The sequence below is a fragment of the Buteo buteo genome, chromosome 11 (assembly GCF_964188355.1).
Source record: "Buteo buteo chromosome 11, bButBut1.hap1.1, whole genome shotgun sequence".
In the NCBI taxonomy this organism is placed as follows: Eukaryota; Metazoa; Chordata; class Aves; order Accipitriformes; family Accipitridae; genus Buteo; species Buteo buteo.
In genome coordinates this window covers 22374449-22514352 of record NC_134181.1, presented here as the reverse complement: position 1 = coordinate 22514352, position 139904 = coordinate 22374449, and the positions used below count along the sequence as shown (strand labels likewise).

Sequence of the window (139904 nt, the reverse complement as noted above, 5' to 3'; positions counted from 1 at the left end):
CACACTCTGCTCTGCAACTGCCTTCCCGGGTGGGATGGAGGTGTGGGATGGGAACCAGGTCACACGGTTGCCATGACCTACTGCCCTCTCCCCTGAGGGCAGAGGTGGCAGGATGTCACCTGGAGTGTGGCCCAGCCGGATTCCCCTGGGATCTGCCTCATGGCCAAGGGGGAGCCACATTCGCCCTGTCCCCATCTCCCTAATATTGAGGCAGATGCCTTGTGATGAGGACGGGAGAGATGGGACATGGGAGGGTGATGCTGGGCTAGCAAAGCAAGCCTGGCAAGGGTACCACACGTGCCCGAAGAGATGGGGGATGCAGAGTACTAGGCATTAGTGGAGCTGAGAGCACTTCAGAGTGTCACCGACGCTTCCCAGCCACACCAAAGGAGCAAGGTCCCTGCAGCCCAAAAGCAGCTCTTGTTTGGAGAACCGCAGTGCAGAAAGCCTGGCTGGCAAAGGGGCTGCCAAGGCTGCGTGGGTGAGCAGGCATGGTGACATGGGGTCCTCACTGGGGCGGAAAAGCTCGAGGTCAGGCTGGGGAGTGGTTTCCCAGAGGTGAAACATCTCCCAAAGCCATAAATGCAGCTGGAAGCGGAGCCCTGTTTTGTAAATACCTGGGGATCACGCGCAACCTGAAAAAAACAAGTCGGAGGCAGGAATGTTCCAAAGATGAGGGGATTTGCAAAGAGTCAGATCCAGGGTCAGTGCTTGGCTGGATGCTCCATGCTGCCAGCTATGCTGTTCCAGGGAGCAGCCCTGGTACTCCTTGAAGGAGCTGCTCCAGCTGCAGTACCCCAGGAACAGAGAGGTCCTGCCAGGAGCTAGGGAGAGGTTTGGGCTGTGCCCACCATCCAGCCAAGGCACATGGAACCCCCTGCAGATGGGGGATCAAAGCCTGGGACTCAGGCTGACCCCAGCAACGTGGCATCAGATGCATGGGATGATGGGCACGAACAGTTGCCTGTGTTTTACAGCAGCAAAACATAAGAAAAGCCCCCCCAAAAGTCCTCAGTCATGGCCCGAAGTAAGTTGGAAACAAGGGATGGAAAGTCCTGGGGGAAGAAGGAGGAGAAGATCCCAGCATGAAGAGTTAAGGTGGCTCCTTGGGCAGCTGTGGCCCACGTTGGCCATGCCATGGGAAGTGCCTCCAGGCTGGGCTTTGCTAGACCTGGTTTCCATGCCCTGGGCTTGGAGAAGGATCATGGGGACATTAAAGTGTCGGGTGCAGGTAAGGCTTCCTGGAGCTGAGCCTGGCTTAGCTGAATCACAGCAACCCGAGGATCTGCCCTCCCCAGAGAAGAAAGCCACGATAACAGAGAGCTCCCACTCCAGCAGCGAAGTGCAACCAGAACCCATAGAACAGCGCAAGTTCAGTGGTAGGACACAAATATTTGATGCTGGGAGTAATTAATCACTGTCCTCTGCAAGACACTTTGGGTCAAAAAGAGAATTAATTCCAGGCAGTGCAATGGCCTTTGTCACTCCTGAACTGTTTCTGGCCCCAGATGCCAATGGGCTCCAGTGTCTCACACCTTCACAGCAAAGAAGGATGGACCTGCATCCATCCTAAGGGCTCTTTGAGGACATGGTGTGGGAGAGGAGCCCCATCTGCTTTAGTTAGCAAGGGACACTTCCAGTACCCCCTTTCCCGTGGGCTTGATGGTCCATGGTAGGTACCCAGCCCACAAGTGACATCCAAGGGGGTCCCAGCCCCAGTCCCCTCTCCTGAGACAACTGCTCCCGGGGAAGGACTATACCCCATGGCCTGTGCAAGGCAGCAAGTGCTGGCACAAGTCTTCATCAGCGCTGAACAGACAAAAGTGTCCTGTTAGGCGCTCGCCTGTGTGGTATTCCCTAAGGAGATAATAGCTGTGGAAGAAGGACTTGCTGTTTTGGAGACGATTAAGTACCGATTAAGTACCTGTGGGAGCAGCGTGGATGAATCACATCCCTCATGGGCTTAGAGCCCCTGGAAATGGCTCATGGCACTTCAAAAACAATGTCATGAATCTTTTGCAGATGAGATTAGGGAGTGGAACAATTATCTCAAAACCTGTTAGTCATGGGAGGCTCCACCAAGCTGGAGGAACAGCCTAGGGCAAGGGGAGCACTAGGAAAATATGGTGTGTGTCCCCGGGGACCTGCATGAGCAGCCCCAGGAAGGGTGTGGGAGATGCCTGCAGTTGAACCAGCCCCGCTTCCCCTGAAAAATGTGAACTGTAATTAGCAGAACAGTTATGGAAGAGCTCAAGTAGGCCAAAAGGTAATGGGGCTATCACCAGCATTTCCTAACAGCACAGCACGTCTGGGAGGCACCCTTGGGTGTTGAGCAATGGGAAGATGAAGAAGGCCAGGCACTGCCTTCAAGGGAATAGGCACCAAGGCCAGCCTAACTGCACGCCGACCATTTGGAGGAGAGCTGGGGGACGGCCAGGGCTGGCAAAGGGTGCTGGTGGTCCAACCCCATGCCACCGGACCTCTTGGTGACAACATCCATGGAAAGCCCTGACTGCAGCTGACAGAGCACACCACGGCTATCTACAACCCATCTTGAGGTGTCCCACCAGAAGGGCATCCTGAGACTATGTGTGAGGAGCTCTGGAAGAGATTGATGAATAGACACCCAACCCAGCTCTCAAGGAGACACATGAATCCACGTTGCATCTACCCTTTGTGAAACACCATCATTGGTATGGAATCTACATTCTGGCTGTCTCTGTAAAGCACCATATCCCTGATTCCACTTCCTTGCATGCCCCAGCAGCTCTGGCTCGGCCGGTGCAGTGGGAGATGCTCTCTCAGGAGACCACATCTTTGGAAAACAACCTTTCTCCAACGGGATTTTTCAAGCCCTGGTGAAGCGATGAGTGCAGATGTTTAACAGGCTCCTCTTCAGAGCACAAGTCCCCCAAGGCTCTGCCTTGTGGCCACCTCCATCGTTTTCACCAAGTTCAGCAGACCAGTGCTGCAAGCAACTGGATTCCTGCAGGAGAGCCTGCAGCCATGCTGTTGGGAACATCCCTCCTCCTCCTCTACCTCATCGGCATTCCTGGCATTCCCCTGCCTGGAAAAGCAGGGCTGCAAACCCAGCTGGGTCCCACCACCACACCCCAGTAAAACCACCCCAGCCTGTTCGACACTGCACTTCGGCAGCGCTGCCGTCGCCACTGATGAAATGTGTTTTTTCCGCCGGTACCACAGGGGTTGTTTCCAAGAAGGATAACACAAGCATCTGCTCCCATTTCCACCACCATGCCAGGGTTCGTGGGGTTTGGCAGGGGTGGCCGGCACTGACAGCAGCCCGGCTGGCAGAGTCCGGCTTCTCCAGGATCGGAGACCGGTGTCAATGCTGGCACGCGAAAGCCTCTCGCCCTCCACGCAGAAGGCACCGAGGGTCAGGCCCACGGCAGGGACGCACGAAGGATCACCGAGTACGGAGACTTGGTGAAATATTAAAGCAGGTGCTTAATAAAGCGAGCCCAGCGGCAGCAATTACCCTGTGTAATAAACCTGGAAAGGAGAGGACTTTGCCCCCCCGGCCGGGGCGGTGCAGGGAGCTCCTGCCAGAACTCACCGGAGGTGGCATGGACCTGGCGCCCGGCACTGCACGGCAGGGCTTCCCTCGAGCCTCGTGGCACCCGCCGGGGCAAGCCAGGCGCTGACATTCCAGCACGGCTCGCGTGCTGCAGTCCCACAATAACGCTGGGTAGCCGGGTGGCAGGGTGCTGCCTGCTCCGGGTGCCAAACAAAGAGCTGGGTGCTGAGAAATGGTTTGGGATCACCCAGGGGTTGTCAGCCCCGCATTGTAGGGAGCAGCTAGGAAGGGATTCACACCTTACCTGCCTGCTCCAGGCACCAGGAGAAACCCAAGCGTGGTTGGCCAAGGCACCGGGACCTGGGTGGCATGTGGCCCAGCGCCCGTGTGGTGCTCCCCCAGCAGATGAGCAGGTCCTGGGGGCACCACCCGGTGGGGGGAGACCCCAATGGAGGAGTGGCCCTGGGGGGAGGCTCTGTCCTGTGCTCCCCTTGTTCCACGGGACGTGGGCGCTGGTGGCACTGGTTCTGGCTCCGGTAGTGGGCAGGGGACCTGCCCTCCTGCTGAGCGGGGCTGAATGCACTGCTGCTTCCTGCCGGGAAGCTCTGCCCGGCATAGGCACTGAGCCAAGCTGTGCCAGGCCGCACGAAGCCAAGCTGAGCTGTGCCAAGACATACCGTGTCAAGCTGAGCTGAACTGAGCTGAGCTGAGTTGAACCAAGCTGAGCTGAGCTGTGCCTACCTGGGTGGCACGATGTCCCGAGCTGTGCTGAACCAAGCCGAGTTGAGCTGTGCCATAGGTGGCATGACATCTCAAGCTATGCTGAACCAAGTCAAGCCATGCTGAACTGAGCCGAGCCAAGCTGTCCCATGTTGAGCCTTGCTGAACTGAGCTGAGTTGGGCTGAGCTGTGCCTACTTAGGTGTCATGATGTCCTGAGCCATGCTGAGCTGAGCTGAGCCGTGCTGTGTCAAGCTGAGCTGTGCCAAGCTGAGATGTGCTGAGCTGTGCTGTGTCAAGCCGAGCTGAGCCAAGTTGAGCCATGCTTACCTAGGTGGCAGGATGTTCTGAGCTGTGCTGAACCGAGCCGAGCTGAACCGAGCTGTGCCGAGCCGAGCTGTGCCCAACTAGGTGGCATGGTGTCCTAAGCCGTGCTGCGCTGGGTCGAGCTGAGCCACGCTGCTGTGCTAAGGCATGCCGTGCCGAGTTTAGCCATGCCTTCCTAGGTGGCACGATGTCCCGAGCCGTGTTGAGCCGAGCCGAGCCAAGCTGAGCCATGCCTTCCTAGGTGGCATGGTGTCCTGACCCATGCTGAAGCAAGCCGAGCTGAAGCGAGCCGTGCCAAGCCGAGCCGTGCCTGCCTCGGTGGCATCATGCCCAGAACCGTCCCGAGCTGAGCCGAGCCGTGCCGTGCCGTGCCGTAGGCGGCATGCCGTCCCGAGCCGTGCTGCACGGAGCCGAGCCGAGCCGAGCCGAGCCGTGCCCACCTGGGTGGCACTGTCTCCCGCGCCCTCCCGAGCCGCGCTGAACCGCGCCTAGCCGGGCGGCACGATGTCCCGAGCCGAGCCGAGCCACGGCTCGCGGGGTCCCGCCGGGCTCCGCGCCGCCGGGCTCCGCGCCGCCGCCCCCCGCCCCGCTCCGCTCCGCTCCCCGCGGCGGCGTACCGGCGGGGCTGCGGGCCGGTACCGGCGGTGCCCGGTACCCCCGCCGCGGGCCCGATCGTCTCCCATTGGCGGGACCGGGAGCGGCCCCGCCCCTTTCCCACCGCCTGGGCGGTTATAAACGGGCGCGGCGGGGCCGGGCGCGGCGGCAGCGGCGGGGCCGGGGCCCGGGATGGAAGCGGGGCTGGAGCGGTGGGCGTACGGCGCGCTGTGGGCGGCGCTGGCCGGTAGCCTGGCGTTGCGGGCGGCCCGGCGGGCCCTGGGGCCGGGCCGGGGGCTGGTGCTGCCCTTGGCGCTGCTGGCCGGGCTGCAGAGCCTGTGCCGCGCCTGCCTGCCGCTGCCCCTGGGGCTCGCCCTGGCCGCCGCCGCCGCCTGCCTGCTGCTGTGGCGGGCGTCGCCCCGCAGGTTGCTGCCGGTGGCGGGCAGAGCCGTTCTCGTCACAGGTGAGTGCGGGGACAGCGGCCTCGAAGCCCCGACGGCCCCGGCGTGGGGGCGGCGGGGAGCGGGTGCCGGCCAGGTCCTGCGAGAGGGGGCCCGTCTGGGTGCCGTCCCGCGGCCAGAGAGGTGGCCCGCTCGTCCCTCCTCCGTGTCCAAGCAGAACCGGCCGGGCCGTACCTGCCGTCGCCCTCGCCCTGAAGCGAGGAGCCGCGAGGGAGTTGCGTCGGCCCCCGCAAAAGCGGCTCCTCGCGCATCGAGCGCCGGTGGCGGCGCGACGCCGGGAGCTGCTTCCTCTGGAAGCCGGAAGACTGGATGGGACATGTGGTGGGGCTGGCGCAGGGCCGGAGCGCTGGTTTGGGAGCGCCTCAGCTGGCCCAAGGGTTGTCTTCTCCTCGCCTCTGGAGCCATGCTTGTTCTTAGAAAGCTTCCCGTGGCACCCCTAGAGGCTACGACGGGGCCGGCTACCGGCGGTTGAGCACCGCTGCTCCATCCAGAGCTCTGTCCTGGGGGCAAACCAGGCTGTTCCCCCTCTTTGCAGGGGAATCCCCTGCTCAGCTGCTGCCCGCCTCCTCTTGGGGCTGCCTGGCACAGAGCTCCTCCGTGGGGAAGGTGGCTCGGCAGGGAACGTGCTGTGCTCCCAGCCCAGGCTTCACACAGCTCTGGCTTTTGGTGGCTGAATCTCTTTGGGGTATCTTGGTATACAAGTGCTTTCCTCTCTCCTCCCTCCTGGCAGTGGGACGGGAGGATGATGAAGGTAGCTGGGGTCAGCAGGTGCTTTGCTGTCAGATGGCAGCAGCAGACACAGGGTGAGGAGGAGGTGCTGGAGCCAGCGTGGCTGTTGCCGCAGGTGTGCTGGGAGGGTGCTGCTGGCTCCGCGTGGATGTGGAGGGGAGGGAAACCCGTGGGCACGACCTCGGTGGTGCTGCCAAGGACAGGAGCCCGCATCCTGGTGGGAATGGCTGGGCTGGGCTTGGAGACCCCCAAGCTGGAGAAAGGGATTTGCGCATTTCCTAGAAAATTGGGTCTTGCGATGGGGGGTCTTTGAGAAGGAAAGGTGAGAGCCGGGTCTCCTGTCCGGCTCGAAGGGCTCTGCGGTGCCGGTGGGAAGTGGAGAGAGGCCTCTCGGAAGGAAGAAGCTTGGAGGAGCGAGGCAGCGGATGAATGAATGATTCAACCGAGTGAAGGTCAAAGCCATGGCAGGGCAGGGCTGCCTGGGGAGGACATGTCTGACAGCCATGCGCTCACAGGTGCCCTGTGGCACGCCAGGTCAAGCCAGCCCTGGCTCTGTGGCATTGCCTGTATAATTAGTGCGTCAGTGGCTGGAACAAGGTGTTCTTACCCTGGTGCATTGAGGTGACACCTCTGCAGCTCTGGTGTGTTTGCTCTTGGCTGTAAATACTTTGTGGTTTTACAGGTTCAAGGCGCAGCCTGTGGTGCGGGATTGGCGTTTCCTTACTGCTGCTACAGCAGGTGCCTGCCAAGGGGCAGATGCGAGGGCTGCTCTGCCTGGGATGGCATCCCTCGCTTGAGCATTTGCATAGTAATTGGCCTGATTCTTTTGCGGATTAATTCTGGACACCTCCTGGCAACTGGGTATTGAGTCACTGCTGGTGTCTCCTGTGGGAGCAGCCAGGGAGGATCAGTGCAGGAGCAAGCTCTTGGAGAAAGGCAGCCTGACCTTCCTTCTCTTGCCCATGGGAAGCAAAACACAGCAGAGGGAGAAATGTGGAGCTGGGTGCCTGGGGATACTGGGCATCAGTGAAGGTGTGTGAGCCATGCTGGCTGTCATGCTAGACCTTGCAGGTCAACTGAGAAATGCAACAAAGTCCCTTCCTGATGCCTGCCATGGAGCACCGCAGCTCCCAGCCCAAAAAGCTTTGGGTATTGTTTCCTCTTATATACATTTCTTGCTGCTGGCTTAATCCTGTGGCAGGGAGTTGCACAGGTGATGCTTAACTGGAGCAAGGGAATGTGGCTGCAGTGCTGTTGTACCTCCCGGTTGAGGGGTCCCAGCTTTTCCAGCTGCCCACTCTCCCAGACCCCCTGGGAACAACGCCAAGTCCAGCTCTGCCTGTGATGCTCCAGCCCCATGTGCTGGTCCGGACATGGCTGGCTGATCAAAACTTAGCTTGCGGGAGGGGTTGAAGGAAAACTCACTGTGCAGCTCAGTGGGAAAGTAGCAGAGCAGATGCGGAGCTGCAGAGCAAAGCTGCTGACCCTGTGCAGGGGCTGCAAAGCTGTGGTGTTCCCCATCTCTTGCAGGTTTGCATTTCAGGGGCTGGGATTTGGCCGGAGCAGGGATGGGCAGCTGCCTGCTGCTGGAGGGGAGTGAGAAATGCTGCAGTCTTCCATGGTGCATGCCCTGGGCTAGCAAAGTAGGTGACCACTTAGTCCCTGCAGTGCTGTTTATCTGTGGCTGTGACTTTGGAGCTCTTGCTCTGCATCCCGATGGTCCGGCTTCTCCAGGCGTGCTGCTCTCATGTATGCAGCCTGGCTTCGGGGCAGGGGGTGAGGAAAGTGTTAATCCTGCCTTCCTAGGGGAGGTCACAGCTGTTTGCAGTGAGGAGGAGAATGCCCTCCTGTGCAGCTGGGCTGGGAGAGGTCAGCCCTGAGAGTTCGGACAGGATGAGGAGGGGAGTGGAGATCAGCTGCTCTGGCCCAGGGCTGGGAGGGAGACAGCAGCAGTTTCCATGCTGCCCTTGATGTGCTGTCCTGAGCCTGCCTGTGAGCCCAAACCTGCCTCCAAGATGAGCCCAAGGTCCGGCCCAGGCTTTGGCCAAGCATGGGAGGCTGCAGGGACCCCAGTGTGCCTGCAGTATGGGCAGGCTGGGTATGAGCAGCTGCTGATCAAGCACCAGAAAGCTGCAAGGCAGCTGATACCTGGTATCCCTCACCACCCGTGTGTGGTCAGGGCACCCCGGGGTGCTGATGCTGGTGGCTGGCACTGCTGGCCAGTGGTGCAAGTGTATGCTGGAGGCTCACCACGAGCAGTGTTGCCCTGAGCTGTGTGAGCAAAGAGGAAGGGTGTTGCTTGTATCCCCTATCTCTTTCCTATTGAGAATCAATATAAAAAGCAGTCCAGCCTCTGTAGCCTGTGCAAGGGGGATGGTCTGCGAGAGCAGCCTTGGAGGGAGGTGATGAACTGTCACTGCTTGTCCTCACCAGATCCAGGGTGACAGCACTTCATGCAAGGCTTGGCTTTGACCTGGGTCAGTTTAGATGTGAGCCTAGATCATCCTTTGGTCCTTGTGGTCTTAGTTGGATGCCTCTGAAATTTGGTGAGTCCACAGAAACCACCCAACACAACTGGGTTTAGTGTCTGGAGGTGGTAGAGGGATGGCCGTGAGCACCCTGGGGCTCTGCTGTGCAGCTGGAGCAGTTGTGAGCCCCTTGCTGTTGTGTAGCTCTGCTGTGTGTGACTGCTTGGGCTGGTTCTTCAGACTGTAGCTAATTGCCTGATCCTCAGAAAGGACTGAACGCAAACCAGCCCATAGACCTTGCATACCTGCAGGGTTTTGCCACAGCAGAGGGAAGACATGAGTTGCGTAGCAAGGTATTGATTCTTACACTTCAGCTTGGATGAGAAGTTGAAAACAGTGAATTGTTGCTCTGTGTGTAAAGGTTGCACCTGAATTACACAGCTCTGAAATAACCTAAAGCCATAGGAGTGCTGCCTGGGGGAGGCAATTTAGGTCTCTTGCATCCTTGCTCCTTCTTGGTGTAGCCTACAGAGCCAGCACCTGCAGACCAGTCTGTCCCCCAACAAATCATTTTTGTGAACAAAACCAATTGGCAGGTCAGGCTGCTCCAGACCCAAACCTGCCATGCTCTCCTCTCTTCTCCTTCCTCGCTGCAGGGGAAACTCGGTTTTCCTGGTGAGGCTCTCTTGTTACAATTGCATGCCCCATTAACAATCTGAAATGGGTCAGAGCTTCAGATCATGCTCAAGGTTAACAGAGGTTTTGCAACTTGATCGTAGTCAAGTGGAGCTTTGCCGTTTCCCATGGGCTCAGCAGATGTTGAAGCATCTGGTGACTGGCAGGACAGAGTGATTCAATCCAGATGGGATTCTCACAGTTCTGTCATGAAGGTAAATAACTTTCCTTTGTAAAAGAGCAGCATCGCTCCCATCTGGACTTTGATGTTGTCTCTTAGACCTGTTTTCCAGCTAAACTGGGTGATTGAGAAATGTCAGGGGTCCAGACGTTGGGGCTGTCAAGTAATGCATGCTGGCTTTGGGATGAGCACCTCTGCTCCAGGTGGAGCACCAGCATGGCATGCTTACAGCCTGTATTTGGTGCTGAGCCTGCCAGCAGCCCTGTGATAAGTAACGCTTCAAGCAGAGACACTATAGCTCTCCAGAGGCAACTTCTACTCTGCTTCTGGAGCTGGTAAGCCAGCTTAGAGATACGTGGGGTCTCACCCAGGTTAAATGCAGGCTGAAAATCAGCTCATTCCCTGGAACTGCTTTGGTTTTTCCAGGATCTATTAAAAATTAACAGCAGAGACAACTGTTCCTCCAAGCTGAGACGGGGGGGGACAGGATGAAAACCAAACACCCAAACTCCAGCCCTGGTGTACAAGCAATCCCCTGCATATTGAAAGAAAAAAAAAGGCAACATTTAACTCTAGTTATGGGTTTTGCTGCTGGTTTCTGGCAGTAGAGCAGAAAACCTGCTTTCTCTGTCTCTTTGCAGGGCTGAAGCTCTCCCCCCACTTTGTCAGCAGCCCTCCATGGTTTTAGGATTCTTCTTGCCCTTGCTAGGTTTCTTCAGAAACAGATACCTACCCCTGCTCACTGCAGGCATGTAGATATATACACTCAGCTTTTTCTCAGTTATCTATTAAATAAGCATTTTTGAAGCCCACTAATGACACAGACCTGTTGGGGTGGTTTTTTTAGCACCGTTAACCAAAAATTATGAGCACAGCTAATTAGGAGGAAAAGCACATAGAAGTTGCACACTGTGGGAGAACAGAGTTGGTAGAGAAACCCAAGCTGGCTTGATTAGTGCTCAGGGTTATGTGGGGACATGAGAGCAACAAAGCAGAGACTTCTCTGCAGAAATGAGATTGTCAGATGGGAATGGATACTTTGGAAGAAGTGTAGGCAGTTGCTGCCCTCTAGCCCAATGAGCAGCACATCTTTAATAAGGTCTGGGATTGTGTTACCCACTGTTGAGTCTAGCTCCCCTCAAGCCAGGATCTGGTTACAGAAGAGCCATTCTGCTTTTACTACTGGTAGCATGGGGGTGGTGGGCTTGCCCAGCCGGGGTTTGGCTTCAGCAGGGATTGGGGGAGTGTCTTCAAGGTGCCTCCACCAAGCCTGGGCAAGCATTTGCCTTCTCCCCATGGTCTTCTTTCAGTGCTGGCCCAAAATTCCTGCTGGGGGACTTCTGCTTGCCCAGCTGACCCATGCAGGAGGAAAGGCTGCAGGGCTTTCATGCCTTTTCACCTCCTGATGTTCCTCCTGTAATCTCAGATCTGAGATACCGCTGCAGAGCCTGCAAGGTGGAAAACACCCAAGACCATTGCCCTCATGCTGTCAGTGTGTTGCTATAGGTATAGTTTGGGACTTTTTTTTTTAAACTTTGCCCAGCATTATGCCTGTTACCTCCTTCTCAGGGTGCTATGGTATGCCCATTATCTCCAGTCCCTGTTCCTCTGTCCCAGCCTGTGCGTGCTTCCACATGCAATGTATCCCTTCAGGTTCCTTCTGCCCTGGAGAGCTGCCAGCCCCTGAGCTTTATCAACTTCCCTGTTGGAAGCTGGCTTCCCTGTCGCACATGGTGCTGTCCTGGGATTTGCTGGCTCTAAGGCTGTAATCTTGAAAAGCAGTTTTCAGCTTTACAGGCTTTGTGGCAGTGCATCCTTTTGCTGGGTGGTTGACCCTGGGGAGCCAGATGGTGGGTGCTCCCCAGGCAGGCTGGGGATGGAGAGGATGGATGGGCTGGTGAGCCAAGGTGCTGGAGGAGGTACCTGCTGTGATGTCTTCTGTGGATGCTTTGAATGTCTGGCCTCTTCTTTCAAGCCTTTCTCTGTTTCTTCTGGTGGTGGTGATCTTCTTGTGCTGGGTCTCTCAGCTTCCACCAGACATACCTGTGAGCAGATTTGTGATCCCTCCCTACCCTGTTTCTCTGCTCTGGTGGCCATGCTCCAGTTTGGCATAAACACCATGCTGTGCGCATCTGCTTCTCATGACCCTGTCCAATGACCGATGTGACGGATGCTTGCTCCTCCCCAGGGTCCCAGTTACCAGGTGGGGACAAGCTTTATAACCTGGGGTGCGCAGCCATCCCTTGGTGACTTCTGTCCCCCCTTCAGCTGGTGTGCTGGCCTCTGCCTGTGCTGTCCCAAGCTGAAGGGCACGCGTGGGTGCTGCCCTGTGCGTTGCTGTTCAGCCTTGGTCAGCACAACTGTGTCCAAGCACATCAGCCTGGAGGGCCACCTTCATGTATTTTGGGAAGATGCACCAAAATAGTCTTGTGATACTCAAACTCTGACTCTGAAGAGCTGGTGGGAACTGCAGGTGGAGGGTGAGGAGAGGACAACTTAAATCGGGTACAGAAGGGGCTGGTGGGGCTTGAGGTGGCCGTAGGGTATGGCTCTTAGCCTGGAGGTCTAAACAGCTCGATGTATTGAAAAAGCTGTCTTGGCTGAAGCTCAGCTGGTGGTCACTCAAGTGTTTTGCTCAGTTTCAAAAAAAAAAAAATACAACCCAACAACAAAAACCAACCAAACAACAAAAAACAAACCCCAAAACCTGAGCTCCATATGGATCTGGAAGCTGCAAGGGAGCAAATGCAGAGCCCATCGTGATGTGGGGATGGGCAGTGTTTGCACTCATTTTTCTGCTTGCCTGGGCTTGTGGCATGTGGTGGGAGTTTATTCTTGTGACAAAGGGACTGATGAGATTGCACCTTACAAGCAAAGTAGAATTTCATCACCAAAATACACCTGAACTGATATAACTCCACTGAAACTGCTGTAGCTTTATTTTTATTTTTTTCATTTTTTTTCCCTGACTGTGGCTGGTGGAGCTTTCTGGCTTCCCAGCTTGGCTCCCACCTGGCCTCTCCCTCTCCAAGATCCCAGGCAGATGTGTTATTGGCACTGGCTTGGCATCGCCACTGATCCGGTCAAGCTGTCCCTGGGCCATGGGTGTCCTTCCTAGCGACAGCTCTTGCTGATGGATGACTTTCGTGGCTCGACGGCTCCATGTTCCCAGTTCACCGTGTTCCCTCTGAAGGTGATTATTAACCCAGTTATCACCACAGCTCTTCACAACTTCCTCTTCTTGGGGGGATATCCATCTAGGACATCCCAGGCAGTGCCCTTTCCCAGGTAATGTCCATGCTGCTGCTTCTCCTGCTCATCCCTGCCTGCAGAAGGCTCAAATCCTTGACTGTGGGAGTCTGGCTGCTTCTTTTGGGGAGAGGATCTGCCCTCGGTGGAGGCAGCAGCTGCTGGAAGATGCTGTCCAGCCCCGGGAAGCGGCAAGTGGCTGCTTCTAGGAAATTCCTGTGCCCTTTTTCTGTGAAACCCCAAAGTGCCGCAGCGTTTACTGGGAAGAGAGGTACTTCCTCCGCCCTGCCTGTTTGTGAGCCCTGGGTTTGTCCTCACCAGCAGCAGCATCACTGCTGTGCCGGGGCTGGGTTATCGCCCGGGCTGTGCTGTGCCTGCTGCTCCTGTCTCTGAAGAAGACTCTGGTGCTTTTGCACCTGCTGACTTTGCAGGTTCAAGCCCTTAGACTGAGCTTAGCGGGTCTGGGTGCGAAGCTGCCCTCCTGAGAGAGCTTAAAGCCTGGGCTGAGGCTGACCGCAAGCTTGTGGATGGATCCTGACCTTCTCGAGCATCATGCCAGGCACTGGCCTTGTGCAGTGGAAGGTGGCTGGGCTCATTTCTGTCTTGGCTGCACCAGGGCTGTTTGCAATGTAACAAGCTCCTGGCTTCGTTAGCCCTGCTGGCTGCAAGCAGCATCTGCTGCCTACAGCTTTGGGGGGGGGGCAGGGGATAAGGCATCTGGGTGGCTTTTAGTGATGGGGAGGGCTGTGGCTCCTGACACTGATTTATCTTACGGCTGTTCCTGTGCTGTTGGGTCCCCAATACTGATGCACTGGAGCTGGCACCTGCTCCTGAGAAATGGGCTTTAATTCAGGAGCTGTGGGCCCATCTGCGCCAGCCTCGGGGCTCCTTGTCATCTCTGTCTGGCTGCTTCGGGTTGTCTAGGCAGAAAATCAGATTTTTTTTTTTCCCCCCTTCTGTTTTGTTTAAGTGAAAGATATCTTCCCGGATGGAGGTGATGGCGTGTGAAGCTTCAGAAACACTCGGCTAATCCTTTGTAATTCACACCATCTGGCCCTTGTCCCCAGCGTGGAGAGGGGGTTGGGTCACCTGTGTACCCCCTGTGGTGATGGGCATCCCCAGCTCTGCCTTCTGCTGTGGTTCATGGGCCTCCCAGGGGGGCTCAGGGGCTGCCTGACCCCCCACCTGGACCCGTAGAACTTGCTGGAGGGATGCAGATGTGGCACTTTGTCCCAGGCTGCAGGAGCTGTCAGCATCCTGGCCAGTAATCTCCCTCTGGCATGGCTGTGCTGTGCGGGGGGTCCCTGGGAAGCGGTGTGTGCCCCCCTTTGGCTGAGGCCCTGCCCGGGGAAGGAGGCTGAGGCTTTGCTTGGGAGGGGGGCTTGTGCGTTGTCCCCTCACCAGGGCTTTGGGGCTGAGATTTGGGTCATCCCTGGAGGCATGCATCTCCCTGGGTTTAATTTAATTTAATTAGGCTCATGGCTTCGCAAAACCAGGCACTGAGGACCAGCAGCAGCATCACTGGGGCTGCTACCACCCTGGCCCCATCCGCCAGCACCCAGGCACGGAGGCTGCTTCTGGGGGGCTCCGTGGGGAGCGGGGATACCCTGCTGCCAGCACAGCACGCTGTCGTGCGAGCCGCCGGCTGGGGTGCGGTTTCCTGTTGACGGCGATGCCACCAGCTGCAGTGGGGTTGGGGGGGCTGCCAGTGCCCCTGCCCGGCCCTGCTCCCCCAGCAGGACCTTGGGTGCAGGCGGGCGGTGGGTGATGGCTGCCTGGGGAGGCTGGAGCTGGCAGGTGGCTGTGGTGGCTCAGCTGCCATGGGCACAGGTGCTCCTGCTGTCCCCTCCCTCCCCAGTGCCCTGCCAAGAATTTGTTCCCTCTCGCCTGGGGCTTACATCACCCCTTTATCGCTCCTTGCTCCAAATGTGGGCGGCATCCGGGAGGTGTTGGCCGCAGGGCCTTGCCCATGCGTGATTTTGCTGGGCGCTTCGTCCTGCCTGGACCTGTTCCGTACAGGGACCCCCCTCCTCCCTGAGTCCCTTTTGGGGTGCCCCATCCCCTCTGATGCCACCTTGCCCTGGGATTCCTCCTCCACGGGGTTCCCATGGTGCTCCCAGGATGGAGCCAGGATGACTGTCCCCAAGCACCTGAGCCAGGATCAGTCCCTGCTGCTCCCGTTCGGGTGCCCGGCAGAGCCTCCCTGCCATGCGGCCGGGCTCGATCCCATCCCGCACCCAGAGGAGCTGGATCTGAGGTGGCAGCGATGAATCCTGCCGGGGCCAGAAGGCAACACCTCCAAGCAAAACATCAGCCGTGTTTAGCTTGGTTTCCCAGGCAGGATTTGAGTTTGAGCCTCTGGAAACAAGCAGCTCAGAGTGTTAATCTGCTCGGCCTCGGCGCCCCAGCGCCCCTCCGGCTGAAGGTGTCCTTGAGCCCCACGCCATCCCAGGGCTGGGAGGCTGGTGACAGTCCTGTCTTGGCGAAGCGTCTCGGACAGGGTGGTGGGACACACAGCCCAAAAGCTCTGTGTGGGAGGTGGGATTGATGTTCTAGGATTTAGGGAGCGGTGGCAGGGCTGTAGGGGGGAAGTGGGGCACCGAGGTGATGGCCCGCAGAGCTGGGGAGGGGGTGATGCTGCTCTAGGTGCCCAACCCAGCTGGCAAGCACCCAGCTGCCTCCTGGCTTGGTGAAAGATGGGGCATCCTCAAGGGATGCCCAGCAGCTGCCCTGCTTGCCTGCCCTTGCCACAGCTGCCCCTAGGGCTGCTGGCTGCCCATGCTGCCAGGGCTAACCCCAGGGGAGCCGGTCCATCAGAGGGATGCTCAGTCCTGGGGTAACCCCTCTCTAGCTTCCATGCTGGGTGGCCCTGGAGAGAGCAGCTCCTGGGGAGCTGCTGCTGTGCCCAGGCACCCACAAGGCTTTTGGCAGCTTTGCAGCTGCATGGAGCTTCTCCAGCCAAGCTGTGCTTCTAGCTGCTGAGGTTTTGCAGGTCTGTGCTTATCCTTTCCTGTTGTGTGTGGCTCAGGGATGAGGGTGCATGGCTCATGGCTTGAGGATGAGGATGCACAGCTTGCAGCTCAGGGATGAGGATTCACGGCTCACAGCTCCGGTGGGGAAGCCGCTCCTGCATTGCATTGGCGTGAGCGCTGCGGACCTGTGCCAGCAGCCCTCCATCACGTACCGTGCTGGCAGTGGGCGCAAGGGTGAGGGGGGGTTGGTTGTGGTTTGGCAGCTCCCGGGCGGTAGCCATGTTATCACCCATCTCAGCTCTGCTCAGCAAACCGTGGTGTTGATTTTGAGCATGTGGCCATGCGTGGCAGCCTTGGTGCTGGCTGCAGGAGCAGTGCGAATATGAGACAGCAAAAAAGCCAGTGCCATGCCATGCCTGACTCACCCGAAAGCAATGGGCCCACACCAAACTGGGACGGCAGCTTCAGCCGGTGGTACGTGAGCCCAACCTGGCTCCCAGCAGCGAGGAAGCGTGAATGGTGCCTACCCCCACTACGGCCGGGCAGCGGAGGCTCAGGCAGGCTGGCCGGGAGCTGCTGGGCTGACACAGCTCAGCCCTCCAGTGTCTCTGCTTTCACTGGCGAGGGGCATCTCTGGGTGGTGGGCACACGATGCTGCGTGGTCAGTCCTCTTCGCCCTCCCTGAGTGGGTGAGACGGCACCCCAGCGGTGATGCTGGAGGCCAAACCTTTTTGCTTGCTCAAGATGATAGGTAAAGCCGGGGCTCGTTTGCCAAAATCCCAGCGGAGGCTGGTGTGCCCTGCTCCTGGGGGAGTCACTGCAGTGGCTGGAGCTTCTGCAAAGTCCTGGGGGAACTGCTGCCGATCCAGGGCTCCAGCAGAAGGCCAGCCAGCCCCTGGAGCCGGCGTTTGCCCCCGCTTGCCGAGCCTGCGGAGCGCTGCTAGATTTTGCAACCCGGGTTTGGGCTTCGCTCCTGCTGCAGCAAAAGCCTCTGGCTGCTGGCCCGGGGCCCACGGGGGGGATGCGATGGGGGGCTTCAACCCGCCTGCTCTCCTCTGCTGCGCTCCTTATGCTGGGCTTCTGCGCTCGGTCTGACCACGGTCCCTCCCGCCGGCACGGATGCAAAACCGGTTGGCAAGCTGGGAGCAGGGGAGCTGGCGCCGACATCTCCTCGTGATGCAGCATCCTTGGAGGGCGGCGTGCCCAGCGCCAGCCTCGCCGGGGCCGTGCAGACTGGCTGGCTCCAGCGCTCCCGGCGGAGCTGAGCCAGCGGCAGCGGCTCTCATGCCAGCCCCGGCGAGGCCGGCGACTTGAGTGCTGGTAGCCACAGGGAACGAGCATGGTCCTCAGCGAGCTGCTGTGCTTTGGGGCCATGTGTTATAGTCCCAGAGGATTTCATTGTCCCTCCCTGCACTCTTGGCCATGCCTGAGTGCGGCGGCTGGGAAGCCGAGCAGTGCTGGAGACCTTAAATGACACCAGAGCATCCTCACCCTCCTGGCCCCGGGCCTCCTGCCAGCCTCCCAGGAGGGGTGGGGTTTTTTTTGTGTGTGTGTGTGAATAAATTAAAACTTCCGAAACAAACCCTCCGACTGCCCCACTCCTCTAAGGCAAAACAAACCCTGCCTGGCTCGGACGGCACGCGGCTGTGTTTGCTCCCTCCTTGCCAGGCTTGCCTGTAACAAGCCGGCAAACCTGTCTCTCGGGTTTTTGGGATGTTTCCCAGTGTTTTGAGGCTCAGGAGGTGACGGGGAGCTTGGTGTTCAGACTGGAAGCTTTTCTTGCCAGCTGGGGCAGGAGCAGTGCAGGTAACCGTGTCCCGGCGGCGGTGGTAGGCAGGGTGCTGGCTGCAGCACGGTGAGGCCGTGGCTGCGAGCACTTTTATTTTTGAACCTTATCTTTATTGCAGTTTTCTCCTGCCTCGTTGGGAAAAGCGAAATGCACCTTATCTGGCCGGCTGCTGGCAGCACGACCTGTTCCCAGGGAGGGGAGAGGCGGATGTGCAGCTGGCAGCCCGCAGCAGCTTCGGCATCCCCTGCGGCACCGGGGGCGACGCTGAGCTGGCCCGGCATGCACCCATGATGGGTGCTGGGTGTTGCATGGGAAAGCAGGGTGGGGGGGTCCCCCTGCAGCCCCTTCCTGCCAGCTGAGCACCTCTGGGGTGTGTTATTGCCCCGGCCTCTGGCCAGGGGCTTTATTGTGGGTTTCTGCTGCAGCAATAAAGCCGAGCTGGGGACCAGCCCGTGGATGCCAAGCTGAGGATGGCTTAGCTAGCACCCCCGGAGCTGGAGCCAGCAGTGCCCCGACCCCAGCCTGGGGCTGTGGGAGCAGGGAGCTGAAGGGGGGGCAGCCGGTCCCCATGCCCACCCTGGGGCTGGCAGGAGAGGGGCTGCTGTCTCGTGGGGGCCCATGGAGTGGGTGGCAGTGCCCGGGGCTGCCGTTGTGTCAGTCCTGGGGTGGCTCCAGGTGCCGGATAGGGCCCTTTCTCAGGCATGTCCTAAGGAGCACCCAAGGGTGCCGGGCAGGAGGGTGCAGGGCCCATGGGGCTGCCCCTGCAGCGCTCCCTTGTTAATGGTTAATGTGACTGGGCAGCAGCAGTGGTGCAGGCTCCTCGGAGCTATCAGCACTGCCATCACCCCAGGAACAGGCTGTACCTTGCTGCCGCTGTTTGTTTGCGTCCTGGCTGCTGTGCCCTGGCCACTGGTCCTGCAGCTGCCCTGTGACACCCAGCTCCTGCCCAGGCTGTCCCCCAGCCACCCCGACAGTGGCTTTGTGGGTGATGGTGTCACCTGCAGTGCCCCTGCTCAAGCTGAAATGGAGGAGATGAGGCTGGACCCAGGCATGGCAGCACCCAGTGCTCTCCAGCATGGGACATCCCAGTCAGCTGCTCCCTTGAAGGATGAGGGGTGGCAGGAACAGACCAGGATCCCTCTTTTTTTCCTCCCCCTTTTTAATCCCCTCGGCACCCCAGCCAGGTGAGGAGTTGCTGTGCCTCTTGGCCACCATTTCTGGGAGGCAAAAAGCAGTCAGGGAGAGGCAGCGTCTCCCATGGAACCTTGTGCCAGCCCTGCATGGTGCCCGATGGAGCTTTTGGAGGCTATTTATTTTGGGGGTTGATGGCTTCCACCTCGCATTGCTCTGGGCTGTCCCGGTGCTTCAGCATGCCCGCAGTTTTACCTGCACCTCGCATCAGAGAGACGCTCAGGGCGCGATGGGGTTGCAGATAAGGGAGTGTTTTCTTCCTCCTGTGTGTGTGACGATAGAAAACAGCAGCTCCGTGACCTGTGAATGCCCCAGAGCAAGGTCATGTCCCCGGGAGCAGGGTGATGAGCCAGGGTGGTCCCGAGGAGGGGGACTGATGCTGGGGGAGGGGAAGGTTTGGTCCCTGGGGATGCAGAGGCAGAGCTAAGGGGTCCCTGGGGGCTGGGGACAGCTGGCCGGTGGCTGTCACCACCCACTGCAGGGCTCCTCTTGGCTCTTGCAGGCTGTGACTCAGGCTTCGGGCAGGCGACGGCACGGCACTTGGACGCCATGGGCTTTCGGGTGTTTGCCAGCGTGCTGGACCCGCAGGGTCCCGGCGCCCAGGAGCTGCGCAGGAGCTGCTCGCCGAGTCTGACGCTGCTGCAGATGGACCTGACCAAGCCGGAGGACATCCAGCGCGTCCTGCAGCACGTCCAGGCCCACACCAACAGCACAGGTAGGAGCCCTTGGTACACCCCCTCCCCGGGGACCCCATGCGGCTTCCCGGGACCTCAGCCTGCAGCCAGCGTGGCAGTGCACCTGTGTCAACAGCCTCTGGTAATGGGGCTTGTCCTAGGGCACCCAACAATTCCCCTGCAGGACCCCCATGAGCTGGGGAGTAGCTGGGATCCCCAGGGTGGGGTGGGGGGTGTCACCCATTCGGGTTGCCTCTTTGAGCATCCCATCCCTGCAGGGCTCTGGGGACTGGTGAACAACGCTGGCTTCAATGACACCATTGCCGATGCCGAGCTCTCGCCGCTGGGCAAGTTTCGCACCTGCATGGAGGTGAACTTCTTCGGTTCGCTGGAGCTCACCAAGGGGCTGCTGCCCCTGCTCCGCTCCACCAGCGGCCGCATTGTCACCGTGAGCAGCCCCGCAGGTGAGCAGCCCCGCAGGTGAGCAGCCTGCCTTCGGCATGGCCCGCCAGACCCCTGGCACCCCCAGCCTGGGTGCGGGTCGGGCATCCCCATGGTGCAGCACGGCTCCCACCCGCCCCGGGCACCTCCACCTCCCCAGCCAGCCTGCATCAGGCTGGCACCAGCAACCCGGTGGCATCACTGAGCCCCGAAGCGGGCACCCAGAAATGGGGAGCCATGGGGCTCTTTGTGCATCCTAGAGACAGGCAGCCTGGTGGCAGGCAGTGTGGGCAACCCCAGCCCAGCTGCCAGACGCCTACATTGGAGATGACAACCCCAAGCTTTGACTGGCCGGGGAGGGAAAACCAGCTTCCTCTTCCCCACCCCCCATCCCCCCCACTTCCCCCCCATTAAAACACTTATTTGAAGCAAATTCCAGTTGCTTTCTCAGCAAAACAAAACCTAAGGCCTTGTGCAGGGGCCAGGAGTGTGGCCCTACGCAAGCCCTCCTGGTCCCTGCCTGCCCCCAACCACATAGACAGCTGCCTGAGAGCTCGCTCATTCATCCTTTTGCTCCTGCAAGGTGACCTACCCTTCCCCTGCCTGGCAGCCTACGGGGCCTCGAAGGCAGCCCTCAGCCTGCTCATGGACACCTTCCGCAGCGAGCTCCAGCCCTGGGGGGTCAAAGTCAGCCTCGTCCTGCCTGGCTACTACAAAACAGGTAAGAGGGTCAGTGCCCACTTGCTACCTGCGCCCACAGGCAAAAGGCAGGTAACTCGGGGAGGCAGAAGATGGAGCAATAGCAGGAGCAGCTGGTGGTGCAGGATGCAACCTCTGAGCATCCCCAGCCACCTCCCTGGGGACGGTGGCCCTCCTGTGGCTTTTGGGCTCCAGTTGGTGTGAGGTAGGGTCAGGATCAAGCCCTGCCAGCAGTTCTGCTACCACAGCTGGCTGAACCAGCTCAACCATGTTTATGGTAGCACTGTCCCCCTTGTAGGCAGGGTTCAAGACTGCTGGCCCAGTCCCACAACACCAAGAGCCACCACGGTGCTACCACCGTGCTTCCCTCATGGCATATCTTTGCCAGGATTTCAGCAGGACTTTCCCAGGAGGCTGGGAGCAGACTGGGGCCTGCTGGCACCCATGCCAGGGGGGCTGGAGGAGGGGGGACCATACAGCTCATGGGGGCCCACGTCCTTGCAGGGACGACGTGCGACCCTGCCTTCTGGAACCTGCAGAAGCAGCGGCTGGTGGCCAGCCTGCCCCGAGAGCTGCTGCAGGCCTATGGCGAGGACTACGTGGAGGAGATCAACCGCCAGTTCATCCAGTTCATGAAGGTGGCGGTGGAGGACCTCAGCGCAGTGGTGAACAGCATCACGGACGGGCTCCTGGCTGCCAACCCAGCTGTGCGCTACTACCCAGGGCAGGGCCTTGGGCTCATGTATTTCATACACCGCTACCTGCCGTATTTCGTCCGAGACTTGTTCTTGAAAGGATTCTTCATCAACCCCAAGCTGCCCCGAGCGCTGCGGCAAGAGCACCACAACGACGTGAAGAAGGCCTGACCTTGGCCTGCATGCGGTCGCGGGGCAGGAGCGAGCCTTCTCCCAGGATCTCCAGGCACACCAGCCCCCGAGCGCGTGCACAGCCACCGGCATCGCCCTCCTGCACTGCGGGGGAACAATCAGCACTAGATGTTAAAAACCAAATTGCTTTCCAAAATCAGGCAGATCTATTTTCTATTGTGCAAGAATCAACATTTTCTAGAGACCTTGTTTTTGTATTTTTTCTAACTGTGCATCCTCCAAGGGGGCCACCCCTGCCTGACTCAGCAGCTCTGTACCACGGGCTGGGATATTCCTCAGGCATTTCTCAGCTACCCGACATCTTCCTCACTGCTGTCGGAGCTGCATTTGTCTCCGTCACCTCTTGGCTGGCTCAGGCCTGGGACCCTGTGGCTGCTGCTGTGCCAGCCCCTGCCTCCCTGCCATTCATTACACACTCCACATGCTCCTGGCGAGCACAGGGGCTGAGGCCAGGCTGCTAGTGCCGCAGAGCTCTTCACAAGATGAACTACATGATTGTCACTTTTTAAATAAATCTGTTCTTGATATGGCACCAGGCTCTGGCAGTCTCCTTCCGCAGTGCAGCACTGCAATGCTTAGCTAGGGATGCCCTGCCTGTGGGCAGAGCTGACCTGGGTCACAGCTGGCACCACACTGAGCCAGGAGCCTTGCATGGGGCAGCAGGTGCCACAGGCAGCCCCAGAAAGGGGGTCTGCCTGCCAGTAAGTGCTTGCACCCGCTCCCCACTACTCCCCACCCCTACCTCAAAGGCTTCCTTTTGCTTTGCTCTGACACTGTAGCCCTGCTGGGGCAAGGATGGAAGGGCTGATAGTGCCACACACAGACAGGCCCATGCAGGAAGCCCAGGTGCAGGGGGACAAGCCATGCAGCTCCATAACAGCATAGCTCACTCCCATAAGGCTGCATAAGCAGCGAGGGCTACACCTCCCCAGCACCATCAGCTCAGCACCCGGCTGCACCCACAGACCAGGCACCCCCTGCAGCTTGGGCTGGAGTGAGCGCCCAGGGCCCCAAGAGGTGGTACTACCACCCTGCCTGTGGTAGAAACAAGTGTCCCATGTCGTGCAGGAGCCACGCCAGGCTCCACTACCACAAATACCAAATTCTCTGGGTAAGAGGCCCTGTGGCTGATGGAGGCTTCTCTTGGGGATGTGGGAGCAGGTGCCCAAGTAAGCAGGGAGAGCACAGTGCAGTAGGCAGATATTTATTGGTGTAGAGAGGAAGGGATCACAGGATAACAAACACTGCAGAGGTGACCACAGCACAAGCTGAGATGGAGCCGCTCTCCATTGATCCCTCCCAGCAGCAGCACCGAGCACATGTTTCCCACCAGCAAGGCTTCTCTGCTGCCATGGGCATCTCCCAGAGCTCAAGCACAAGTGGGAGTGAGCCAGGACACAGAGCACCAAGGAGCAGGACTGCCATGCCATGCCCAGGGCTTGGCTCCCACCCCCTAACCACAGGCGTAGAACATCTCTGCCAACAGCTGCCCTCTGCACTCATCAGGGTGACCAAGTGGAGCCAGACCCAAGGGCTGCTCTGCCCAACGGCCAGCTGTGCCCATACAACTCCACAGCAGTGTCAGCACAGGGGAGGCAGCTGCCCCAGGCTGGATGTCTGCCCTGGGGCGGTGCAGGGGTCCGGTGCCATCCACAGAGCCAAAAGGAGCCCTGACTCTTGTGTGGTTGTGACAGTAAACTCCAACCTGTGGGTCTTCAAGGAAGGAAGGAGCTCAGCCAGCTTATGGAGCCCTTGCAAGCTGCAGGGCAGGAGGGAGACTGAGGAGAGCTGCTTCTGAGGACACAGCGAGGCTGCACTAGTGCAAATGCTGCCAGAGTGGGGAGGAGCACGCTCTGCAAGTGCTCTGGCTCTGCCCTCACATTCCCACAGGCTCCATCTCAGTCCTGGCCAGGGCTACTCAGTCTCTCCCAGGTCAGGGTTAGCTACAGGGGGATGCAGGGATTGCACAGCAGCATGGGCTACGCTACAAATGACACTCAAACTAAATCTCACAGGAACAACACTGACTAGGAGGCGTGCAGAGCACTGATGTGCCCCAGCCATGGCAGACCTAACATGTTCCTCTGCAGCAGTGGGAACCCCTTGGAGGCAGCAACCCCCCAGCTGGTGCTTGCTCTACGAGCATAAGCGCATACAGCGGATTAGTACAGTAACACAGGGACTATTAGATACATAACAGGAGGTGTCCCTCCTGCTACACAGGGCCAAGCCTGTGCCACTGGTCCCTCCGGACCCCTCACAGCACACAACTCAAACTTCAGCTTGTGAATAATTTAACTAGCAACTGTACAGTTTCCTCATCTGAGCCAGTTCCACAGATGGGACATCCCTGGAGTCTGGGCAAGGGATAAGTCAGGGAGTTAGACAGAAGCCCCTCCGGACTCCAGGGGCAGGAGGGTCAGACAGGAGCAGAGCAGGGTTAGAAGATGGGAATGTAGTTGTCAATCTTGGTCCTGTGCCGCTGGGCAATGCACTCTGCGATCCACACAATGTTGCGGCACTCCTGCTCCTTCAGCTTCACGAAGGCGTAGAAGACTCCAAAGTGGAACTGGTTGAGGAAGGCCAGCTTGTTCAGCTTCACCTGGGGAGAGCCCAGAGGAGGACATGTTACTTGTCCACCTCAGATGGGAGGAGCTGGTCAAGGCAAGCATAGAGTAGCTTGGGAGGTCTCATGACTTCCCCAGCAGGCTGGAAGGCTCAGCACAGGTATCCTGCTCTGTATCTCTCTAGGTCCTGGAGGCAGCTCTTACCTACAGCACATGGCTCAGGACAGACTCTGGCATTTGAAGGGGGAAATATTTATACCCTCAGGTACTGTGAAAATCCTCCTTTCCCAAGTAATTACACTCTGGTTTTGCTATCGATGGACCAAACATCCACCAGCAGCCCCAAACTTGCCTCCCACACTGCTCTTATCTGTCTGGGTGAGAACATGGACCAAGCACCATGCTGGGCCCCCGTTCCTTCGCTGGAGCAGAGGGCTAGCATCCTTTTCCTTCCCCCAAACTCTGTTCATCCACAGCACTGCTGACAGGGCAGCAAGACAAACTTGCTGCTACCCTGAGATTTGCAAATGGCACAGGTAGGCACATACTGAGAAGTGTCTCAGGGCTCACTCACCTCATGCTCAAAGAACCTGTCTTCAAGGGTCTTGTCTCCAGGGTTGCTGCCAGCCCCTTCAAATAGCAGCTTGTACTCCTGCAGGAAGACATTACAAGAGGATATACCCAAACCCCAAAGCCCTCCAAGCTCAGCAGCGTTTGGGGGCCCTGTGCATCAAACAGATGCCCCAGCCACCATGTCAGGTCAGCAGAGGACAGAGAAACCAAGAGTCTGCCCTGTGCACACAGGAATATTGGCAACAGGATGCTGCTGAGGATGCACAGCACACACACTGGCTGAAGGCAATGCCCAGAAAGGCAGAGAAAGCCTTTATTTCACCTGTGAGCTTGTCCAGCCAGAGATCCTACCCCTTCTCTGAAATGTGCAGTTCCCAAAGCCAGAGCGTCACTTTGAGCCTGCAGGGAAGATGCATCAGGTACAGACCCCTCCACATACAGACTGGAGTGTTTGGGCCAGGCCCCTGTGCACACAAACACTGACACATGCCCTGGCTGCTTCAGTAAGGAGACACTGAGCTCTCATGCACAAGAGCAGCTTAAGGAACCCAGACACATCCAAACATGTCCTCCCAGGTCAGCATCTCCCCTGTGACTGAACCAGAGCTCAGAGTGACCCACAGGGGCTGAAGATGGGGCACCCTGCTTCTCACTGAAGACGTTTCCACCCCCAACCAGCCAAAGAGAGACTGTCATCGCTGCCACACTGATACCTCAAGGGTTTGGTGGCGAGGGCAGCCCCCACACCCTGGGACAGGGCACATAGGGTACACCTGGTCTCCCTATCACCACTGCAATGACAGCCATGACTGACAAGCCAACAGCATCCCAGGCAAGCCAACTCCATCTTGGCCGAGCAGAGCACAGAACCGACAGTAGCAGCAGAAGATAGGCATCCCTCTCCCCACGCTGTCAATCCACAAGTTCTCCCAGATCCCCGAGAAGCTCTGATCCAGAGTAGGTTCTTGCACCAGTCCCCACAGCCCTCACCCCAAAACACTCACAGGGTAGTAGTCAGCAACATTTTTGACTTGTTCGTAGTCATCTGCTCTGGCCAGCTGAGCCAGGCCCTCAGGGTAGAGCTTGCCACAGTGCGGGAACAGCTTTGCTCGGTCCTCCTTGGACAGCTCAGTACCAAATGAGTTAATGGTGATAATGAAGGCTCTCCGGTCAGCTTCAAACTGCAGGAGAAGAGTGGTTCACCTTGGGATGCAGCATCTTGGCCAGAGGCTAGCAGGTACTGGCACTGTTCTGAACAGAGCCACATCAGAGGGCAGCATGAGCACGCTGCCTGGGTGCTCAGCTATCCAGTGCTCAGCCAGGGCAGGCTACACATGCAGGCTCCCAGTGTGCCCAGTAGCTGATGCCTGGGGAGCAGTCACGTGAGGAAATCCCCATCCCAGGCACAGGCCAAATAACTGAGCAGAACCCTGCCTGGGTCAAGGAGTCTCTCTCACCTACTGCCCCTGAGCCCTGCATATCCCACAGCTAGCCTTGGCATGGAGACAGGCCATGCACTGAACAGCTCTGGTTGTTCTCCTGCTTGTTATCCATGTGAGAGGATGAAGATAGTGCCATGAAGGCAACAGATGTGTCAGCACCTGGCAAGATCAGGACTGGGGAACAAAACCTGTCCAAAGTCACGTGCAGGCAGTCAGAGCGTGCATGGGGATGCTGAAGAATATCTTGAGCATCCTTAATGCTGACAGGCAAGCTGGGCCTGAGCACAGAGCAATGAATATCACTGCAATACTGTCCAGCTACAGGGGCTTCCAGACCTACCTCCAGGATCGGGCACATGGCATCTGCTGTGGTACCTCCCAGCACCTTGCAGAACTTGTAGAAGGACTCCAGGTAGGCCTAGAAGAGAGAGGGCAGATAAGTGCTCTTCTACACAGCTTCAGCTACTGCCCCATAGGGACATTCAGCAGAGGACAGACAGCAAGCAGGGATGCTCGCAGATGCTTTGTAACACACCATGGAAACCCTCACCCCACGTGAGCTTGGATGCCAAGCCCACACAAGGAACAGTTATTGCCCAGGAGCTGGAGACATGAAGGGTTGTGGTTGAGTTTGTTCAAGTGACTGCATGAGCATACTGCAGGCAAGATCCCCAGGCAGCAAGGTTAAAGCCTGTTTTGCTCCTTTGAGTCGTCCAACTCCAAAGCATTTGCTGAAGTCTCACATGGTTTCCTGACCCTGCTCTGGCCTCCACAAACATGCCAAGCCACACAACTATAGCTGCAAGACCTACGCTCAGAAAGTACCGCTGTGTAAGCAGAGTCAAGAGATGAGACAGGACATCTGTGAAGGAAACTAGCCATTCTCTATAATTGTCTTTTCACACAGCAGCCACTTGATCTCCATCCCAAATGAAGCACTGCAGAAAACATATAAGGATAGGCACAGCTACGCTGCCTCCAGGAAACGTAATCCTTTGTGGAGATGTACCATAATCCAGCTGGAAGATGACTGTATCTCCCGGGGGAGCCTATGAAGGCTGCACATGGCTAAAAGTGCTGCTCAGCAAAAACTTTCTCAGAGGAAGTAATCATGTGATAAAATACCTCCCTGGACAGAGAGCTGCAACCAGAATCACTTAAAAGGGATGGAATAAAATGATGCTGAGACATCACAAATCTCTGCTTTGTCACAACACCTCCAGGACTGAAGATGGACCAAGAATGCACATGTTGGACGCCCTCAGCCTCTGCACTAGGAAAGCACCTGGATTACTATGTTCTGTAAATATTTAACACACAGCACAAGAGGACACTGCTGGGTGAGCATCACACATCAAAGAGACATCATCTTCAGCACTTGGCACTGCTCAAGTGCAGGAGAGCACAGAGCATCAGTCTGCAGAGTTACTACACGAACAAGGACACAGATAACAGAGTTTGAGGCTGACAGAAGAGGGAACCTGGATAAGAGGTTCAGTTACTACCTCTGCCCTTCTCAGGGGTTCATGCACAAACATAAGGCTTTAGAAGCAAAAATAGATGAACTCAAGTATCCAGCACTGAATGAGGATCCAGCATCACAGACACCATGGAAACACAGACTGTGGAACAGCTGCACTGGGTACCCTCCCCTATGGACCACTCTGCAGATGACAGCAATTTACAGAAACCCACCATTTTGGGGACAACGGTTTCAGAACACTGGAGGTGTCTTTGCATTTAATAATCCTTAATGGACTTCTACTTCCATGAACCCACACATTTACCCTTTGCCTCCTGCTAGCCTCATTGTCTGTCACATCCAGCCTAAAGGGAGACCTGTGGTCTGTCCATCCACGTTGACTTTTCCAACACTATCTGTGGTTACCACCACAGCTCAGATTCACTCATCTTCCAGGTGAGGAATCCTAACCTTTTTTGAAGTTTCCCATACAGAAGTCATTGTACCCAAACCTTTAAACGTGTCCTCCTTATCAGCTTCTCCTGTTCTGCTGTTTACATTCGGAGAAGAGAGAGGAGAGGAATGAGACAGTGTTCAGGACACTCTACAGATGTACACAGCAGCACAGTAGTATTTGTGCGTTTCTCTTCTACTGTTAGGAACAAATTACCTTGTAGAGACACTTGCTTAGGTCAGTCATAACCCAAGATTTCATTTAGTAGTAGAAAGGAACAAGGAGACCCTCACTGTACAGGCAGAGTTAGGATTACCTCTTTGCCTCTCCCATACATCACTCCACATTTATCCACATTGATTTGCCTACTATATTTTATTGCCCAGTCACAAAGCTCCTTCAGCTCGTTCCTACAAGAAGGTCGCTGGCAAAGGCCAACAGTCAGCCAGCTTCACTTCAACATATCCATTAAAGATGTGGAAAAAAAGGGAGTAAGCATTGAAGATAACAATGCCAGCACACCTCCATTGCAGGACTCCACTACTGACTGCCCTCTACGCTAATAGTGACTGCTTGCTTTTAACCTCTAATCCCCATCTTTAACCATATTTCCATTCAAAAAATCTTCTTGCTTGTCATTGCTAACAAGAAACCTTTGTAATTGCTTTCCTCCTACGAATCCTGGTCAAACCTTCTGTCTACATGGCCGCAGATTCCTTCAAAAAACCTCCAGTAGGCCTGGGAGGTAGCACTTCCCCTTCCCAAGCCAACACCTCCTGGACACAGGCATCCATCCCAGGCACCTGCCTGCTGCATTCCTCAGAGCAGGTCTGCAGATTTCAGATCTGATTTTATTTCCCTCATTTGCCTGTGAAGACCATTTGCATTGTATTATACATTTTCCAGTGCCTGGGGAGAGAGATGCATTCAGGTAAGAGTCTGTAAGTGGCAGCTACCTTTTCCACCCTTGCATCCCCGTGATTTGCTACTGACAGAGCCCCTATGTTTCCCTGGGAAACATAGCAAGAGCCAGTCCCAGCACACACCAAGGGATACCAGGCATCTATGCTTCAATTTGGGGGTAGGAAGAGCAGAATGCAAAGCAGTATCAGGCCTCTAAAAGGAAGTGGCAGCTAGGACCCAAGGACATACCTCCCACTCCCTCCCCAACGTGTTTGCCCTGTGCTCACTCTGCTCCTTGCCTTCTCCCACCTGCCTCGTCTCAACACATCTCAAGCAGCCTGCAAGGCTGCAGGTAGTTATGCATACAGGCATACCTCCTCCCATTACAGCAAAAGACCAGTACATGCCAGAGGCCACACGCAGCTCCTTCTCCCCTCCCTTTGCCTTCTTCCTTTCACGCCTGACCTGTTCTCTGCCTCTCCAAACAGGCCACAGTTTCCTTGGGAAGCAGAGGTCACACTGACTGCAGGCTGGCTGTGACCAGCTAAAAGAAGGTTGGCAGATACAATCTGCATCCCACCCTTAATCCAGAGAGTCGAGATGGAGCGATAGCCACAGCCTGCACATAAACACACACTTTTGATACTGCCAGCTAAAACCAGATGGAACCTGCAGAGGAGACAACAGCTCCCCATGCAGACTCAGGACAAGGAGATCCTTAGCCCCTCCACATCCCTGTGCCAATACTTTCCCCAGCCTGTAGGACTCCTTCATCCCAGCTGCACCTTTTACACTGCTCTACCAAGAGCATCTAACCCTAACCACAGCCACTGAAGGCTTGAGCAGACTGTTGGAGGCTCTTCTGAAAGAGCTCAAGACAGAGTGCCAAGCCCATGGAAGTCCTTCAACCAAGTTTAAGATCTAGCCACTTTAGCCCTTTGAATGCAGTTAACTACACGTCTAAACTCATGTGGTTGAGCAGCAGCCTTCTGCCTGCCTTGGGCCTGAGGAAATTTATTGAAAGGCATAACTGCTGCAAAGTCTCTTGCACAGACTCTTGACAGCCTGACAGCTCCAAAAGAAACCCCACTCTGCCTAGCTCTGGTGCCCTGACTCTGCAGAGCTGGGTGATCAGATGTCAGGCCCCTCCAAGAGCACTATCTTTACTTTCCAATGGATGCAACTAGTTCTTGGTCATGTTTACTCTATCACCACTCCAGGGAAGAAAAAAAGAGAAAGCAAAATTCTTTTTAAGTCTACTCCAAGAGGAAAATACCCTCTTGTCTTTGGCTGAAGAAAGCCAGCCCAGGTTGGAGCTCCTGAACCAAGACAGAGCTGTAGTCACACTAGGAATAAACAGGGAAGTTAACATCTCTTTCCCTTCCCAGAGACTCATTTACCTTATACAGCGTGTTTCGAATTATTTCAATGTTCATTTCATCCAGGTCCTGTTCAGATATGCAGTCTTGGAAGAAAGCAGCTGAAACAGAGCCACAGACAGAGTTAGCATTGCCCTAACCAGTCCCATGCCCAGCACTTTCCAGAGTCCTCAACAATACCAGGCAGAAGCACTGTCCCCTCCTAGGCCTGGCCCTTATCTTCAGCAGCCACGAAATTGCCATGACTCAAAACCTCAGGCTCCACCATGGTTCCCCAGGCCACAATCATTTTGGGGGCTCTCACATGAAAAATCTTTCTTCACTCCTTAGTCCTATGGTTTGGTTAACAGCCTATTCTCAGCAAAAATTCTCAGCGCTAGCCCCCAGCATCAGTGCCAGAGCAGCCTGTATTTAAAAATAAGCAAAACCCAAACTGTTTGCAGATGCAGGCACTCAGAGGTGACAAGACAGTTTCTGAATTGCCTGCTACAGCACTGCAGCAGTGCTTAAACATCTGTGAGAGCAGCTAGCGAGTCTTGAGGAAGCTAGTGCTTCTCCTTCCTCCAGTATCTCAGTTGGATTAAGGAGGCATGGGGATGCCACAGTTCCTACAGCCCATGACACTCCACATCTGGAGTCAGGAGCTGTTTCCTCTGGTCAGGTCTATCAGTCCCATTTACTACTTCTTCCGAGGACTTTTATTTCTCTAGCTGGAGGTAAGCAACAGGAGACAGGATGAACTAGTGTTTTTTGGTAGGATGTTCAGCCCTACGTACTTTGCCAGAGTATCTCTGGGAGGGAGTTTGAGAAGTTGTTGCCACCTAAAGAACACAGATTTCAGAGCTAACACAGGGCACCGCAAGCTGCAGATGAGTCTTGTCTATCTAGTGTAACATAAGGCTGTTGTACCACTCACTTGTTAGGAAGAGCACAATAAAACCCATTGACAGGACTTTTATGACTTCTTCAACTCTCACTCAGCAACCAACTTTGCTGAATTTGCTACATAGAGAAATATGATCTTTCTCAGCTTACGCAGTCTAGCTGTGGGTAAATGACACTGCACTCATGCTCAGAACTGAGCAGTGCTCTGCTTTGTGCGACAAACCAGGCACGATGCAGGATCACATCTTTGCTGTGCACTACTTTTATAGCACAAGCTCCCTGGCATGGACAGCAGCCGCACTGTGGGTCTAGAGAGTCCCAAACAGGTATTAACCCCCCCAGAGGTTTTTTTGCAACAGCATCAGAGACCAATGCCACGTAGCTGGAGGAGCACTGCTCCCTATGGTTGGCAAAAATGAAAACAGAGTGTGCCAGGACTGGTTTTCACTGCAGGACCCGCTGGCTAGCCTAGATAGCTAAGCAGTGGCTACTTCAGAGTAGCAGAGGAATGAGAACACAGCTATTTCAGTTCTTGGCCCTCCAATATCCCAAATTAGGCTAACAGCAAGTCTTATTTTGCCCTGCTAACCTATGAAAGCCATTTGGGGTTAGGCATTCCTACCAAGCCACGTAGCTACTCAAGTACTTTTAGGAGATAGAGCTGCTGTTTCTTTGCGTGTGGTCACTGGAAAGAGTGCAAGTTAAACAACTGGAGCCTGCATGCCTGCTTGTTTAGGCAACACAGCTACTCCCCATGTTCTCCTGCTGAAGAAATGCCACACTAGATGGTACACAGACTCAAGGGCATGGCCAGGGCAAAGGTCTGAAGAAGTCACCCTAGCCAGGACAGAAGCAGGCAAAACTGACGCAATACAAGTATATGAACGCAAGAGGCAAAGACCCTCAACTGCCAGCCACGCTCTCCAGAACCACCTCACTAGTGTAACGGGGCATTTTCACCCCATACACAGCTGGAAGCTTTAAGGTCTCTGAGAGTTAATATCTTTGAAATACTCTGTTCTATCTTATTCCCAAAATGGGAAGGTTCCTGCTTATTCATGAGGAGAATTTTCTTCCCACACTTCATCCCTACAGCAGGCTCAACTCAGCTGCATGCAGAGCCTCGGTTCTCTTGCTGAGTTGTTGCCCTACCTTGCAACCCAGATCTCCTGAGACATGTTTTCCCTCCCTTGCTGGGCTCTATCTGGCAAGTCATTTTTCCATGACAACTACTTCACTTGCCCCGTTATTACACAGAGTATTTGCAAAAGCACTTTCAGTTCCAAAAACAACTATTTCTATCAAAGACAATATGATGATTTAGAGTGTTTTGTTCTTTCTAGCAACCCCAAAAGAATGATTAATCACTGACTCAGGCATACCTCATTATGTTTTTGCCCACAGAGGCTAAACTAGCAAGTCTCCTGTGACTACCTTTCCTACTACTGCAAAAAGACTTCCATATTTTCTCCAGAACCACTTCCTACACCTTTTATCTTTGAAAAACATATCTGTCTGACTAGCTGTTTGTAAGACACTTGGCTTTAGCATTATGTGCCTCCTGGTCAAGGCCTGTAGCCCTGAGACAGTATACCTCAGTGCAGGATCCTGCTATACAATGAGTTTAAAAAGGCTTTTGGAGACTACTTTTTTTTTGCTGGTGTTGGTTGGTTCGGGTTTGTTAGATGTTTGGTTTTTGGCGGCGGGGGGGGGGTGTGTTTTTGCGTTTTGTTGTTGTTGTTTTAATATAAAGAGCTTTCCTTGATTTAGAGCTGATTTTATCAGTCTCAGAACAAGACTGGGCATTTGCAGATCTCTGTTATTATCTACAAAAATTGCCTACAAGAAACTGCCCAATGGTCCAACTAAAAGTGCTGAAAATTAAGTGACTCATTCCAGCAGAGGACCCAATAGCCCTTCACTAAGAAAGCACACGTGCCATGTGTTCCATGACAATTATTGAAAAGATCGCATTGTCTAAGACCTCTCAAACTTCCTTCTTCCTCCCTAATTTCAGGTGATGATTCGCAGAAGAGCTGGTAAATGGACATATCTAGCAGATCAGATCTAACTACACCTGCACTGCCATAACAGCTCAAGGCCTGGCTCACACAAACCAAACTCCCCAGCAGTCTGCACTACCAGTGTGCCAGTTTAGACAGTTGTTGAATGGTACAGAGAGCTAGCTGATCCTCCAGAGGAAAAACTGGCATAGGACGGGCATAAACATGAACTCAAGCCCAGTCACCACAGGCAGTACACCCACATCTGCATGTTACCCACCGCTTTGTCTTCCTGGAGCACAACTTCGGCTTGGTTGGACCTAGTTAGACTGGGGGAGAAAGGGACATCTGCTCCACACATAGCTAAGAGGTAATTTGAAAGGCTCCACTCACCCAGGGGAGTGTCCACCAGGATTGCATTGTAGAGCTCCGCAGGTGTCTGAGCAATATTCACAGCTTCCATCTGCTCAAAACTTCCCAGAGGATGGCACTTGGGCACCAGTTCGGAGATTGAGCGCTGGTGCAGAGTCCCAGTGATCAGCAGAATAACATTGTCAATCATGTAGCTGTACCTGAAGGAATGCAAGAGGAAGCCTGTCACAATACAAATAATACAAAAACCAGCACCAGACGGGCACACATCTTCAGTCCCTGTGAACATCTCCAGAAAGATGCGCCCTTCCCCATGAAGAACTAGTAAGGCGCCTCCTTAATGACTCCTTATCATGCCAGCCTAGGCAAAGGGAGTCAAACATAGTCCCAGGCTGGGATATATGCCACAGCTGAACCACATCATCTGGGCATCTCCTATCTACCATTGAAGAGTATTAGATTGGAAGGGACTGCTGGAGGTCTCTGGCCCAATGTTTTGCTCCAAGCATGGCCAGCTCCAGCTGCTCAGGGCTTTGTCCAGCTGAACTTTGAATTACTTGCAAGGATATATATCTCACAACCTCCCTGGGGCTCTGCTTCAGTGTCCAACCACACTCACAATGAAAAGTCTTTTCCTAACAGCTACTCAGAATTTCCCTCACAGCTATTTGTCTACTGTCTCTCATCCTAACCCCACACACCTCCAAGAGGAGCCTGGCTCCAGCTTCCCCACACCCTCCCACAAGGTAGCTGGGAACATTTGTCTTTCCAGCATTCCCACTGCTCTCCTCGCACTGCCATGCTCTGTAGAGAGCATGTGCAGAAGTGTATGTGGTAGAACACCAGCAAAGGAGAATCTGCAGATAGCCTGACTCAAGCTCAGCTTCAGTGCCAGCAGCACTGCCCCATCTTGCCAAGACTATGGAGAAAGGGTCACGTTTCTGCAGCCCCGCTCCCTTCCAAAAACAGGGCTGGCAGCTTTAGCACAACCTTCACTCACACCCTCACAAAACTACACACAAGGTTTTTCATACCTCTACCATCAAAAGCTACAAACTTCTTTGCATTAGCCCATGTTATGACATCCCTAACCAAGTTTTCCACTTATGTTATACAGGATTAGCAGATTCAGTCTTTGGCACTGCAGTAATGGGACATTCCATCTGGAACCACGGCACTCAGCACAAGTTCCACCAACATAAGCCCTTTGTGGCCCTTCTCTCCAGAACACCTGTGTTTCTCTTGTACTGAGAAGTGCAGAGCTGGGCACAGCACTCCAGATGAGGCCTCCACCGGTGCTGAGGAGAGGGGCAAGATCACCTCCCAGTTCTACCAGTCTAGCCAGAGAAGGGAGACACAGCTAGCCTGAAGACTGGGAATACAAGAAAGGCTGGTGGCCTTTTCCAAGTAAGGGATCAAGGCATCATGTAAATACAAGGGGCTGAGAGGAAAAGTGTCCCCAGCAAGAACAGAAGTGCTGCTCTAGGCACCTTCACCACCAGCTGAGCCATAAGCCAACCAAGCTGAACACCTGAAAAACATCAAGCAAGACGAGTTGGTTTTTTTCAGTCAGCAGAACATGCCTTTGCTAACATCCCTCAGCACCACAGGGAAGGGGCACAGATGCTGGAAGAGCAGTATATTTGGGATTTTACACTCCCTTGCTCTCACTGCTAGAGCTCTAGCTCTAAAAAGTTAGATGATGGAAAAGACATGAAGAAGCTCCTTGGCAGGAGCTGCTCTAAAACAAATGAGATCAGGCCTGAACTAGAATGGCAGAAGGAGCTGTGCAAGTCTGGAGTTGGAGCTCTGTTGAGGTTCAGGCTTCCTACATGCACTTTGAGTACTGAAGAAAGGGAACTTAAGGCCAGCACACCGGGACTGGGGCAAGGGCAGGGACGGCAAAGCTCTGCACACGTTTGTCAGACAGGCATAGGGATGCTGCTGATCTTTGTATTTTCAAGCTAACAAGGAGGACACAGTGCAGCCCCGTTTCCCTTTGAACCACATCAAAGGCAGGTAAGCAGAGCCAGTTAAAGGCAGATTTTGGCAGTTTTTATTAGATGGGCTTACTGCCTCTCAAATATGCTCAAAGGGCATGTCCACGAACAAATCCACACCTTAGTTCCTCAAACAGGTGCTGCCTTTTCTCTCCACACTGCAGGGCTGGGTAACACACCTGCTGGCCCTACTATTTTTGCAGAGAGCCTTTCTGTGTTTGCAACCTGCCTTTCCAGGGACATTCAATCTAGAATTGGGGCAATCAGCACAAGCTTCATGTAGCAGGAAACCTCCTTTTGCCCTTTAATCTGCAAGGTCATTATCCTCCCTTCCATTTGTGCAGCTCTCACCATGGAGATGATTGCAATCTCCAGGACAGCAAGAAAGGCCTGTTTATGAGAACTGAGGGTAAGTCCCTTGTAGTAAGCAGGTGGTTCCTGGTAAATACAAGCATCTGCACCCTAACACAGAGGCATGTCCGTGAGGTGTGCAAGACCAAGGATACAGAAGATCATTCCCCAGCTCCACCATCTGCCCTCAAGCAAGTTTGGTTAGTGCAACACAGTAGCTTTCATGGAAGACCATATGCAGGACTACTCTCACCAAAGCAAGGCAACAACATAGGACCAGACCAAATTTTTTTCTTCAACTCAGCCTACAGTGAAGGTACAGGCAAGGAAATATGGTCACTGCACAGTATGCTAGCACACCTCTTTCCTATTCCCAGCTTACCATGGATCTTGCTCTCTGCAAGATATTTGTGACTTGCAAGGAGCCTGGCCAAAGTCAACCATACAAGAGGAACTGAGGGAAAATGCCCGGAGCCCTTTCTGTTCACAGGTCTTCAGAGCAGCTTAGCTCCTGCCTTACTGGAGTCACACTGACCTCATCCATGCCCTCCCAGTAAACTAAGCATGAAAGCCACAGCCAGGTTTGGGGAGAGCAGCCCAAGTCTGACCCTCTTCACACACGAGAAGCTCCTGCTTTCAGACTGATGGTCCCAGGAAAGACAACCCAGCTGGTTTCCACTGCCAGAGTGCAAAGCATGGCTCTCCCCATGTCATTTATACCCCTCAACTTGCTTGTTTCCTCATCCTTCAGGGAAGTCTGGGGAAATGCACAGTCTATAGACCAAATGCCAAGGCCTCTAAGGAGGCCCAGCACCAACTGTTTGAAAGAGTACCTTACCTATCAAGACTACTTAAATCTTGCTGTCAGAGAAAGATTCATCCCTGCAGGAGAAAGAGTTACCATGCGCAAGGTAGAGGGGAAATTTCTTATTCCATTTTCCACTGCAACAGCATTTCAAACCTTTACGATAACAAGAGAGCTGCAGCAGGACAAAGGTCTTCTTATGCCTGCTGAGGCCAGACAGACACCAGCACCACTACCTGATCTTTCTTGATAGTTCCCATTTCCTTCAAGCAAGCCCAGACCACACTTATTCACATTCAATCCTTGCTTCATCCCAGTAAAAAGAGTCACAGCTTAGTTAGTCATGACTATGAGGGAAGTCTTCTAGTGTTAGGGCAGCTGGAAAAGCCTTTTCTCATCTGTGGAAGGGGCAACACTTGCTTTCCTGTGCCAGGTCCCAACAAGAACGCATCTGCCTCCATTAGCACAGCCGTACTAAGACCGTAGCAGAAGTCCTGGCAACACTGGCATTTCCTCCCAGGCCCAAAGGATTAGATTTATTACAGTGGCAGCAGTTTTCCTAGGAACCTCCAACTACTTGTTTAATAGAGCAGCTTTTGTCATCAGCCTCCTCATCTCCTGTTAGGCTCTGACCAGCTTCAAATGTTTCAGTTTTCATGGTTAATGCATGCTCAGACCCCTCCAAGAACATTTTAACCTTCACTAGCTCTCAGCACAACTAATAAGAGAACCAGACTACGGGACACATCAGGAAACAGGAGTAGTTGGTCACTTGCAACACCATAATCCTACTGCAGCCTGCTTGGCATGGAAAAGAGATTAAGACATAGGATGGTCTGGTGGGAGACTAGAGGCAGGTAAAAGGACCGACAAGCTCCTTGGTGAGGACAAGCCTCTGCACTAGCTTACTGGGAGCGCTCAGTAGGAGTTCAGAAGAGAAAGCAATACATGGAGGCTCTACATAAGCTACAGACAGTGACACGGGGTGGCAGGGCTTTAATTAAGTAGAAAAATGGCACCTTATCTCAAGCCCCCAACCTAGCCTCCACAAAGACCATAGCAAGACTCCCTGGGGCAAGAACGCGTTTTACACTACTGCTTTGAGCTGCTAGCCACCCACACAGGGAGATGGACACAAAAAGAGTGGATGTTCAGTCAGAATTTCACAAGCACAGTTACACCCTGCCTCACTCTTCCTGTCACCCACTGAATTGAGGCGTGGTATATTCTAGAAATTCACATTCACAGAAATACAATTCTGGCTGATACTGAGAAGCATCAGTAATGTCTCACAGAAGAGTAGAATTTCTTATTAAAGGACAGGAAAGAGTCAGCAAGCACAGAAATATCATCCACAGCAGGAGAGAGATGTTGGCTTATGGGTTCCTGAAGTCTGAGACAACTGGGGCCAGTATCTTTGCCCCTCCAGTGACACCCAGTTCAGCACAATATGCACTGGGCGACACTCACATAAAGAGAACAAAGCCAGGACAAGATATACCTAGAGAAGCCAAAAAGGGCGGGGGGGGAATGTTCCTTCCAGCAGCACCAGGTCAGAGAGATCATTCTCACTGCTGGTTTTGGGAGGTATGGTCTCAGACAGGCAGAGCAGAGACCTCTCTGAGAAAACAGAGGAGAGCCAGGCCCCGGAAGCTAATTGTGGGATAGTCATCCGTGGATAGCTATCAAGCAGAATCAAAGAGGAGAGCACACATGCAAAAGCCATGTACAATGTGTGTCTTCCTCCTTTTGGAGTTACTTAAGTACAGCCACAGATAAATGAGACATGCAAGAAAGATTGCAACAGTCCGCTGAATGTTGGGAAAGGCTTTTTAGCAGGGGAGCATATAAATGCATGAAAGCTCATCACATGGGGCATTTACAACTTGGCCTGAAGGCACTCGGGCATAGCCCTCAAGACAGTTAGGGCTTCTTCCTTCCCTGCTTACTAACCTAATCATAAAGAGTCATTGTCCTACAGCAGATAGGTTGGTTTTATATTGCTTTCTGCTCCAGGATACTAAAGAAACCGTAAACAATACTGCAAGTGGTCACAAAGCATGACTAATGACGGAACACTGTATGACCTGCGTTTCTCAGGAATTCTCTGAAAGCCTGGCCAAACTGTAGCTTAACAGCTGCTCTGCAAGGGGTCATGAGGATGGCCCTCCGTGTCAACGACAAATGCAGAGAGCATCAGGCTGATGCAGAAGTGCATAGCAGGGAAGAACTGGGCTGTGGCTTGGAGGTTTTGCTGGGATGGGTTAATGTATTGCATTGCTCAAGCAACTTTAATGCTTTCCAAAACCAGCATTAGACCTTAAGGCAGACTAATGCTAGCAAGGCAAAAGTCCCTATGTGACTGCATTGGGCAGTTACTCAGATTACTGTAGAAGCATGTGTTTATTTTGGGACGAAAAAGGGAAATCTCCAGTGGGATCAGAGCAATGCTCTGAACTTGGCATATATTCTAGAGACAGCTTTAAATGATGATGAAGTTGTTTTGACTACAGTCACTTTAGCATCTAGTGCTTCCCTCTTGCAGCTCCTCCAGTTCATAAACTCAGGGGCTGGTGCAGGAAGTAACCTAAGGAAAAAGTTTTGGGCTAGTTGTACTCCTGCTTCCTTGGGTTTGTGCATAAGTACACAGATGCATCTCTATATCCCACTGGGTTCAAGACCTGAGCAAAGGTGCTGGTACACAGAGCCACTTGTCACACCTCTCTCAAGCTCCAAATGGAAAGCAGTCATGGGGGAAAGCAACGCACAGACTTCAAAGCACAAAAGAGCAGTAGCTGACACTAAGAATAGGGCCAACAGCTGAGATACTTGTATCTGGAGTGTCATTTTAAGATCATTAATAAATAACTGTACAGCTGTCCTGAACTGGAAAGGAGGGATGTTGCACACCAGGAAGACCTCAGTGCCTCACTGAGGCTTGTTTGAGTAACTGACAGTGGATCAACTGTGTCAAATCCTTAAATCAGTTTTTCAGCTCAGACTAGAACAAGTCAGACCAGCAGCTTCTGGCCAGGAGCCGTTTTACCCCTTGTCTGCAGCTGAAGCTCAGGCAGTCCAGGGAACAGCAAGAGTAGATGCAGCATGTGACGGTCTCGGCTCAAAGTGTGCGGATCTCTTCCTATCTTTGCATGTTGTCTTTCCTGGAGTCACACCAATAAAAAACTACACCTAAGTGGTAGGTTCATGAACCTGCCAAAGAGAAAGCTGAGAATTTCATGGTTGCTACCACAAACCAAGGGCGGTCAGCCAATTAGTGGGTGCCCTGCTAAACTTAGATCAATGAGACCATTTCACAGCAAACAGTTACAACTTCACAATACTACAGAGGCTGTGGCAGCCTTTCAAATCCAAGTATCCAGGAATGTTCTCAGCATTAATCTATATTTAGCTGCATCTCTGCATGGTTTTTACCATCTTCTAGTGAGTCTAGGTCTCTTGGGATACTGACCTCAGTTTTCCAGTGGTATCATCTGGTAACTTATAAGCAGTCATACAGTGGTAGCTGCATTAAAGACTAACAGGAAAAAAGCTAGATTAAGTACTTTTAATTTTGAGGCTTTATGAATATGACATTGTGTTCTAGATGAGTACAAACCCTTTGAAACACAAGGGAATGTTCTGAACACCTCACAGCCTCATGCAAGAATCTCTGGCTGCCTAAACTTGATGCCTCAAAGCTTGAGAAACACTACGCTCATACGTGAGGCTGAGCTCTAGCACTCCACGCTGTGCTGAGGAGACTTCAGCACTAATTACATTTTAAATATTGACTAGAAACATCTAATTGTGCTGCTTTCACACAGACCAGCTGGAAAAAGGCAAACTTGCATAAACTGTTTTCTTACCTTCGTTACATGTAAAGCACAAAAAAAACCCAAAACAAAAAAATATTTCAAGGATATAAAATAAGAGGAAAGGCTGCACTGCATAATCTCACATTATCCCCAAAACTGCCTCTAGTAGCTAAGAAAGCTGAATGAGTTTAATGGCCTAAAAGCCTTTACCCACTTCTCAGTGAATGCATGGTCTGGACCCAGCTAACATGCAGATCATTACTGTGCATACAAACCTACTGCCAGCAGAAGACGAGAAAAATGATCATCCCACTTAACACGCAGTAAGCCGTATGGGGTAGACACAAGATTTAGCTCAGCCACTAAATGTTGTGGTACTTATGCAAAGCTCCATGTAAGTATTTGCTAGACTTCAAACTAGCATACAGAATAGATCTGGGAGAGGGGACTAGGACCCAAGATGCCCCCAAGAAGCCTTCAGAGGCAGTGCCCTTTGCCTCCAGGCCTTCTCTGGGCTAAACTTTGCCACTCTAGAGTATCAGGTGAGGCAAATCTATGGAAAGGTAAAAGGAAAACGAAGGCTGCTGAAGTCCAGTGCCAGAAGACCTTGAGAAAGGTTTCAATCAAGGAGTGAAGCATGTTACATGGGAACAGAAGTGCTCAGTGAACGTTCTTCCAACTGAAAGGCACTGCACACAGGCAGTCCTCTGGAGAAGTTGCAACCACACATAAATTGATCAGAGGAGCATTGATAACCTTCTAACACGCTCCCTCCCTCCGTGTTTTATGTCTTTAACAGACATGCTGTTCAGCCTGTAGAGGGAAAGATGGCAAGAAGGAACATGAGGGAAGTGCAAGGACTGTTCCTGCGAGCTGCAGAATCACCAGAGGGATTCACCTTTAAACAAAACCCAAGGATGTAGCTCAGTCCACACACTGCCTCTGGATGAAACAGCATCAGCTTGGACAGGGATGTTATCCAGGGGCGATGCATTCTCACCTGATCACCCACAGCTTGCATGCTCAAGCTCCTTCTCAGGACTGCAGAGTTTCATTAAAGATTTCTCTATCTTCGTGAAACATGGGCTTATATCTGGAGCTCATCACTCGCTTTTTGCTACATCTTTACTGCCACCAATAACATTTTGCTAGCTCTTCCGATCATTACTGTGGCTCACTGTGTTTGCTAGGCACCATGCTAACACCTTCCAAGCGAAAAAACAGTGCTGGTCAGTAGGAGGAGGATTATGCTGTTCCAGTTCAAATCCACTGGCCAAATGAAGTGTTTTCCAGGCCATAGAGGTTTGGAGGAAAAAAAAGCATCCCCTCAGTGTAACACAGAATGAAACCACCTTTCAAAGTCTCCCTTTCTAATGAGGGCACCTGCAGTCACACCATTTTGAAAGATGACTTCCATAGCCACCACTTAGGCATGCAACCCAGTCCATTTTCATAGACATTGGTTCTGGGAAACTGGTATGAGCTCTGTGTCCTTCAGGTATGCAGGAGAACAGATAGAGTTCTGATGCTCCCATCCAGGGGATGCAAGTCTGTGATCATTTCCACACCATTAGTTACATGCCCTCTTATTTTGAATATTGCATAATCCCTCCAAGAACTTGGCTTATCAGTTCAACTTTGCACTCCCTGCAAACAGGGAAGCTGTTTGTCAGAAACCTGTGCTTCTCTGCCAAAACCATCTCTGCCAGAAAAGGCTCATAAACCTTTTATTGCAGGATCCCCAGCCACTACAGTAATTTGCCACCAACGAGTCAACAACTGACTGAAAAATAGTATAGAGCAGTTTTAACCACAGCAGCATTAGGAAAGATCCTTCAGATTGTTGCATTTGCCCAAATAACCTGTAAGAGTAATGTAAAGAATTCGGAGTTTTTTTCTTCTGCGAGAAAGGACTTCAAAAGGACATAGTCATATTCTGTAACCTCTGCAGTTATGCCAGGATGCACACTCCAATATATTTAGAATAAAACGGGCAACTTCCTACTCCAGAGAAGAGGATTATTGCTCTTCAGCTCAAGTCGCAATTGAAACAATTTGGCTCCAGAAAAACCACTGCTGCAAGATTAAGTTTGAACTCAGTGTCATGCAGCAGAAACTAGATCTATCCAGTGCAGGGGAGAGGCAGAGCAGGACTGGGTCAGGGAGAAGGTAATAGAGGGAAGTGTCAGCTAAGAAAAGGCATGCGCAAGGGGAAAAGGTACACGCAACTTCATCAAAAACACGTCTTGTGACCACAAAAACATACTGAAAGCCAAGTTCCTAGCTGCATCCTCAGGGCAACAAAGAACCTGGTTTCCAGCCCTAGCAGACTGGTACGGTAAAGACAAAAGGCGAACTAAGTCTGTCCCCTGACGACAGACTTGATCATGGATTTGGAAAATGTGTTTAGACCCAGCTCGTCCCCAGACCTCACTCCTACAGCAGACTCAGTTTCCACACCATTACCAGCAGCTCCTCCACCTGAACACAAGATCGAACCCTTCTCTGCCCATCAGCTTGCTGCAAGGGCTCAAGGGGCCCGACAGCTGCCAGAGCCCTCACGTCAGGTTGCTGTGAAACCAGACTTTCCAGAGCAGGGAAGAGACTGTGCTGAAGCAAGGGCACACACACACACAAAAAAAAAAAAAACAAACCAAAAAACCCCCCCAAAAAACCCCAAACAAACAAAAAACCACCCCAAAACCAAACCCTATTTTTGCTCCCTGGAAAAATACTGAAGCTGACAATCTGACCAGGCTACAGCAGGCCAGAGGCAGGAGCAACACCACGATAAAGAATCCTATCTAAACCATATACAGGAACAGTGGAAGGAAGGAGAGACAGGACATGGCACCATGTCAGGCTAACACAAAGAACAAAGGCTTTACAGAAAGGCAGGGCAGCACATCACCAAGAAGAACCTAAAACCCACTTCCATCCCACAAGTCAATATGTGCTTGTTGAATTAAGGAAGTGGGTTTTGCTGTTTCAAGTACACTTAATACCTGTTTGTTGCTGCCCTACAGAACATCACTGCATTCCCTCAGCCAAACAGTCAATTGTTTGTTTTGGAGCAGAGATGTTCGCAGCCAACTTGTGCCTATCAGTCAGAACCTACTATGGTCAGCCGAAAGACACAGGGAAGCACCAGCAGTCTTCCAGCAAGGAGTTGCCTAGCAAAATACAGAGCTAGCAGGTGTTTTATAGAGACCATGGCAGGCTCAACAAGTTGAGCTTTTCCTTGCCACAATACACAGTGGCAGAGGCTGCCAGCTACAGCCACCACTTGAAAAAACAAAATGGAAATCAGCCAACTTCCTCAATATTTTGGTACTAACAATGCAACACTTGCCACAGAAGAGTTCCTGTAGAGGATCGGAGCCAGAAAAGCATCAGCATGGTGCCAGGAGAGGCGCGCAACAGGACCAAAAAAAAACCAACAAAAAAACAAAACAAAAAAAAAAACAGTGGCAGCAAGTGACTTGGGGAACAAAGACCTTGCTTTGGGGTTGCTGCCTAGCTGCATTCTTGGGTCAGTTTTGCTTGTGTGCTTTTAAACACTGTCCTTTCCCTAAGCTCAGGACACAAGCTAACTCCTGCCCACGTCCATAGGTGACCATCCTTACCTATGGCACGGTGTGCACCTGGGGACAGGCAGCCGCAGGGCTGGAGTGCCACCTTCCGGCAAGTCACAGCCAGCACTGCCTCACCTCCCTGGAGCTGGGCAAGGAGAGCACACCAGGAACGCACATCCTCCTGGTACTCCAGAGCCCCCACGCTGTCTCGGCTGCTGCTTCTCCTTCCTGTCACCTCACCTAGCTCATGGCCCACTTGGAAGAGGCAAGAGAAATGACAAAGCATAATCCCACGCAGAGACAAATGCATGGCTTTTGACAGGTTGGCTCTGGAGTAGAGGGGACAAGGGCTACAGCTGCTCCTACGATCAGACAGTTCCCCAGATCTTCTCAGCAGTGTGCCCTGGGTTAAGATCTGAGCACCCTCCAAAAACAAGTCACCTGCTGATCAACTCAAAACCACCCCAGAGGTCCAGCAGGACATTCATGAAGGAGAAAGTCTGACTTGTTTATTAAATGCTTGATCCACTTCCTGGCACCAGTCATCTACACCCTGGCCACTCTCAGTGAGATGGTACCCAAGTGTTTAATGGGGCTTGATGGGCCTGTTTTGTGTGAGATTATCCAGTATTTCTAAGGAGGCCAAAAATGCAAGTACATACAAAGGCATCTGGCAGCAGTGAGTTTCAGAGCTGAACTGGACATGCTACAAAACATTTCCTTCCATTGGAAGGTGTAGGACACACCTCCTACAATGCCACTCGATTTTAAAAATCTGTTTACAACTCAATGCTTCTCTCTCAAAAGCATCACAGTGAACTCAAGCTTCCCTCTTGCAGAAGCCAGCCCTGCTCAAACTTTCCATATCTTTCTACCATTTTCTATTTCAATTCAGCTTGTACAATTTTAGCACATGGACACATTCAGTTGAGTACAATTTCTTCTTCTCACCACCTGGTGCCTTGTTGGCCTGGAGCTGTCTACCAGGAACGGTCTTTACCATTTCCTGCTCAAGTTTCATTAACAACCCTAAAAGAAAGGAATGGGAAATAGCCACGTTCAAAAGGCAAAGATAAATCACCCCATTACACCTATCTGTATGCCCAGCCAGAGTGGAAGATCAAGTGGCACAGGCTTGTCCCAGTGTCACCCAGGTAGGCAGGATGACACAGTACCTCTGTGTGCACAGGCACAACATCCCCAGCACCACCAACATCCTTTGGCTGAACATTTCTATGATGCTGCCTATATACAAGCCTGGGTTAGATGAAGGCTACTGGCACAAGTATGAACTGCCAGCCTCTGAACAGAGCTATTCTCCACTCCAGCTGTTTGGGAAGTGCATGGGAAGATTCACACTGTCAGCAGGACAATAATCCTTGAAACTTCTGTCCTGTCCCAAACCAAGGCCTACTACAACCCATGGGACAGTTTCAGGGAACAAAACACAGCCTGAAAGTCAGGCCAAGAAGTCGCATCTAGTCTACCTTCTTTTCTACTAGCCCAATCACTAAGTATATTAGGATTATTAACAGATGATATTAAGACCCACTGGGCAAAACCAGCACCCTCTCCAAACTCCTTGTATTTCACTGTCCTCATTCTTCTGTTTTAACTTGATCTAATAACTTCTAATGACACCACAGACTTCTAATACACTGATGGTGACTCCCACCTTGGACCAGCTGAAGCTGATAACACCTTCTCTATTCCATCAATACTCCTTTGCTGTGATGAGTGCAGACCCAGTGGCATTAAAGGAAATCTTGTGGGTAAGAAGGAAAAGAGATGAGAGTGAAGACAACTCAAGGAAGAAACATCCTGTGCCAAATGGGACCAATATATTCAAGAAGAGATTACACAGTAGGCAAGAGATACAGATAATCTGCACAGAATCATGTTTTGCTATAGAGAACTCATCAAAATCAGAGACAGAAGCAGAACAAGATCAAAGTTAAATCAAGTTGGGGGCAAAACACCAGTTTTAAAATTAAGTCATTCCAACAGCTGGCAAGAACCAGCCTATCAGATTACATGGATGTTTAAGGTCTTCTGCACAACTCAAGCTGGATGTAGACACGGATAAAGGTCAACAGGACTGTTGTAACAGGAAACTGGATTTCCACAGCCATTCACAGCCTTCCTACCAAGTCATGCAGTGTGTCATCAGGGCAGCCGTGGTCTGAGACCTTTCAGTTCATCTTTTCCACATACCGGTTTTCAAAGCGAGATACTCATGTGTCTTGTCCAAACTATTGCCTTTAAACAGATATGACAGAAGCTAAAAGAAGAGACCATTAGTGATTACTACAATACTGCCATAGAGACTAGACATTTCCATAAACCTGTAGGGCAGCAAAGGAAAAGCATCAGTGGAGGACAAGCTACCTAATATTGCCAGGCTCAAACAGTACTGATGTCTTTACAGCAAATTCAAGATGGGCAAAGAGGTGTTTTGAAGGTTAACTTAAGTTTGAGGGAATAGAAGAGATTGCTCCATACAACTAAGATGATGAGCTAGAAAACTGCTTCATCCATTGCAAACACTGCTGCAAAATGGGGGCTTAGTAATGTCTTACTGATGACTTGCCATGTCTTGCTCCATATTTGGAGCCAAATACGAAAACTCCACGAGTTTTAGTGACAGGCACATAAGAAAAAACTACTTCTTAGAAAATAGGAAAGGCTTAAAAGACAGGCAGCTTTAGCACAGTGACCCAGAAAATAATAGATATGAGCCACTGGGTTAGAATAATGAGTGTGGTACTGTCCAGACATAGAAAGAACAGAACAGGAAGGAATGTAGCAGAGAGACAGGTCTTTAATCAGTATTTGCACATGCAGGAGATGCCACAGGCCAAAATTTAAAATCTTTGAATTGATCACAAATATGAGCCTGAATCATTCAAAAATCTCTAGGTGGTAAGCAAGATAACACACACACAACTGCCAAAAATGCAAGATTAAACTCCGCTTGCCACAGTGCCTGCAATGAGCCCAAGCTCACTGTATCAGATAAAGGAATGCTGATGTATCAGCTATCCAACTCGAGAACAGAGTACAATCTTCTTCTCAGAGATGCAAGTTAAAGTCATGTTCTACTGACCCAGAAATTCACTTTTGTCCATGAGATATCTCCTTACTGGTTAGAGGAGGCCACTAGCTATGCAGTTTGCAAGCCAGACTAAAGCTCATAGAAATGCAGACTAAGGAAAGGAAAAAAAGGCAATTTTACTTCCATGTTTCAGATGCAAACTAGCACAACTGGTAATTCACCAAGGTTAGCAATTTCATATTACTGACTAAAAAAGAGCAGCACGCAGGGAAGCAAAGGGTTGTGCAAAACCACTAGGAGAAGATACTTGCAAGAACACTGTGCTATTTCAAGCTTTTCACATCAGCTGAACCTGCTGTGGAATTGCACACACCCTGCCTCTTTTCATGCACTGACAAAGACATGCTAAGGCTGCTGCAGCCCTGTCTTTCCCTGCTGCACATTCTAGGCCCTCCCTTCCCCTAGTGCTGGTGTTTGTTGGATCCCACTGAGCTGGCTGAGAAAAAAAAAATCAGTCAAAGATTAACCCCAAAAGTGAAAAGTTGTTCAATTTTTGGCCACCTCAACTCGCTGAACCAGTTTGTCTCTGAACCAGTACAGCCTCTGGGGTGGGATGGCAGGATCACAGCAGCCCTGACAAAGGATGATTGACCTCAGTGGGTCAGAACTAGCAGGCAACTGCTGTCATGCACATGCCTGGCAGGCATATGTTTTGCAGCAGGCTCACATTTTAAAAAAAATCCAGGAACGTTTAACACAAGGGACAAGTAGTAGAGTCTCTCCAGTAGAGACTGAGCCAATTCTGCAATGGAAGGCAGCTAAGTATTTGTGCCAATGAAGCATGCACACCCTGGGAGCAGGAGCCTTTAACAACATAGTGATACAGTGCTGTTGGTTTGAGACCTCCACATACAACCAAAATGGTTCCATTCAAGAAACTGCAGAAAACATAGCAGCTACAGGGCGGAGTGTGGAAAGCTGGTCTGAGAGCCCTCAAGTCTGGAAGAACACCAAAGTTTCAAATGCTGTTCACGAACAGCTGGTACTCACGTGATGAAGTCCAGAAAACTTGCTAGGGGCTCATATGCATGGTTTCTCATGTGACGAAACTCCACCACCATCTTCTCCTTCAGCTTGTCGTCTATGACGGAGACTGTGAGTGGGGAGGCTTCATTGGCCAGGAAGTTCCCATAGTCTGTGCTCTGGAGGTGCAGTTTCAAGTCTGAAAAGAAAGGAAAGATCCTGGAAGATCACCCAGACAAAACCCATGTGTTAAGTGATACACTTATATTTGTGCTCATTTTTATCATGGACAATCCAAATGCAGGAAAAGATCAGTGTTTCACCATACCAGCCTTGCCTTATCTTAAAGAGGAAACTGTGATGCTATCTGTGTGATTGAGCACACACCTGTGCCAACTGTCCACTGTGCTTGACCAAGGTGGAAGGTTACTGATTTTCTAGGAAGTATTTCCTAGAAATCTAGGGGAAAAAAAAAAAGAAACAACCTAAACACTTCTTCTAGCCAAAAGGACTCTGGTTGCAGGCTTCTCTGAAGCAACCACGACCAAGAACCTATCTGCACCCACAAGCAAGTTTCCTCAAATACTAGTGATGTGGAAGCATCTGAAAAGCTTTCCAAGCCAAAAAGACACAACCTTGAAATTATAAAGCAGCTAGGTATTACATCATTAAGTCAGTCCAGCCAATTGCACTGGTAATGAGAAGTCAGGCATTAAGAGGTAGAGAGAGGCTGGTGAAGAGGAAAGCCATTTAAATCCATCTCGTATGGTAGGCAATCCCTGCCCAGGACGGAGGAACATGCTCAGAAGCCTTCCCCTCCTCCAGTTTCAAGCAGAGGAAACCTTTATTTCCTCTGTTACCCTTGCTGCAGGTCAGGTGCCCAACCAAGCTGTAGTCCTGGCCAACAAGCAACCACAACACGCTGAGCTCTGTCAAGATAAAAGCCCTATTTGAGCCAAAAGCATTTAAGTGTCTATGGAAAAACTGAATCCAGAACTGAGGAACGTCATATAATCCTACTCTTCAAAACTCTACTAGTTGCACTGGTACATAATGTTCATCTCCCTTCAGCTTCACCTCAGAGGGCCAGTTAGGCAAGCACCCTCCCAGGGATTCAAGACCCTTTATAGGGAAAGGAGACTAGCTGGAAGAATTTAGTCAAACCAGATGTGAACACACCATCCAGAGAAAACAAAAAAAAAAAAAAAAAAAAAAAGAAATTTCTCCCTGGTTTCTTTGAAGCAGGAGCACTGAGGCTGCCCTTCCCTTCCACTGAACCATATGGGTCCTCAGCATTATGGCACAAGCATCCACAGCACTGAGGTCAGAGCAAGGACTCAGCCTAGCTTGAGGAGCTGGATCTTTTGACATTACAGCTAGCTACAGGCACGAGCTGGAGAGCATCCTCCGCATCAGGCTCCAAACTGAGCTTGTACTGTACAGTGTGATACTGTCCTCAGCCTGAGGGGTGGAAGGGTCAAACAGCTTCCAAGCTGACTTTAACTCTTCTGGATATTTCCAAGGGGGTCTAGCAAAGATGTTTTTGACCAAGTGCTTTTTAGTTACAAAGATGTTACCACTAAGTCTCACAGGAAACAGATGGTGGTTATAGGGAGGGGAAAAAGAGGCCAGAAACTTAAATAGTGCTCAGTTTCTCATGTTTCTCAGTGGTTTACAGCAGCGATTGGTGGTACTCTTACTTTTAGTAAGGAATCCTGGATGCAGCAAAGAGAGCTACTTGCCAAACAACACGCATCATGGCTGAAGCAAAGCAGAAATTTAACCTAGATCTCTGGTCCCCAGACTATGCTGTGGCTAAACAGCTGTGTTTTATTCTACCAAAACATTATGAGCTTATGCTCACACTTTCGAGGCGGGAAGACTTGGTTTGGATAACTCAGACAATGGAGTTTTCAACATGAACCTTGCCACAAAGTCAAACATCAGATCATGCCAAAAGTCAGAATGCCCCTCACCTCCACGCAGCCTGTATAGGATTGTTATTGACGGTAATCACTTCCTAAACCCTACAAAAAGCCCAGCTCACAAGCAGCATCCTGCATGCAAAGAGTTCTCACCCATCTGTTTTGCAATTGCTTGATTTTTGAAAGCTAAGATACAGTTACAGAGGGGAAATCTACCAGAATGACATCTTAATGGGTTTCAGTCCCTCTTTTGAGAGCTCTTGGATGATGAGCTTTGGAGTCCGAGTAGAAATTAAGTTCCACTGTCCAATCAGGGCTTTACTAGTTTACTTTTAGCGGAGGCTAAAAGTAAAGGCACAGAGCAAAATTTAGCAGTTGCTCAATGAATATGAGAGAAAGGGTCCTGTATGGGTATTGCACCCATAAAAACAGACTGCAAGGGAAGGCATAGGGGACTGCAGTAGGTACATTCATGTACCCCCTACTTTCAGTTCTTTGTAATTGTGCAGAGCTCTAATGAAAACTAAGCCTACTCAAAAAGGCATGTGATGTTATTTTGCAGCTATACAGGCCCTTGGAGAGGAAGCAGCTATTGCATATCCTACCACATGTTACTTCAGTAGGGAAGCTTCCAAAGCTTTCAGCTTGTTTCCTCAACTCCAATTCTGCTACTCCAAAATCATCAGTTCCTTTTGGTGTCAACATGACCTGCAACTCCACTCTTAGTTATAAGGCTGCAAGAAGCCACCTTGCTATCAGGTCACTTGATGCTAGAGACCCAGTGACACAAAAAGTAGACTTTGCTGTACCATGCACTTCCAGGAGGTCAGGGCTGCATCACATTTAGACCAGAGCCACACAAGCTGCATGCTGTGCCTTGCAGCCTCTCCCTCAAAAGCCCCCATGAGCTGCTTGGCCAGAGTATTTTGTCCTGCTCGTTGAGGGGGTTGCCCCCCCCCAACTCCACAGCACATGAGCCAGCACAACATTATGTTGCAACTGGAATAAGGGCCATGTTTATATAACACTTGGAATTAATTTCTATGGGGAAGGCCAGCCACAGACTGCAGGAACTAAACTCTTGTGAATCTCTTCGCATCCAAGCAGACAGAACGGAACATATTTTCAAAAAATTGGACCAGATTTATAAACCCTGACTCAATGCATCCCATGGCGTACCAGTGCCTTACATGAGCCTGTCCTCCTCCAGCCACTGGGCCAGTCACCAAACCTCAGCCAAGGGGGTTTGGGGCTTTTTAGTAGGACTATTCACATGTCAGGCTTCTCAATTAAGGACAGACTAATCCCGTGGCTTTATAAATCCCCTGCCAGAAGAGCTGTCCCAGTAGCATGGTGACTAGTAAGTGGACCCACTGCTGAGCAAGCCCCAAGCTCTCCCAAAGTTCAAGTTCGTATTTCCTAACACAAGTTCAGAATGAGCTGGAGTCTGCCTCTGGCAACAACAGCAGCACCTCGGCAGGGGCGGCTGCCAGAGATCCCACACACTGCGTATCGATGAGATGCTGGCTGTGAGTCTTCTGCTGTGCCTCTTCCCCAGCTGCCTGCTGAAAAGGAGAGATCCCTGCACCTAGAGCCCAGCCACACCCAATGAACTCCTCCAGATGCTGACTAACAGCAGCACACAGCCTCAACCCAGCCATTGCTTTTGAGAGGTAAGTTTGCCTGTTTTGGCATTTCTCCAAGCAGTTCACACACTTTAAGAAACAGACTGAGCCAGCATTTGGCAAAGGAGCACTTGAATTACCACAACACTTTTGTTCTCTCTCCTCCCCTGCAAAAGCTAGTAAATTATGGCCAGGTCACAGTTCCCAGAAAGCTGCCTCGTGCAAGAACACAACAGCTTGTCAGAACGACAGCCTTTTTCTGCTGAGTACTCAAGTAGGGTAGCACTCGAGACCACCATGACATGTACTTACAGCCACCTCCTTTCAACTCTCAGATCAGGCCCTCTGGCTTTGACGCAGCTGGCTGTACATGACGCATAAACACAACTGAAGCTTAATTCAACACACCACTGGGCCAACACCACACCTCAACATTTCAGATGACATTTTCTTGAGATACTTCAGATCCACAGTAATACTATTATCCTCTCCTGCAAGTTTTCTTTGTCATAACAAGGAATCAATCCATTAGTCTTTCAGACATCTGTCAGTCATCAGAGTCTGTCCTGTAAGCCCTACTCAGACAAAGTGACCCATGGCCCCACCAGCTCATAATTCTACCCCTTCCTTCTTCAGCATCCTCCTGTAACTGCATTGCAGAGCTCTGAATCAAGTTAAGGGCTCAAGCACTTCCAGGTAAGGACCGATTTGTCTTCTCACACACAGGCATGGCATTAGCTTTCACAACTTCCGAGCTGAACTGGTGTTTTCACACAATTATCTGCTGTAACCCCGACATCTCACTCCAAAGCACCTGGGGCCATCACTGCATATATAAAAATTAAAATATCATTTGCCAGCTCCCAGGCCTGAGGCAGTAAAGTAGCTGAGGGATCACACAGCAGTCTGCAGATCAGCTACATCGCCCACATCTCCCTTCAGAAAACTGCAGCCATTACCATTTGGCTTGTTGCTGTCTGTTTGATCTGTTTATAGCCACCTTAGACACTCCTGAAGCGGATTCTCTGAAATTTCACCTGAAAAGCATGCTGAGACCCTGCATTCCCCACAGAATTTAAGACCTTTTCTGTGGTTGCACACCACCAGCAGTGATGTGCCAACTTTGCTGTCAGGCAGCAAATTCCTCTGGGCCACAGCTGGACACAGAGAAGTGTCACCTTTGGCCCTTTCTCCCATCAGTATCTCACCTCTAGCTCTTCACCTCTCTGTTTGAGATGTCCTCAGCACCAAACAGCAGCCTGTGTTCCTAGCCCAGCCCTTCCTGGGGTTGAACTCACCCTCCTCAGAGCTTCAAACCCAGCATGGCCAGGCCTTGGTTCCTTTGGAGCCCCTCAACCAGGCAGCCCCCTCCTTATCCTTCCAAAATGTGAGGTAACCCCTCCTAATCTTCCTGCATCTCCAGTAAGTTCACCCCTATGTACCCTTTCTCCCTCCTCTCTAAAAGCAGACCACACTAAGTCATGGCTGTAACCTCAGAGGTCCAGTACACTAATAGGACATTGGCCTAGCACCCAGCGCAGCGGTTTAAGGGAGAGGCAACAAATCATTCAGAAGCTAAGAGAAACAGGGCAGAAAGCAGTTTCACACTGCAGGAGCCGACAGCAGAGGAAAAACAACAAGACAAAAGCACCGACAGGCTGCCGAGCAGCAATACTTGCCAGGAAACCCAGACACCATCATCTTCTAATGAGGGGCAGTACCCAAACAAGGGCTGAAGCTGCACCAGTGCTGAGAAGCTGACCTCAGCTGCTGCTTGAAGTTTAGCTCAGAAAAGCTATGGAGCAGGTCTCTGCCCGATAAAGGAAGCCAGAACAAACAGCAAAGAGCCTCTGCTGAACCCTGTAGGAAGCCAGAGACCACAGTGTTTGCTTGCCACCATGATTTAGCAGGCCATGGAAGTGCCATCTTTCTTCCAATAAATGTTTTCCTTGAACTTGTTTTAACAGGACAGCTGATTAACCAACCAGAGCCAGTGGTTACACTGCAGGACACAGGACAAAGCCCCGAGATTAGCAGGACAGCCTTTTGGCTACTGCTCTGTTGCTGCATGAGCAGCCAGCATTCACAGGACAGGAATGGCCTATACCCTCCTCAGGTCTCACCATTCCCATATGCTCTGCCTCATTTGGCAGATGAAAGCTCTTGGGGACAGGGCCAGTCCTCCCAAACAGTCCCTGCAAGCTTTTCACAAAGGGCTCCTAGACACCAGGAGACAGAAAGCATTGTCATCGTGCTTTCGAAAGGTCCCTACCACATTATGGTTTGGCTTCTACAGCCACCAAGTTCGGTGTTTGGACTGAACCATTCTCAGAGTTCAAGATGGATCTAAGCACAGCCACACTTCAGGACCAACAAGCGGCCTCTCCTTGCTTGGTTGTACAGCAAAGGAGCTGCATAGGAAAGGATCTGTCCCATTCCCCCTACACCCAGGAGAACAACATGAGCTCCACCACAGACCGAGGTGCCAAAAGCACTCTTAGAGGTAGTCTAGCTCTGGTAGCAATGCAACTTCTCTACACAAGAGAGGACACATTGATTAAGCTGAAAGAGAAGCCTAGCTCCAGCCTTTTGGGGCCCAAATTCCAGGACCACAGTGATAAAATGGAAGAGAGAAGGGTAGCACAGCCTCTCCTGCTCTTCTCTCAGCAAAAGGAGCACTCAGTACCTAACACCATAAAGCAAAGAAGGCCTCTGGGGGAGAAAAAAAGATCCTTGGGACTATGAAAACAAAAGCACACACTGCACTCAGCATAAGCTTGGTGCACAGAGGACATGCTCCCCAACATCCATTTGTTGGAGGCAAGAGCCTACAGCTCTGCTCAGGCAGGCCTTTGCTTTGGTACATCTAGCCATCCTGTGGTTAGACAACAGGAAGACAGACACACTTCACCCCACAGAGGCTCAACTGCATGCTCAGTACACTTCCATATATTTCATCACCTCTCATCTGCATGAAGAAAGAGGGAAGAGGAGAGAGTTGGGGAGAGTTGGATGTCTTTACACTGAAGAGGCATTTAGGACAGCAAGCCTTTAGCAATCCACTCCTGAGCTGACTAAAAGCAACATTCCCCTTCTGGGCAGTGAGGGCTACAAAGAGCAACCCTAGAAATACTCTTCAAAACTCAAAAACAACCAGCCAGCTTTTCCAGTCTTAGTTTATTCCACACCATCCAGCCCTGGATCAAGAGTTTAGTCCTCACTAGGTATTACTACAGATGCGTGCGACAGAAAACAGGGCTCCAGCACGTGTGAGGATACTGTTCAGGCAGACCGCTGTGCCCTCCAGCTGGAGTGGAGCCAGGCAGTCTAGGACAAGTGTGACCTACTTGCTTCAAGCTCTCCAATTTCACTGTTGATTTGCATGTGTCCTAGAAACGGAGGCTTATGGACCAAACTGAGATGATGAAAGAGAACCACAGTCTTGGAAATTCGTTCTTTCTAAAAGAATCACATTCATCTTCTTCTCTCAGCCACCCTTTGCCTCCCAAATGCATCTTTGGGGTTCAAATGGTTACTCTGCTCTTCCCCAAGCTGATGTGACATGACACCACTACTTTGGGGTTACAAGGACTGAAAACCCAAGAGTTTTCACAGGACAAGTCCGCAGCAGACTGATAAACTGCAGGCCGAGATGCACAAACAAAACATGACACAACCCTGCAGGGGCATGAGACTAGTTCCACACACAGCTTAAGCCAAAGACAGGACAGATCCCATCCCTCCACATGCACACCACTGTTTCCATAAGGTATGCAAGTCCCCAGCTGAGCTGACTGCACAGACGGAAGCACTAGCACCCACAGAGGGGTGGTGGTGGAAACACGCAGCCTCTGGAAAGTCTCTCCCAACAGAGCCCCACACTAACAAGCTTGAGCCAACTACCTGCCACTTCTCAGCTGGCCATTTCACAGCCTCATTACACAGCTAGAAGGTGACACGTCCTGCTGCTGGATTTCACCATACCAATCACCTTTGTAACACCGGCAGGTCAGAAAGAAATTGGTTTCCTATACTGTTGCTGTGGAAGCATGAGGAATATTAGCAATATTAGGTTCGTGAACACAGACTTGAAGGTAAAGAAATTCCTGTTTCTAAAGAAGCTGCTTTTGTGCACTTCCCAGGCTCCATACACTTTTTGCAGCACGGAGCATTGCAGACCAACAGTAAAGGCTGCCAATAACCTACACTCCAGCCCCAGACTGAACTCTGCTTCTTAAGAGTGGCACTGCTGTCCAACTGCATCAACAGCTTTTTATTCTCCAGAGATGATACCAGACCTCTAACAGGCTACCACAGCTTTTAGGAGCTGGAGATGGCTCACCATCCTTTTGACAATAGAAATCTGCATGAGTGATGAGTTTGGTTATCCAAGACAGATTGCACTCAAGAACAGATTCATGCTCACACCACTGAAGCAGAGGAAAGCAGCTCCAAGTCCTTCACTGACACCTTGTGTCAGAAGCAGGAATTGGCTACAACAGAGAGGGCCACGCAGGTTCCAAGCAATATCCAGCACAGGTGTACAACACACAAGGACCTCTGGCTGAGAAACAACCAAAGCACCAGGATTTTTGGAGCTGAAAGAAGGAATTAAACATACTATTGCCAAGGGTTTCAAGAGAAAGCTTAAGCCAAAACAGCTCTCACATCCTCCCCTCAATCCTGGTCATGTTTTCCTGCCTCTTCTCAAAGCCAGCTCAGGAGCCTGCCTGACCACAGAGAGCCTATCTGGCACTCTATTTCTGACTCATCAAGAAGCAAGAGCAAGAATCGGCTTACTTTGTGATCAGACAAGCAGAGACGACAGAGGATGACACAGAAAAGCATGATCTCCTCCTTCCTGCAGCACTAAGCTGTCAGCCCAAGTTCTGAAGCAGAAAAGTCGATTCCTTTGTGCTTCCAGACCAATCCAAGCACACAAGAGGCAGCAGCATTTCAGACCTGGAAGCACAACATCCTCCAAGCAATGTCAATACCAGTGACCAGTCAGATACCCGATTCCCAGGACCAGCCCCAGAACAGCCTTGGTCCTTCAGGATTTCTCCATGGCCAAGGCGATCATTCGCTCCAGGACTGGGGCTAACTGCAGAGCCAGATTCGCATGCAAGAGACAGCGGCAAAGACAAAACAGAAACAGCAGAGAAGAATGTATGAGTATTTTATCCCCGAGTACTTACTTTGGCTGCTAATAAGCTAGCCACTGCCTGGATTTAGTGCAGACAAGCATCTGGGAGAGAAAGAGCACACGTTAAAAGTCTATGGAGCACAGAAAACAGGTACTGAAATGGAAAAATTGGAACTAAAGGGACAGAAGAAAGAGATGGTCTGATCACAGACCTATATAAGTGATCAAGAGCAATGTTCTTTTGAAGGAAAATCCCTCTACAAGAGCACACTAGACAGGAGCACAGAAAGCCAAGTGGAGGAGGAACGAGATTGGCAGCGAACTTGGAACAGCCTTCAGGCTCTGAATGAAGTTTGACAAGGAGCACAGCAGCAGCCACCACCAGAGAGCTGTCAGGGACAGGACAGTTAACAACACCAAGACAAACACATGGGAACTCTAAACTGACACATTCCAAATGCAGAAAACACCACTCCAAGGGAGAGCTAAGTTTACGCAACTTGGTTCAGAAGGCAAGGAAAGGAGGGAAAAAAAGAGAAGCTATAAGTACAGAAAGATTCCAAAGAGCAAGTTGTCTGCAGGGAAGGTGATAAAGTGATAGTTTAGGGCATGCCGAGACTTCTGACTAGCAAGAGAGCAGGAATACCTTCCACCGCCCTCTTTCAGGCCCTGGGCTCCATAGCACGAATAACAGAGACTGCTGCAAGCAAAGAGCTGCAAAAAAGTCTAGCTGAAAAGGGGCTTCTGTCCTAAGTAAAAATAGCCTGGCTATTTTTAAGGTAGAGACCGAGGCACATCACAGCACTGTTCCCATTCTGTTAACATTTGAGTGAACAGCTCCAGGTAACTCGCATCCAGGGTTCAGCTGGCCAAGGATCCCTCTAGGTAGTCAATATTAATGTCAATCACTCAGCAACTATCATCAAGATAAAACTGATGATTAAGTAGCATTTTTAGAAGAAAGAATGATCCAATAATTATAGTGCCATTGACCAAAACAAGCAACATCTCTAGATACATATGTTTCCAGCCTATTTCAATAGAAAACTGGTTTTGATCTTTGTGATTTGTGATCCACATTCTGGACACCAATGATTGAAAACTGTTAAGCAGGTCACCGATAGAGAGGAACAGCTGAGCACTGACTAATTAAGAAGATGAGCTGACCACAGGTTATGAGCATCACAAAGCAAAACCTTCACAGCCCTCCAGGTTTGTACCTGGAGGATCTAGATCTAGAAAAAGACAATAGCTGGAAGTCAGAATTAGCCTCAAAAGAGAACTCCAGATTACAGGTTAAGGGTAATTCACTGGTGAGTTACTAAGATCTGCACCAGATTTTTTTCCACTAGCAATCCTTCAATAACAGCACGTACTTTCCTAAATGACCCAGTCTCCTCAAAAACTGATCACGGGTATCAGGGATTAAGTTAAATTACCCCAATAATCTTAATTCTGTCCTTAAAAAGGTTTCCTGCACCGCCTGCCATTTAGGAAGCGAAAGCACAAAGCAAGACTCATCAGCAAAGCCTGACAAACCTGCCAGGCTCCCAACAACCACAGGACACACATCACAGCTATACGACCACCTCAAGAAAGCACTGGGAGCTCAAGCTTCCTTAAACTGCCGTATCAGCTGTTGCAATCACACGGCCAGGCTGACCGGGAAACTGAGTCAGCTGAGCTCGGAGGGAGCAGCCGGGGAGGAGGGGAGGACCAAGTGCCTGCTCAACCAAGGAGTGAAGAGGGGACCGCGCCTCAAAAACGCCGCTGTCGACTCTCTTCCCCACTGCCACGCAGCCCCTCGCCACCCCGCCACTCCCACACCAGCCGAGCTTTCCCCTCAGTCCGCCAGCCAGGCCTTCCCCTCAGTATGGGGGGGTGGGGGTGGTGCCCCCGCCCGCCTCAGAGCCCCGCCGCCGCTCACCTTCCAGGCTCTCACACTGCACCAGGTTCACGTAGTCACCTTGCCGGAGTACCCCCGCCTTAAAACCGCGTACCAACCCTTCCAGGTAGCCGTTATCCACGTTAAAATACAGCTCGGGGAAAGACGACATGGCGGCGAGCGACAAGACGGGCGAAATACCCCGACGCCTCACGTGACCCGCCCGGCGCCCACGTGATGCCGCGCGCACGGGACCCCGCCCCCTTCCCGGCAGGCAGTGCGAGGGCGGGAAGCGGCTGAGAAGATGGAGGTTAGGAGCGGGATGGCAGCAGCCCGGAACCGCGGGGACGGCGGTCCCGGGGCCACGCAGGGGCAGTAGCGGCCGCTACTCCCCCTGCGTGGCCCCGGGACCGCCGTCCCCGCGGATCCCGGCTCCCCTAGCGCCACATTGCCCTGTGAGCCCTACTCCATCCCCTCCACAACCATGTCCTCACCAAGCACTAGGCCTGAGGTTCGCCTCCAGCACGCCTGAAAGCCCGTCTGTGGGTTTTTAGGGCTTTTCACAGCTTCCACGGACGTGTTTTCCCCCCTGAGTGTGCCCAGTGGCATATGGGTTTAGTGGTGGAGGAGGTGATGGTCTGCTCTGGCTGCATCCGTATCACAGGTATCCCCTTTGTCACTGATTCCTTGGGGATGATGGCTTGCAGGTTCCCTGGGTGTAAAGCCCCCAGAGCCACCATGAGCGATACTGGCAGGAGAAGAACACAAGTAAAGCTCCCAGCGCAGCCAAAATGTCATCTGGGGCACCCATCCTGCTGAGAGACCACTCATCTAGCCAGGAAGGACCCTGCAGGAGCTGCTCTGGAAAAAGTAAAGTAATTTTGTTTGACATGAAGGTGCCCTGGGCTCTTGGCTGTGTGAACATGGTGCTCACCTGGGTGCAGGTACTGGCACCTTGCTGCTACCCCTCTCCCCTGAGATCCCAAGCAGACGCATTGAACCATTCCCACTCAGCAATAGCTTTTGCTAACGGCTGGTTTATTAGAGCTGCAGAGGAGGAGGCAGCACATATGGGCAAGGAGCAAGAAGCCCCACAACATGGGTGCTAGTTCTTGCCGCAGGGGAAACTGCTGCTGATTTTCCTGCAGTAGCAAAAAGCATTGAAGAAGCGGCAGTAGCAAGTGGCACAGGGGTCACAGCAGGGGACTTGATGCCCAAGGCAGGATTCCAGTAGGCGGACGCAGCGGCGGGGGGAACGCTCTTCGCGGCCTGCAGCTTGCAGTTCTGTGGACGATGACTGCTGGAGAGAGAGGAGGAAGACGAGGGAAAGAGTTGGTGCTGGACCACTGTGCCAGCAATAAAGAACTGCATGGGAGAAAGCCAAGGGTCGTTGCTAAAACCTTCCACTGCTAGCAGCAGAGAGCTCTGTCATGCTCAGCTCCAGGCTTGATCTGTTGGAAATCACCGCTGAGCCCTCTGCGGGCGTCACTGACTCATCCACCATATCTCAAGGCCTTTTGCACACAATTATTTTGAAGCTCAGCCTCGTCTTTAGTGAAGGGTGCCTTGCCTTCTGCCTGAACAGAGGCACCGCCGTCTGAGCGAGGCAAGATGTGGCACTGTCTGGTGAGCTCCTGCTCTGCAGAGGCTTCCTGGGCTGCGCTTGAGGTTAATTAAATGGGTTGCAGGACTGCGGGCTTGGACCACCCTCCTTTGAGCGCTGGAGCCTCTTGCAACCTTGGGCAGCCTCTGCTCGTCCCAGCCCTGGCTGTTCCCCAGCAGGTGACAAACAGATAGTCCCTTCCCAGGCAACACCATTTTGGGCTCCAACCCATCCCTGGCCCCACAGGCACAGAAAAGGCTGCTGTGGCCTGAGGCCACCCTGCTCATTGGGGTGTCTGTAAGAAAGCTCAGGGAGTGTTACCTGCGGTTCCAGCGTGCTGCCTCTCTGCACAAGGTCACCGTCAGCTTCTGGGACCTCCAGGGCCATCTGCTCAAGCCCCAGCCTGGGGAGAGCTCCTGTGAGATACAGAGAGGCTGCACAAGGAGGCTCCTGGGGGGGGTCAGCTCTGATTCTGGTCCCCATGGTCATATCCTCCCACAAAAAAAGCCCCCCCACTCCCTGTGGGCTGCCAGGCTGCTCTCACTAGCCAGTGACAGGAGAAGCTGTGCTGCTTTAAGGGGATCCCCTGCATCTGACCCTGGGTGGGGGGTCCCCACTTCCATTTTGGGGCTCTGGGCATGCCAGCGAGTGGCTGCTGGGGGACAGCAGGAGACCAGGGGGGCCACAGGACTTACCCACCGGCTCCGCAGACACCTCCTTGACTTTCCGTAGCAGGCCAGAGTAGCGGGCTCTGTCCGCCCCCTCCAGCCCACCGCTCACCTTCTGCAGGTGGCCACAGCTGAGGTCGGTGGTGAGGATGGCCTGGATCCCCTGCAGTAGCCCGCAGCACAGCAGCAGCACGTTCAGCATGGTCCTGGGGGACAACCTGCGCAGAAGGGTCCCAGCCAGCATCAGCCCGCCCACTGGCAGCCTGGCCTGGCCCCCCTCTCCATGCTGCCACTGTCACCCCCCAAGCAGTGCCGCGTTGGTGAGGGGTAGCCTCTGCCAGCACAGCCACCACACCGGGCTGTTTGTTTTCTTGGACTTGAGAGCATTTCTTGGGCCACCACACACCTGGGAGCTTCACCTGGACCCTCCAGAGCTAATGCATGTGCCGTGGTGCTGTGGGGCACCCCACGTGCAGGCACATTCATGATCTCACTGCAGAGGGGGTGAGTAGCAGAGGATGGACTGAGACTTGATCTTTTTTTGCAGCGCTTCAGGGTCTCCCTGCCCCATGCACAGCCTTCAGCAGCCACCAGACCATTGTGGTGCTGTGCATTCACTGCCTGTATGTTCATGGGATGTAGCCAAAACATCCGATACGGCTCCTGCCAGGCACTTGCACTCACAGGATGTGGAAATGCCACTAGTTTTAAAGACCAGAAGTTAATATTTACCACCTGGCCTGCATCTGGGCTTGGACATGCGACCAGGACCTTGCAGACAACAGCCAGCACTGGGATCTCACAAGGTCCCCAAGTACCAACACAGAGGCAGCTGTGTCACCACCAGCAGCTCCACCCTGTGCCCTTTTCGACGGCAGTGCTGAGGACAGCACCACTCATGGCCCAGCACTTACCTGTTTCTTGCCCAGCTCCTCTGTGAGGCCTCCCTCTCCCAGTCCTGTTTTCTCCGCCCGCTCTCAAACAGGCAGCCCTTGAGCCATGTTTCCGCGCCCAGCCTTACGAGCAGGTTTGCAACACGGCAGGCAGGAACCCCGGGGAGCGGGCAGGAGTGACATTACGTGGCTGAAACAGGAGAGACCTCCTGCACATTGCAGCTGGAGCAGCTGCAACAGAAATCTCCCTGAAAGTCCCTGGGAAATGACAAACTGCTTTGCTACAACTCCTTTTGCAACTAAACCGCAGGGTTTGGGCACAATACACAGACGTGGGGCTTTAAGAAGATAAAGTGTAGATAAAGTAGGGCACGGATGCAGTTTTGCTTAAGGACTGCAGCGACGGGCTGGACATCACGGCCAAGACCCTCACAGGGGGCTCCAGCCCCTCTGTGCCAGCCAGTTACCTGAAAAACCCACTGACACTCGGCTGCACAGCTTCTCTGTGGGAAGCGTTTGGATGCAAAGCCCCCTCTGCCTGGGACACGGACACCATCATCTGGAGATGTCCCTGCAGTTGGACCTGCCCCCAGCGCAGGGTTTGCTTCCCCCTGCACACTCATGGGGGGATCCAACAGAAGGGAGGAAGGTGAAGGTGAAGCTGTAATGGTGAGAAGAGGGCGAGGCTGGGCTGGAGGCGGCTCAGCAGGGAGGAGGACCGCACCAGGCACAGCTGGGGAGGGACGGGGCGAGCTGACCTGGGTGAAAGCAGATACTGCAGGGTCAGGCTGCAGGCTTTGGGGGCTTGAAAGCTGTAAAAAGCAGGGGGGCTCTTAGGGAGTGAAAGAAAAGGGCTGGGAGGGGGACCCCCAGTTGCTGCCAGCAGCTGAGTCCCATAAACCCAGCGCCTACTGCTTTGGCAGCCTTGGGACTCCAGCCCCGGCTCCGGCAGCCCAAAGCTGTGCTGGCTTCTCCTCACCTCCCCATCCCTGCAAAACCACCTAGCTTTTTGCTGGGAGAGACCCCTCCATGTTGTGGGGAGTCCCACAGCCATGGGTATCACACCCCCAATTCCCCCAGACCCTTCCCATTGTAAGCACTGACCTCTCCAAGCAGAAAGGGGACTTGCCGCTCACCGCTCCACCAAGCTCGCTGGGAGTGCCACTACTGCTCTCTGCCTTGATGTCCTCCTCCCCACATGCTTACTGGAATTTATATCGGCTTTTTATTAATTAAGTGCTGCAGCCACATGACTCTGCTAACTACCAGGTAGGTGGGCTTCTCTGGAAACTGGGCTTTGTCTGGAAGGAGAGGCAGCCAGCGGGGCGATGCGCGGGAGGGAGGGCTCCTTCTCTGTGTCCCGCACGGCTGCGGGGAGGAACAGATCCCCACTGGCCCCAAACTCCCAAATTTCTTGGGAGGGATCCCCACTGCCCTTCCAGGTCCCTTCCCTTTCCAGCCATGCCTGAGCAGTGCTGAGGCTGCAGCCTGAGGACATCTAGTTCCCCACTAGAGAAATACCAGGGCTACAGGCTCCTCGCCAAAGACACGCCGAGATCTCTATCAGTTTTCAAAGGGAATATTGTCCACCCATAGCTCCTGGCAGGCACCCAGCCATAGTCCATAGCCTCCAGAAGTCCTCCAACTCCTGACCACTCACCATCTGCAGATTCCTCAGGCTCCCATGTGCTAACTGCACCTCTCATTCATGTATCCTTTGGAAAACCCACAGTTGCTCAGAGCCAGGTGCTCTCAGAGGAGCTGCTTTGCGCATCCCAGGCTTGACTCCGCTGTGAGAAGGAAGGAACCAGCTGCTTGGTTCTCCCCAGCCCTGATGCTGGCTTTCACAGCCATTGTATGTGGTTCCTTGGGCTTCTCGGTGCAGAGACCTTGAAGGGCCACTCCAAAACCCAAAGGGAGCTGCAGCCAGTCCGATGCAGCCTCAGTCATGGGGCCAGGCACTGGTGGAGATGGCGTCTCTGCAGTCTCTCACTGGCCAGGGCTGCAGCGGACGTGCATTATGGATGCAGCATCCCAGCACACCACGTGCCTGTTCTTGCTTTTTCAACTGAGGGCTTCAAAGCAGGGTTGGCATGTGTACAACAGGCAATTGTGCAAAGCAATATGGACCAGCAGCTCGGGTGCAGCACCCAGCACCCCATCAGGAGAAGGACCCCACCCTGACATGCATGGGCCTTTCACTAGTGGAGAAGAACCAGGAACAGAGGGTCAGCCAAAAGAGGTGGTGGGAGATGCTGCTCATGGAGCCTCCACAGTCCCCTCCTGTACTTACAGCAGCAGATCTGAGAGCTGTTTGCTAGAAAACTCAGTGCCAGAAGCCAGACAGGAATCACCTTCCCATTTAAATCCCCAGATGTACACACAGGGTGGCTAACTGCCCAGACACCCAGCATCCCAGGGGCTTCCAACTCCTCTGCTTCCTCGTCAGCATCTCCCTCCACCAGCCTACAGCCTGCCCACTCCCAGGTCAGCAGCTCATCTGGGCTCCTTTTGGAAATGCCTGAGTCTTTGGGTGGCTTGAGGCCTGCAAGAAATGGGGGGATAAGTCATGAGAGGGGTTCAGTGGGCTGTGATGTACCCAGCAAGGAAGGCTGATGGCCCGGGCTCTGCCCTTGCCAGGTTGCTCCCACACTCTGCACGACCAGGGAGGACCCCCCAGGTCTCCCAGCATGTCTCCAGCAGAGCGTGAGCCACCACTTCTGGTGGCAGTGCCAGCCCTGGGGCTCTTTGCAGGCCCTCCTCTGCCCCCTGCACACACCCTGTCTCGGCACCACCTGAGGGCCTGGCTGGCTTGGAGGGGACGGGGCATGGGACCGGTGAAGGGCTCATCTGCCGTGCCCCTTCTCCTCCGGGTGCAGGCAGCTGCTGGAAACACTCAGCACCCAGCTGGGTCCCCCATGCACAGCACCCAGTAGGACCCCCCTGCACAGCACCCAGCAGCCTCCTGCACCCCACATGCCTGGATAAAGACTCATCTTGGGTTAGAGGAGGGTTTGGTAGCCTCCCTCTTTCCATTCCCAGTCCCATTCCCGAAGCCCGGGAGTGCCCCATCCAGATCCATTCCTGTGGCAGGAGCTGCTGGGCAGCTCGATCCTCCCGGCAGCTCCATCCCCAGCCCCGGGGGATCGGGTCCCCAGTCCGCTCTGCCCCCGGCCCCCGCCTGACACCAGCCCCCGAGCGGGGCCCGCAGCCCAACTCATTAGGGCCTGTTTGCAGCCTTCGAGGCCGCGGGCGAAGGACTTCTGGGAAGGCATTAGCGGTAATGAGGGCGGCCGCGCTGAGAGCTTTTTAATCTGCAGGAGCAACGTCTGCTTTGTGCGCATCCCTACGGCCAGTAACGAGCTAAATGAGGCAGCCGGCCGCTCGCCGGGCCACTTCCAGGAAAAAGAAGGCTCACGGTGGAGGGGAACGGGGGGGCCGAGCCTGCGCCCCCGGCCCCGTCTCGCTGCTCCTTGCTCTCAGCGAGGGTGGGAGCGGGCGACGGAGCGGGTCGGCGGCACGGCAGAGATGCCCGTCAGCAGGCACTCCGGGCAGGAGGGCAGCAGGGCGGGTGCCCGTCCCCTGGCGGGACCCTCGGGAGACAAGCCGGGGCGGGGGGCTCTTCCTCTCTTCCCGGAAGCGGCCTGGCAGGCGGGCGGCTCATTTAGCTCGTTACCGGCCCTCGTCACCGCTAATGCCAACCCGGTCCCCGCCACCGCAAATGGGCACTAATGCGCCAGGCCGAGGGCCCCTCTCGGGGGCTGCCGTCAGCCGGCGGGGGGGCGGACAGCGCTGCCAGGGGCCTCCGCTTCGGAAGGTGCGATGAGCATCGCCCCGGCCTCAGCCCCGGCGGGCGGCGGACGGGGCCCTTTAAGGCGCGAGCCCGGAGCCGCCCTGACGTCAGCGGGGCGGGCGCGCCCGGGCAGCCGCAGCCCCGGCGGCCCCAGCTCCGCCGTCCCGGTGCGTGGGGCTCCGCCGTCCCGGTGCGTGGGGCTCCGCCGGGACGCAGCCCGGGGGGCCTCGGGGTGCTGCGGGATCCCGGGGAGCGCGGGGTGGGGGGTACGGGGGGTGCGGGGTGCGGGGGGTGGGCTATCGGGGTGCCCGGGCTGGGGGGGGCTGGGGTGATGCGGGGCTGGAGGTGGGGCATGGGGGTGTCCAGGGTGCTGGGGGGTGGAGGTGAGGGTGTTGGGGTGCCCGGGGTGCTGGAGACCTGGAGGTTGGCGGTATGGCGGTGAGCAGGGTGATGGGGGTCTGGAGGCGGGAGTATGAGGGTGACCAGGGTGCTGGGGAGTGGAGGTGAGGGTATTGGGGTCCCCATGGTGCTGGGGTCGTGGGGGTCTGGAGGTGGGGTGTGGGGGAACCCAGAGTGATGGGGGATTGGACGTGAGGTATTGGGGTGCCTAAGGTGCCGGGGACCTGGGGGTGAGGGTATTAGGCTACCCAGGGTGCTGGAGACCTGGAAGTAGGGGTATTGGGGTACACAGGGTACTGGGGACCTGGACATGGGGGTGTCGGGTTGCCCTAGGGTGCTGAGGAGTGGCGGTGGGAGTATTGGGATGTCCAGGGTGCTGGGGACTGGAGGTGGGGTCATAGATGGGTGCCCGGGTCCTGGGATGCTGGGGACTGGGAGGTGGGCTGTCGGGGGTGCCCCGGGTGCTGGGGACTCTGATGTGCTGGGGATCCTGGTGTCTGCGGTGCTGGGGGACCTGGTATTTGGGGGTGCCCCATCCCCCACACCACATTGCTCAGCAGCTCCCCCACCCCACAGCGCCCGATGCCTGTCCCCGCCTGACGCCGCCACCATGGCCGGGTCGCAGGGCTGCGGCGAGGGGAAGATCGCGGGGCTGTACGACCTGGAGCGCACGCTGGGCAAGGGCCACTTTGCGGTGGTGAAGCTGGCGCGGCACGTCTTCACCGGGCAGCGGGTGGCCGTCAAGGTGATCGACAAGAGCAAGCTGGCAGGGGAGGCAGCGGGGCAGCTCCTGCAAGAGGTGCGCTGCATGAAGCTGGTCCAGCACCCCAACGTGGTGCGCCTCTACGAGGTCATTGACACCCATGCCAAGCTCTACCTCATCCTGGAGCTGGGCGATGGTGGGGACATGTTTGACCACATCATGCGGCACGAGGGCGGGCTGGCCGAGACACGGGCCAAGCACTACTTCGCCCAGATCGTCCACGCCATCTCCTACTGCCACAAGCTCCACGTGGTGCACCGTGACCTCAAGCCCGAGAACGTGGTCTTCTTCCAGGAGCAGGGGGTGGTCAAGCTCACCGACTTCGGCTTCAGCAACCGCTTCCAACCTGGCAAGATGCTCACCACCAGCTGCGGCTCGCTGGCCTATTCGGCGCCCGAGATCCTGCTCGGGGATGAGTACGATGCCCCGGCTGTCGGTAAGGGCAGCGGGGCGCAGCCACAGACCTGCCTCCCTTGTGCCCCTTGCCTGGAGCGTGGTCCTGCCTGCCGGGTACCACCTCGCTTTTGGCCCTTAGGCTGGGAGCACCCATGCCCCAGTGGCACTGCTGTTCCCACAGGGAGCAATCCTGTCCCCTTGGGTGCTCGGGTGCCCAGGCCTGCCCTGGCACAGGGTGGTTCTCACTGTGGAGACCATCCCTGCACCCACCAAGATCCCACAGAGCGATGGTTCATGCCAGGGATGGGAAAAAGCACAAGCAGGCTGCAAGCCTGACGTGGCATCCGCCGGGGCTCGGGAGGAGCAGCGCGAGGGTGCAGCCACCGGCAAGCCAGCACTAGCGGTTATTTGAGGGGGGCGATGCCGGAAGGAAACCTGCTGGGGATGCTGCTGTTTGGGTGGAGGAGCTCCAAAAGTTTCCTTTGCTCCATCCCCACCCTGAAAACCACTTCCTCTCCGTGGCTCCCAGCGCCCTTCCTCCCCTGGCCAGGGTGCAGGAGGGCTGGGGAGACTGTCCTGTGGTGCAGAGAGCTGGGCTGGGGACACCGACTGGTTCTGCTGGGACAGAGGAGATGCAAGAGGGAAGCAGGACCTGAGCCAGTGCCGCTGGAATTTGGTGCAGGAGGATTTAGCAAAACAAAACACTAGCGCTTAAAGGAAAAAGCCTAATGTTGGCTCAGGGAAAGGCGGCTCTGGAATTGAGAACGGGGATAGCTTGTAGAAACGGTAGAAAAATAAGCTGGTGGCTCTGCAAAGAGAAATGAAGGGAGAAAACCAGCGCAGATGAAAAATTTTCAGACGCAGCACTTGACTTAAGAAGCTGAAGGTATTAACAGAGAGCCCCGGGGCGTGCTCAGCATCCTAAAAAAGCGCTTTTGCGGAGAGTAGAGTTTCTGTACTCGTCAGGAGGAGCGGGTGAAGATGCCGCTGGCTCTGTCCCTGTCCCCAGGGCAGGGCAGCAGTCCCGCTCCAGCTGGTGCCCACGCAGCTGGAAGGCCCAGATCAGTGCTGTGTCCCTGTCGCATGGCTGTGATGTCCCCTCCGGCACAGCCCAGTGCCAGGATGGTCGTGGTGGGGTCTGTTTGGGAACTGGGAAGCTGAGTAATGACATGAAAAAGTGCTGTGGGTGGATGACTGTGGGGGACAGAGCTTGGGGCTGGCTTCCCTGTCCTCACCTCAAAAAGGGGTTAAGATCTCAACTGCTTTGGTGAAGCCCTTTGAGACCTGCTTGGATCTGGGGATGGGGAAGGTCCTTCCCTGCCTCAGTGGGGCTGTGGCCTCCCCATCTGTGGGATGTGGAACATCCATGGGGCAGGACCTGCGAGCATCCCAGTGAGCACTAGTCTCTGCTGGATAGGCACTGGGGCCTGGTGGGGTGGCCCCACCTCTCTCCTGGGCCATGGTGGGTGCAACCTGAACTGCTGCTGCTTCTTGCAGACATCTGGAGCCTGGGGGTCATCCTCTACATGCTGGTGTGCGGCCACCCCCCCTTCCAGGAGGCCAACGACAGCGAGACCCTCACCATGATCATGGATTGCCGCTACACCGTCCCCCCGCACGTCTCTGCACAGTGCGCTGAGTAAGCACCTCTCTCTGCCCCAGATCCCCCTGGACGCCGATTCCCTGCCCCCAGGGGTGGATGCCTCATCCCTGGGGGAAGCCTGGGAGCTGGGGTGGGAAAGGGCGGTAAAGCTGCCATCTCCGGGGCTCGCGTGCTGCCGCAGGATTGCAGCGTCGCCCCTTTCCCCCACAGTCTCATCTCCAGGATGCTGCAGCGGGACCCGAAGCAGCGAGCCTCCCTGGAGCAGATCGAGGGCCACGCATGGCTGCAGGGGGTGGACCCGTCCCCTGCCAGCCGCTGCCTGCTGCCCCTCACCTCCCACAAGCGTGTGTCCAAGGAGGAGCACGAAATCATCCTCCAGGCCATGATGTGCGGGAACATTGCAGATCGGGACACCATCCAGGAGTGAGTGATGGGGTGGGATGCTGAGGTGGGAGCCCCTGCGAAGGGCTCTAGGGGTCCCTCTGAGCACATTCCTCACGCGTTGATGTGGGTCCCTCGGTCCCACGCAGGGCACTGGAGGCTGACCGCTACAACCACATCACAGCCACATATTTCCTGCTGGCGGAGAGGATGCTGCGGGAGAAGCAGGAGAAGCAGGGCCACCGCCTCAGCCTCGTCTACAACCTGGCCAAGGAGGTACAGAGCAGGTGAGCCCTCCTGCTACCCCCTGTCCCACATCTCCCTCATGCCACCCCAGGTCCCCAGCACAGGGTCCCGGCCAATTCCCCGTCCCCTTTCTTGCCGCAGCCTTCACCATGCCCGGCTGGGTACCAACACCTCCATCCCTCCCCTTTTTCAGGACCAACTTATCGGACACGTTCGGCCCCATGGGCAGCACCAGCGGCCTCTTGCCCTTTACAGAGGTGCCAGGTGGCCTCGCCGCAGGGTCCCGGCTGCCTCCCCTGCCCACCGGAGGGGACATCGGCGGCCGGCAGCCCCCCCGGACCCTGCTGAAGGTCCCCGCTGTTGACACCACCATCACCAAGAGCACCCCGGCCCTGCAGCAGATCTGCGAGGAGGAAGAGGAGGAGGAGGAGGAGGAGGAGGAGGGGAGGCCCAGTGCCATGGAGAGGAAGAGCAGCTCGCTGAACCAGGAGCAGATGCGAGCCTTCCTGCATGCCCGCCGCCCACCTGGCCGCAGGGAGGTGTGGGGACCGGGGGCCGAGCTGGGGGGCTGGGGTGGGCGCCCGGGCGCGGCCTGGGCTGGGAAGGGAGTGAGTGGGGGCCGGGGTCCCCCAGTGATGCAGGGGGACAGAGCTGAGCCCCCTAGGAGGGAGGAGGACAGAGAGGCTGAGGGCTCCTCGGCAGAGCTCCCCAGGGAAAGAGGAGCCAGCCCATCACCCCGGAGCAGCTCTGCTGGGGTCCCCCAGGTGCTGGGGGCAGAGACGACCCCCACCACCCTCCCGAGCCCCACGGACAAGTCCCCGGGGCAGGGGGCACCCACCAGCCCGGCCCGGTGGCCGGTGGAGAGCTCAGGCCTGGGGGGCACCGAGGGGGGCGCGGAGAGCGTGATCAAGCTGGACCCGGGCAAGAGCAAGGGGGGCAGCCTGCGGGACAGGCTCCTGCAGTTCCCGCTCTGTGAGAAAGCCCTGGCCTTCAAAATCCGGCCAGGCCCCAAGGAGAGCCTCCTCTCGCTGGGGCAGTTCAACTGCTGCCACGTCATTTAAGTCCCTGGGGTGAGGGTCCAGGAGGGCGACAGCTCCCCTGCCTTTGGTCTGCTTGTGACCCGCAGAGCATGGGGCTGGCAGGGGTCACAGTGCCCCTGCTTTGTCACCTGCGGTGCCCACGCAGCTAGCACCCACCCCCGGCACCCGCTGCGACAGACCCCCTGGGATGGGACTGTCCGGGGGATGAGGTGGGTTTGGGGTCCATCCCCACCCCGGCCAGCCTGTCCCCAAACCCCTGGGGCTGCTGGGGGCAGCTCCACGGCCCCGCTGGGGTTGGATGGACAACAACACATTTTTTAACTACTAGAAATAATTTTTTTAAATAGTCTATTTTAATGTAATTAAATAGAGATTGCTATATTCCCTCCCCGGGACGGCGGCTCCCTCCCCAGCCCTGCAGCATGCACGGCCCCAGGGCCAGGCTGTCTTGCCCACGGCGGCCGTGGGGCAACCGTTTGTCTGCCTGCAGCGTGTCACCCCCCGCCACGCCGTGCCCGGGCCCCAGCCGGGGCCAGGCGCAGCCCTGCCTGTGGCTGCGCGTGACTCGAGGCTGTCCCCTGGGCCTCCCCTGCAAATAAGCTTCCTATTTATTATCTCTTTGTTTTCTTGCTGGCAAGAAATGAATGACGACTGAGGCACGGGCCAGAGCTCGGCCCGAGCTGTGCGGCAGGCGCGCAAGAGGGATCGGAGCCTCTGGGAAGCAAAGTTTATCGGGCCAATAAAATAAGCTCGTGGGTTGATGCGGGGTGCCGCGTCTCATTGCAAAAAAAACCACCACTGTCCTCCCACCCTGCAGAGGCCGGGGCACCAGGGGTGGCTGCCTGGGAGCATCTGCCTGAGCCAAGGTGTGTGTGGGGGGTGGTGGTGGCTGGTTTGGGGGGGCTGTGCGATGGGCACGGGGTGCAGCGGGCACAGGCTTTCCCTGCCCAGGGCTGTTTTGGCACTGCCTGCCCGGCGTGCCCAGCCACCACCGCTACGTCACTGTCCCTGTGGAGGGGGGAAAGCAGCTGCTGCCGCAGCCCCTTTTGGGGAAGAGTGAGGTTTGGGGGAACGTGGGGCATCTGCAGGTGTCCCTCGAGGCAGATTGGGGGGGTTCAGCCTGTACCTGGCTGGGGCCCAAAATGGAGGTCTGGCGCCGGGGGGGGGGCACAGAGGGGAATAAGGACAAGGATGGGGCACACCCAAAGATGCAAGGAGCACCTGGGGCACGCCAAAAGGCAGGCAGAGGGTACTGTGCATCTCCAGTGAGGCTTGAGGGTCAACTGCACTCAGCCCCAGGGGTGCCCCCAATAGCTCCCCACCCCCTAATCCTGGGGTGGGGCCACAGGCCACCCCTGAGCTCCCCAGTTCCCCCCCCCAGTTCTCTTGTCCAGCCCTGGCTTGCCTTCCCTCCAGCTCTGGTGTGTCCCTCCCTCTTCCATCCATCCTATTTTCTCCCTCGTTCTGTATCTCCCTCCATGCGTACCCCCAAATGACACCCTTGCTGGTCCCCGTCATCCAGCATGGGATCCCCCTCTCTGCAGTACTGGGTGGCTGGAAGAAGAGACCGGTGCTGTCTGAGTGTCAGATGGATGGAACCGGCATTGGAAAGATCCCTAGGGAGGTGATGGTGGAAAAAGAAGCAGCGGGGGGGGGGTAGATGTGCCCTGGGGAGCCTGCAGCCCCCGCGGGACCTCGGCTGCAGCAAGAGGTGCTGCTCGCGGGCTCCTAAAGGATACCGCCTTCGCCTGAACAGGGGCTTGAACCCTGGACCCTCAGATTAAAAGTCTGATGCTCTCCCAGCTGAGCTATCCAGGCTCCCGCCCGCGCCCTCGGGGGACGGCCGCGACGGGCACCCGGGACCCCACTTCCCCGCGGCGCCGGCGGGACGACGCGGGGAGACTCGCTTCGCCCTCGGCCGCCCCCGCGGCGCCCCGGGGGGCCGCCCCCGCGGCGCCCCGGGCTCAGCGCCCGGCTTCTGGCCGCGGCCCGGGCCGGCCTCGCCCCGGGGCGCCCGTCCCGCCGCGGGGCCGGGGCCGGGGCCGGGGCCGGGGCCGGGGCCGGGGCCGGGGGGGTGCGCCCGCGGGGAGGGCGAGCGGGGCGCCGCGGGGGCGGCCGCAAGAGCTCCGCCGCCGCCCCGCCGCTCCCCGAGGGAGGCCGGGGGGAGGCGGCCGGAGGAGAGGAGCGGCGGCGCGGGGCCCCCCGCTCGACGGCTGTGATCGTATAGTGGTCAGTACTCTGCGTTGTGGCCGCAGCAACCTCGGTTCGAATCCGAGTCACAGCAAGGCTTTTGCCGGCGGCCCGGCGGGGAGGCGGCGGTTCGCGAAGGCGCCGCGCCCTCGGAGGGGCTCCTGAAGGCCGCCCTCCCTTTTCTCTTGCCATCCCTCCCGGTTCCGCCCCACGGGGAACCCACCCTGCCAGCCCAGCTCGGAAGGGGCTGGAGAAGATTAAAGCCACCCCCGACTGCTCACGGGGTGGGGGGGGAGCCACACGGACGGCCCGCTCCCGCGAAGAGCCTCGTGGGGTCTCTTCGGACACTCCGTGTGAGCTGCTTGGCTTCATTAAGAGCAACCGGTGAGGGCGTCTACCCTCCCTGCTGATGGGACCGATTAATTAGCCGGGGGAACGGAGGGGCGACCGCGTGCCTCGGGAAAGCGCGAGAAGGGAGATCGGAGCGTGGCACATAGGGTTGGTTAGTGGGGTGTTGACTGAATAAGACCATGAGCTTAATTATCCTGATTAATTAAAGCCTGCTCCTTTTATCCCACGTCTGGTGGCGTGACCCTGCCGGTGCGCCAAGACAGGGCCCCGCCGCAGCCCCCGAGGCGCCGCAGCCCCCTGAGGTGCACCGGGACCTGGGGGGGCGTGGGGACACCTGGCCCTCCGGGAAAAGCCCCCCGCGGGCCCAGGGCGGAGCAGGGGCCGGACGGCCGGACAGGGAGAGGCCCGATGAGGCCCCCGGACCCCACAAAGTGGGGCTGTGAGCCCCCCAAACCCCTCAGAGAGGGCCTACAAGGCCCCCCCCCAGACCGGCACACAGAGACCCCCGGGTCCCTCACAGAGGGGGCTGCAGCGCCCCCGTCGTGCCCCCTCTCCCCCCCCGCTCTTCCTGGCCCTCGGCGGCCGCCGTCAGCGCGGCCGGCGGGGGAGAGGGGTGGAGCTCCCCGCCTACCCGGAAGAGAACCCACGTGGTGGAGGACCACGTGTTCGCAGCGCCATGGCGTCGGCGCCCAAGAGGCCCAAGGTACTGGGGGGCGGGGGAGAAGTGGGGTTCCGCTCCGGGGGGCTCTGCCGGCAGCGCGCCCGGCCCGCCCCCCCCCTCCCCCGTGTGCTTAGTGCGGTCGGGGGGGCTGGGGAGAGCTGACCCCGGCCCTCGGGGGGGGGCGTCCGGGCGCGGCCCCGGCGCTTTCCTCGTCCGCTCCTTGCTGGAGCGAGTCTCCCCCCGCGTTCTCACCCGCAGGCAGCGGCCGGGAGCAGCGGCCGGGGACAGGGCAGCGCCGACCCCCTCTCCGCCTTCCTGGCGTGGTGCGGGCGGGCCGGGGTGAAGCTCAACCCGAAGGTGAGGCAGCGCCGGCCGTGGCCCTCCACCCCCCATCTCCTTTTCCTTCCTCCCTCCCCGCTTCTTCACCGCTCCCCTCTCGCCCAAGGTCCGTCTGAGCAGGGAGGGGGCGGTGGCAGGATACGGCATGTTGGCGGCCGAGGAGCTGGAGGCGGGAGAGGTCGTCGTCAGCGTCCCTCGCTCGGTCCTGCTCTCCCAGCACACCAGCCCCATCCGCGCCCTCCTGCAGGACGGTGAGCTGTGCTCAGGCAGACAACCTTCCTTCGCGGGTGGAAGGAATAAAGGGCGGGCGGGGATGAAGGTTGGTGCAGGGTGCTGGACCAGGGGGGTGCAGGGATGTTAGGCAGCGGCCAGGAAAGGGGGGGGTCTGGGCACCCCAGTGGTGCCTGCGGGAGCCTGGAGCCGTGGGGGGGCAGGGAGAAAAGCCCCTTAACAGCAGTACCGGGGGGCGCTGAGTGACAGCTACGCCCTCGGTGATGCTTTCCTCAGTGCCTAGGACAGACATCACTAGGGAAAAGCACAGTTCCATTCTCGCTGAAGACACGCAGAGGCTCAGGCTGAGGGGGAGGCGGTGTGTGGGGAGCAGATTGTCTGACTTAGCCATGGCTCCAGAGCAGCAGCTTCTGGTGCTGCTAGAGATGTGACAGAGTAAAAGGGAAACTCACTACCACAGGCTGAAGACAGACAATGAGGGTTGTAGGACCAAGGTTTGCTTCTTAGAAGACTTGTTCTCCGAGGAAAAGGACCAAAACCTCAGCTCAACTTACTTTTTCTCCATCATCCCCGGTTCCTTAGCCCAGGAGTCCCTGCAGAGCCAGTCCGGTTGGGTGCCGCTGCTGCTGGCCCTGCTATATGAGTACACAGCCAGCAACTCCCAGTGGCAGCCTTACTTCTCCCTCTGGCAGGACTTCAGGAGCCTGGATCACCCCATGTTCTGGTAAGGTAAAACCAAGCAGGGCTGTAGGGTAGCCCAATGTGGCAGCTAAAGGCAGGTGCAGCCCAGGGGCTGCTGACCAGGAGTTTTGGGGATGGATGTGGTCCTACTAGATGACTCCATCCCTCTGTTCTAGCCTGCTGCTGTCAATGGCTGTAGCCTGAGAGACCCTCTCAGCCACTACCTGGGGTTGGAGCTAATTACAGGCATAACCAGAAAACAGGAGTCTGAGATTGTGAAGGAGGAAGGAGTTGACAAACCCTTCTGCCTAGGGCAGATGGAGATAAACCTGTTCGGTTTTTATTTTGTTTTTTCTCTTCAACAGGCCTGAAGAAGAACGAACAAGGCTCCTGCAAGGCACAGGCATCCCAGAAGCTGTGGACAAGGACCTGGCTAACATCCACCTGGAGTACAGCTCCATCATCCTGCCTTTCATGGAGTCCCACCCCAACATCTTTGACCCCAAACTGCACACACTGGAGTTGTATAAGCAGCTGGTGGCATTTGTCATGGCCTACAGGTGAGAAGTGAGGGCTCTGCTCCAACCAGGAGCAAGGACAAGCAGTAGGATCACAGAAAAGATCATAGGCTGTGTTACTTAAAAGGTTGCAGTCACACAAGTAAGTATAAGGTGAAGCTTGCTCTATGCTGCAAAGTGTACAACTGGCTTGTCTTCATCTCCCTTGTCTTAGCTTTCAGGAACCTTTGGAGGAGGAAGATGAAGATGAGAAGGGGCCCAATCCTCCCATGATGGTGCCTGTAGCAGATATTTTGAACCACGTGGCCAACCACAACGCCAACCTAGAATATGCTCCCGTGAGTGCAAAGCCACTGCGCCAGGCATCATCACAGTCTGCTTTCCTCTTTGCTTGCAAGGCCTTTGGGAGTGGTGGCACAGCAAGGCCATCTCTCTGAACCCAGAGCAGCACTGCTCACCTGCCAGGGCAGCAAGCAAGTCTGGCCTGGATTTCACTACAAAGCTATTTTGCTCAACACACTTCCCCACTGCATGCTTGGCTTTAGCTAGGAAGAGCTGGGGGTCATCTAAGCCTCTTCGAAACACCTTGTTTCTGAGAGCTGTAGGATCACCACAGCTCTGAGAGCCTCTTCTCTCCCTGCTTGCAGCAATGTTTACGAATGGTTACCACACAGCCTATTGGCAAAGGACAAGAGATCTTCAACACGTATGGGCAGATGGCCAACTGGCAGCTCCTACACATGTACGGCTTTGCGGAGCCATACCCTGGCAACACCAACGACACAGCTGACATCCAGATGGTGACAGTACGCAAAGCAGCACTGCAGCGTGAGTGGCACCCATAGCCACTTTGGGAAAGGATGGGGCAGGGATCTCCGTTAGTGATGTAATGAAACAGGGATAAAGGATGACATGAAAAATAAGCCTGTTCCACAGCATTTCAGGTGCTGGGGCTATGCCTTGGTTTTCTGCCTCCTGTTTCCCCTTCTCCATTCACACCCCCCCCTCCCCCTGCAACCCAAGTTGGGTTTGCAGCTCTGCTGTCTTGAAAACAGGTGCCAAAAGCGAAGCACAGCAGCAGCTGGTCTCAGAGCAGTGGGACTTCTTGTGCCAGCTGGAGATGGTGGGGGAGGAAGGTGCCTTTGTGCTTGGCTGGGACGAGGTGCTGACAGAAGAAGAGCTGTCCATGACCCTGAAGGTAAGCGCTGCCAAGCAGTGGAAGACCTACACAAGGAAGAGCACAGACTAAGTGTACCACAGCTGGGCAAAGCAGCATGCAAAATGGTTCAATGAAGGGGGACAAGTACATAAAGACATTTTGGTACTAACCCTCCTGCATGAAAAGTGGTAGGGGGTGTGGTTGCCCATCTCCCAGGCTACAGGTACTGTTAGTCATCTTCCTTTCCTGAACTAGCCACCCACATGTGCTTACATACCAGTCTTGAATGGCTCCATGGGTACTGCTGTTCTAGAGAGCTGTTGCACCTTTGTAGGTAGCAGCTGATATGTCCTTTAAGACTCTTCCCAACAGCCAGGTTTGCTGTTTGAGTGTTCTTCTAACCCACAAGTTACTTGTGATTATCAATCTAAGCCAGTTTTACTCCCTGACCTTTAGCACAGCTGAGGAACAATTCACCTGCTCCATGTGGCTCTAAAAGCACACTTCTGTGGAGAAGAAAACCTGATGTACTCATGCTGCTGGGTGACTTGTTTCTTTGCCTGGGTCACTACAGGTGCTGTGCATGTCCGAAGAAGAATTCAAAGAGTATAAGGAACAAGATGGCTGGGAAGATGACAGTGAGGAAGAAGAAAACTCTACCCTTTCGAACGAGGCTCTTTCCAAACTCAAAACCCCTTGTAAGAAGCTCCTTTATGACAGTGTGCTGCTGACCCTGGAGTCCTACGGGTCAGACTTGAAAGCAGAGCAGGACTTGCTAAATAACAAGGAGGCTTATGAGAAACTGAGTCGAAGGGAGCAGCAAGCTTTGCATGTGCGCTATGGACAGAAAAGGATCTTGCATCAGCTGCTAGAGCTGGTACGCTAGAAACCTCGCTGCCCTTGGAAGTGAACTGCCTGGAACTGTGCGCAGGAGGGGAAAGTCAGCCTTTGGCCATCTCTTCTGCAGCAGCAAGAACAGATGGCAAGATTGAAGGCCCACTTGTCCCTCATATGACATGTGGCTTTTTAGCTACCTCTACATAAACAAAGTATCCTCCACACCACAGAAGTGGTTTTGGGTGGCCTTATCTTACAATGGGAGCTCTGGAGCACGATGACCACCTTTCTTCTAGAGGACTTAAGAAAGCCCAGACCTCCTAATGGCTGTTTTAGGAAGGCAGACAGACACTGTCAGAACAGCAAGTGGGTTCCCTCATTGAGCAACAGAAATTTAAGGCAAGAACTGCTCCTTGTCCAGATGAAGAGGGCAGAAATCCAGCTAGTAGCTCTTACCTTACAGAGGTTCAGAGTAAACATCCAGCAGGTGGACATGCTGACAACACTAAACTCTTCACCTGTACTTAGTTAATACTGAGCATTTTAAAGAGTACAAGCCCATCCATCTGGTTTTCATGTAGGCTCAGTATAGCAAGATGCATTTCCTTTTACCTCTATAAAAGCCAATCCTGTATGGGCCTGAGACTAAAGGAGCACTGTCACAGTTCTGCAGCTGCTGTAGGCTAAGCATTTGATAGTTGATGATACAGTTCTTCCCTGAACTCAGGCATTGCTCTGCATCATGTTTAGCTATATATTAGTATTTTTCCCTCAGCAGTTTTTGCATGACAAAACACTGGAAGTTTGCAGGCCAAGCTACATATAATAAAGACAATGTTTCTTACCCAGCCAACACTATCTACTTCAACAGGGTGCAAAGTCCCATCGAAGAGGAGGGATCTTTGCTGCTGCTGCAGTTAGAAGTATTGCAAACAAGCAAAATGCAGACTGTACTCATGTAGATAAAGGTCAGCTACAGCCCTACCTGCACTGCTGGGGACCAGGGTGGTTTAGCAGTACCTAGGGTAGCTTTTTTTCATTCCCTTTTTACAGTGGTGTAATGCAGTGGCTGTTTAGAGTCCAGTATGCCATCCTGGTGCTTCTCTCCCTACAGCAGACTAGATTTCAAGACTAGGCACACAGTGCTTCAAGAGGTTAGTCTTCATTTCTTAAACATGAAGTGTGTTACACCCAGGGCCTGTGCTGGCAAGGACACTGGTAATCCCTGAGGAGCTGACACCAGTACCATTTACTTTTGACAGCTGCAGCCTCCTTACCTGCCAAGAGAGGATATGAAGTGCAGTGGCCTTCATCCTACCAGCCCAACTTGTGTTACTGGGATCTTGGCTGAGTCCTGTCTGCCTTTTACCTGCTCTTTACACCAGCCTAACAGTTCTTAAAGCCTAAAGGGAACCAGCCATGTACAGCAGCATTAGTACAGAACCAGAGAGACCTTTGAGCTTTGAGTCATTAGGACAAGTCAGTAAGCTCAGCCTATGGTTTGCTAGTCAAACAGCAGAAAAAAGTCCCACGGTATCTAGACTAGATAAAGAAAAACTGGTTGCTGGGATTTCTCTGTATCCTAGCCCAATACAAGAGAAAGAGTAAGCTAGAGTTGCAATACCAGAACAAAAAAATTGCAGCTTCAGAAGGCTCGGTTTCAGCACAACTGCTGACCTGCTGAAGAAATGCCAGGGAACTGTAGGAACTGGCAAGAGACTACACCCTGACACACAGGTGACTGAAAAACACTGCCTAGAAGCAGGTCACAGATAGAGAATTCCCTTTGAGCTGCAGTCCACTGGCACAGTTGGTCCCCTGGACCTAGTTTTTGCTCTGTGCAGCAAAAGCACAGCCAGGTACACAGTCCCTTAAGCCTAAGCAGGAAATCCTGACCTCTCCACCCAAACAGCAGTCAACTAGCTTTAACAACCTAGTGATATTATCTAAAAGAAAGCAGTGAAGCTCTATTTCCTACTATCTGCTAGGTTGCAAGGCATAGGGTAAAGGATTTTGTAGCATGAGCAAGGCTGAAGCCACTTCGCCTCATTTACAGCTAACTAGCAACCTTGCACAGATCCTTGCTGAAGGGAATATCATAGCAGGGCACAAGACATTAGAAAGGAAGCTGATCTGCTGTCTGTGCTCCATATCCCTCCACTGCAAGCAGTGTCCTTTCTAGCACAACTTTGTCAGAGACAAACTCTGCTCATGAACTTGCAACGAAGGTGTTTCTATCTGTGCACAACTGTCCTTTCCTAGTCATAGCAATACTCCCCTCTGACCTCACACTAGGAAACAAACCCAGTTGCTTTCAATAAGCAGTGCCCAAAACACACTGGAAAATTGCACTTTTTGGATGGGTGGAAACAGACTTTGGAAGACATCAATGGGCCAGGCAGGGTAGAACTGGAGAGAATAAGCACAGTGGGACGTGCTGCATGTCATGACTTTAATGTGTAACTACAGTATGCATACATACAAGAAGTGGGAGAACTAAAGCCCAAGAACTAGAAAGGCTACAAAATACAACACATGGACCAATACTTTACAAAACATTCAAAATCCTTACAAAATGGGCTGTATTGGTCCTTTGGGTTTTTGTTTTGTTTTTTTTTTTTCCTTTTGGTTTTTTTTTTTTTTTTTTTTTTACAAACTTATACTGTGTGGTCACAGGATGGGGGGGGTGGGAAAAGGTCTAGATTTAACCCCCCACCTTCCAAAATTTACAAGTGTCCAAAAAAAAAAAAGCTATAGGCCTGGTCTCTGGTTTCTTTACTAAAAACAGCTGACCCTCTCCCAAAGGGCCTGAGGTGTGTCTTTCTCCAACAGAAAGGAGGCATTCTGACTGCCACTCCACTTGCTGTCTGTCAGCATTTGATGAGGGTGGGGGAAAAGCAATGCTGAACCTTAACCCCTCCCTCACCCCTCCCGTACTCCATAGTATTCCCATATTCCAAACACATCCACCCCCCCCTTTTTGTAAAAGAACTTAGTGATTTAAAGGTCCCCCATCCACATAAAGAAAAATAAGTTACATAATATTATAACTGGCTTTTCAATATTCTTTGGGAGTCTGGGAATGTCAGGACAAGGAGGTCTGCCCCAGACAAGTGCTTGGCATCAGCAGCTGCCCCTTTATTACAAGCTGGACAGGCACCAGTTACCCACCTGCCTCTTACACAATTTGCACAAACCCAAAAGTCCAGACAAATGTTTCTGTTCCTTGTATTTACACTAGTTCAAAATGATATTCACAGCATCTTCTGAATTTTGGCCAAAAGTCAAAAATCTGTTTCAAACTTTGGAACGTGCCCACATAGACTTTCACCCAGGGTCTGTTGCATCTACCCAATCAAGGGGGCTGGGAAGGTCAGGAGGAGCCTTACAGAGTCTTCTGTCAGTTGATGGGATAGGGACCTCCAGGCTGGCACGCTTACAATGCAAGATGCAGCTCATCTAACTGGCACCAGTCCCTTCCATTACTTGCTGGGCCTGCTTCTGCCCCATGCAGCACTGTGCAACTGACTGGAACAACCTGAACACAGAAGCAAAGCAGCATTAGGTGCATTTATGGCAGCAAACAGTGCTTCCACTATGAAGCACCAAGAACTCAGCCCCTGCTTCAGATACTTTGTTTTATTGATTTTGTAGTTAAGTTACTCACTTCTCGATTTCTGGAGCACAGTGAACAAACTCATGGTTCCAGAACTTAAATGCTGGATTTTTTATCAGCTCAATGAAAGTAATAAGGAGACCCCAAGGATGAGGCCTATTTACAATCAGCCGTTCCAAGAGAACCCTGTAATCCAAAAGTAAAAACAGTTAGACCTCAAACATCCAAAATACACAAGGAAGGAAAGCAAAAAGCTGAATGCTGGCAAGTTAAATGCCCTCCCTCTCACCTAGTGATCTGCTCCTGGATAGCCTCAGTGTTGGCCTCTGCAAAGAGGTACAGCATGGTACAACTGAAGTAGTGGGTATGACTGTTGGGATAGCGCAGCTGGTTGGCAATTGCGTTCAAGAAAAGGTAACGGCCTACAGAAGAGGAACAGTGAGTACATAAGGTTTCCTTTACATACACACAAAAAGGAATAAAGAAGCAACTAGTATTGCTTAAAGTTAAGGTTTGTGAGCCTGCCTTATGAAAGTACAAGAAACAAAAACTGAAGATAAGAAAAAGCCTTATAAACCCAAGCTGATGGGGCAGTAAGAATTTAATTCTTCAAACTTATTTCTTATTCCCTTGAATACCCTAAACATTTGGTTTTAATATCGCTCCTGTATTCAGAGTTTTTAATATTCAACATAGCATTACTTACTGTGAATTCACTAGCAGCTACATGAAATGATCTTCTGTACTTCTCATAGCTCAAACAGATAATCAGCTGTTAAATTTGACATTGCATGAACTAGAAGTGTTTCCAGCTCACCTTCAGTGTCCAGGTCTACTGCCAAATTCTGGAAGATGTCCATGTGAGCTGAGTGGGTAATGGTGCTCATAGAGGGTGTGCTGCCTTTGTTGTGAATGTGCGCAATAGCCTGAGTACCTACGTAGAGCACCAGTGCATTAATCAGCTGGATGTTGTAGCGGTTGCCAGGTTCATTTGATACCTAAAAGCAAAGATATGAAAAGCATTAACATTTTATGTTCCTTCAGTAATCAAAGGTACAGCATGTACAACAACAGCATCGAAGTATCTTGATTATACAGAAGATGACACACTCAGACATCCGCAAATTCAATTTGGCATTTACCCTTTTATAATATAGCAGTTATATATATACACATACACACACAGACACATATTCAAAAGCATCAACAAAATACTGAGAGACTCAACAGACAATTTTTGTACTCCCTGCCTAAAAGAAAAAAAAATCAGGTAAGGACAATCTGAATTCACCAGCAGTGCCAGAGGCTGGCTGAAATGCACACCACCTCTGTAAATGCTTCAGTCTGAGCAATTTTCTGAGAAAGTCCAACTTCAGTCTTGAAGTCTGTTGCAAGCCAAGCCTTGTGATGTATGAAGTGTGGTTGGCTAACAAGTCTGAACTGGGCTTTAGCTAATTTGCCTTTCTTTTTTTAACATGCAGATCCATAGATTTCTATAACGATTAATCCATTTGGAGTCAAAATTTAATCAGATTCTAAAAAAAAAGTTCAATAAACCCCACTGACTCTCAGACAATGCCTGGGTAAACAGTGCTTGAGTTGTGTGATGGAAGCCACAAGACTCTTCTTCACCCAATGGTCCAGGACAAAAAAAAGGAGGCTTGATACAATCAGCTCTTGACTACATTCTTCACTAAAGATTTGCAAGGTTGAGCACATGGAAGCAGAAAAGTCAAAGTTTTAGACAAGGACAACCTTGCATTTTCACTATAAGCATTTGGCAGTTCACCTAGATAAAACCAACTGCTTTTAAATTAGATCATTTTAGGGTCATTAAAGTCAACATTCCTTAAGTTCCACCTGGCTGAAACTACTTAACATACACTTAAAACATCCTGCTAGGGAGTGGGAGAAGAATTATTCAGGGAAGTGTGCATTTTCACAGGCTTTTCTACTGCCTGGAACACATGCTTGCTACACACCAACAAAATTCCTGCAAGAAAAGGAGGCTGACTCAGCCAGCAAGATCATTTGTCCCACACTGTTTGAGTTCAGGATCCTCAGAAACCAGCAACTCACCTGTAGGTTGCTGCGCAAGTCAGACAAAAAAGTGACTGGAGAACGGGTTTTGAGATAGGAATCCAAGTCTTTCTTGAACTGAGGTGGCATCACTCCAGTGAAATTTGTGAGTATTCGTGGGGCAATATTAATCTCACTTAACATGTCCACCTGTTGAGAGAAAACCCAGTCAGCTAAACCATAAGCAATCTCTCTAAAGGAACAAATTGCAAAAGTAGATCTGTAAGTGATATTACATCAACTACTGCTGTTGATCACTTTCTCCTACCAGCAAGGAAAAAGAACACTAGACTTTTGCAGATTTCAGAAGAAACTTGGTCTCTAATGTGCAAATTCATTAAATAACTGTCTCAAAGAATCGAGAGCAGAAGATAAAAGAATTCAAGGGCAAAGGCCATAGGGGAATTCAGTCACTGCCTTTGAAGTCTCCCTATCTACACTCAAGCCAGTTTGGTAGTTTCAAAAAGTACAAACATCCACACAAGTCAAGAACAGCCTTCTTCAGTCTCAAGAAGTACTAACTGAATGAGTATTGCAGCTTCACTCCCATTACCCTGCACAGCTCAGGCAAGGAAGAACAATAGGACAATGCTTTAGTGGTGTGAGAAAGTTTGCTTCTAATCGTTCCACGATTAGGAGACTGGCATGTGCCCAAAGACTTAGACAACATCAACACTTGTCAAAGTCTCTCCCCATTATGCAAGAGGCTTACTTCAGTGGTTTATCTCATAATTTTCAAGAGAAGATAGCATCCGTGTTTCTCATCAAAAAGTATTTACAATCACATAGTGCTCAGACACCTGCTCTTCAACAATTAGTTAAATGAACTCCAGTCACCATGCATCCTGTGGAGTACAAGCTATGCAATTCAGCATGAGCTGAAAAAACAAGACACAAACTGTTGGCTGAATTTTCAAACAGCAAAGCCACAAAGACTACTTAAGTAGTCTGTTTCTCAGTGACAAATAAGACAGTACAATGATAAAAACACCTTTGCTCCAACACCATGTGCTAATCAGATCTAGGGACACCATCAAGTCAGGCTCCCCTTGGAAAAAGGAAAGCCCTCTGGTTTTCCATGCAAAAGCTAGGTTCTCAATGCAGTTCTCATGTAACACAAGTCTCAAGAGCCTGTCCTTTCAGGTTGAACCTGCACAGACCTTGCAAGGAAGCCAAGTATCTACAGGTACCAATGAAGCCTTGCAAGCAAGCCAAGTATCTATGGGTGCCAAAAATGTTGTTCTGCTAGCTGCTATGTCACTTAAGTTTCAAATTACCTGTTAACTTTTGAATGGTTGCATTAATTCAAGTATCAGTTAAACTGTTCCCCAAATTCCACAGTCTCCACCAAGAAAACTGGATAAAGAGTATTTGGAGCATTAAAGCTTCCAATTATCAAACTCCTGAAAGTAAGTCCTACCTTTAGATTGGGGGTGAAAGGGTCTGGAAGCCTCATGTTCCGTGGGAAGGCACTCAGGATCAGATTCCTTAGCTGAATACAGTTAGGTGGGATCACATCACAGAACCCATAGTGGTAGTCACAAAGAAATTCTGGGAAATCATGCAACAAGACCAGCAACACACGCAGAGTGCCCTGTGACATAAAATACAATATAAAAGAGGTGTGTAACTGTTGAAACTGCCCAAGAGCTTGCAGAGCCACCCTTCTGTGTCATGTGGTTAACATTAACAGGAAGAAATTAATCTAGGAAGGTAGCCTGTTTCTGTCCCACACCAGATTTGCATTTAACTCTAAGATATAAGTTATAAAAGAAAAGAACAGTAAATCTTACTTTGCTACCAGAACACCTCTACTTTCAGACAAATTTGGTTGGGAGTAGCTGAGATTTTTTTACCTTGTAAAGAATTTGCATAGGTTTGGTGAGTTCCACATTTCTAAGGAAAGGAGCCAAGTACTTGAAAAGATCTATCAATAACTGGGCATACATAGGCCAACCCTGTAAAGAAAAAAAACAGCAGGTGGAAAACATGCAATGAAGAGCAGTTACCTTAACTTCAAAACAGTAATTAGATTGGTCTTCACATAAACCTGGATCAAAGTTATGTCCTCCTGCTAGCTCTAGCAGTGAGTGCGGCACAGCTCATTTCAAGGGCTTTAGCCACACATCATCTGCTATGGGTGTTTCTGGAACACTCAACATGCCATACTGAGTTGACAGCATTCGGTCTAGACTACAGCTCTTCCAGATTTTGACAAAGGCATGTTTATTAAATTCAATTCACCCTGTATTCTATAGTTTATTGACACAAAGACTCTCCTCCATGCAGTTAGATTACCATGAATATGGAAGACAACAGAAACAGGACAGCCATGCTACTAGTGCACTTCAAGAGATGTGAAACAGCACCACACCAGATAAGCATCCGTGTGAGCTTTTTAATTCAGAAGAGATAAACTGCAGCCACACCTTCTGCTGTGGTGTATGTGCCAGCATTCTTGCAATAAAAATCCGATGGGAGATCAGTTCCAGCCAGGCATAAACAAAACCTGGAGCTTTTGTAGGCCTCAGGATGTGAAATGTGTTACTGAAAGAAAAGTTAGAGCAGGTTAAAAGTGCACAGCAATAAGATTGCTTTTCATAACATTGAGGGAAAACATACACAGCCCTAAAAGCAAGGCATTTTAGCATCTTGGGTTTTACCAGTCATCTTCCTTAAAACAAGCAAGTGGACAGTCTATAGAACCAGTTATTCTGAATGTGATTAAGCCACCACAAAGGAACAGTCAGATAGGCTTCAGACAAAAAATCTTGATCCTACCAGGAAAGGATGAGGATTGTGGCCAATCTCAAATACATACCAGAAAGCTGTGAGTGTCTGGAAGTTGATGGTCTCCAGCACATGCTCAGGAGCATTTAATTCCAACAGCAACATGATGAAAATGCGATGGTAAGGAAGTTGCTGAAACTCACTCTGCCGAACATCATGGTCTTGCAGAAGAACTCCCACCACAATACCAAGAACCTAAAGAGATCAAGACGTTTCAGTGGTGACAGCAAGAATTACTTTGCAAGTCAGCCTATAAATAATACTTTAACCGTTAGCAAAAGAAAAAAAAGGAAAAAAATTGGTAGATTCTAACAAGAATCAAAAATCCTAGTTATTGGAAGCATTATGTAAATTAATATTATAATCTCTATCAGCAACTCCCAACCACTATACTTTGCTCCCCCTGTCCCATGGATCATCATCATAATGACTCACTGCACAGCATTGGAAGGTCTTAACTACCTAAGACCATCTAGCCATAAACCAAGTAGTGTAAGAGTATAGGCAAGGCCCTCATAAAAATCAAGGGAGACACCCCAGAATCACCAACCTTAAACCACACTTTCTAATACCTCAGAAAAACAGCAGTTGACTTTTTCATTTCAAGGCACAAAGGTGAGTTTCAGCTTTGATTGATATGAAATCTTTGTGCATAAGAAAGCCACTTGGCATCCTCATGCTCCACTCGACAGTTTATCATTTCAGTGACCAACCCATCAAAGTCCTCATCTGATACTTCAGCAGAAGCCTGCATTAAGGTCTACATTTCACGTTTATCAGCAAAGGTACACCTGATTATGCACTTTAAATGCAATGAGTACAAAAAGCACTCCCAACCTTATTCAGGAGGTTGATCTTTGTAACTGTGTTGGTTGCCTCCCCAGAGTGCTTCACTAGCAGCGCAATAAGTCGCACAAAGGCATCCAGATTGTGGTAGCACTTGGCTCGAATCATGGTGGGGTTGGCAGCAGGGTTATGCTGTTGCTCAGCCTGAGCACGATAGCTGATTTCAACACACATTTCGGTGCAAAGACGGAAAAAGCGGGTGATCAGGTCATCTGTTTTCAGGATTCCTTGCTGGTGCATCTATCCAGGAAAGGAAAAAACCTCAGCACCGTAACCACAGAAAGTTCATTTTACAACTTACTTCAACCAACACACACTTTACAAAGCACCCACCTTGCCTGGCTCAATTTTTACCACACTCTCAAGAGATGGGTTGCAAGCTCTCTCTGCTAGTCTTGCCCAAGATGAGTATTTTCAAGGCAACTTGAGGGTGGCAATGCAATTTTAGCAAAGACATTTACTCCCAAATAGACTTTTTGATCCCAATTCTTCTCAACCATCAGCATAGCTGAGGAGCCTGTTTCACTATCAGTTCTGCCACCAGCACTCAACCTTGCATGAAGGACAGCAAGAGGTGGCAGCAGTTCAGTCTGTCAGGCATTCAGGAGCCCACACAGGGGCGTACAAGCTCCGGGAAGGGCAAACTTCAGCTACTAGTTCAGGAACCATCACTACTTTGCAGCAACATTCTGTAGAAGCAAACTGCATTTGCAGAGTGAATTTTCCTTACAGGAACATTACATGCAGACAAAGACCGGGTGGGCTTTTTTTTGTTTTGCAGTGGGGTGTTGTTTTTAAAAACATACATATTAAAAAAAAAGAGATCTCCTTTTGTTTGTTACCCACAGCATTAAAGCCATCAAAAGGAAACAAATTACACTGCAGAAAACCTCTGGGTTTTGAATAAGGCATCTTACTTCTAAACTCCTACTGCACAGACATGAAGCTATATATACAGCTAACTCTTGGAGAACTTCTAGTATTTCTGGAGAAACTTTTTTTAAAAGGAATTCAGGTATCTGCCTTCAAAGTTCTATGCTCCTTGTTCTCCTAAAGACTAGTGGAAAGGAAGCAACACTTAATTTAAAGCAGCCAAAATTATGGTCTTTTAAGTTCAGTAATAAAACCTTGTTTAATGCAGTTATTACAAAATGACTCCTTTGAAACCCATAGCTAAAGCCTGTAAGGAAAAAATTATATATAAACACTGCACTTCAATATATTTCAATTGCTATTTCAAATCCGATCAAATAGGTACAAAAGCTAAACAAGTGTGGTAAGAGTGAAGCAGGACAAAAGTGCATTGACTATTATGAGTATACTATACTGAAGTAAGCTTTATAAGCATACTTTAAGGTATAAAAAGGAGTAAGGTCACATGAAGAGGTAATTTTTTTTTTTAAATAGGGTTTAATACAGGACCCATTAAAAACATTCAAAAAAGATGCTATGCAGTAGAAGTCAGACCAACAGAAAGCTGGCTAAAAGCCATCACACAAGGACACTAAAATCACATGAAAAAAGATCACTGCATCAGTCAAGATCTTCATGCATACTTTGTAGCTTGAACTTCTTTTCATTAGTAGCTGCAAAATCTGTAGCATTTCTGTCATTAACATAGAAACTTACACAATACAAACAGACTAAGTCAGGGGCTTCCTTGCAGCTGCAGTCAAGGAGCTGCCAGGAACACAGTTTTAGGGAGATGACTGCATATATATATATATATATATACACACATGAAGTTTGTTACCACACATGTTGGCTACTGAGGGCATCTCCATTCTCAGTCACACCTGAAAGGCAGACATGTGCTGTTCATCACACCTGTTCAGGTGCCCTGGAGTGAAATGTTGGGAGGCTGTTTAAACTTAGGCACCACTTCAGCTAACGAAGTTTCAAGTTTTTCCTCAACTCTAATGATTCCAGTTAGAAAAAGGATTCCCTTGTTCACACAGACTGAAGCAATTCACCTGCATGTCATATCTATTAGCAATTTCCTTCCATAGGCTATCAGAGCTTTTACTGTTACCCATAAGAAGCAACACCAGTCAAGCTTCATTACACAGAGCATGTCAGAACTATTCCCAACAGCTATTTCAGCTGTAGTTCTTTTCCCACCAGACTTATCCCAAACCTCATGGTCTGAACTGACAACTTATTGCTATAGTATCTGAAGAACATGATTTGTTGAAGAGTAGGGGTTTCTACAGAACTTTACCATGAAAAACAGACAAAATTTTGATAGTCAACTGCCACACACCTGAAAGTTTCAAAAGGATGCCTAACATGGTTATAATACTGCTTTAAAATGGAGAGCATCACACCCTACTTATGTTGAATAAAAAGCACCTTTCTTTCCAAAAGCTCTACCTGTCCAACAAACGCAGAGAATGCTTTGGTACTGTCACGGCCTGCTGCAGCTGAATGGTAGAGGTTCACCCACTCCCTCAGCAGGTACTCTGCCTTCTCCCTCAGACCTGGTGGATCATCATACTCAGAGGCCTGGGAAATTCCTGAATGCATCATGAAATTGGGACCTCCGTGAGCACGGTCAATCATTGCTTCATAGTTTGATCGGACCACTTCCATCAGCTGAGGTAATCTAATGCAACAGACCAGAGCAAGAGCCAAGTTAGAATTTCTCCTCCCTCAGAAGGTGCAGGAACTGGAAGCTCAGTCAAATGTAGTTGAAAGCAAGCAAATTATTTCTTATACTAAATCTTTGTATCTCCCAGTCGTCAATGAAATAGCAGAAATAAGTCATGAAAGCAGATTCTATGATGAAAGAAGGAACACTGAAGTCATACAAGCTTCGAAGTTCCACTCCAAGTCACACAGCAGTATGCTGCAACAAAGCACCACTAGAAATAATTTCACTTTTGCAGACTTCGGAAGCCCTAAAATGCTCCAAAATAGGGAGATGCCAGTGCTAAACAGCCTGACTGGGGCACTAAATTCGGCTGCAGTGAAAATCAAGTCTTACAGCAAAGACAGTCTACCAACACCAACTGCAGACAAAAGGACTTTTGTTTTGGGACCTCCCACTAGCAGTTGTGTTAGTAGTGGCAGCCACTGCCACCACCACTAGCCAGCTGCTGGTTGCTCTCACAGCAGTCCAGAGTTCTCCAAGCTCCAACCCATGTCTTCCTCAAACGCAGCAGCAATGCTTCCACCTTAGTAACAGGAGGCCTGCAAGTCCCACAAGTATTTCCAGATGCTGTGGCAACATTTGTTGCCCAATCAGCTGCTGGTGGATACACAAGCCATGTGAGATTAGTGGACGACTGCTTTGTAGACTCTAAACAAAATTGTCTAAAGAAACAGAAAGAGTGGTCTAATCTGATGAATTGCTTGTGATTAAACAAATTAACACCTAGACATTTAAGATTAAAACAGGTAAGAATATTGCCTAAATTTGCGATAAAGCAGGAATTCAAGCAAGTTTCTCACAGTACCATGGTATTTTGGAGCACAGTGCATAGAAATATTTTCCTGCTCAAGCATTCAGTTTGATGTGACGCTGCAGCTGCCTCTATTTTGACATAAAATCAGCACGATTACATAAGTGACAGTTTAAACTAACATAGGACTGCAGCCCTAGAGAAAGTTTAAAGCCATATGACTGAATGATATGAGACATTGCCTATATAACATTCAAATCATAAGTGAGCACAAGAGAAGTAATACATTGCACAGTATTTCAAATCTCACCCTTCTGGGGCATTTCCTCTGGAATGAGCATTAATCCTCATGAGCGTCTCAATTGTGTGAAACAGATCCGCCTCTGTTACATGGGCGACACTTCTTTCATCCACCAACAGGATCTTTACCAACTGCATGGCAAATGCCACAGCCATGTAGTTCAAGCCATTCTCCATTGACTGTCAATGTAACAAAGGCAATTAAAGTTCAACCGCAAATCTTACAGTGGACTGACCGTAACTCTTCTCCTCCAAAAGAGCAGGTTCCCTTTACCTGAGCCAAGTGAAGGTCATACTGCTGCATGTTAACAAGGTGATTGCGGATTAGCAGCTCCACAGCTTCCACATTGTACTTGTACTCATCTCTGCATTCAATCAGGCACCTGAAGAATTGGACAACTTAAAAAGTGTACTTAAACAACACAGTTTAAGCGAAGCAACTCAAATCTAATACTTCAGAAACTGTGCCATTCACTGTGATTCATTACTCAGCTCCAAAAGAAGACTCTTCTAAGCATTCTCTAAGGTAATGTCTGAGTTCAGAACAGTCATCAGCCTCAAGCATTCGTTGCCCTGCACAACTGGTCACAACAGCTCTTCAAGAGCTTCAGTTCATTCAGCATAAGACACCTCCCTTCTGAGGACAAAGCGGCACATCTGCCTAGCTAAAGTACTAGTGCTTCTGCTGCAGGCATATGCCATGTCACATTGTTTGTGACAGCATAGAGACATACAAAATGCGGAAAAAACCCCAGACCATCTCTAATACTTAATTCCATTAAAGATTCCCATCATGTTCTAGGATGAAGCAGCATTATCACATCTTTTTGACAAAAAAGCTAGTTATTTTTTGTCTGTCCAAATTGCAGTAATGCAAAATATTAACAGGCAAGTGATTCACAGTAACACAGTTAACTCCCAAAAGATGATGAAAGCTACATCAATATTCCTGTTGTCTCATAACTGACCTAGTAATTTGTTTATTACACCATGGAGATCCATATGCACGGCCGTCCTGCAGAGCCTTCAGCACAAGCAGATGACACTCACGATAGCGAAGCAGGAGGTCAGCATCTGCCCCGCTAGTGGCATCCAGTAAGCCTTCTACAGCCTAGAATAGATGCAACCTGTTAGCAGAGGAAAAAACAAGTCCTCTTCCAAATCTTCTGCAAATTACATCAGCAAATTATCACCAGAAGACTTGGCAGACATGCATAAACCAATTTAGTCATTGTGCTGACCCCTTGATAAGACTATGTGAGATTTTACCAGCTGTTATGGCATCTATATGTTCACTGTGCACAGCTGTCCTACCACAAACAAGCCTACAGTCCCTTTATGCACCACTGGCTTTATATAAGCACCAAATAGTATGAAAGACCACATTAGTTTGTTCTGCAGCTTCTGCAAGTCAATGCCTCCTCCTGAGCAATTCTGCATATGGCTCATGAAAAACTACATGAAAGAAAATTTACAGAACCTGCCAGAGGTCAGCTCTCAGGTTCTTTAGACAAAGAGCTGCACCACTCAGATGCATCTGTGCTAGTCTATAGCAAATGGAAAATGAGTCTTACAAGGGCAGCACCATTTACCTGGTTGAGTCCTAGTCAGGACTAGATCCTTTAGTAGGTACAAGCACGATCAGTCAAGAACAAAGAGCCTCCCTCCAGCTTTCAGTTACTTCTGTTTTGCCACTGTTCTTGGATCCTTACGCAGACAGCTCAGTATCCTTCCACTGTACTCAGGTGGATTTTTCTCCACATCTGTCACTCTGCTCTGCACTACTACACAGGCACTGATGCCAGCTTAGCTTGCCGAGCTCACTACAACATTCCACCTGACATAGTCTACTAGTTCTGGCTGAGTTGGAGTTAATTTTCTTCATAGCAGCCCATATGGTGCTGTGCTTTGGATTTGTGCTGAAACGGTGTTGACAACACACCAGTGTTTTGCCAATTGCTGAACAGCACTTGCACAGCATCATGGGCTTTCTCTTTCCCACTCTGCCTCCCCCACCAGTGCGTAGGCTGGGGATGGGCAAGAGGTTGGGAAGCAACACAGCCAGGACAGCTGACCCAAACTGAATAAAAAGATATTCCATACCGTATGACATCATGTCCAGCAATAAAAGCTCAGGGAAAGGACGACGAAGAGGGGCATTCATGGTTATGATATTTGCCTTTCCAAACAAATGTTACATGTGCTGAAGCCCTGCTTTCTGAGGAGTGGCTAGACATCTGCCTGCTGATGCAAAGTGGCGATTTTAATCTTTTTGTTTGTGCACACAGCTTTTTCTTTCCCTACTAAACTGTCATAATCTGGATGAACAAGTCATCTTGCCTTGCCTCTATTTTCTCCCTGTCCTGCAGGAGAGCAGAATGAGCAAGCAGCTGGATGGATGCTTGGCCATTGTCCAGGGTCAACCCACCATGCATACTCATTTAACAGTTACTGCAAAATACAATCCCCAAGTGTGCCACTATAAATCCAGTACTATGCTCAACACTATCCACCTTCAAGGGCAACTCAAACACCATCTTAGCCTCCAAATCATCCTGAAATCAAGGACTATTCTGGAGTGCAATAGCTCTCTACTTGCCAGATCTGAACAAAACTCCCCTAAGTCCCAGGATTCTGTACTTGCTTCTTTCCACAGCAGCCTGGCCACTGTGTGTACAATACACCAAGTGAACACTAAGGCCCTTGTCCAGTTTTTTTAATGAATTTCCAAAGACAGCAATTGTTCAGTGTTTTTCACCAAGCAAGTTCCACAGGATGCATGAAGATACATGGTCACCAGCAAGATAATCCACAAACCAGATGAGTAATAAACTCCAGGTGAGTTGTTACAGGAGAAGAGTTGTTAACACTCACCTTCTGCAGCAGTCCAAGTGCAGCAATAGCATCACGGGAGTTACGAGCCACCACCACTGCCTCCAGGAGGCTGCGCAATGCTTGAGCTTGAGGATTCATGGCCAGGGTGTGTGGAATGGACTGCAGGTGCTGCTCCAGTTCTGTCATACATTTATCATAGATTTGCGCTACATCATCTGTAGCCCAAGCTTGCTGCTTAAGAGAAGGTGGGAATGAGCGATTTTTGCAAGGATTGTATTTGTGAAACTCAAATACTGATTGGCTCTTCTGCTTCCGAAATTATAGCATCCAGGATTTAGACCTCTACAGTATTGTGGTTAGTTATGCTGGCATTTTAAATACACAAATATGAGCAAATTAAGCTGTGGAAATAACTAGCAATTCTAGCAGTCCTTAAAACCAAGTATGTATACAAAAATCTGTTCATTATCTCAAAATCCATGCTTGACCTTCCTGAAAAAGTAACCTGAGATTTGAATAAAAAGTTTCATTGCTACTAAAACTACATGTAGTAAATCATAACTTGCAGATCTTGTCCCAATTTGGGTTAAAAACCTCTAAGACTGGATATAAGTTTTATGTTGCCATTAGTTTGACATCAAAACTAATTAATCTTTCAACCACTATTCCCAAGCAATACAAATGCCTGATTCTTACTAGTCTTTTAGCAAAGGACACAAGTTCTACAACATTCACCAAAAGGGCTATAGTACTCTCAAGCCAATTAATTCAGAAATCTCTACCTTCATGGGCTGAGCCAAGAATCCTGTAGGCTGAGTTAAGTCATTGGTAGGCAAGAAGCCAGGGACATTGCGTGCAAACTCTTCATAAACAGCCAGCTGTTTTGGGTCCACACCTCCAACCTTTGCAATGAAAAGAACAGGCATTAACCTCATTGTTAAGCACTGTGGCAGTAAGAAATGAGGGCAGTTTGTGTAACAGGTAGCTGCTCAGTCACATTCTTAAACAGAGTGGCCTAGACATCAAGAAGTAGGATTTAGCTGCTCTGTGCTGAGGTCCTATCTCTCCTGCCACACCTCCAAACAGGAGCATTTTTGCTCTACAGCTGCAACTCACATTCCCAGAAACAGGAATAACTGAATACTGGCTTCATGTGTGTCTGATGCACAAAAGTCATGCTCTGCTGAGAGCACATGATGTGTCCTTTAAGGGAATAAAATATAAAAAAGACAAGACAGCAAAACAGATTAGCCATCTTTCAGTGAAAGGAACAGCACAGAAGAAGAGACAGGACTTTTAATGTCCTCAAGAAATTGAAGAAAATGGTATGAACACCCATTTTGGAGCAACTTATTCATGTGTTTCCATTACTAATCAAGCTAATAGCTGTTGCACTGTTAGACAAGACTAAAAATAAACAGGATTGCTTAGGTGAAGCTGTGCCATCTACTTTTTGTTATCAGGATGGGGAGAAGAGCAGCATCAGAACATAGCACAGTTAATACCCTCACCTTTAACCTGATCTGTTCTGGCATCCGCTCAGCCTGGTAAGTTAACACAACAGGATCACAGTACCGACGACCCTCTTGTCTAGCATGTTTTCTGAGCTCAAATTCCTGCGGAAAAAATCCAAACACCACACTGAATTTTAGACACTGAGTCTGAATATATATGAGCATATATAATACTTTATAAAAGACAGCAGCCCCATACTTACAGTTGCAAGCCTCTTGTCCATCTCAGGGCCTGCCTTTTCCACAGCCGTCTTCTGGATAAAGCAGCATGCTAGCTCACAGTTATCCTGCGCTAACTGGGCTGCTGCCTGCTCCATCATGTCCCTCTGTTGTGGGGAGGCTGCCTATTGAAAATCACAATAATCAGTGACAGCTGTAAATTTTCCCCTGTATGTTGCTAGCCTTAAAATCCACACCACTGCCTATATGGAAAACCAGCAATAAGAAGAAATGCTCTTAGGAATGCACTCTTTGCATGGAATATACAATAATAAACTTAATTTTGCATAGCTTTGAATAAAACATGTAGGCAAGACAACAGTAAAGGCTTTCAACAAGGAACAAAACAGCAGGAGGTTCTCCATCTTCTCCACCAACTTATCTCCAGGGCATAGAAATAAAGCTCTGCTTTAGACTAATGCACATACAACAGATGCTAATGCAGGAAAAGCAAGCCTCACATCACAGCGTAAAAGTTTTTATGCTTCCTAGGTTGTAATCAGAAGATAGAGGTGCATCGCTAACAATGCATAACAGTAGTTGTAAACCTTTTTCAGTGGGTTCCCTTTCTGATCCAGATTTTCTTCTTCTCTTCTCAGGAGTCTGCTTTAAGAGAACCCTGAACAGACGGACTTATTTTCCAGGGTGCAAAGCATCAACTCCCACTGGAAATGGTATACACATATAAACACAAACAGTCTAATCTACTAGGATTTCCTAGTCCATCAGGATCTACCCCTACTTCATTAATTCCTGAAAACTACACTGCTTAAGCCAGATGTGAATCTTTTGATGTCTTGTACAGCACTTTCTTCTGCAACGCAATGTTTTGTATAATTACTCCTTAAGAAAACCTCCTTGATTATAACCTGCCCCGTATCAATTTTACACATCTTCAGGAATTAAAAAAAAAAACAACAAAAAAAATGCAAACTTGACTACAATGTTGCTACATTTTCATACCATTCATGACATTTTTACACACACCATGATACATTAGCACCAAGCCCTCTACAAAATTTGAATGACTTCTGCCTACACACGTTCTTCAGTGACAGTTTTCTGGGTAGCAGCTACTGTTCTGGCCAGCAGTTCATGAACTGTGTTTGTTTAGCCAAGAAGGGGAAGCTAGCACTGCAGCTCAAATTTTATTCATGAAGAGAGCTGAAAATATCCTCCAGAAAACCCAACAAATTAACAAGCCACGCAGAAAAATCTTAGCTACATATCTGCTAACACCACAAGTAAATAAAACCTGCCCGAAACATACATGCTCACTGAGACAATCCAAGACACCACCAGAAAGTCCCAGAATCAATTCAGTCCTCCCCACTCTAGCTTTTCTACCTCAAAACCCACAGAAAGATACATACTTCAAGGCTTCTGCAACGTGATCAAACTGGAGAAAACACTGGCGCAAAATAAAAAGGTAGTCAGGAAGTTTGTGTGTAATATAGTAAGATCCACTTTACCAGCTTAAGAGTGTTTGACATGAGCTGTTATTTCAGCACAGTTTTTTTCACTATAATTCCACAAGTCACGAGAAACCTGTCCACTAAATTCATGTACACACTAGTTAAGCCATGTAATCAATCAACAAGTCTACAGTGTGGAGAACTGATTTGCTAATGCTGGATGTCTACAGTCCTATAAGCTGGAAATAAGCTTCAGATGATGCGACTCTTACCCTCAGTGCAGTAGCAAAACTATTTTTCAAGTTGGTAGCTATGCTCATCAGCAAAGGCTCCCTGCAGGTAATCATGGCCATCCCAGCAGTCAGGTTACGCATCATATGGTGTGCAGCCACACGCATTCGTGACTCCTCTGAATCCAGTGCAAAGTCCTTCCTCACTATCTGCTCACAGGTAGTCATGGCAATCTTAATGGACCGATCGACCACCGGATGGACAAGCTCTTGCACTGCTCGTTCTATCGCCTGCCGCACACACTGCTTCAACTGCGGGTGGGCTTGAAACAGTGGAATCTGGAGGAAGATTAGGAAAGTTAAGTGAGAATAAAAAATCCCATCTACCCTAGACATTCACATGTTCTGAAAAACTTTTAAGTTCACTGTCACAGCTTGTCTACAGTGCAGCACTCCTGTGTTCCACACGCAGCTATTACAATATCAGTTTGATAATTCTGAAACTGGGACGTACGACCATTTTTCTTCCAAAGTTGCAGCTGAGCACAACGCAAAGACTAACTTAAGAGCTAAGTTGCTCTTAAGGAGCAGAGAAGCTCCTTTTAGGCTTGAGTCCTGATAGCAACTATCTCAACTGACACTTATTGCCAGAAATAAACTGGATACTAATGTAAGTGTCACAGCAAAGAATCACTTGACCATGTGAAATTTTGTTAGCTAGTATAGCTACTAACCACCCCTGAAGTTCTCCATTTGATTACTTGTTAGCATTCACCCTCCCCATTACTTTTGAGAAGAGACTCTTCAATGGCTTCAACTTACCAAATGCTGCTCCCACTAGCTGAGATGTGGCAATATTGGTGGCAAGAATTCTTTTAGCAAACCAAATCAGCTCTAAAACTTACCGTCGGATTTAAGGTAATATGTGGAGCCAACCCTCCTAAAGAATAGACATTGATGTCATGATAACTGTACTGAGGCTGTGGCGGAACTGTGGCTGTACAAGTGGTGCTGGTAGCTGGAGTTGTAGAAGCAGCTATAGAATACAAGAATATTTGTATTGAGCCATTACTGAAGAGCAAATGCTTATAACAGAAGTTTACAATTTTCATTTAAACCAGCAAGTGACCAAGAAACAAAAATTTTGCAGTTCGATCATGAAGCCTCCTAAACTTATCAAGCAATTTTTATTCTCCATTTTCCCAATTAGTACCAAACTAGCTTCAGCACATATTAACAGAGCTGTTTGTTACAACAGAGTTTAGCCCCTGATGTCTTGTTAATAGATCATCCTGCTTCACTCCCTTCTAAGGAGTAGCTAGCTAAACACAGCATGTGTAGAATTAGTCCTCAGAATAGCTTCCACTCCCTTTCCATCTCCAAACTCTGTACATCTACTTCTGTTACAAAACTATCCAAGTGCTCCCAAGCATTCAGCAATGTTACACCAGCGTTATGCAGCTTCACATTTTTCTTTGCAATAGCATAACCTGTCTTAATTGAACTTCTATAGTGTGGTTCTGGGTTCTATATGAAATGTACTTACTAGTAGTTGTGATGGGTGGTAGCTCTTCTGGCTGCTTCACATCCTTCTTTGGAGCAGACAGTTGCTCATCCAGATTTTTCAGACGATCCTTATCTTTCAGGAGACTTCCAGGTTTCAGCTCATTGATGTCTAGTGCAAGATTCTTGCAGAGCACCTCAATCTCAAACTTCAGATTCAACTGCACAACAATTCTAGTTTAGGTTATGTCACAAGGAAAATACCCGAAACGTTTACTGGGCCACTCGACTCCCAAGCTTCCCATTCTAACCCCATGCCTTTTAGAGGCTTTAATAGTGACTGAGGATTAGACAAATATCTTGCATGCCGACCTCACAGGAGAAGAGTTTCATCCAAGTTCTACCAAATTAAGCAATGCCCAATTCTCCCCATGCTAAAGCAGTGAGAAGCAAAATTTGGTCCTTCACAACATCCTTCTTGACTGGTATTGTCAAGAAAATCTCACACTCAGTAGGTATAGAAAAGAAAAACAGTTTACTTTTAGATCATGTTCTTGATGTAGCTCAGCTAAAACATTCATAATGGCCATTGTCCATGGGTTTGGAGGCCTGAAGACCTAAAACAAAGAGGAGAGCAGTTTTACACAAACATCTTAAATCATTTGAATAACTTATGACTGGAAATTTTTGAAATATCAACATGTGTGCATACAGCTATGGAAAAATTTGTACAGGTGCACTTAAGGCTGAATTTAGTATTCTGTTTGACTGGAACTAGATTAGGAAGCTAGCTAAACATTAAACTAGAAACACAATGACTTGGTCCTTCTGAGAGATCAGTTCTACGTCAAGCAGAACTGACAAGAGTTGACCAGGGTCAAAGAGGGGCAGGGAGAATTAAAAAAACTAGATCCTATAACCACTTCAATGGCATCCTTCCATTTCTCAACAGAGTTCCATTCAGGGATACCAGAGTACAATTCAGTTCAATTTAGGCTACAAAAAATGGCACAGGCCATGCACTTTCCCTCACAACAGAACTCCTTCACTTTAAGCCCTTACATCCCTTTTCTTTCTTGCCATGAAATTCAACCAGTTATCACTTTGTGAAGAGAGCTAATTACTTTCTGCAATACTTACTTTGCCACTTGAGCAATAACTCTGTCAGAACAAAGTCACTTACCACACTCCTGACACTGGATTCTAAGACTTTGGCAACAAATGGCACTACATAAAGCAATTCCTGCTGTCCCTTAACGTATGCTTCCAGTAGTAGTGATTTCACATCCAAATCCTGAAAAATACCATCAACAATTGAAAAGGGGAAGACGGTGGAGAGAAAAGCAAGCACACTGCAAAAATTCCACTTAAACACTATTTCCTTATAGGACATACTGGCAAGGTTAAGTCAAGATGGTCCTTGAATTTTAGACTGCTAAGCAGCAGTTACTTTTTGAACAAAGACTTACAGATATACATTTTTACATGGGATTAATTACTTCACTTGACAAGGACTACTAACTTTTCTGATGTGAAAAATATTTATAAGTCTTAAATGACCCACTCCGCAATTCTACTTTTGTCCTGGTTTCATACCAAACAAATCCGTAAAGACAGAAACTCACCGTGTGCAAGATGGGCTTATTTTTAGCCAGCGTAATCATTCCTAGCCAGTGACCAAGGTTCTTCAACAAGGAACGGTCTGAGAAGTTGGCTGCCGCTTTATCTGATGTCAGTAGCACCTAATGAAAAAAAGCAACTTGAGCAACAACTGGAAGATAATCAGATTCAAAACAAAATCCAACAGCTGATCTGACTTAAAATGTAAAGTTTTAGAACATTAAGTTCTGAGCTACAGTCACATTACAGAGATACTCAAGAGCAGTCTTTGCTTCAAGGCAGCACCCCATAAATCTGCCCTGTAATGATTTCAAAATTCCTTTCTTTCAAGAGGATCAAAAAGCATTACACTTTTCCAGACCTCACTGTTTACTGTGTCAAGACTGTTACGACTACTCACTAAGTATAACTTGTGAAGGCAATGCTTCCTCTTAATGCTTCATCACAGACCTGAAGGCTACAGTTTGCACTTCCCGGGAAATTGTTTAATTCTAATTTCCAGACTTAAATCATGTCACAAGTATTCTGCTGTTAGTTCTGTTCCTTAGCTTCAGAGAAGCATCAGCTGAACAGAGCAAGGTCAGCTATGCTCTGAAGAGCCAGGAGATTCTTTTGCACTACAGCGTAACCCACGGTGGTCAGGAAATTCCACCAACAGGTTTAAAAGTAGTGCTTGCTTGACAAACTTGTTTCATCCACTCATCTCTTCTGGGCTGCCGCTTCTCCCTCCTCCTCCCCATCACATCATCTTTGCCCTCTAGTGAATTTTGGTTGTTACACTCCCACTTCCTAAACTCTCCCCTTCCCCTTTGTTGTTCTTTGACCAGAACAGCAGAGTGTGGTTTTCTTATCTTTATACTTTCCCTGCACAAAAGAACTTAGACCATAAGCAATTTTCCCCTAGGTTATAATTTGCAAGCCTCGCACAAATTTAGAGTCAACCTACATAAATGAACTCAAATGCAGATTTACCCTCTCATTATACAATTTGAATTAAGTCTTTGGTACATTCCTGACTGAAACCAGAAGAATCCTAGTATTCATAAAAGTAACTTGTTAGTTTAATAGTAAGCTAGCAAGTAGATTTTTGAATGATATTCCATATTTGAAGATCAGCACCATACTAAGCAAGCAGCGTGAGGAGAACAGCATGCTCCTAAATCTTTAAATCTATTAAGTATTAGAAAACTTGTGCTACTCACCTTGATATTTCTGTAGGTTTCATTCAGAACCATTTTATTAAACTCTGGATTCTTAAGTGTGTCAAGGAAGTTTGAATATAAGCTGTGAAAATTAGGCTCAATACTGACTCTCTTCATCACAAGATACTGTGATACCCAAGGCATGAACTCTTCTTTCACTGTTTCCTTCAATTCTTCAACCTGTCTCCATACAAAAGAAGCAGCACACCATAGAAGATATGAGAAGATGACCAAAAACTTTTGGGGTCATCTCTGACCATCACATAGTCATGGTCAGTCAATTGCTTTTAACAGAAAGGTTGGGTTTGTTGGGTTTTTTTGGTTTTTTTTTTTTGTGTTTTTTTTTTTTTTTAAATAATGCTTTGAAATCAGTGTCTCATCATCCAAAGATCTGGTCAACCAGTAAGGACTCAATCAAAATCAGCAAAGCATAATAGTTTACCTCTCCCCCACTTCTCAGCTTTTTACCAGATAACTGCAAAATAAATGTCAGCATTTTACGTTAAAGCCATCTGTCCACAAGACAGATAGCACAGGTTGCAGCAGTACTGCAGATTTCTACTAGTTCAGAAAAAATTCCCTGAATTTCAGCTTGAAATACAAGAATCCATCAGCTTAACCTTGCAACATTAAGTGGTACCCAGCCCATTTACAATGTGAATTTTTGTTCAAACTTGTATTAATGTTTTTCAGAAACTAGCATTAGTATTTTTCAGTTCTTTCAAATGACAAAAACCATCAGAAAGGACTATCCAGTGGTTATTCTGGGCATCTGCTGGACATGCTTTCCTGAAAACAAAGCATTGCTGACATGTAATACTTTAATATAAAGGATCTGGCTATACAGGAACAAGGAAACTTGTAGGAGAAAGCAAGATTAAAACCAGCTATCTTTTACCCATCTCACCTTTCCCTGAAAAATTGTATCTCTAAAGACATTCAAGCAAAAAGCGTTGGAAACTATTATTTCTTTACAGTGTGCTCCTTCCTAATTTTCTGCAAGTTGGAATTTCTGTAGAAACATCATCACTCACCACTTTAGAATGGACTTTCAGAAATACATAAAAATAATTTCACTAGTGTTCTTCCATACTTGCCTTCTGTGTCATATTTGACTGAGACAGATTATTGAAGATGAAAGCAATTTTTTCCTGGACATTCTCTGGAGGTTCCACAATTCTCTCAGTTTGATCTGTTGCTACTAACAGCGTATCAATATTGGTAGTATTAATGGAAGGCTGAAGGGAGAACAAGAAGTTAAGAATAAGACACTACATAAAGGCAACATCAAAAGAAACTTTTGCTCTGTTTTGTCAAGCAAAAAAAAGAATTGAGCTTTATCAGGTGACACCTATAGTCTCAGATTCATTTTCAGCAACACTAACAGAGCCATGTGATTTTCTTTCTTTTTTTTTTTTTTACTCTACAAATGATGATCAACACTCAGCAGAAGAATGCTGCTGTACAAAAAAACCTCTATCATTTACATTCATATATAATAGGTGCCACTGCAATGGCACCCATTAGGCTAACAGCCTGCATACCCTACTAGCCTGGAGAAAAATCATAGTACAATAGTGAGTGGTACATAGTACAGTAGCGAGTCTCCAGAAGCACTTCAGTGCTGATTTGGGAAGGAGAAATCCCCCAGGTTTGTGTCTGAGAAAGCATGCCAAATATAAGTCAATAGAATGTGAGCCATGTCCCTGCAGCTGCAAGTCTGAACCCAAGGTCTTTAGCACCTGGTACACTGCAATTAATGGGAAAGGAGATAGTTTGAAATATCAGTCATGACTTGAGTTTAAAATTGGAAACTATAACCACCTCAAATTAACAGCTATCTACATGACATAATCAGGTGTGAAAGAAATTAACAGCTACACTATGAACTGTCCCCCAGTTTGTTCACAACATTTTCAGCCACCTTTGGCTTCTGCCTCCTTGAATTTGAAAAGCTTCTTCTAGGAGAACTATACAAAGACAGTACCAGGAAGCAAGACAGGCTTGACTTTACAGTGCATTAGTTATCACACAGTAACAGCTCTGTGCATGCTCAGCGTACATTTGGGACCAAGCGTGCCCCAGCACTTTCTGTGGAATAGCCAACATTATCAATCTGCCAACCCCGTAATAACTTTGACTAGCAGTTCAGAGATATGTTTACCTAAGTGACTAAAGATTTGAAAAACCTCACGCAGTTAGAACTGGTAGGTCAAATGTGATTTAGTGTGCAGTAAGTGTTCAAGTGTTCAACTGTTTTACAGTTTGAAAACTTGTAGTATAGAAATTAAATTAGATTTTTGTCTCCATGTACTCAACACAGATCAGCATCTTAACTCCTTTGCTACTCCAGTAAGAACACTGGAGTGACAGAATGCTTACCGGCACGTCTTTCTTGAAGCTGACTCCCGTTGGTCGGGTGATTGTAATGGTTTTTGCAACAGTGGTGGTGGTTGAGGTGGTTACTATAGTGCTGACTTGGCCAGCAAGAGGAGCTTTTGCTGGAACTTGGGCCTGGGCCTGAGCCTGGGCAAGTGCAATACTTCCAGGGGTGGTGATTGAACCCTGCATCTTCACAGGAGGATCTCTGGATTGCTGTCCATATTCTATGTACTAAAATAGGGTAAACAAGCACATACAAAAGTTCACACACAGCAAGAGAACTACAGGCTGAGTTTTAGCATGAGCAGAGTAAAGGTTTGCCAACAATCTTCCAAATACTTGACATTAACGCCCTTAAGGGAACCTGCAAGACAACTGAACACCCTTATAAAGCCTGTCTTGTCACTATTTACTTTCTTATTGGAGAAGAGCCTCAAGCTCTACCTCTGACCTCAACAGGTTGACCAAGTGTCAAGAGGCTCTACATCCTTAAAATTTTACAGAGCACTACCCAGAAATCCCCATCTCTGCAGGCCTGGGATAGCAGAGCAAAAGAGGGGCAAGAGCACAAGAGAAACGTGATTATAAAGAACCTTGTTACAAAGCAGGTAAGAAGTCTTCCGCAAGGACTCCTGCAGCTACATATAAACAGTCAAGCTAGAAGTTCACAGTGAATAAGCAAAAGCACAGTTCTGAAGTGTCCAACTAAGTCTTTACATCCTCTAAAGTAGCTCCATAGTAGAAAGAAGTTTCTTCCCTACTGTAATACATTTACCCAGAAATCTGTAACATCAGACAACATACTATCATTTAAGGGATATGGTCTGAAACCTGTTAGTGAAACACACTGCTATTGGACTTTGCAGCTTTGAGTAGATGGCCTCTCTACCTTAATGTTACAGCTAAACATTTTTCCTTATTCAGATTATGCTCTCAAGCTCTGCCACTGGCATTAGCTTTTCTGTATTTCTACCAATGAAAGCACCTTCAAGGCAGACACTGTATGATCACCACCACTTTTACTCCTTGGACTACACAGTATTTCCATTACTCTGATCAGACCTTCAGGAATGAAGTTTTTCTCACCTTCATCTGGATTACTTTAGCAGGTTTGAGTATGAAACTGTATAAACCCAGCTGAATGCCCTCTAATTTAGAAGAGAACTCCCAAATCCTTAAGGGACTGGAACATGAATCCACTGAAGGCCTTTAAAACCTTTGGCCATACCCATGTGCACTGGTTGATCATGCAGTTATATTCAGGCAGTTATCTCAACATAAGCAACCCTAACAGATTTATGGAAATAGAAGAGGTACCAGATAACCACCATCACCTGTCCCCCCCACCCCACAGAAAACCTAAGAAAAAGATTCTGTGGATGTACCCTATCTAAAGTTGTGACAGCACAGACTATTCTTCCAAAGGAAACCAGGAATTTGCTCAAAAGAATCTGAAATCATAGAAAGCTAGTGTGCTAATAAGAACACACTCACCTCCTGTAAATGATGTGGGAACTGTATAAAGTGACTAATAGAAGCCAAGTGCTGACAATACTGGGGATAGTCCTTCAATCTGTCAGACAAAAAAACGCGTTAGTCAGAAACACAAGCCCAGATCAAAAACAGTATTACAGAGAAATACAAATATAACACTGGTGTGTCATTCCCATAATACACCACAGAATTACTTCTGGACTGCTTACAGCAGCTGTGCTATAAACAAAGCATTTTCTACAAAGTACTTTTTGTTGCAAAACCCATTTGAAATGGATTCATTTAACAGCAAAACACAAGGTTTATTCACAGCAACTCATCTTATCCTACATCTCGATACTCCTGACCGAGCACACAATTGCTTTTATATTCAGTGTTTGCAGTAAGATTATTGGGCAAGTAATTTGTAGTCTGGCTCAGTGCATTTTAAACAGCAAACCAGACTGCCCCTAACACCCAAGACAGAAGCTTCACCTATGCACACCAAGTATTATAGTTCCACTTATGAATGCTACACACTGCTACTAGTCATTGAGACTAAAATCTTTAGGTCCCACTTAAAATGGTTCTTAAGAGGAGTAAGATGGTGGCTAAGTCTCAAGTATGTCCGCCTCAAGTGTCTTTACTCATTCTGTTCAGCTAACTCCACAAAACAATATCCAAGCATGAATGCCGCAAGCAACAGCTTTTACTACAGATGAAATGCTGCAGGGCAGATGAACTATAAAAGAAGAATAAGGACAGAAGATAACATGCTCCTTGCTTATGAGTCCACGCTTCAGGTGCACACATTTCTAGTCATTAAATTCCAGGAAGCTTTCTAATACTTTTCAAGTTCAAGTACCTCCTTGCAGAATGGATTTTTTTCCCATGGGTGTACAATCCTGCCTACTATGGCAGCCTGCCTTGAGAGTTTCCTCTATCTGCAATCCATTCAAAGCTTTGAGAAAGCACTTTTTTTGAGCTATTTCACCATACTTGAGATTTCTGTGTAAAACCAGAGTCCTAGAGCTTAGTTCCTAGCCAGTCTTTAATGAATAGTGCAAATAGCACTCCATTAGAATCCAACTGTAAAGAGTAATTACATTCACCCCATTTCTAACAAGCTGACTTCATCTAACTCAACATTTCACTGAATTTTTTTTATAAACAAAGTCCACTACAATTTCAGTATCTCAGTTTGTCCCACAGTGAACATTTTGATTTTAAAAAAGTCACCCTTTAATTAGCACGTCAGCACATTTTGTTTCAGCTCAGCATTATCGCTAAAGTAATCCTGAAGTTGAGATGTGTAAATTTATAACACATATAAGCAACCTTGTACTGCATAATTAGAGCAGGTTCAAGGTTAACAAGACATTATGTGTACTGTTACAAGTATTACCAAAAACCACACTCACCTATTTTTAAATCTATCTAGTGCAGCAATACCAAAATAGTACATTTTGGATGCAAAAGGCTTTCGTAAGGCTTCAAGAACATAGCGCAGGGCCAGGCCCAATGCCATATAAGTAACCAGTCCTTTCTCTATTATCCCACCAAAGAGGCAGGCTGTTATGTGCAGCTCTTTATCTGGGTACTGGGGAAAGAAACGGTATTCCTCAAACAAGTTCCTCAGCATACAGTTAAACACTTCTCGTTCCCGTTTAATGTTGGAGTCCTTAAACCTCTGCAGCATTTCTAAGACCTGCAAAGAAATTAGAAATTATTACCAACAGATTTGCTTTATTTCAGCCCTTCCACATCTTCAGGTTTCAAGAGTGCTTGCAACTACTAAGGTAAATTGCACTACCACGAGCTAGACTGCCTAACAACTGCTTCAAGAAAATACCATTTTAGCCAGCAGACTCTACATCACTACAACAAGCTTCCTATTCAGACTTTAGTTTTCTCCCCTTTCAAGTAACTGTCTTCACAAAACTTTTGTGACCGCCCAGTCCATTGCTTCAAAATTAGAAAAATAAGAATCTTCCATAATTTATAATCACACAAATATATTACAGTAAATTTGAAGTACTTCAAAGAGCAAGCACATCAGACTGATAATTACTCTCATAGAGACTAACCAAAATAATTATCAAAGCTCAGAAGGTAGAACTTCAGACACCTTTATATATTTAGAAATTGTAGCCATTTTTAGATACTTTAAAAACAAATATATTCAAGATAAGTATAATTTATACAGACTGTTTAAAGGCACACTTTAGCACTTATTTGAACATACAAGCTTCCACTCCACATTGAACTCCTCCCACTCAGCATCATTTTAGGAGTGTTAATTAGACATCTAAGGTCTTCAGTCCACAGAAGTCAAAGCTGAGTAATGATCAGCTACAAATTTACTCTGAAAGCATGCTGCCTTAGAAATACACAATTTCAACCAAGCAAAAAAGCAATCCTGCAAGCATCTAAAACTAGCCCTTTACTGTTTTCCACTAGAACTAATACATGAAGGAATAATTACTACCAACTTTATAGCAAACCTCTGGACAGGTAATGCAACTGCTACAGAAGGGAACTCACCTCATCTACAGACATGGTCGGATGTGGTGGATGGTTGTAAATACGCTGGAAGTAGCTGTTTGCCTCATCATCTATTTCTTTGCTAAAGTGCTGATTAGCCTCTGGCCACACCTGAGATAAGTCAGCTGTTAAAAGACAGAATAGGTATCATGCTCAGAACAACTTCAGGCAGTCAGGATTTCACCTAGTCCTTTTCAACTCTTCTGATCTACGCAAAACCTGCTAGTTCTCCTGAAAAGCAGGATATTTAACCTTTGCAGTAGACAGGAATTGTGATTTAAAAATCTGTTTTCAGTATGTTGTATTTATGCAAAAGAACTGAATCCTAAGATAGAATTAACCTCATACTGTTGTGTTCCTAGAACCCATTGCATCCCAAGCTAACCTCAACTGACACCTAAACTAAATGAATGCAAAACAGACTAGAATAAAGCATGCTACACAATACTGACATGCAGACAAACTTTCACACAAACTTTCAGGCCAGCCAATGAGCTTCAAGCAAGTTTATACTGAATGTTCAAGCCCAAAAATGGTCACTTCAGCCACCTCCACTGCACATCTGTAGAGATCAGTAACTTTGTTTTTAATGGAGGAGCTATCAAAGGAGCCATATGTAATAACAGCAATGCAGAAGGTTTAGCATATGGCTATGCTTCCTAAAGGCAACATTTGAGGGCTTAAACATTTCATTGTAAGCATACTTCAGAGGCATAAATGAGTTAACAATAATGGCTCAGCATTAGGAACCAAATTATTCCTTCCAAAAACCACCTTCCCACCAACTTTTGTTAGTCTTATTTGTATCCAAAGTTGCAGTCTAATTCACTGCTTCACCTGTCAAATTCTCTGCTGCAACTGGACCTTACCCAGGTAGCTTTGTTTAACCTTGTTACAAAACAAAAACCACCCTCTTACCAGCTGCATACAATTCTCTGTAAAGAGCAGGACAACACTTTTGTTCAAAACACAGCACAACAAAAAAAAGGACACAAACACACTGTTCATGCAAATCCATAACATGTTGTATTTTTATGCTAACAGCTTGCTTTTTTTTTTTTTAAATTCCCCCCAGGCCACTTGGTAAGCTTTTAGTATAGAACTTTAGAAGCACCTTTTTCAGACTAATGGCATAATACAAGAGCCACATTTCTAACATTTACCACCTACAGATCCAAGCCTCCCCTGAAGGAAATGCAGATTAACTGCAGACCACAGTCACACTTCACAGCCACAGACAACACTACCACTTACAAGGTTTCATCTTACTCTGCTGGAATGTAGGCTGGTTCAGTCCAGATGTGCTCAGCTTCCTTTGCACGAATGGGTCATTGTTCACTGCAGGAAGGCCCAGGGCTCCAGTTCCTATGCCAGTCAGGCTACCCGTAGTAAGACCACCTACTGAAAAGCAAACAACTGGTCATCTCAGTTGCACCCTTCACAGTATGCGCTTATCAGTCCCAGCACTTGTCACTTCCAAGAACTCAGAGCTATATAGCCTCCTAACTGTCCAGTATCAAGCAGTTTTATCTCAAGCAATTCTTCATCTCTGTCCCAACCTAAAATAATGCCACTAAAATCTGTCAAAACACTCACCCTCTTGAGTCTCAAACTTTTTACCTATTGCAGCTGCAACATTCTGAAGTGCTGTTTCAGCAGTTACCTAGGAGCAAGGGCTGTGTAATTCCCTCCCATGCAACACACAGCTGTTTGCCCAGTATTTCCAACCACAGCAACAACAGTGCCTTAGCTCTGATATGTCAAAAATACAAACCACTCCACCCGGATAGTAGTACCTGGAAGCTGTGAAGAGAGTCCTCCGATGCCACTGAAACCTGTTGTCTGGTTTTGAGTGGAAAGAGGGGGGAATGCTTTTGCTGGTGACTGAGGAGTACTGAATGCAGAGCCCAAGTTTGGAGGGAAGCCTTGCATGCTCTGGGTATGAGGAGCAGCTGAGCCACCTAAACTAAGAGATGCCATTCCTGCAAGCGAGTCGATCTGAATGAAGAAAGGAAGATTATACACAGACATCCATAAACCACAATCAAGCTGATTTTTGGCAGGTTTTGTATAGAGACAGCTACATATCAAAACATTCCTGAGAAGAGCTTTTCTGCATGGTTAATTTAAATTCTGAAGTCATCCAGATCACCCTGAAAGATTAGCTTGTCTATAAAATGTAATTTTACTTTTTCTTCTACAAACTCATAAAATACTATTCCATCAGACATTTTACAAAAAGGCTGATTGTTCCATTGTCTCTAGTTAAGTGTAACACAACAGTAAATGCTTATAAGCAGCAGCACGTAGGTATTTATACTAGTTTATGCTCTGCAGTTTGCAACCTCAGACCTTACCCCACAACTTACAAAGGCTATTTCATGTCAAGCTTACAGAATATTTTTGACTGTCTGAAAGATCCCATTATGCCCACTTTTCACAGCTAAATACCTGAATGCAGTCTTCAATAAAAAGCATTAAGACCTGGGTGATGAGTAGGAGGGAAGGCACAATACCAGCTAACAAAGCAATAAGTTAAAAGCTCCTGACTAGGAACAGCAGAAAACTGTGTTATCTACCCAAGACAGCACGACTACAGACTAACATCTGCTGCTCTATTTATTCACATCAGTTATTTGCAGCAGGTTGCCAAGATATTTAGTACATCTGATGAGCAACTTCAATAAAGCAACAATTTACAAGGAAACTGCTCTCCATATTTAGTTTATGTAATCTACTGATGCTTCAGACATTCTTAAATGCTGAATTGCCACTATATCATGTGAAAAAAACTTGTCACCACTTTAAAATCTGCCATTGAATGTTAACTGCTAGAAGCAAAACTTGTCTGTAATGTGTTGCTCCCAGAGGAGGAAGGGATGATGAGTGGCAGGGAGTAACTTAAATGTACCTTGTTTTTAAAAGAGCAGTTCAGTTGAGAGCTGAAGAGCCCCAGTTATAACAAGTCCTTACGCTCTAGCACTGTTGCTTGGCCCGTGAAGCTACAAACAAGACACATCAGGTTCAAAGGCAGTGCTTAATTCTCAAAAGTCTTAGTAAATTTTAGCACTTTAAAAGAAACCCTCAGTTATTTTAAATAAAGCAAATCTCTATCCCTCTTCAAGTGCTCCCATCCTGCTATACTTCAGTTACTTTAGAGACATTTGTGAAGTGAACAACAGTTCTGAACTACAACCCTCAAGCATTATTCTGTAGTTACAAGCAAGTTATCTCGACATGCAAGCATAAAACTAAGGGAGCCAGATGATGTTTTACTTAGTCCTGCTGAAAGAGCTCAAACAGTGTAGCAGAACTAATGCTAAATCAACACCAACTTATCAAAATGCAGCACATTATTTGTCTACCTGTACAGGAGAGATGGCATCCAAACTGCTAGCACTGGGCGGGCGTCCTTTCGGCATGACTCCAGGTGGTGGCTGTCTAGCCTTATTCATGACATTGCTGCAGTTAGCTACCATGGTGAGGATGGTCTCTGACAGCTCCTGAGAAACACTCCTAGAACAGAGAAGTAGGATAGTGAGCCATATAACATTCATGAAACTAAGACCCCTAACTTATTTGGTTTTCCTACAGAAACTGGGGCCACACTTCACAAATAGAAGTTGCGTAACAACCCCAGCAGAAGTCCCATTTTGTTGTTTGCAAAACTTGCATTAAAGCATGTCCCAAGAGAAACAGCTACATTTAAATAGAAAATTTTAAACTGTAGTTCTAAAAATTAACCTCAAATAGAATATTCCTTTGTTTTCAATAATTCAAATACTGCTTTACAGTTACCCCAGCAAGTAATAACTTACAGAAAGCAGGGGTATGTACCTACATGGCTCCAACAGTCCTTGGAAGAGCAGACTATCTACAACAGTCTGTCTGCTGTTGTCCACATTATAGGCTATATACAGCTCAGCCTCATGAATAACACACAAATAATGCTATGATCCCTTGTTCAAATCCACTCCTTAAGACTCCTTCCTATCCCCAGACTTTACCATTCATGACAATCCCCATTCTGAATCTCATTCCGTACAACAAACATGACTAAAGCTTGGGTTACACAAAGACAAAAAACAATGAGAGGTAAATACCACCACCTGCTTCACTAAAATTCATCTGTCTATGAACTGAAAGACATACTTCACACACTAACATTAAACCAAAACAGAGACAGGAAGCCAAATAATTCTAGAAAATTATAATCAAAAGCCAACAGAAAACGCAAACTTAAGCATGAACACATTGCACAATCGAGAGCAGTCAGTACCTCTTTTCCAAAGTATTCCAGATCTGACTGCCAGGTTCCCAAACTGGAAAGAGAGCCAGCTCTGCTGCTGACATACCTAACCACAAACATACTAACACAACATTAACATTCTCCTTTCGGAAAATACAGCTGATAATTTATGGCTCTCCTGAACTTCAGTTCTACCTTTTTGGTGAGGACAGCTAAAGCAGCAGACTCCTTCCTGTAATGGTGCAACTATAGCACACAGCTTTGTTACCCTTGTCTGCAGATTCCTCATTTTAACTCAATTTTCACAAGCTTTTACTGCACAGCTGTTGGGACAAGGGGCAAAATAAAGAAAGAGGAACCATTCTGATGATTAAGGCAGGAAAACAAAGTGCAGATCAATCAGCCTTCAGCTTTGGCAAGTATCCCATTACAGGCTACACAGAGTTAGGGGCTTCCAGCTGTTCTCCAAAGCCAGTGATCCACTACATAGTGTGGGTAAAAGCTCACTCAAGACAGACAGGGGAATCTGGGAAGATAACATGGATGAGCAGGTTTCCATACAGCCAAACACTTTATCAACTGTTTCACAAGCTGATTCCTTTACATGCTTTAACATCCTCTCACCAGGGCCTACTGTCAAAGACTTTAAAACCAAGGGGCTTGGGGGGGTATGTATCAGAAGTGATCAGAAACCTACCTTAAAAAAACAAAACAAAACACCAAAGGGATTTCTGTTTTGAGAAAGTACAACCAGACCTAAATACAGAGCTCTGAGCATGGCACATGGTAGGCTCACCCCAATGCTACAGTCTCAGAAATCTCAACATTTAAATGTATGACCAATTAACAGGCAGCACATTTTTTTTCTGATGCAGTAGGCATTCCAAGATCATACAGCACTGCAGCTAATCAGGGAACAGGACTGGGGACTGAAGAGCTGAGTTCACCCATGGTTACCATCCTCAATCTTCTGCCCTCCCCTTTTTTGGTAGCAGTTACATTTGCACTCTTTATGCTTGAATACCATAGCACACTTCAGTAAAACACATACCAATCTGCTGTAGATAAAATGGCAGCCCACAATGAAGACTAAGACAGGCTTACAATCCTACAGTTTGATAATTATCGTGACCAGTTAGGCCATTCATGCTTTGGAGCGAACCACTAACATTATGTGCTGCCCTCTAGACAGACTGAAGGTTAAATTTTTTATCATGTTAAAAGACACTGCTGTATCAAGATGCAAACATCACAATATTTTTAGATAGTACAAAACTGCAGGTTTTCACAAAAAAGTGTCTGCATTTGAGGCAAATGATACGAAGTAGTAAGTAGGCAGGCATGATTTGATAACTAGATCTTAAAAGAAAACGTTTGTATTTTCAAGTTTTACATAAAAATATATTCAGGCTTCTAACCTAATCAGTGTCATTCCTGGATCAGAACTAGGGGAAAACTGCAGGAAGGAGAACTTTGAAACACAAGTGAGGAGGAGAGCCAGGGACCACAGTCAACCAGCTCTAGAGGAACAAAACCGTCAGCTTAAGGGAAGCTCCAACTTGCTAGAATAACAAGTTCACATCTCTTGCATTTTTTTTTTTTTTTAAAACCCATTTTTACAGAGCAAGGAAAAGCCTTTTCATTCCCCTAAGGGAAGAAGCTTCTGGCTACCCGTGCTTATTGAGGCAGGGACTGAGAAGGAACAACCATTCCACACACTGACACACTTGGACTGTCCTGGACACAACTGCATGGAAAAAGGCACTACTGCCCGTCTCAACTGGCTGCAGCTCCTTGAGGGGAGAACTTCTTGTAAGCAGTTTGTTACCAAATCACATGCTTGGTCAGGCTGTGGTGCCTGCAACCACCTTGACTCCATTTTAAAAAACACTCAGTAATAAAAGGAACACTTATTTCTTTTTGAAGCCTTGCTGCTACATGATGCCACAACTGCAGTGCTCACCGGTGATAAACAAGTTGCACCAAAAAAAGTCTCAGAACACACAAGGTCCTGGTGGCCAAGAAAAGTGTCTCCCTGGACACAAAACAAGACAAGAAATAACTACAGCCTAATTAAAGAGCAGGCTCCTAAATCATCAGATTTAACAGATGGCAGACTTCAGCTAGTGAAGTGGAACTACCCTCCCAGATGTATTTAATATTTACTGCAATTTTAATCTTCTAGTCTTTACAACGCCTGCTTCCATTCGTGACTGAAACCTAAGCTAATCAAAGCACTTGCTTCATGAAAGAAGTCCAAGCATTTTCTTTTTAAAGCTCAAAGAGAATAACTAATGGAAAATGACTGCAAGTAGGTCACATTCTTGCATAAAAGGGAATACAAGTAGCTATAAAAAGAAACCAAAAGCTGAGAGAATTGTGCCAGTAGAGAACTAGTGGCTTTTGGAATTAATTGAATAAATAAAACTTGGTAACACATTAAGATTCAGAACACAATGACCATTAGATGCAAGTCAAGTCTACAGTTAACTGTTAAACCTCTAAAATCTTGACACAGTAGCATGCAAAATAATAAATATAAGTTAATTTGTGAACAATAGTCTCAGAAGATACACTCCAAGTTGAAAAGTAACAGCCATCTTTTCAGTCCAAGAGGTTTGCTAGAACATCACATTTCAGAAACAGCATTTCAACAGCATTTTGAAGTTTAATTGCACAGGTCCCAGTAGAAATCAGGAGAATCCTTTCTCCTAAAATCTTATAGGTACCTCAAATTCCCTTCCAGTTCAAATACCCATCATGACAACTCTATGTTGATACTCATTTCCTCATCTACATGAGAGCCATGAATCATCCCGAACACCTTTAAAGATGTTTCTTATAACTTTCCAGACAATACTGGCTAAGCCAAGGGACACAATATAAGCCTTAGATCAGGCAACACACACATGGACATGCCTGCCTCCCTTGATATCAAAATTTAACACCAAAACCAGCACCATCTCCAGCTTTCAGTCTCACTGGCTCATATGTCACACTATGCTATGTCTAGTTATCTTTGAAATATTGCTGCAGTTAAATACCATCTTGATCTGACAGCATTAAGAAATGACACGTAAAATACTTTACAACATTCAGTCATTTTTACTAAATGTGAACACAGTATTGAAAAACTGGTTTGTCCAATTTCAGTTTCCATTCGCCTTTCTGTAGTCTACCCCTCCCTATAGCAAATAAATCAGCTCTCTAGGACCCACACTTCTTTCTTCTGGACTTTGTAGCTAAACAATCTGATCTGCAAAAGATCTTAAGTTATTTTCCATCCTTTGACTACTTTGATACTGTCTCAAATGAAGACAACAAGTTACACACATCTAGTTTCAGTCTCAACTACATTACAATCACTACTTACCACTTTTCTCCTACACAAAAGGATTGCATTAGCCCTTTCTGCTAGGGTAGTAACCACACACAGAGGCATTTGCTTAACACAATCACAAAATCCTTTACACAGTCACTGTTTTCCAAGATGCTGTCCCATTCTGTAGTTATAGCCTGTATTCCTTTTTGTCCAAATTATAGCCCTGTATCTAGTCATTAACAACCCAGGATCTGACTAACCAGCCATCCCCCAGTTACCAACATCACCTCATCTGTTTGATTATAAAGACAAAAACACTTTCAAGCACTTGTGACCTAGCCTACAACAAAAGTTTCAGTGCAAAATTAAACATACTAGTGAATCTATCCCTGCAAGTTTATATACTCTCATTAACCCTATTCACCATGTGAAATTCCAAACCAGCTATGACCACGTGCCACCAAACAAGCTGCAAATGTATCACACATTTAGTGTAAGCAATATAATCCTTACCCAGCACAAGCTTGCAGACATGCCAACATAGTCGCCAAGGTTTCTGGAGGAAGCTGAGCACTTTTGGGCTGATCTTTTTCTGGAGCAAGGCCACCCAGGATAGATGGACATCTTCTCTTTAAGAAAGTCATACAGGCCTGGATGAAAGGCTCCTGAGGAAAAAAAAGTTATCTTAACCTCCCAAACTGCATCCAAGCCACTATTTCAAACTTGGCAATTGCACTGTGGAAAGAATTGCACTAAGCTATTATAGTTCAGTGAAAGCATTGAACCATCAGACCATGGACACTTTCCACAACTTTAAAGCTACTTTAACAATTTTATAAGTGACTTAAGTCAGTCACTGATAGAGTGCAGAAGTAAAAAGAAAAATCCTGCTTTACCCCATGCTCCCGAATTTTATCTGTGAGCCATTTGTCAAGTTTGAGGTATTCCCGTCGAGAGGCAAGTGCAGCAAGGTCAATAACAAAGGCAAATGGAGTACCATTTAGCAGCATTGACAAGGCCTAAAGAAAAAAAAATCAGAAGACTACTAGTGAAGACACAAGGGTACCCTTTCTCCTTTCTTTTCGTTCTAATCCCCATATACTTTTTTAGTGAAGAAGTCTTGCTATCACATGCTGCTATGCTTTCTTTGTCAACAAAAAGATTGGTACTATCAGCTTCACTTATAGCTCACTCATGAGACAAATAAGCAATAGCTCTCATTTGAAATCATCACCCTACCTTCTTTGAAGCGACCTTGTGCTGACAGGTTTTAAATTCCTCTATATGAAAATCCACCAGCGAGTGGCCAAGAGCTACCAAGTTGATATTGCAACAAAATTAATCGGAAGAGCCTAACATCTCCGTGCAAACAGACCTCAACCCCTTCAGAGCCACTTTGAATATATCTGCTCAAAGTGTTCATCTTTGAACACAGTAACTGCTACAACAAAACTGACTCCAAGCAGCAGTTGGTGCCCTTGCACTTTGAGACACCCAATTGTTTTACATCTAACTTTAGGAAGCAATAAAGACAAAGAAGTCAGTCACAATTTCCAGTCTTTTGTGAATGTGTAACTGAAAAGCAGTAGTATTCTTAATTAATCCCTGTTCCTTTAAGCTTAGCAGTGCCACCTTCACACAAATATCTGAAGGATATTTTCTGCATTCCCATTTCAATGGTATTCAAGGTTATAACAGTCAAAGCTCTTCCTGGACTTACAGTACATTTACAGAGCAAGCAGTTCTATTATACTGCTTCCCAAGTTACTTGTCAGCTAAGCCATGATAACAGACTCTACTGCAAACACCAAGTAAAATATCTTGGGTTCACAAGTGGACAGGCTAGAAAGCATCCACAGTCAAATACCACAACTCAGCTGAAGAGCACTTAAAGTCATATGAACCTAGGCTGGTGTTTTGTGTTGGTTTTTTGGTTGGGTTTTTTTGGTGGTTTTGTTTGTTCGGGTTTTTTTTTTAAGATGAGATACAGCAGCAACAACCGAATTCAGACATGCTTAAAACAAAGTAACCCTTACTAAATTAGTCACATCTAAGTTTAAGCTTAGCCTTTGTCAAAAGATGAACAAGTCTGTGTAAGACACCAGAAAATAATGGCTGTGTTTTGCAAAACTCACCTTCAAGTCTTGTGCCACATCAAGAATACGTGACAATTTTGCCTGGTCATACTGCTCCCCTCTCATGTACCATTCTGCCATTGCATGCATGATAAGCTGACGAATCGAAGGAGACTGACCCTAAGGAGAATTAAATTAGGATTGTGCTTCATGCCTCTAGAAGGATCAACTATGTGAACATTAACGAGGATATTTTACCTCTAAAGCGTAATACACAAACATATTTACTCTTTAGCTTCAGAGTTGGGTTCTTTTTGTGCAATAAGCTATCCAGGAGCTACAAGTAAAGGATGTAGAATGACTTCAAATGGTAAGTATGTACATCCCAATCTCTTTCCTACCACTGTACAGGTCTAATTCCTCTCAATTGTAGAGAAATTGCTTTTGGAATATGCAAATCATTTACAAAATGTTATGCCTGACATGATGTCCTGAAGTGAGAACTGCAACATCACACCTTAACACAGAAAACAGTATCTAACTCTTTGCTCACTCAGGGGCAATTTTAAACTACAACACAATTTTGACGGGAACAAAGGTTTTGCTTAAAGGTTCCCTCATCTGGGGAAGTAAAATGTCCTCAAGTTGTGGATTGGCACCATGTCACACGGCAGCCATCATTTTGTACTTTATTCTGAAGCCTACCCTGTGGAAAAATTGCATATTCTACCATTTCAAGACCTTATGCAAAAAGCACATCACTTTTATCCTAACCCCCCATTATTCAATTTAAAGACTTATCAGGAAAAATATAAAACATTCATAGCACTTCAGCTAGCAAAGAGCCATAATTTTGCAGTGAATGTGGATGAAGACCTTAGGTCAAGCTTCTTATCATTAACCCTACTTTACTTGAACAGGGCAAGATGTTTCCTAATGTAGATTCCCTCCCACCTCAGAGGATTCCTCTGCCTTTCTTCTTATGACTCCTATTTGCTTAACTACCAGTTGATACAATGATGAAGGCCATACCAAAAGGCAAATCCATAAAAGCCTACTTGTTTGCCCATTAAAAGCATGGGATTTGCATACATAGCTACCCTGTCTTGACATGGAAGCTCTCCTTGAAAAAGGTCAGCAGCCAGTCCTAAGTTTTCAGAAAACACCCTAGACTCTTAAAACTTACAGTATAAGTAGTTTCTTTATAACTAGAATAGCCTCCATCTTTTAGCAAGTACAATGGAGATTATTTTGGTTTAAATCTCCTCACCTCTTACTGCTGCAAGTTTCTACACTTTAAATGTGTGAGGTTGAGAGCTGGGGGGGGGAGTTGTTGCTGTTGTGAGGTTTTTGGTGTTCTTGTTTTCTAAAAAAACCCCAAACTTTGGTCAACTGGTTAAAACTGAAAGGTTAAAAAAAGTCAAACTTAACTTTCGTCTCTCTACTTCTCCAGGAGTATTTTCTCAGTGAACATTATTTCTTTGTTCTGAATATATTTCCCCAAAGAAAATCAAATCACAACAGTTTGCTTCAAGGTGGGGGCAGGGGGGAGACAACTCACATTACTTTGTATAAATCACTGATAATTTACCTCTTGGGTTTTAAATTACCCAGTTCATAAAGCAATACAAGCATTATTATTCTAACTGTTCAACCCATTTAACAAGCTTTCAGTTACATCAACAAACGACAGGCACACTCCAGTGAAAATACTCACCTGTCCATGCCATGCATAGTGCAAAATGATGGCAGAGTTGGGATGGTTACCAAGGAAAATTGGCATGAGTGTGGAGATGAGTTCATGGCGCAAGGTATGCCAGGACGTGTTGATCTGCAATAAGGCCAATACCAACATATCTGGGCAATGCTTGATAGGAAAACTGAAGAGCTGCTTAACCTGCTCATACTGTCCCACTTCTGCCAATCGTAACAGAGATTCAATCAAATCCAGGCTCTTCCTAACAAAAGAAAAAAAAAAACAACAAATAGACACCCCCCCCAAAGTTACAAAGTAGTTAGCTTATAGGATCCTGGATTCAAGCATTTTGTAGCAACAACTGTAAGACAATATAAAGCAAAGCTCACTGCAAACAACATGATATTGCAGCTCTTATCACATGCAATTAACCTACAAAGCCATTCTTAACAATGAAAAATACACCCTCCCTCCTTTTTTTTTTTTTTTTTAAACAAACCAATTTAAGACCTTAAGAGCTTCTGATTCTGTTAGGGAGAAGGGAGAATTGAAAGCTGATGTTGAAAAAATTCAGCTTGAGGTAGGTCACTTGGATAATTTAATTTGAAATGTACTTCCAAAAATGGAATACACTTTTTTAAACACCTTCAAGTCCCCACCTGTGAAACTTAGTGAAGATATTCTACTGTTTTTTGTCTGCTTTACCAACAAGTAATAATTGCCACCTTCCCCACTTTACCCACATTCCCCATCCTGCAATTCCCTATTTTGGGCCATACAATGGAAAGAGAAGCAAGTATCTTCACTGAAATCAGCTACACAACTATATCAAAAGAAGGTCTGTAAAGGTCAGCTCAGAAAAGTCACACTAGTTAGCTTTATGCAATAACTCAGCAATAGCTATGTAAATTTACTATTTAAATCCCAGGACCTCTTTCATACAAGTAGAGCAAGTTTCTCTAATGTCATCCTGGGAAAGATAGATTTAAATTCACACCTCCCCTATACCCTCCTCTCAGCTCACAGTATCTGCCAAAACACATCAGCAGAAATTCTCCAGACAACCAGAAGACTCCAGTCAAAGCAAGAACTGGCAGTACGTTTTCAGATGTTATGGAAATATAGGAAGTTCTGATACTATCAGAACTTTCACAGATCAAACACAGGACAAATACTAATGGCTGATCTATTGGGATGTACACACAACTACAAATAAATCTGGTTGTATTAAGATAAAGCCACATTTGAGCAGACAAGTAATCTTACTCTAACTCTAGGTATGAAAGCAGTTGAGAGGAGGTTTACCATGTAGCAATTTCTCGATTGTCATCCTCTGGTGGTGCTTTCAGGATGTCTGTGGCAACAGTATGACAAGGGTAGTCAGCAAAACAGAAGATTTCAGGGTTTATGAGGGAATGTTGAATAAAGGAGAGCTGGAATAAGAGACATGAAAAATAGTTTAGATATTTAAAGTTTCAGGTGCCTTCCACTTTATCAACTGCCACATTTCTGAGAACAATGCAAATCAACAAAGCAGTAGAGATAAGCCAAGATTTACTATCTATTTGTTTTACATAAGACTGAAACTCACACTTCTCCCAGGATTTCTGAAAGTGACAGAGGTGCACTGACTGTACTTGTTTGCACAAAGTCCTTTTGTGTAACCAGGTAAGGACCTCAGAGCACAGCCATGCAGCAACAGTTCTATGCTCAACTGTATTACCCATCAGAACTCTGCTAAAAGCAAAGGTGTCGTCACAAATGTATAGCAAGTGACCATCTCCTCCCAAACAACGCAGACACTGTTCAATTAATAGACTGTACTTCAGTAACATACCTGAGGCCTATGCCTTACAAGCCAAGTTCTCAAATGTGGCTTGTCTAAAAATTCACATTACAAATCCACATTTCCCATTCAAGAAATTTAGGAACTTCACAAGTGTTGTACACATACAGCAGAAACATTGGTAAGCCCACCTGGCCCTCTGCATGCTTCCAAGGTCTGTATATGGCATTAACTGGAAAAACTTCCATGCCCAGCCCTCTCTGGATGCCAAACACTACAATATGCAGGCCCTTGCTGTCACGAATCTGAAATCCCGGATGGTCCAATTCATAGGTTACTACTTTGAAGTCCAGGCTAGGATTCTGCAACCAGAAAAACAAGAGAGTAGTCAGCCTCAAACATCAAAATCTTCAGTACTGTCTTGTAAGAACCCCTCTTCATCAGTATTTTATCCATCTTAAAATCCACTCAACTTTTACTTGAAAGCAAGGTTTTTGTTTTAAAAAGAATAGGATTTAGACAGTTGTGAGAACTTGAAAGTTAATGTTTGAACCTAGCCTGTGAGACTGCACTTCTCCCAGTACTACCAACAGTAGCTGTCTATCCTTCCAAACATTTCATTAACAAGTCTACAAAAAAAAACACAACAAAAAAACCCCAAGCACATAGCTCCCTTCTTAACATGCTAACTCATTCCTTTTGTAGGCTTCCATATGCCCTCCAATAAAAGGCAGAAGGGTCTAGATCCGCTGGCAAGCAGAGCATGCTTTTCCTTTTGAAGAATGTACACTGCAAGTACTTGCAAAGTACCTATTAGATTTTCAGCAATAGTGTGAAACCATAAGGATGAGGGAACTTGGAGGGAACTATGGCCATTATGGAATGTGGACCACTCCTTTCAGAGATGGGTGAGCACCAAAGACAAAGCTAATTTTATGTTCCAAGGTTTCAAAAAACAAAACAGTGACTCCTGCATAGATTAGAGGGAACATACAGGGGAAAAAAAAAAATCACCCAATATAAGGTAAGCAAAGGAAATGGTACTCATGTTTCACTGAGCTAATTACAAAAATTGCTGCTTATAAAGTGGTGGAAAAACTTTCCTATTTCTGAAGCATCACCATACACAAGAAGCATTTAGAGTTTTGGAATAAGTAGCTACAAAAATATTTTGTTTCATTTTCATCACTAATGCCTACAGCGAGAAGCTTTTCAAAACAAGGTGCCTGACACACAAAACTTTCCACTGTCAGAAATAAGTTCAAACACAAAACCCCTCAGAGAACACATGCTAGAGTACACAGGAGCGGTGTGGAATAAATCTCAAGTTGCACCCAAGCAAGCCATTCAGGCAGCTTTTATTTTGCACAATTCCTCAAAATATTCTTGTTCGTGAGGAAAAAAATACCTATCATGTAAGTACAGCAGCATAATTACCTTAATGAGATTCAAAGCCATTCATGCTGCTAGGAGCTTAAAAAACTTTATATTCACACTGAGATATGCCCCTCTTTCAGATATTCTGCATAAAAGACCAAGATGCTCACAAAACTTACCAGCTCTTTAAGAACATCAATTAAGACCTCCACATTCCAGGTATGGGCTTGTGCTCCATCACTTTTATCCTTCCCGTCACTCCAAATCCCACTGCCAGGAGCCGAAATAGACTGCAAGTTAAATACACTCAATCAAATACTAGTTAAAAATAAAGCAGTCTCAAAAGCCACTAGCTACAGAACTGCCTGCACTATGAAGGTAAGAAGTTCAGACCAATAACAACACCAGTTGCAGACTTCTGAGCATCTTTCAAGAACATATTATAGACATTTACAGCAGAACAGTTAGAAGTGTAAGTCTTGAATAATAAAAGTAATTCTTAAATTACTAGAGGCTAGCATTTGAACTCCTCATTTTCTGCTGATTAAAATATATATCATCTCCACCCCAGCAGGCCACTCACTTGTAATGGAATACCATCCGTCAACCCCGAATGAGTTCGAGCCATCATCCCCAAAACCCTGGCAACCTGGGCAGCCGTGACTTCCCGAACACCAAACTGCATGATTATGTTGCGACATTCTTCAACACTAAGATGCAACAAAACAGAGAGATCTTAACACAAAAGCAGGTTTCACTGTGGCACAACATAAGACAGACCAAAACAAGACCTGTGAGTACAGCTGGGACAGCACATGGATTGTTGGGAGAAACAAACTGCAGACTGTAAAATATGACCATTCACTCAACTTCAGTTATGTTAGCCAAATAATCCCACAACAAAATTCTAGGACAAGCAAGAAAAGAAATTCAGTAGAAAGTTTCCATGAAACATGCTGTGCCATGTATTCAGTACAAAGCTACATCTACTTAAGTGACAGTGAGAGATGTTTCACAGGCTATGCTCTGTCAAAGTAAAAACACTGGGTAGGTTTAGCACTGTTTTCTGTTAAAAGCACTTCCGTGTATTGACCTGTGATACAGAGCTTCAAACACTGAAGTTTTCTGCTAGCTAAAGTGAAACAATAGCTTTGAGAAAGCACATTTCAAAATGATGACGTGCAATGTTCAAAAGGTAAGCTGTGAAAGTATGCCTTTTAGCCTGATGCAAGCCATGGCGTCTCTGATCAGAGGTCACTAGCAAAAACCTTCAAGGAGCTAAAAGAGCAAAAAATGAGTAGATGTTTAAGTTTCAATTTTAGAACCGAAGGCCTCTTGTGCAATTTTTGTTTCACTTCACGAACACTTCATAATTAGGACAAAAAGATTTACACAGCATCAGTATAGATATAAACAATCTTTTATTAACAGGCACATGTTAAGAAAAGAAATAATTTTCAATATCTTCCCACTCTTATATTGTGTGTTTCCTTACATCACTGTTTAAACAGAAACTTACATTAGTATCTTTGAGATTCAATCACCTCCCCTAAGCAGTCAATAGCCTTTCTTTTAAAATACAGAATAATTTACTTCTCTTAGCTTATGCTTCTTAATGACTCTTCCTTTAGGTTCATACTGAGGGCTAAGACTAAGGCCCCTTTCAAAACCAGCCACACACTTGCAGACTCCTGGTATCATCACCAGTATTAGAGTATTACCCTAAATCCTTGAGAACTGCATGCAAAAACTGAGCTGGATTTGTGCAGATAGCAGATATACAGCAGGAAATAAACCTTTAATATATACAAGTTAACTCTTCAACAGACAGCTTTGGACTGAAGTCTACCTTCTCCTTCTACTCTTCTAGAACTATTCCAATTCACACGTCTATATAAACAAACAGCCCACGTAATGCAATACTTGTGCTAGGTGCTATAACCTGTTTACACCACTCCTGCAAACCCACACAGCTCTATGGATGACGGCCCATTTCACACAGCTCCAGCAAGTCATGTTAACAGAGCTGCCCATCTATATTTCAGACTAGGGGCAGAGAACAAGAATATGGAACACTATTGAAGATGTGGGTAATGTATGTCTACGAATATACACACAAACCCAGGGCAAGTTTAAGACAGCTGTATTTTTACCAAAATAAGCCTAAGCAGGCAACAACTGATGCAGCTGTCAAGATACTCTAGCAATTCACCATCATAATTACATTCTACAGCTACAAATAATCTCAATCATACTGTGTACCACACTGATCAAAACCCAATACAAACAGAAAGCTGCTGCTGGTCAACTCTCGAAGTGAGACTACCACCTTCAGTTCTTCTGTAATCTATTTCATGTGGACAGTGAGCTAACAGGAGTCCATGACAAAGGGAAAGTTTTTCCAAAGATTAGTAGGAATTAGTTGGAATTTACACCTATCTAGCCACTCTGTTTCTACTTAAAAAAAAGAATGATGGTCAAATTCTTATAAAACCTTCACACGGAATTTGAATACCTTTATCTAGCACTGCTTACCATGACAAAATCCTACACAGTCTCAGACATGCTATACACATTAGAAGAAAGCAAAATATTAAACAGAAATCAAAACAAATGACCTCATAATACTTAATAAGGTTCTAGTTATTCTAGTACTTTAAGTGTTCTTTACCTTTTGCCTCAAGAAACAAGAAAAAACCACCACCACCCAAGACACTTGAAAATCACATTTTCCTACAAACCTTGTGCAAAAGCCATAGCCAACTTCTTGCATGAAATCTGCCAGAGAACTCTCCATCATGGTTTTGGCTATCCCTCCAGAATCAGGCAGGATCCTGTCCATTAGAATGTCCCGTTTTTCAGGGTATAGAAGTGGTGCAAGCACCACAGGGCAACGCTCCTGAGGAAAATCTAAAGGCAAGAGTAACAAAAAAAGTGTCAAAAAAACCCAGAACACCAGCTACATGCAAGTGACTATTCAAAATAACTTGACTGCTGTGCTAGAGCTTCCCTGCCGCTGAAGAAATCAAGAGTGCACTCATGCAGCATCCCTCCATCTCACCTGCCATTTCTCTATTGGCACTTAAATATTCCTAGAGAACAAGAATATAGAACAGACTAGGTTCATACAGGTTCACTGCAGCTGCCCAGGACGGCTAGTGGCTGCGCTGGTGGTAAGTTTAGAACTAGATTGTCACTAACAGCAGTCATCCAAAAAAAGCACAGAGCAGGAAACAATACAGCAGTACAGCAAAAGCCTCTCCTCCAACTCAGGAAGTATTAGGAAACAAAGGATCTGCTATTGAGTCTAAGAAGTCTAGCAAATCTAAACCCAGCACTTGGGCCTAGAAAGAGAGAATACTCCCTTCTTCCTTCCAGGGAAGCAAAGTTTGAGAGACACAGCAATAAGATTATCAGATGTATGGATGGGAGTTCCCCTCACAGTGGAAAGCAGCAGACACCTTATGGGTGGGCCTTCCTGAGACAGCATTATCTTTATCATGATGCATAATGTCTCCATACCCTTCAGGCCCATTCAGAGAAGAGTTCCCAATTCCCCAAGCAAAGTGAGGGGAATTACTTTAATGAAGATTAGTGTATTAGCTTCTGTAAGAAAGACATTATACTTAAATAGAACAAATGTTTTACTCTTGTATAAAGGGTGCCTTCCTCTAGGTCTGTGCAGCACCAAAAAGTGGGTGGAGTTAAATTCAGTTAGTTTGTGAAGTCCAAATCCTCCTTATTCTGATGGGTTGACAGCAAACACTATTTTTTTGGAAAGGAAGAGACTACCATATTGATAACATCCCCTGCCATCACACAACGACTGTGGTAGCTTCCAGGAAATGAATCAGAGTTTTATTCAAAAGCACCTCTCTTGCTGTGCTAGTGTTTCCTTGTAGATCTGCACCCAATATAAAAAACCCAGTGCTTAAAATCCACCTGTTTGAAATGGTAATGTATGTTCCTTCCACTGTAAGGAATTCAAATTTTTCAACTACAGTGCACCGAGTTGCTTCAGTTAAATCCACAAATACCATCCCACACCAGCAAGCGAACAGACTTCAATATCCCCTACTTAATGTTTATTTATCACAACTTTTCAAAAAAGCCAAACATGAGACCACATTACTGCTTATTCAGAGAAAAACAGTACATTATGGCCCAATGCCAGAACAGTGGTATTTTTCTGTCAGTTTATAGTTATGAAAATTTACCGAGTTACACCTCACCAAGCTCCCCACCATTACAGCAGCAGCCTGCACTGACAGTAAGTTACAAAAATCCTGTTTGAAAGTTTGCATTTTTGTCAGGCTTCCTGAACACAACACTTACCTCTACGTAATGTTTTGAGGAAAGCGTCAATCTGTTCCTGTCCTACCCCAAAGGCTCCCTTCTGCCCAAAAAGGAGATGGGAGAGGAGAAGGTGCAGGACCTCTATTGCAATATCTTGGAAGCCACCTTCTTGATTTCCACTGACGTCCGCGTCAATGTAAGAGCGCAAAAGATCCGGGAGTTTCTGTTTTATAAACTGGGCAGCTTTTGAAAACAAAAAAGGCTAGAGTCAAAACCTGAAATTTTTAATATGAAGACTCTTTCTAGCTAGGTACCCTTCTCTTAATCTGAGTTTACCACAAGATGCAACAATTCAGATTTAAATAGAAGTCTCATAATCCATGCCTCAGAACTCAAATATTAATGAACAACTAAAAGGTATGATATGACAGCACCTCAATTTGATTCATTAGCTAGCAAGTCATTCATGGAAGGGACATCCAACTTCATATAAGACAAGGTGACTGTGCTATCTATTGCCCCTCTCAAAATGGTGTTACAACTTCAATGGCACCACTAATCACAAGGTCTTGCATTACTCGGGTCACACAGGCACACATCTATCCATCTAGAAAGCCCACTGCTTAACAAGCAAAAAACGGTGTCTCTGCTGCAGTACTTTGAAAGCTTCACTTACCAAAACCTCGTAGATCTGAGCTGAAAGAGTTCAGTAAAGCGAGACCAAAAATCACCTACAAACAAGAACAAACATCGTTGTAAGGCGACATCAACCTTTCTAACAAGCTTAGCCAAAAAACATTAAAATATTTTCAAAATAAGTGTTCACCTACCTCTTGAACTTTACTTAATTTGATGACTTTACTCAATTGGGCAAATAAATGGGGTGAAGGCTTCAGACTCTGAAACAGGTAAGAAGAGTTAAATGGAAGTTGTTACATGATTAGTCTCATTCATAATGTGGCAGGCTACCTAGAGTCCATTTGCAGGTCTGGAATATTAGTAACTATAGTGTTGTAGGTTAACACAAAGCTTATATGGCTAAACAAACAACTTTGGAACTATTTTTTGATACATCTGAACTAAAAGTTTCTTCCACATATCCCACTCTTTCACTATTGAGCTACTATCATGGTTTTCATGTTGAAAGAAACAGGAGAACTGATGATTTATTTTGGTTCTGGCTGCCACAAACAAGCCATAAAGTACTAACATTAGATTAAGCTTTAAAATTAGTTTGCAGTCAGAGTGATTGAATAACTTGCTCAGTTTAACAAAAAAAAAAAAAACAACAAACCAACAACCCCAACTTCTGGGCAAGCTCAATTTTTGAAGACTTCAGTACAACCAATCTTTGCCATGAAAAAAAAAACAGGAAAAAACACAAGGGAAAACTAGCTGGTTTCCTACAGACCAATTCACTGCAGTTTCTGACACTGGGATCACCTTCAAAAAGCACACAAACCTTCTGATAGTGCAACGGATTGTCAATGGCGTAGGACAGCGTCGAGATAAAGTTTGGTTTTGTAATCAGCGACGCACACTCTTGGATCAGAAATTGAGTCTGAAAAGAACAAGGTAACTTGAACAGTCATATTGTTTTCTAACAGGACAATAACACAAAACTTCTGTCCACCCCGTGCAGCAAAACTAAACAAAGATAAGGTGCGTAAGTCTTGTAAGTGCCCAAATTCTCATTAACATTAGCTAGTTTATTTTCATTCAAGTTTTCTTCAAGTTTAGCTTTTTTTTTTCCTAAGGCTGAGAAAGTGATGAAACATTCTCCACCATATATGCAACATTTCATTTTCTGTAAGCATCCTCACACATTGCAATAGACAATCTAAGAATATTTGATTCCTGTTTATGACCTAGAAAGTCTGTGGCAAAACTGCTTAAGGATGAAAACACTCCTGAGAAGAGATACAGCCAGCACCAAAGGTGCCAGTTAGTGGATTTGGACAAAGTTTTAAATGACAAAGAAAGGCTTTCAAAATAGAGCACTGCATGTGGTACAAAAGCAATTGTACTGAGGCTATCCATTTTTCCAGATCAAGTGATTTTAAGAGTCAGATATCAACAATTTGTTGTTTTCTGACTTGAGGACTGGCAAAAGGTGCTTGCAATTGAAAGGCCACATGCCAAAAGTTTGCTTGAAGCTACTGACTCTAGCCTGCCTTTGTGCTTAGAATGGATCAAATTCTATTGCAGATTTTTAACAACCAAAACTAATAAGCAGATGCCTCAGTGCAAACTGTACCTGATGAAAATCTTTGCCACTGCTTTTACCATCGCCACTGAAATCCACGTGCGAGAATAGACAGCGTAATAAATGCCTGTCTGCCTCGGGACCGTGCCTATTCACAATCTGGAAAAAAAAAAAACCAAAAATCAACTTGGCAGCAAACAGTCATTACAGAGCAAGATCTGGGTCTAGAACCATGGATAGAGCTGCACTTCTAGTGGTTAAGTCACCTACAGTTGTAACAAAACTGCTAAGAATGTTCTTTTTTAATCAGTAACCTAGAAACCAAGTCATTAACCCTATTTGCAAATGAAAAGTATAAGTGAAGATATAAAGAAAGCATCTAGACAAGTCATTGACACAAGCGCCATGCATTTCGTGGGTAGTATCCCTAAAAAGCTAAGTAAAAAGGGGTTTTCAAGTCACCTGGAGGATGATTTCAAGCTTCTCTACCACCAAAGCAGCCCACAATCCACACAGTGCCATGGCCTCACTTTTCCCCACACCTACAGTGCCTAACTCTGCAAGAGTACAGCCTTGGGACAGCATGTGCCTCTGCACTATGCCTATGTAGCTGGAATTTATCCCAGAGACAAGCCATCATACAGTATCTTCACGGATCTTGCAGGCAGGTTCTACATCATCTCCTAGTCATGACTGACTTGACTGCCTTGGTCTTTTAAGGGACATAAGGGAATACTACAAAGGAAGTGTTTCCTGCCATTTACAGAAAAAAGTTCATCCCAAACTTGCTCATTAGCAAGCTTTAAAAATCAAATATCATATGCTAAAGAACACCTGCAGCTGAGACCTTTTACCAAGTCTTTCCGCTGTCATTAGAGCTCATTCAATTGAATTCTATACCTCAGTCATGAATAGGTGATCTGCAGTTGTTAATTGGCAACACCCATCACACATCACTAAATCTTAACAACAATATTACATTTTTGTTAGCATTCCCTATCATTTGCCTCAAGTTTAACTCTTGGCTACAGACCAGCTCATCAGCTTGTTCTTTGAAGTACCTTCAGGTTGTTTCAGTGCTTATTCATTTCTTTAAACCTCATCTAACTGGACAGCATTACTTGTTTTTAATAAAATCCATACTGCCAGAAATTTGAAGTCACTTAATCACCAGTAGCTTGCCTCTTTTGTCCAAATAGTAGCAGCTAACATCAAATCCAACCTTCACCTATTGGCAACATTTTTGCCATTGTCTCCCCCTTCCTAGCTGCAGGACAGACACAACACATGCCAGTACAAACCAGCAGCTCTGTCTACACTTTGCCTCCACCAAGCCCTCCACCACCCCCATCATAAATATCCTTCTTTGCCGGCAGTTTCTTTGTGCAAAAAGACAAACGGCATTGCTTTAGGCTGTGTCCGCTCCAGCTCTGCTGTTTGATTGTTCTCATCTCAATTCTTCTACCATTATATGACACTATGCTTCCCTTTCCCTCACAGCCTGCTTATTCCAGTGGCTGTGAAGTTTTGTTCTGCTGGAAAGAAACATCTGAGTCAGATATAGCTCTGCCTCTTGGCCAGAGGCTAGAATATATGTGCTCATGGTGTGTCAGTCCAGAGTAAATTGCCCACTCCAGTTATGTTGACAGCACTGTCTTTGAAGGCAGCCATCCCCCACGATTAGGTAGGAAGATGCTCAGATCAGTGCAAAAGGCAGCAAAACTGAATTGACAGCAAGTTCTACTAGTGAGCTCAGGCTTCAGAAAAGAGGCAATTTGTTTGGTCAATCCCAATTAAATACATAGATTTAGATATGGTAACAAGACTGGCATGAAGCTGGATCAATCTCCTAGTGAACTATTTGGTGCTCTGACCAAGATGAACTCAACAAAACAGATGCAGAAGAAACCTATACATACTAAAGCCATCAGCACAATTTTGCTGCATCAGAACTAGATTGCTTCCTTGCTTAGAAGCAACTTCAGAAGGTTAATAACTTGAAAGTCTAACATATGGGGCAGGAGGGAAGAGTGACCACTGGAAGCGCATTGTAGCATCTTTCAACTCTAATTAACTCTAGCTTTTCCAGGAAACAGGGAATGAGAATTGCTAGTTTTCCTGTAGAAAGAGCTGAAAGAAACCATATTGGCAGCCGCCTTGCACATTTACAAGACAGTGTACCCAATCATAAAATAATCTGTGAAGACTTATTTTATTTTTTTTTTACACCATGAGGGTGACCAAGCATTGCCACAGGCTGCCCAGAGAGGTTGCAGAGTCTCCATCCATGGAGGTACTCAAAAGCTGCCTGGAGATACTCCTGGGCAGCTGGCTCTAGGTGACCCTGTTTGAGCAGGAGGTTAGAGCAGATGACCTCCAGAGGTCCCTCCCAACCTCAACTAGTTTGTGATTCAGGATAAAGTTTGAGCCACCCATATTTGGATTTATCATACAGAGACAAGTTGGATTTTGTTTAGGGAAACACAGGGTTAGATCAAAAATAACTCTTACTTTTCTAGATCCAGAAAGTTTTGCTTTCCTAGATGAATCTGTCCAAAAGCCCTTCCCCCCTCTCAAACCAGGCTTTCCTTACCACTACTTCAGGGAAAGGAGACCACAAAAAAATCATTTCAGAGGAAGCCATTCTTTAGAATTTGTCTCTCTGGCAAATGCATAAGAGTTTTGCCTTTTTTTTTTTTTAACCACACATTCTATTTTTTAAAGCAGTCTTAAGCATCACCTTGTTAAATGACTACAGAAAGCATGTTTAATCAGAAATTAGTTGCTCAATCTTTACCACAGCTATGCTTGTTAGTGATATATTTAAATGCAAGTGTCATTTTGGTCAGTTGTGACAAGAACAACTCCCAAGTATGGTTTTCCACATATTCTGTATGCTTAGATATAAGCTTTGTAAAATTGAGTGAATTATGCCAAAAGTTTACACCAAGCAGCATACTGTGAGGCAAAAAGCGTTGAAGTATGCACATACAATCTAAGCAAAAATTGTACTAGCAACTACAGAAGTAAAGTAATACCAGGAATTTAAAAAAAAAAAAAAAAGACAAGGGATCATGGAGGTTTTAGGAATTTAGTGTTGAAATCCTAAATCTGCCTTATAACCAAACATACAAGAAACAGCCACTTCTGCAAACCAGTTTCCAGTCTCTCACCACAGTGAGTCTAAGAGGCTTGCCGTGAAGGATAAGGAACAATCTGTCCCCGTTTTAGAGATCTACATTCCAAGTGAATGGCAGATCAACCATATCTTCTCCCAAATCAAAGAAACATTTATTATCCTTTACAGAAGTGTTCATGACAGATCTGCAAGTCATGCCTCAGTCACTCCTTGCTGCAAAAATCATCTGTTGAAACCAACAGTGATCAAAAGGACAGCGTGATCTCAGATGAGCGTCTTGCAAGTACTGAACTTGCAAAAACATGGAAACTTTACAAAAGTTAAAAGAGATGTATTCCATCTCCATGGCTTACGAGATCATTTTAAGCAGTGAATGTTGCTGAAATCACCCCCTCCCACCTCAATATAAGTAATGAATGCACTTTTAAAGAAGTCAGCTGTTAACAAAAATTCACTCTGCTTAAGCCCTCAGGCCTCCTAATCTGATTCAAATCACTGCAGGACTGCACTAGTGTAAGAAAAAAAAAAATTAACTGGCCCAGCTGTCTGCTGGGAACTGAACTAAACCAGTTTCTAAAACTGGCTCAGTAACAATCACTTCCTCCTAAGCACTCCCCTGCAGATGATGCTTTTCAGTCCATCCTGCTAGTCAGAGCTATTTTTAAAAGGGTTAGTTAAACCAGAATTTTTGTTCAGGTCTTAGATATATGGGGTTCAATCTGCAGTTACTCTGCCTGCCTTCTGAAAATCCAGGGCCAAGAAAGTCAGCTTGGCTCCACTGTCAAGCCATGCTTCATTGAATGAGATGAGGAGCAAAAAACTTCCATCAGAGGTAAGTGAAAGCATTCAGATGTAAGTAACCACATACTTGTGCTTTCAGTACAAACAGTAAATTTGTATGTTTTCCTCCCTCTCTCAGTCAGTGTTCTATGGAATGTCCAAAAGTTGAAAGATTTAACCTGAAAGAGTTAGGAAAGCTTTGCATCACGGTCCAAGAGCAGCAGCTAATCCTAATATTCAACTACAAAGTTAATACTGGTCCCAGCTCTGAGCTGCTGTATTCATGACCTGATAGATGAAACCAACAGGAACATCAGAGACACGAGCTGCAATTCTCAACACCGTAGAAAAGAGTACACAGTAACACACACAAGAGCACCACAGAGTACAATTCAAACGAGAAGAGAAACTCCATTTGACACTCCCATTTTTTCTTTCTAAAATTTCTTTTGTAGCATCATTAGTCTACTTACATGCTGTATTTCCTGCTGGCTGGCTCGGTAGTTTTTCTTGGTTAAATTGTCCACCAGGTAGCTGATTTGAGACAAGGCCAGCGAGAGCGAGTCAAGATTCATTGCTGGTTGGGGCGGAAGCAGGCGGCCGAGCCCGGCGCAAAATCACCATTATTCCCCTTTAGTCACCTCAGAGACAGGTTAATTTTTTTTCCCCCAATTAGCCTGTATCTGGTTCTGTGTTACTTTCCTCAGCTTTTCTTTCTCAGTTGTCTTCCTCTGTTCTGAAACATGGCACCTGAAAGAGAGTATTACATGAGATTTAAGTTCTGTAGCAACTTCACAGCTATGTTCTAGGCATTGCTGTTAACTTGCTATGGAACACTAGCAATTAATTTAAAATAACCTTTTGGGGTTTGGTTTCTTCTTTTGATTTTAAGAAAAATCTTTAAGTTTAAATAGTCTTAAAAACAGTTAGTGATTTCTCTGTGTTTTCTACTCCCACTAGTACGCTGCAGGGTGGAAAGTTAAATCCTAGAAGAATTCAGCATTACGCCTCAGAGCTTTCTCTCATTTTTTTGCTTCCAAGCTAACTTGGCAAAACAAGAAAAATAAAGTTCAACAAAGAAATTGATAATACAGACATGTTCAATAACTTAACTTACATAAACCATTTGAGATGACTATGATCACAAGGAAAAAGAAGTACTATTAAGTTTTCACAATACAAGGTTAGTTGTTTCCACGCTACCCGACCACATTTATTCATTTCTGCATTTTGCCAGCCTGAAAGAGCTAGCAAACAGCTCAGTCAGAAGAATGACTACCCTTTCAGTACTGTGAGAAAGACGAAAACGAGATGCATAATGAATTAGATACCACACAGCAACAATCAGAGGTCAGAATCATTCAAAGCATCAATCACAAGTTTATAAAAAAAAAGTGCTTTTTAACCATCTCTGCAATATTTTGCCTCACTACCATCAAAGCAGTATTGCACTCAACTGTACACACCAAAACAAGCAATTGTGAATGAGCAACACACACAAAGAGCTGCAATAAACTAACCCTAACATTTGGCTTATACTGAAACAGCTTTCCAGTGAGCTACAACAGCAGAGCTTGCCAGCTTAATAAATTTCTATGACAACACAAAACTTGGCACTTGACACCTCATCTGTTAAATCACTGATTGCCAATGTGATAAAATTGCATCCCAAAGCAAGTCCTGCATAACCAACCGTCTGAGGAGTCTCAAAGGAAGCCATAAGCTGCTCTGAGAAGCAGCACTGTAATTGATCAGAGGTGGAATCAAGCTGGAGAGTCACTGTTTTGAAGCTCTACTTGACCAAAACACAAAGGTCACTAGGCTTCGTGCCAAGAGGCTGAAGATCCCTTTTTCAGAATAAAAACTATTACTTTACTGTCTTGGCTATATGGCCAAAACCACCAGTACACGATTTCTGCCTCATCACTGAGATGGATCACACAGGTGATGTGTTAACTTGGCATACACAACACTTAGGGCAAATCAGTTCAGAATGCAACCCCTGCAGCAACATGGCTCAACATGTCAGCCATCCTTCTGCAAGAACTGAACAGGAACAGCACCAAGGCAAGCTGAAAAGGCTGGGCTGGGTAGAACTAGAACTCTTCCCCCTCTCTCCCTTTACACAAAGGTTTTCACTCACTCAGAACTACAGCTTATTTAACAGCTGCCTACACTTTATAACATCAGGAACAACAAATCCTATCACAGGCAACGAAGACAATTCTGCTCTTTTGAAAAAGTTTATTAGATTAAATAAAAACATGGGTAAACTATATGCAAGGAAAGTCAAATTACCAATCAACTTCCAGGCTTTCATTATGCCACAGAAAACACTGCTAACTCCTAGAAGCTATATAAGATCCTACTTACGCAAGAAAACCTACATCTCATGAAAAAGAAATTTTCAAGTGGTAATATTGAAAGCATTCTTCAATGACAAGGCAGTCATATATAAAGGCATTACCTTTATATACAGGTTTAAAAGCCCACTGACTGTGAAGCAGCTTTGCAGGAAGGAGGATAGGCACAAAAGTTAATAAGATTTCTCAGTAGCAGAGTACCTGATTTTTTTTTTTTTTTTTTTAATAACTCAATTCTGCTTTTGGAATAATCCAGAAAGTGTCACTGGGCAAGGCAAGTACATGCTTTCCAAGATGTTTTTACTGGCAAGGTTTAACATACTGGACCAATATAAAGCTTCCGAAAAACATTTGTTAAGAATCAAGCAGACAGACCACCACGCCACAGTACTTACACCTACAAAAGCCACCACAAGCAGCTAGCGAGGGGAATCCAGTCCCTATCAAAGCACCAGATTTCAGCAACCAGCCTGAAGAACTCAAGGGCTGGTTGAACTCAGGACTCAAGAACAGGACACAAACCACAACTCCAACTCAGTCATTTTTAAGGCAATAACAGAAGTTTCAGAGTTTGCCTTTCAGGCCCCTAGGAAAAAAACCATATTTCTCTGGGTATTGTTCCTCAGACCAATACAAACACCACAGCAATCACACCTACTCCACGCCAAAAATTAAGCTTTTAGGTACTGGAACTCTTGATTGGGCTCAGACATAAATCTGATCCTCCCCACTGCCACACAATACCCTGCAGAGCACTGACACTGACCATACCACTCCACTATCAGCATCACTGTTGTCTCCCAAGAAAGGCAGGGACTACCATCTCAACATGCTTTAATTGCACAGAAGCACAACAAGCTTTGCCACTTTCTACCTGCAAAATCTGGCAGTGCCACTGGAGAACCCAGGTTGGGGTCAAAATGAGATTTTTCGCTTTCAAGGAAGCAGAACCAAGTGCTTGAGCAGACACCGTAACTCAAGGACAGAACAAAATAGCTGAAGGAAGCAACTTCCTATTTATGTTCTAAATATATGGTTTGCACAGTATGTATCCTAAAACACAGAAAAAACCTGACAGCTCTCACAAACACCAGACTAGCAGCATTTCAAAGGTTTAAATGGTGCAACCTAACTCACAATAGTGTATAAAAATCAGAGTAATTAAGGGAGCCCTGCCCAGAAAGCAGAAGCACACAGGTACCTCTCTGATCATTCAATGCAAGGCTAAAATTCAGTTACTACAGCACTGATTAAGAAAGCTATGAATGCTATGCAAAGCAGGCTTTATTTTTAGATGCATATATTCTTAGTGGGAATGAATCTCCCTATACTGGCCTCAACAATTCAAGAATCTTTCCGTCCATGGGGCAAACTTGCTGTCTTTACAGGTTCAGAAAAGTCAGGCCTCAGCCAGAGAGAGTTTACCAAAAAAATTTAGATTGGCTGACAAAAATTAGCTTAATCCATTACTGTATCATAGGATCTGTAATTGAAAGTAGCTATGAGACACAGGACTCAGGAGCTCTTGCAATATTACCATTTTATGTTGTGCAACACAGCTGATTTTTAAGAGGTAGAAAATGTTTACCAAAAACTACACTGTTACTTAGCCTGCACACTTTCTAAGGAAATCAACAGGCCATCAACAAAACATACAGCATCTATTTCAGTAGATACTGTTCAACAGCAGAGTTCTATTGGGTTAGTAAAACATGAATATAATACAGTTTTAGGCAAGAATCAAAAAATCACCAAGTAGAGAGGGCCAATATGTAACCAGTAGTCAGGTTTGACAAACACACTCTCTACTAACCTGAGGCAGATCACTGGGAGTAACTAAGCCTTCCTGCTGAAGATGACAAACCTGAGATCTTCCACAAATTCAGAAACAGCCTTACAAAGAAAGTAATTTCAAAATTACTTTAAGCTGAACTTTGGATTATTTTTTAGTATTTTGCAGAGGTAACTACTCCCACTGGGTTTCAAGAGCTGTAAAGATTTTAGGCCACATGTACTGCATGTGGAGAATAAAACAGCTCAAGTGACAGAAACTGCAACATGTTTGCTGATCAGGTTCTAAACTCCTATCAAAAGGCATCATATAAAACATGCTAAAAGCACCACTGCTAAACCTGTTCTTCAGAACACAGTCTCTTACCCATTTCTCAAACCCATGCATGAACAGAACACATGGAAGAGCAGCACACTTCTCAGAAGCCCCACATGAAGAGCGCTCCAAGGGGGAAAGGAGGTTTTGAATCATACCATAGGTAAGCTAGATTTCAGGATGTCTATCATTTTGAAATCTACAGAGAGAAAAACCTTGCAGTCTAAGCCACATCAACAGTAAAATAAGCTCCTGATTAATTTAACCAGTTCAAATGTAGGTGTTTACACACAGAAAAGCCAGCTAAACATTCCACGTACTGGAAAACTGCACACAACTCCAGTCAATTGGAAGCCTCGATGCTGATCAGACACAGTAACTTTACAGTTACTACAGACAGCAGCTGAACTAAGCACATACGTTTGTTCCCATACACTACATCCAGTTAAGTTTCAGGTTTGGAATCTACCTCAAATATATCAGGCATGCATCAATCATGACATGTCCACTTCAGGCATTTTCACATCTCAGCTAGGATTGTTTACAAAAAAAATGCCAAGAAACTCTCACTTCCCACTTTCCCTTCAAACACTGTAGGATAAAGTTTCTGTTGGAGGGATGTGAAAGCAATTTAAGGACCTGTTCTCAAAGGCTTTGTGCCGTTTTCCCATCCAGAAAGTGTTTTAGAACAGTTAAATACTGTTTCAAAATGCAAAGGAGAACTGCAGTATTCATATAATAGGGATGGTTTTAGAACAAAAGAGAAATCCGGCTATAATAGTCATGTCCTCAACCATGATTCTTAGTGATAAGAAATCCCAACCTGATTTAGCAATGATCCATCACCGGGACACAAAATATCCCTGACCACTTTTCCTAAGTTATGTTTGCACAGTTGCTATTCCACTTACTCAACTGAACACCAACAGTAGCCATTTCAATATCAGTTAAAATGAATTAAATATCTAGGAGCACTATGCTAGAAAGATGAACAGGATTAGGTATTTCTCTAAAGAGGAGAGACAGGTAGACAGCAAGCTTGCCATGCGTTTGGTCTGGAGACACCAGACCAATAGGATCAACAATTAACAGCAAACTTCAAAGTATAAGGGCAGAAAAAAACAAGACAATAACAAGTGTAGAAAGGGCAAACAAGTCTATTAACAACTACATTTGTTTCCTGTTTATAAGACAGTCACCTCACCTGGACTCATCCTGCCTGTAATTTCAGTCAATGCCAACATAGTTACCTTAGAAACAGGAAACACTTAAGTTGTGTGCACTAAGAATGACTTGTCAGGTGTCATACCTGTTTTGCTACCCACTTAAAAAATGTTCCACTAAGAGCAGATGTCATGCTTCCTTATAACAAGCGGGATTCAGAAACAGTCTAAGCTCACGATGTATCAACAGACTAAGTGTCTGGTTTTATATTTTTTAGTATTATATCACTTCTGTTGTAAATACAGTCCAAACTGTTTGTGGCTTGTTGAAATTAAACTATGACTGCTCACAAGCCTTACTGTATAAAAAGAACACAGTACCACTCCGAGTTAGAGAACTATTGCAAAGGAGCTATTTCTAACAATACCATATCTGTCAAAACAGCCAACTGTTGCTATTTCTAGTTTCAAAATAAGCAAGTCCACTTCACTGGGCAGCATGTTCTTAACTGGAGGACAGCATTGAGAGGCATTTCTTTCAAGCAGTCTGCTGGAAGGTTATGTCACCGGATTATTTACTAGAGCTCATTTTTTTACAGGTTACTTGTTTTCCTCGGCTAAGTCATAACAATGCCGATCTTCTAAAGAGGCCACCGAGTCGAGCTCAGGGGTGGGCCCGCCACCGGCCCCTTCCTCAGTCTCTCAGAGCTCCACCTGTCACCATCAGGGCTACAAAAGCGGACAGGGAAGAGAAACGAGAACAGCTCAAAAGCCGAAGACTTCCGTACCCCCTCGAAACGGTCACCGTCCAGCCTGCCGCCACCGGAGCCTCCCCCCTCCCGCCCCGCAGCGAGAGCCACAAGCAGCAACCCACGGACCTGAAAACACCCGCGGCTCCCGCCTGGAGCCACGACCGGCCCACACCGCCCTAGCCGGGCCGAGCCGAGGCAAAGCCTTTCAAAGTTTGCTCCGCTGCTCCTCCTGTCGATCGGACGCCGGCTGAAGAAACGGGCGGCGGCGAAGAGACGAGGGCCAGGGCGGGGAGCGGCGCAGGCCAAGCCAGGCCAGGCTGCGGGGGCCCCCGCAAGCTGCCCCACACACACCCCGGAAACGGCGGGCAGGCCGGCCGGCCGACCAGGTTCCCTCTACCAGCTCCGCCACCTCCTCCCCCCGCCTCCGCCGGCGCCCGGACCCGCCGCGGCCTACAACGCCGCCCACTACCGCCGCCGCAACCCCCGCCCCGGAGGCTCCGGTGCTCCCACACACACAGACACTGCAGGCCCACCCGCGGGGCGGCCGGGACGCGGGCCGGGGCTGCGCTCGGCACGGCGGGGAGGGGGGCACGGGACGGGAGGACGGGACGGGACAGACACTCACCTCAGGGGGCGTAGCGAGCCGGAGCGAGGCACCGGGCTGGGGCCGCTCGCGCTTTTATCCTCTCGCCTCCGCCGTTTCGCTACAAAATGGCGGACAGGGTCGCGCGCTCACGTCGCGGCCTTTCCCCTCCCCCGTCCCCTCGCGGCACGCCAGCGGGGGGGGGCAGCGGGGGCGCGGGTGGGCGGGGCGCCCGCCGAGCCTCCCGCCCCCTTGGCCTGGGGCTCCCCCAATCAGGGCGTAGGGCCGCCCGCGACCTGCCCAATCAGCGCGGCGCGACCTCTGGGGCGGACGTTGTGCCGTCCTCCCCCCCACCCTCGCCCGGCCCTCCGCGCGGAGCCAGCGCCGCGCGTCCATTGGCCGAGAGCGGCCGGAGTCTTTCCTACCGTTCTGACCAATCAGCGCTGG

The 139904-nt window shown here is 48.4% G+C and overlaps 6 protein-coding genes and 3 non-coding genes across 25 annotated transcripts; 3 read left to right on the top strand and 6 right to left on the bottom strand.

The window, feature by feature from the left end:
* The first annotated feature begins 5363 nt into the window (after nucleotides 1–5363).
* On the top strand, nucleotides 5364–22010 carry HSD11B2 (hydroxysteroid 11-beta dehydrogenase 2). The gene is made up of 5 exons (XM_075040439.1): nucleotides 5364–5641; nucleotides 19396–19608; nucleotides 19846–20031; nucleotides 20592–20729; nucleotides 21212–22010. The coding sequence occupies exons 1-5, from the start codon at nucleotides 5371–5373 to the stop codon at nucleotides 21571–21573; spliced, it is 1170 nt and encodes a 389-aa protein (XP_074896540.1). The 5' UTR covers nucleotides 5364–5370; the 3' UTR covers nucleotides 21574–22010.
* A 772-nt stretch (nucleotides 22011–22782) lies between these two features.
* ATP6V0D1 (ATPase H+ transporting V0 subunit d1) lies at nucleotides 22783–59091 on the bottom strand. Its single transcript, XM_075040440.1, has 8 exons — nucleotides 58882–59091; nucleotides 48286–48457; nucleotides 33656–33834; nucleotides 30396–30475; nucleotides 26517–26594; nucleotides 25739–25915; nucleotides 24736–24813; nucleotides 22783–24196 (listed from the first exon to the last, which is right to left on the bottom strand). The coding sequence occupies exons 1-8, from the start codon at nucleotides 59009–59011 to the stop codon at nucleotides 24035–24037; spliced, it is 1056 nt and encodes a 351-aa protein (XP_074896541.1). The 5' UTR covers nucleotides 59012–59091; the 3' UTR covers nucleotides 22783–24034.
* An 853-nt stretch (nucleotides 59092–59944) lies between these two features.
* On the bottom strand, nucleotides 59945–61312 carry AGRP (agouti related neuropeptide). The gene is made up of 3 exons (XM_075039402.1): nucleotides 61138–61312; nucleotides 60764–60858; nucleotides 59945–60136 (listed from the first exon to the last, which is right to left on the bottom strand). The coding sequence occupies exons 1-3, from the start codon at nucleotides 61310–61312 to the stop codon at nucleotides 59945–59947; spliced, it is 462 nt and encodes a 153-aa protein (XP_074895503.1).
* A 4604-nt stretch (nucleotides 61313–65916) lies between these two features.
* LOC142036273 (SNF-related serine/threonine-protein kinase-like) lies at nucleotides 65917–71376 on the top strand. 3 transcript variants are annotated; one of them, XM_075039401.1, is made up of 6 exons: nucleotides 65917–65986; nucleotides 66772–67394; nucleotides 68852–68993; nucleotides 69168–69380; nucleotides 69488–69625; nucleotides 69778–71376. In XM_075039401.1, exons 2-6 carry the CDS (start codon nucleotides 66806–66808, stop codon nucleotides 70643–70645), a joined length of 1950 nt encoding a protein of 649 aa, XP_074895502.1. In that variant the 5' UTR covers nucleotides 65917–65986; nucleotides 66772–66805; the 3' UTR covers nucleotides 70646–71376. The 3 variants fall into 3 exon arrangements, with proteins under 3 accessions (XP_074895502.1, XP_074895501.1, XP_074895500.1); XM_075039400.1 differs by having other exon boundaries at nucleotides 65923–65963; XM_075039399.1 differs by lacking the exon at nucleotides 65917–65986 and having other exon boundaries at nucleotides 66506–67394.
* Nucleotides 71377–72369: 993 nt separating this feature from the next.
* On the bottom strand, nucleotides 72370–72442 carry TRNAK-UUU (transfer RNA lysine (anticodon UUU)). Its single transcript has one exon. It is a non-coding gene; the product is annotated as a tRNA-Lys (tRNA).
* Nucleotides 72443–72751: 309 nt separating this feature from the next.
* On the top strand, nucleotides 72752–79884 carry SETD6 (SET domain containing 6, protein lysine methyltransferase). Of its 2 annotated transcripts, XM_075040438.1 has the most exons (10): nucleotides 72752–72853; nucleotides 73425–73868; nucleotides 74085–74183; nucleotides 74272–74416; nucleotides 74979–75120; nucleotides 75443–75637; nucleotides 75810–75933; nucleotides 76243–76423; nucleotides 76651–76793; nucleotides 77329–79884. In XM_075040438.1, exons 2-10 carry the CDS (start codon nucleotides 73842–73844, stop codon nucleotides 77638–77640), a joined length of 1368 nt encoding a protein of 455 aa, XP_074896539.1. In that variant the 5' UTR covers nucleotides 72752–72853; nucleotides 73425–73841; the 3' UTR covers nucleotides 77641–79884. The 2 variants fall into 2 exon arrangements, with proteins under 2 accessions (XP_074896539.1, XP_074896538.1); XM_075040437.1 differs by lacking the exon at nucleotides 72752–72853 and having other exon boundaries at nucleotides 72881–73868.
* A 145-nt stretch (nucleotides 79885–80029) lies between these two features.
* Nucleotides 80030–139669, bottom strand: CNOT1 (CCR4-NOT transcription complex subunit 1). 14 transcript variants are annotated; one of them, XM_075040423.1, is made up of 49 exons: nucleotides 139500–139668; nucleotides 132963–133239; nucleotides 128622–128729; nucleotides 127827–127925; nucleotides 127195–127263; nucleotides 127041–127095; nucleotides 126404–126607; nucleotides 124810–124978; nucleotides 122652–122778; nucleotides 122248–122358; nucleotides 120883–121053; nucleotides 120211–120338; nucleotides 118927–119167; nucleotides 117270–117389; nucleotides 116031–116153; nucleotides 115648–115799; nucleotides 110929–111079; nucleotides 109360–109561; nucleotides 108818–108964; nucleotides 107564–107688; nucleotides 106441–106727; nucleotides 105041–105119; nucleotides 103547–103777; nucleotides 102262–102402; nucleotides 101165–101344; nucleotides 99968–100084; nucleotides 99526–99636; nucleotides 98882–98959; nucleotides 98386–98563; nucleotides 97745–97875; nucleotides 96882–97178; nucleotides 95179–95319; nucleotides 94973–95077; nucleotides 94244–94363; nucleotides 93501–93695; nucleotides 91595–91737; nucleotides 90901–91009; nucleotides 90637–90806; nucleotides 89275–89527; nucleotides 86914–87162; nucleotides 86108–86271; nucleotides 85716–85833; nucleotides 85143–85244; nucleotides 84707–84880; nucleotides 83287–83436; nucleotides 82025–82205; nucleotides 81497–81629; nucleotides 81259–81393; nucleotides 80030–81129 (listed from the first exon to the last, which is right to left on the bottom strand). In XM_075040423.1, exons 2-49 carry the CDS (start codon nucleotides 133062–133064, stop codon nucleotides 81051–81053), a joined length of 7155 nt encoding a protein of 2384 aa, XP_074896524.1. In that variant the 5' UTR covers nucleotides 133065–133239; nucleotides 139500–139668; the 3' UTR covers nucleotides 80030–81050. The 14 variants fall into 14 exon arrangements, 13 of the variants coding, with proteins under 13 accessions (XP_074896524.1, XP_074896530.1, XP_074896525.1 ...); XM_075040429.1 differs by having other exon boundaries at nucleotides 89296–89527; XM_075040424.1 differs by having other exon boundaries at nucleotides 93501–93692.
* LOC142037491 (small nucleolar RNA SNORA46) lies at nucleotides 100498–100636 on the bottom strand. The gene has a single exon (XR_012652398.1). It is a non-coding gene; the product is annotated as a small nucleolar RNA SNORA46 (small nucleolar RNA).
* On the bottom strand, nucleotides 110467–110602 carry LOC142037478 (small nucleolar RNA SNORA50). The gene has a single exon (XR_012652386.1). It is a non-coding gene; the product is annotated as a small nucleolar RNA SNORA50 (small nucleolar RNA).
* Nucleotides 139670–139904: the final 235 nt, after the last annotated feature.

Coding starts and splice junctions, on each gene's coding strand:
- HSD11B2 (XM_075040439.1), top strand. CDS start 5,371: ATGGAAGCGGGGCTGGAGCGGTGGGCGTACGGCGCGCTGTGGGCGGCG. Junction 5,642..19,395: donor CAGAGCCGTTCTCGTCACAG/GTGAGTGCGGGG, acceptor TGGCTCTTGCAG/GCTGTGACTCAGGCTTCGGG. Junction 19,609..19,845: donor GGCCCACACCAACAGCACAG/GTAGGAGCCCTT, acceptor CCATCCCTGCAG/GGCTCTGGGGACTGGTGAAC.
- ATP6V0D1 (XM_075040440.1), bottom strand. CDS start 59,011: ATGTCGTCTTTCCCCGAGCTGTATTTTAACGTGGATAACGGCTACCTG. Junction 33,835..48,285: donor AGTTTTCTGGACTTCATCAC/GTGAGTACCAGC, acceptor GCATTCCTTCAG/GTACAGCTACATGATTGACA. Junction 24,197..24,735: donor ACAGGTTCTTTGAGCATGAG/GTGAGTGAGCCC, acceptor GGCTCTCCCCAG/GTGAAGCTGAACAAGCTGGC.
- AGRP (XM_075039402.1), bottom strand. CDS start 61,312: ATGCTGAACGTGCTGCTGCTGTGCTGCGGGCTACTGCAGGGGATCCAG. Junction 60,859..61,137: donor GGTGTCTGCGGAGCCGGTGG/GTAAGTCCTGTG, acceptor TGTATCTCACAG/GAGCTCTCCCCAGGCTGGGG. Junction 60,137..60,763: donor GCAGCACGCTGGAACCGCAG/GTAACACTCCCT, acceptor TCTCTCCAGCAG/TCATCGTCCACAGAACTGCA.
- LOC142036273 (XM_075039399.1), top strand. CDS start 66,506: ATGGGGGTGTCGGGTTGCCCTAGGGTGCTGAGGAGTGGCGGTGGGAGT. Junction 67,395..68,851: donor GTACGATGCCCCGGCTGTCG/GTAAGGGCAGCG, acceptor TGCTTCTTGCAG/ACATCTGGAGCCTGGGGGTC. Junction 68,994..69,167: donor GTCTCTGCACAGTGCGCTGA/GTAAGCACCTCT, acceptor TTTCCCCCACAG/TCTCATCTCCAGGATGCTGC.
- SETD6 (XM_075040438.1), top strand. CDS start 73,842: ATGGCGTCGGCGCCCAAGAGGCCCAAG. Junction 74,417..74,978: donor CCGCGCCCTCCTGCAGGACG/GTGAGCTGTGCT, acceptor CCGGTTCCTTAG/CCCAGGAGTCCCTGCAGAGC. Junction 76,794..77,328: donor AGCTGTCCATGACCCTGAAG/GTAAGCGCTGCC, acceptor GGGTCACTACAG/GTGCTGTGCATGTCCGAAGA.
- CNOT1 (XM_075040423.1), bottom strand. CDS start 133,064: ATGAATCTTGACTCGCTCTCGCTGGCCTTGTCTCAAATCAGCTACCTG. Junction 119,168..120,210: donor AATCGAGAAATTGCTACATG/GTAAACCTCCTC, acceptor TTCTTTTGTTAG/GAAGAGCCTGGATTTGATTG. Junction 85,834..86,107: donor CAGACACTCACAGCTTTCTG/GTATGTATTTGA, acceptor CTTTTCTTTCAG/TAACACATTTCACATCCTGA.